Consider the following 139847-nt stretch of genomic DNA (forward strand, 5'->3'; position numbering starts at 1 on the left):
CAAAAAACACAAAAGGGAAAACTTGATATATGTGAAAACCACTTATTTAGATTTAAAGAAAAGGAAAAAAAAGATGTAGAGAGGTGATTGTAGATCAAAAAATAATCTAAAAGCACCCCTCCTTGATGAATGAAGGAGAAAAAAATTTTAAAGAGAAGGAATATTGAGTTTTTTTGTACCTCTTTTATTTCAATGTAATCATTTATTAATACTCTAATGAAAATTTCATTCTTCTTTACTTATTTAAATATGCGATAAATATAAGCTAATCATAATTAAATTTTAAATAAAAAATAAAGTACGTTATACTTATGTATGAAGAGAATATAAAGTTTTGCTATGATTATTTTCTTCTTATTTTACTCTTCATTTAAAACCTTTTATTTTTATCTAATCAAATAGATGAACACAAATTGCGTTGATGGGGAAATAATTTAGCTTAGGTTCCATTATTTTTTCTATAAGTTAACAGCGAGTGAGGAACTCTATCCCTCGGTTGTGGGTTCCATATCTTCTTCAGTAATGTGTTAGGTGCAATTATTTTGGCTTTTTTAGCAACAGTAAAAAAATGAATAAAAGAGATAAAAATAGTGAAATAAGCTTCATGTTTTATTGAATGTTTTCGTTTACAATGTACAAACCGAGGATTTATATCCAAAAGTTATGCTTATTAGCCAAACGGCGTGGCCTACGGTGCAAAACCATTGTTTGACTAATTTTGTGGATAGTGTGTGATTTTCCTTTGTTGAGGGGATCGTGGCACCCCAAGTTCGACTACGAGTGTTCTCCTTTACGACAATATTTATTGATACATTCCTGGTGCGCAACTTTGACACGTATGTGCTTCTTCTAACATACCTCTTTATGGTTAGTGGTACTACAAAAATAGGATGTGAGTTTTGTGTGTCATGTCCATCCCCACTTAACTTGACTTAGTTCGAGGCTTTAACGACCCAGGTACTCAGTTGGTGGACTTGAGAAAGAATCAACTTCCCTTGCCCGGTTGTAACAGACAACGGAGCCCAATGTGTAAACAATAAGATGATGAAGCTACATGAAGATCACGAGATAAAAAATATTTCCCTTCCGGGAACATCCATGAACGAACAACCAAATGAAGTCAGATAACAAAGCTCTCCTCAGAGGACTCAAAAGAAGACTAGAGGATTCAAATGGCAGTTGGGTTAAAGAACTCCATCACGTCATATGGGAACACATATCAACCAATTATTCGTCCACCAAGGAAACGTTATGCAGGCTCACATAAGGTTCTGAAGCAGCGATCCCTATAGAAATCATAGAAATAAGCTGGAGGACCACATACCCCTCATACAACCAAGGGAATTCACTATAGATTCAAGAAGAGTTCGATTTCCTACACGAAGTGCGGCGTTTTTCCACACTCACTGAAGACACGGTAAAACAAGCCACTGCCACAAAATATAAGAAGGGAAGACCCCGAGATTTTTGAGTTGGAGACCTTGTGTTGTGAATATCCGACGTAGGTGGGAAAAATGCCAAAGAAGGCAAGTTAGCAGTTATCCGTTCCACTATAATGATGAGTAACTTTACAAAAGATTCCAATAGGGTTACATGAATTAGTCTTCAAACCTAATTCTATCCAAAGTCCCGAATCTCTTTCTGGTGCCAATAGACTAAATCCTAATAGTGTTTGTCTAAGGTGAATCAATGGTGATTCAATCTCAACACTAGTGTTTGTTGTCAAGAGAATTCTCTACAAATCTTAGTTTTAGTGCTGGCTTCTAATCATTGTTTTAGTGCTGATTCACGATCTGAATTTATAGGGAAATAAAACCCTCAAAATTTAGAACAAATCTCCAATTTGAAAATACATTTTTGTTTTTCTCCTTTATTGCAAAATTGGCCCCCCATTTTTTACGAGACAGAACCTCCAAAACTGCACCCAAAATCGTGGCCCGATTTCTCCAAATCGGGGCCCAATTTTGGTAGATTATGAAATATTAATTTTGAGTCTTTAAAAAAAAAGAATTTAGATTATATTTTTTGTTATATCGTTGGTTTCATTGAAATAAATAATCTTTTTTTTTTAATAAAATTAAAATAGATAATCATAATTAGTTTGATTTGTTATAATTTGAAATCAAAAAATATTTATATTTTTACTTTTAATCAAAATTAAAATTTCATAAAAAAATACCATTTATAATTTTCAAACGTTAGCACAGTGAACAATACGGAGTGTCCGTATTTTCGCTAGTAATTATAAACAAATTCGTTTCATGAGTAGATACTAATATTTTTATATTTTATCGTAAAAAATATTCATTATTATGATAGAATATATTAAACTTTAATTCAATGACAAATCTTAGTAAAAAAATATATAGTATTGTGATTTTTAAATGATATAAAATAGTTATGTTTCGAAAAATATATTAAATCTCATTTAGCTAATAAGTTTAAGATCAAATATATCGGTTTTGTCAAAAAAAAAAAGATCAAATATATCGGTCGTAAAATATATATATATAATGAAAAATATATTGGTGCATCTAGTTGCAAAATGTAGTATATAAATCCTATCCTTTAAGAAAATATCTCGATCCAGAAGTCCTAGCTCAACTGGAAAAATATCGAAATTGTTAGGCCGGACCCCATGACCGGGGTTCAAACCCCGATACCTCCACGTGTGTATGAGTTTATAATGGCTTTACCATTTCGTCCATCTACCAAAAGAAAAAATATACTCTTGAAAATATTCTTTAAAGAAAGAAAAAAAAAAAGAGTTTTTTTTGGGAACAAACTAGAGATTATTGCGCATTTATTTAGGGAAAAGATATATCGACACACTTTTAAGCATACATCCCTCCTACTACTCTTAATTTAGCAAAAGAAATATTAAAATAAGATACTAAAGGCATATGGAAAACCTATTAAAAAATAATAAAAAGTAATAAAACAAGAGAAAAGGAAAAAGAATCGGATCTTGAAGAAAGAAGAAGGCTCTGGAACAGTTTTCTCTACCTCTCCATTCACCTCACCGTCCCACTCTTCTCCGCCGTCACCATCCGCCGCTCCTTCATCCTTGTTTCCGTCGTCCTCAACACCACTCTTCCCTCCCTCTCTCTCTCTCTCTCTCTCTCTCTCTCTCACACTCCTTCTCTCTTTCTCTCTCCGTCGTTTCTGTCTTTCTCACGCCGCCCTTTTTAGACGACGACGGTGGGGGTTCAAATATAACTCATGTCCTTGTCGTCGACGACGTGAGGTCACCGACAACATGATTTTTTGCTACGACGATAGGGTGGGAGGCGCAGATCTGAGATGGGAAATATGACGTCGCCGGCGTGTTGCAGAGAAGACAGAGGTTTGAGGTGAGAATGGCAGCGACGCCCGTGGGGATGGTCAGAGGGGCTGGATGAGAAAGTGGTTGGAGGCAGAAGAGTGGTGTTGAAGACGGCGGAGGAGAGTGAGACGGTGACGGTGGAAGGAGGAAGAGAAAACTGTTATTTTGTTTGATTGTTTTCATTTTTTTTACAAGGTTTATATGAGCTTTGACAAAACTGCCCTCAATTAAGTGTTAAAATATCAAAATTGCCATGCCAGTTGGGGGTGTATAAGGATGTGTTGCCTATCAGGACTCTTCATTTAACCAGTTAACGTGGTGCTACGTAGCACTTATAGGAACAGACAGAAAGAAATATTATTTTCGGAATATTAAGCCTTAACCTATTTAAACCAAAAACGTCACTAATTGTTTTCCATCTTCCTCACTTAAGATTGAAGCAAACAAGTGTTAATGGTTAAAAGAGGTTTGAAGAAGGGGCGCCAGCCACCGCACAACGGCAGTGTACTCCGAAAAAGTCACCTACCAAGCTTGCGATGAAGTACAGTCCCGGAGTATCCTTAAATAATTGGACTGAAGAAGATCTCGCTCTTAAAGAAGGACTTGCTATGTGAGTTATCCTTAAAACACAGGCAGCAGGGATCCGAAACACCGAAGGCACGAGTTAGCGCATGATACAATTCCAACACCATTCATAAAACAAACAAGTTGGATTCTTCAACCTATTCAAACTCCATTGGCAAGACAACACCTTTATTTCCTCCACCAAATCATTAACTCCTTGGATTTCATTACTAAAAATCCTTTTGTTCCTCGCATTCCAAATTACCCCAAATTGTCGCGTGCCATGATTAGTCACAAGCCCTTTCAAAACTTATTGTTATTTCCTTCAGAACTCCAGCACTCGAAATGGACAAACATGTTTTGTGGAGTAATGAAATTAAAACCAATCCACTTCATCACATTGTACCAAATAAGACACATAGCTTCACAATGGAGGAAAAGATGATTAACTGTTTCTGGTGCTACATTATTACACAAAACACAGGACTCCGGGGGCATCAGTCGGTAAAATTCTTCTCATAGCAAGATTTACCCTTGTTGGAATCCGATCAAGCAATAGTTGCCAAGAGAAAGCAATAACTTTGGATGATGCCGGACTTTCCCAAATTTTGCGAAACACGTTCCTCCCTAAAGAACTCTCATTATCATCCAACAACATCAATTCCTCCAACACCGTGTAAGTGGACCTCACCGGAAAAAAAAAATCCCTACCTCCGGACGCCACCACCAACAAAAGCCATCCAATGCCTCCACCGATTCGTTATGTAATTCCTTCTCCCACTCAAACAAAGGTCTACGCCAAGAAAAAATCAACTAAGAAACCCCTTCTACCAAAACCCACAACTCACTCACCTTTGCTTCTTGATTATTAGAAATGGAGTAAAGTCTAGGGAATTTAATACTTAATGGAATGGTATCCCTCCAAGCATCATTCCAAAAACTCGAGTTTCTCCCATTTCCGATTTTCCTAGCCACCTCCCTACTGAACCAATCAACTCCAACCATATCCTCTAGAGACAAAAGACCCTTTCACCACGAAGAGGCAAAACTCGGCCAATATTGTTCCGTTTAATAGCCGTTGTCATCGTCGATCCTTGCCACAACTGTCGTCCTTGATTACTCTTTGAAAATTTCAAAACATAAAACAAACAGAAGACTATCCTGAACGGGTCCACCAATAATAATTTGTTTTACAAAAAAAAAAACTATTAATAACTTGAGTGATAAATAATTAACCTGCATCAATGATAACTTGTAAAATTCCAATTTTTTTATGTAGGTTTGCATCATTTCATGGCCTAAAACTCTATGCAAAGATTGCAATTAAGATAGGGACTAGGAAATACGAGATGTAGCCCTGCGAGTCAAGTGGATGAATGTAAGCTACATATCTGTTTGTTTGTTGTTTTCTTAAGATATTCATGCCATTTTATTTTACAGAAAAAAAAATACCAAGAAAAAATATGTCAAAAAAGAATGCAATGCTGGACAGTTCTATGTTTATATTATTATATATTTTTGTTCAGTTGGGGGCTTAAATGTTTAAGAAATTTTTCCAGGAAAGAGGTGCTGATCTTGCAATCAAGTCGGACTTCGCTACTCAAACAAACATTCTCCCACATTCTTCACAAGAGTCATGGATATACAACGATGATGCCATCTATTTGAAAGGTTGGTTCCTTTCATAGCTTTAAATATGTTTGCATACATGATTTATAATATTTTTTTATTGGACATCTCATGTAAAGGTCGATCTAATATGAATATTTGAAAAATACCTTACCATTTTTGGTTCAAAAAATGAATTTTATAATCATAACATTTACTAAACATAGCAAGATCTTCCTTTAAACCATGTTCATCATAGTAGCTGAAATTTGAACTTTGCATTTTGCAGCAATTATATTGGAGGTACCACAGGTGCGCTAGTGGAACAGAACAATCAAGCCCTAGGTTTAATCGAGGAAAATCTTGCTGCTTTTGGTGCTCTAAATTTAATGCAGGTAAATCATGCTGTTTTTTGTAGCTGAAATAATTTAATTGATCAACTTGCAGTACATGAAAATAATCCTTTACTCCTTCGACTAACACAATTTCTTGCATGTTTATGTCCTCTTAATGATTTTGTTATGTCATATTTCTACGAAACTGTAAATTGTCAACAACATTAGCATACTTATAATGTCTCTTATAGCTGTAATGTTGTTTATTCAATTTTCTATTGGTTTTCATTTTATATTCATTATTTGCATTCTTGGCTGGCCATAATGCTGACTTCTGAGCTATATTTTTACATGTTCCTTTAGTTTTTGTTTCCAGTTGCAGAATGACAACATCAATCTTTTCCGCCTAATCAAAGACAATGTTAACAAAGTTTTGAACGAGTAAGTTGTAATAAACTGTTTTTAGTCTATTATACAAGTGATCATATGTTTATTAATGATAATAAACTAACTACTAAATTAAATTAAGTGTTGTTTTTACCACCACACCACCTTGGATCTACATGTAATGCACTTCCTTTTTTTCTTGATTTGTTTTTGCAGTACAAATATCGGAATGCCACCTCTTCCTATTAGTTTGACTGAAATGACAGACAGACTCATATATACTTCCACGAACAAATAACCATATATTCACTCCTTCAAATCTGCATTGAAGTTGACCCACATTTTTAGCCTAATTTTAGTAATTTTCTGTTTTTTTACAAGTTTGTCGCTTGCAATCTTTAGTGCTTGCTAGCCTACACTCCCGACCACGTCAGTTGGCATAAGAGCAGGTTTCCCCTGTTCTTTCGTGAACGTGATTCAACAATTGGAGATCAACCGGCGGTGACGAGTGAAGAACTTGACGGTTTAACCGCGACCATCAACGTTGTGACGACACAGGCGACATCATTAACAACTCGGTGGATAACAACGCCAACAACAACAACAAGAACAACGCCGATTACGAACAAATTCTGTATAAGATGTATATTAAATATGTTCAAGGCAAGTGATCAGTGACAGAGTACACGGCTGAATTTTTGTGTTTTTCTGAACATAATGAATTGGGCGAATCCAAGAATCATAAAGTGGCTCGTTACATTAGTGGTTTGAAAGGATCCTTGCAAGGGAAGAGGGGATTGCAAACTGTTTGGACCGTTGCTGAAGCGTCCAACAGTATTTAGGCATCAGGTGACAAAAAGAAGAGTGCGGCACCAAAGATTCAAATCTTATTAATAAGACGAGCATAGCAGTGCACAACAAGGTAAAGCCCCATTCCAAAAACAGAACAATCCATAAACCAGGCCCACCGGTGATACTTGTTACAGATGTAATGGGAAGGGATGGTGATGATGAATATGAATATGCAGAGGCTGAATTTGCTGAAGAAAAGAAGTTTGGTTTGAAATTCTCATCTAGTCACTGGCTGATGGCACCTCCGCCACCAGAACCACCAGACAAGGTTAAGGTTGACGCATCCGTGTCCTCAAGAAACATCCACTTTGCTGCTATTAAGGAGAGTTTGCTGCAGACCATACCGGTAGAGTTTCTTTCTTTCACAACAACAGTTAATTACCACTTGATGCATAGTTCTAAAGTTCCCAATTATTTGAATAATTATGGGCTACAAACTGCATGCCAACTGTTTGATGTAATGCCCAAGTTTCATTTAGTTAAGTGATGTGATGGTTCAATTATGATTGATAATCGTCCAAGATCAAAGCAATTACCATTTAGACATCTGCTTCCAGCACAAATTGACAGTGCTTCCTTAGACCTGGTTATGGCTATGAATTGTAAATTGGAGACCAATATGTTAGTTGAAAAGATGGCAACATGTTCAGTGATGAAAAAAGATGAGGATGAATTTGATTTTGAGGTAGCTGAATTAACAATAGTAGGTAGTGCAGCAAGTGTCCATGTATTCAATGAAAGTTTCTGGAACATGAATTATTTGAAAATTGAGAATCCAAGATTGTCGAAGGATAACTTTGTTTATGAAATGGTTTCAAGAGAAATGAAATCAAGTCAATATGCAAATGAAAAAGGTGAGAAAAGGAGAGGCACTGGTCCTTTGGAAGATCATCCAAGTAACTCATTTTATGGTGGTCCTAAATTCTTGTGCATGAATTGGTATATACATGGTTGCATACAAGAGCTGGTTGGTATCATTCAAAAGATTGATAATGTTGATTCTTTGAAAGGATCTAAAATAATTCTACAACAGGTCCAAGAGTTGGTATATTATTCAAACCAGCCATCTATGCATTTCACTCAATGGGATCCAGGAGGGTCGTCTCTTGTTCACTGGAGGAGTCAACAATGTTTGGGAAGCTCTTTAATGAGAACTCGAGGTGCAAACAACTTTATTGAGCTGGGTCTCCCTAATTTTTAAATTTTTTTAATTTTTTTTATATATAATGTATTGTAAATTTTTTAATTCTAGGCTCTGTTTGATAAAATTAGCGGATAGCTGATAACTTTTAGCTGATAGCTGATGACTGATAGTTGATAGCTGATGACTGATGACTGATAGTTGATAAGCTAAATGAAGTGTTTGATAAAAATAACGGTTCAACTAGCTGATAAATATAAAATGACATAAAGGATATTATTAATTCATAATAATATTTAAGTATTTGTAATTTCGTAATCGAAATTTTTCTTTAAAAAATATTTTAAATTTATTAATTTAATCTATCCTTTGTATTATATATTAAATTAAATTAAATTTTATTTTAAATTTATTTTCATTTAATTGTTTCTACTTTATAAAACGATTCAATGTAACAATAAACAAATACCGGAAAATATTATTATTATTATTATTATTATTATTATGCATGATAAATGGACGTAAAGTAATTTCATTTAGATGAAAATAACGAAAAGTATAATTTCATTAAAATGTAACACAACTAATGCTATATTTTTGGATTATTAATTAGAGAATAAAGAAAATTACTACTGAAAGTATATTGTTGGGTCAATTTTTTTTTTTTAAGGTGTAATGCATAAAGAAAATTACAAGGAAAGACAAGAGAATAAAGAAAATAACACTAATAGAGTAATGACATTTTTTTTTTTGAAGAAATAGAGAAATGACATATTGTTCCGAAAAAAACGAAGGTATATTTTTTTGTAAAAAAAAAACAGGCTAGCTGGTATATATATACAAGGGCTCTCCCCCAAAAAAAGGGATAGTAGTATTTATTACATAACATATTATAATAAATTGTAATGGATAAAAATGGAATTTAAATGAAATATTAAGGGTAAAAATGGAAGAAAAAGTGAGAAGCTATAAGCTATAAATTCAAACGCTATTTGGAATAGTTTTTGAAAAATAGCTTATAAGCTCGTGAAATAAGCTATAAGCTCGTTGTAAAAAACCGTTACCAAACAGAGCTTTTTTTGTCAGACGAGCTTATAAGCTATCCGCTATAAGCTATAAGCTAGCTTCTTGGCTTTACCAAACAGAGCCTTAATATATACCAATACCAATATCAAGACAACTTTTATTCATTCAATGATATTTCAAAGAGTTTTCTCAATTTCTGGTGGATTCCAGAACCCTATTTTCATAAGTTTGTCGTTTGCAAACTTGTCTCTATTCAATCTTGGTTTAGCACTAGCTAGCCTACGCATCCGACTGCGTAATAAGTAGTATGGCGAATGAATGGTGTGAGTTATGTACATGACCGACCCAACAGATTAAGAGGCCTAAAGCAAAAATATTTTTTTTAAAAAAAAATATTTATACAAAATCAATTTTGTTAAGACCAAAATTTGAATTCGACCGAGAGTAATTGATGCCTTTTTGGTAATCAGGTAAGTTGTGCAAATGTCTGTACTTTATCTGTCATATAATATACTTATAACCAAATTAATTTTAGAGGTTTTGTTTTTCACCTAAAATTTTGAGGCCTAAAGCACTTGCTTGGGTTGCTTGGCCCTTAGGCCGGCCCTGATTGTGTGAGATTATTGACAACCATTATGATTAGGCAAATAAAGAGTTTTCTTCTTCTACGAGGAGATTGGCTCTGAGCTAGATTGAGATTCATTCTTTTCTACACATTGATCTTCTTCATCTATTGAATACATTCTATTTTCCATCGTCTTATCTCTTTCTTTACTTAATTTATGTTTCTCCATCAATTTGCCTTCTACGGTTTATCTTTCATTTGGTTGTGTAAGAGATTTTTCTTAAGGAAAATTCTACGGTGAAGTCATAAAAATGACCTTTTTAGTGAAGTTAACACTATAACATCAAAAATGTAATGAGTAACACCACACCGTTACAATGGCATCAAAAGTTCAGTTCTCATAGTATCATCAATTCATCATATTAACAAGACTACACTTAATCTCATTTTATCCTACCTTGTTATAAGCGTAACACCCCACAAAGTGTAACACTTAAAACTATCACATAATATCATCAACTCTGTTTGCATGTTAAAGATTCCAACGATAAAATAGTACATGTAAGTCCAAGATGTTGCAAGCATTACTAGATGAATTATATTGATCATTAATCAGTAATCAACAATTTAAAAATGAAATCAAACATTAAAATCAAAATTAACTTTTTCAAAAAAGTCAGTTTTCTGACTGTACCGTAGAAGCTCCCCTTTTCTCAATTCCATTCAATAAACACATTATTTCCATAGTTCGTGATTTTATGGGTTATATGAAATCGCATTTAATAGTAGCAATAACTGCCTAAACACATGCCATTAAAAAAAAGCTTATTAGAAATTATGATTGGACCTAATATAATTAGAGCTGTCAAATGGGCCGGCCCGGCCCAACCCGATTTGGGCCCGACTATAGAAATGGGTCAGCCCGACCCGGCCCGTTTATGATTGGGCCGTGAATTCTAGAGCCCGGCCCGACATGGCCCGTTTATATTTTATTTTTAAAATTTATTCACTTTTTTTTTTATGTATTTTCTTATGTATTAGTTACTCGTCATTATTTTTTTGCTAAAATATGATTGGATGGACATAAAAATATAAATAATTTTTACATTAACATTGAATAATAATTAAACTCTAGATTATTCTTTCAATTAAATCAAATTAATAATTTATAAACTTTAAAATTTTAAAACTGTAAGTTAAATTCATCCATATTTATTAAGTTTATTTATTTAAATATTTTTTTGCTAATAAATTTTAAATTAGTTGATAATTTTTTAAAAAAATATGTTGTTTTTTAACAAAAATAAAATGAAATATGGGCTAATGGGCCGGCCCAAAGCTCGGTGGGCCAGCCTGGCCTAGCCCAACTTTTGTATGGCCAAAATGGGCTTGGGCCGAAAAAGCCCAAGTGCGTTTTTTGTTAGTTTTTTAGGCCCGGCCCAAAAATATGGGCCAATGTGCCGGCCCATGAGCCCGGCCCATTTTTTACAGCTCTAAATATAATCCCACAAAATCGGTTTTTGAGGACTACCCATCACTTATGAATACGTTCATGTCATTTGTTATCTAATGTGAGGCTCTTTAACACACGCCCTCACACCCAACACTATTGGGCTTGGTGCATGGATATAAATAGTGGGTGACTCGATAACGAAAACCTAATAACTTGTGGCCAAACACCACATTAGAAATCGCAGTTGAGCCTAATACAACTTCAGAAAACCGATTTGTGAGATGAGGACTGCCTCCATTCTAAATATTTGTTTAGCCCATCTCTTATCCAATGTTGTGAGGCAAAAGCTGCCCCCACTTATGAACAAGGATAAACACTTGTTTAGATCATCTACTTTCCAATACGAGACGCTTTAACACCACTTGAAGAATTTTTTAAGGAAACTTATAATGACATAAAATATTACGTGGAACCTATTTCGTAGTTTTTCAAAATGCTGCATTGAAGAAAATTGATTGATGCTTATTAAATACTATTATAAAATGAATGATATGGACAATGAGACCTACTTGAACACCTGAAATGAGGTGCTAGCTATGGCTGGCTCTAAGTGCATAACTCAAAGGGAATGTCTTCAATAACTGAAAGTAAATGGGAATGAAAATTCTAGAACTTAAAAAATTAGGGAGAAATCTAAAAACTAAAAATAAACAAAATCACAAAAGTACGCCAATAATTTATACATTATATTTTTATGTAAATACATAATTCAGCCATTCAAAACAAAATTCGATATAAATATAATTACTATATAAATCTGCCTAAAAAAAATTACTACAAATAAAAACTTCTTAATATTAGCAACAAATTTGTCCCTTATGGGAGCCATCACCTAAAACTTATTATTCTCCTTCATCCACCTAACGTTGTTTGGGATCAACTTTTAACACCAAATCATCACTCCAAATCGTTACATGATTTTTACATCTATTTTAGTTTTGTTTTTCATGATTTCGTCGTATTAGTACGACGTTATTTTATTCGTCGTCTTTTCAAGTGTTTGTTCGGTTCAGATTGTCTGATCAGATTCGATCCCGTGCATATCTAATTAATGACTTTGGCGTCGTCAACGATGCAGATCTAGAGGCATGAGTATTTCGGAGATTTGAATATAGTCAAATTTGCAGGCTTTTATACTTTGTCGTTTTATGTTATTAACTTAGATGTTGAGTTTGTTCACAGACTCATCTTGTTATTAGCGAATTTATGTTGTCTAAATGTACTATATCAATTAAAATAAATGAATATCGTATATTTTTATTTTTTTTTCTAAAAAATTACTGCAAATATTCTTAACATTAATTTTCCAAACTAAAACAACAAAAAAAGTTTTTCAAGATTTAGATCCTAAATATAGCAAAAAAGCCAAAATAATAAAAATAAAAAATAAAAATATGCTAACATATACCCTAAGAGTGTGTTTGGATGAGGGAATGTTTTGAGGGAATGTAATGTTTTGAGGGAATTGAAATACTTTGATGTGAATTCCATTGTTTGGATGATAATTTAAAGAATTTTCAAAATGATGGAAATTTATGAAGTATTTTGTTCAAGTTAAATTTAGAGAATTTCAAATGACACCTAAAAGGTAAGAATTTTAAAATTCTTCATTGTTATAATTTTTCAAATTTTGCATTTTGGTCCTCAAATTTCCCAAAATTTTCAATTTGACCCCAATAAATTTTCAAAAAATTTGCAAATTGACCCCTCAAAATTTTCAAAAATTATAATTTGACTCCTCAAAATTTTTGAAATTTGCAAATTGACCCCTAATTTCATTTTTCAAATTTGGCACAAAAAAATTAAAATTTAGAAAAGTTGCCCAAAAATTATGACAATATTTTTTAGTTTATTTCTCCATCCAAACAATAATATTAAGGAATGAAAGCAATTTAATTGATTCATTTGAATTACCTAAAATTCTAAATTCTTCAAAATTTCTCAATTACTCCATCCAAACACACTCTTAAAGGAATTTTTTCAATCTCAATTATTTGACTTGCATAACTTGACTTTGTTGTATGAAGGTTTCGTTTATTGATTGCAGCAAGACCAGCCTTTGATTGCTCCAGCTTGCTAGTCCAAAATTCAACCCACTTATTTAGAAACCTATGTTCCTTACACAGTTGATTTTCATGATCTTCCAACTTAACCAAAGAACTAACATCATCGTGTAGATTATTAACAAATAATTTTTCTATTGAATCAAGCCACGAACCTTGAAAAGAAAATTGACGTAGATCATTCACCATATACTTTACCTCAGAATTCCTTTTTTTGTCAAGTATTATATCTAACACCTTTTCATCCTTAATCAGACGTAATAAATCGGCTAGGCGATTATAAGCTATACTTGTTGCAAGATCTGATAAAGATTTGTTTTGAAGACGTCTATGATTCAAATCTTGCGAGATAAATTCCAACACTAGAGCTGCATCATCTTCAATTTTCGGCCATTGCAAAAGAGAATAACAATTGCAGCCGCCACACTTTGTGTAATATATAGCCCCTACCTAGGTTATATTCTTTATTGAAAAGATTGATTTGCCTTTCTACAAAAAACAAATATTAATAATTTTTTTTCTTTTCGTAATACTTTCATAGTTTCCATGAATAGATTTTTATCATTTATAGTGTTTTGGATTTGTTTTCAATATATAGTAGTTCGGATTTGTTTTCAAAATTATCAATAGAAAAAAAATAGATTTTTATCAAGAATTTTTCTAATTACACCCTGTTTAATCCTGATTGTACCCTAAAATGATAAAATTACCGTAATCAAAGACAATGTTGATAAAGTTTTGAATGAGTAAGTTGTAAACTGTTTTTAGTTCTTCATATATATATATATATATATATATATATATATATATATATATATATATATATATATATATATATATATATTAGTTTATTTATAATAAAGCATAGTGGTACAAGTTATATGTTTGTCTTTACATTTTAACTGCTAAATGTTGCAGACAACATGCCCTGTAACTCAATTAATAGAAAAGGTCAAAAGTAACAATTCTTAGTCTCAATTATGTCGGACCAAAGGTTAGAAAATTGCTTTCAATCTATCCATATAATAAGAATCAACCATCCAATTCCAAGAGCTTAAGTTATTTAGTGAAGGCACATTTTATATTACTCTCAGGTGATAGACTCGACCCGCTGCTGCAATGCATTTTCTATTTTGTCTCTAGACGAAGTGGCAAGCATCACCCAAAACTGACAGCTATAAGGTGCCGGGTTCGAAACAAGCTGAGCTAAACCTTTTAGACTAGAACTCTTGCAGCATTGTAATAACAATTTGTTTTTTAATTGTAAACTACTGTTTTTAACTAACAACCCAATTAAATTGAGTGTTGCGGTTTTCTCCACCTTGGATCTAATCATGTTATGTTGGTTTCAAACAATTATATATGTCAATTTGTTTCAATATGACTCAATGTAATGCACTTTCCTTATTTTTTCCATTTGTTTTTGCAGTACGAATATCAAGTCAATGCCACCAGTTCCTGTTAGTTTGAAGGACATCAACATACTTCTAAGAACAAATTAAGATATGTTCACTGAAGATTTGAAATTGACCCAACATTTATCATATGTTCATTCCTTCGTATCAGTATGAATATTTTATTAGTACTATTTTTGGATTGAGTTTATGGAATGCAGATAATAATTTGAACTTAGTTTTGTTTATTGTCTCGAAATTTTTGCTCTACATTTTGTTTCGTATGTTGTTACAAATTGATGTGTGATTTTGTATGGAACAAAAACCCCGGATTTAGTCATGCTTGTAATAATTGAAATAAAGCATAGAACTTCTTAGATAATTATCTAAAGAAACTTATTATCTGATCTTCAAATTGGAAGCTAGTCATTTCTTCAATCTACAATGGTCCTCATTGCTGTGGGCTTTGTTTGTTGCTAAGATTATACTTCACAACTACTTCTATGTAATAATAATTGAGCACAAGCCATGTTGGGTTGCCAATGCTTGAAAATGTAGTATATGACTTGAGTATTGGAAAAACATTACTCTTTTAATCCCTTTTCTGTTTAGGTAAATAAGAGTGGCATTTGTTTATGTTTATGTATATGTTTTTTTTTTTTTTTTTTTTTTTTGTGAAACGTTTCTGTTTTGTTTTGAGAAGAAGGATTCAATTGTTTGATTACATATTTAAGCATGTACATGTGAGTAAGCATGTACGATCAGGTATTGTATAATTTGTATCCTAAGTTCTAAGAATTGCTCTATAGTTAGATTCATAAATTCTCAAACGAGATGGTAGTTTTTGAGAAAATCTTCCGTTTTGAATGTAGGTGATTTATTTGGAATGAAGGATATTTTAATTAATTAAGAAAGATTTAGTTGGTTTGAGAAATAATGGACTTCAAAGGTCCATCCCAAAATCAATTTCTTTCATTCTTCATTTATACATGTTATGGGTGCTCAAGCTGCATCCCGAAAGAGAGTTGGATCCTCTCCATTTCTGAAAAAAAGAAACTGAAAGATCCATTACTATAGTTTTGTGTGTATAAATCAACATAAATGCTTAATAAATATCAAATATTTGTCCCCGTGAGTATAATTTAGTTTGGCAGAGACATGGATTATTATATGCAGGGGTTGGGATTCGAACCCTGAACACCTCATTTATTCACCTTGTAAAAAGTGAATTCTCACTAGGCTATTTGACAAAAAAAATTATCAAATGTTTTAGAAATATGTGCTATTATAAACACAAAACTATAGTAATGGATCTTTCACGTTACCGGTTATCAACTTCTTTAGCTCGTGTGTTTTTTGGATCCTTAGTTTGGTATTGAATGCTCTTATCTCACCCTAATACTTATACACTCCTCTCACTTGACATGTTCATATATGGGATGAGATGAGATCAAATGACACCAAATTGTCAAATTGTTGATTTCAAGTGGGAGTGATTATGCTCGTATCAACTATGGATCTGTTCAATATTTGATTTATAAAAGATGTGACATATATTTTCAATGCCTTAATATTTAGGATGGAGATATGGTGTCCCGACCTCTTCGATCAATAGCTCATTATTGCGTGTGACGCTCGCCCGACAAATAAAAACTAAAAAACACTCAAAGTACTAGAATATAACATGAAAAACGAAAAAACTAAAGAAAAACCAAGATCGTTGTTTAATAATCATTTTATAATACATAGACTTCTCAAACACCCCACAAATTCAATACACACACTCAAAATGAATATCTGAACTAAATCTAACAATACTCCAAGACAAAAATATATAAATAATTGAAAAGAAGAAATTTAGATATAAACTTGAGTGTATAATTTAACGAAGAAGAACTTGAGTGTGTGTAGCATTGACCTCCCTCTTCCTTGAACATATCAAACAAAATGAGAGTTGTTTTAGGATGTTTCAATCAATTTCAGTAAGAAATAACCTCATTTTCAAAATTAGTGAATAATAAATACGTAAAAGTGTTTTGTCGCATATGAGTTCATTTAGCTTTACTCAAACTTGTTGCAATCCAATGTAAATTCAAGAGTCTAGACAAAAATGAATAATTTTTTTGCATTATTATACTGTAATTGCTATTTTTTTTATGAACATTTCCATTACTATATATAAACATAAAACTTTGACCACAAATAATTAGAATTATAAAAACTAGCATACAAGATAGAAATTAAAATATACTCCCTCCGTCCCTGAATAAGTGACCTATTTATAAAAAATATTTGTTCCTCAATACTTAACCTTCTTAGATTTTTAAGCAAAATTTGACAAATTTACCCCTTATAAATACTTTTTGTGGTCCCCATGTTAAAGTTTGTAGTGAAATAAAGAAAGTAATCATTACTTAAAAGTGAAAAAGTTTTAAAATAATGACAAGGGCAACTCAGTAAAAATATCACTCTTTTTTTTTTCATCTTTACACTTTTCTTAATCTGTGTGAAATGGTCAAATAAATCACTTATTCAGAGACCGAGGGAGAAGTAATATTTTCCATCAAAAAGTAGATCAATTTAAGTAATGCAAGCCAAAAATATCCAAAAGGATATGCAATAAATCAATCTCCACGTCTTTTTATGATTTCCACATTATTCAACTTGATGGACACGTTACAACTAGCCAACTGTACCTATTATATGGCTAACGACTTGCAACTAATTGCACCAACCATCTTTATGATCAGAAGATTAGTCAAAACAAACTTTATTATGATCGGAAAAGGTGAATTCATTTGTCATTACAATGTTATGTTTTAGGCTTAATTACACTTTTGATCCTCACATTTTGATCAACTCACGAAAATGATTCTACATCTTTTAAATCGAATAAAATCGTCTCTAAACTATATGTTTTTTTTTGCAGTTTTAGTCCTATCTCCCTATTTCTAACTCCAGAAACGCACAGAAATGACAGTTTTAGTCCAACTACATATGCTCAACCATGAAATAAACAAGAAATAAAGCATGTGGGTACAATGAATCTACTTTATTCAACACACTAACCTAATTTCTGAGACATGTTACATACCTCAAACATGTCTTAGAAATTAAGGTTTTTTTTTTAGTTGTACGCTGAACAAAGTAGATTCCTTGTACCCACATGCTTTATTCTTTGTTTATTTCATGATTGAACATAGGTGGTTGGACTAAAACTGTCATTTCTGTGCGTTTCTGGAGTTGGAAATAGGGGGATATGACTAAAACTGCAAAAAACATATAGTTTAGGGACGATTTTGTTCGATTTAAAAGAGGTATAACCATTTTCGTGAATAGGTCAAAATGCGAGAACCAAAAATGTAATTAAACCTATGCTTTAACCATTGTAAGCCTGCTGCACCGTGACTCTTTTTGACCACGCAACGGTGGTTAGAGGATATGGTGTCGTTGAGAAGTCAAAGACGATTCAAAAGTAAGAGAGAAAATAAAATCTTTTTACACAACTAAATATATATAGGCCCAAAAAGAATTTTAAAAAGACCTTTTTTATATTTTTTTATTAGTAAGTTTCTATGTATTTAAAGTGTCCCCGATTATAGGGTCATTTGATATCAACCACATCACAACTCTCAAGACTATTTAAGAAATTGACCTCTGTACTTACACATGATTTTATATATACATCAAACTAGAACCAACTTCTATTCGTATATAACCTTAATTAACAAAAATATTAAGGACAAATTTGGAGGCTTAAATAACAAAAAAAACGGGGGTCTAATAATTAAACCCTAATTTACTACTACTAGTAAGTAGTAACATTTTCTTAAATTAAATGTGACACTGGTCCATGCTAGACCTTGCGAGAAAATAGTGACTTGACATGAACATTAATTAAAAAAATTAAAAGACATTATAGTTTTGCATTCTATCTTTTGCAATAAATGAGCTAAACAAAATGGATACACTTGTCGATTTAGCATTTCTTATGGTCTAAGATACAAATAAAATTAGATTATATCTTTTGATTACTTATGCTTCTCATATTTAGAAAAGGAAGAAGCAGAACTTAAGCATATATATGCTAGTATATAATATCGTTCCTTTAATGAATTCCCTTTCTTCTTTTATCCATTTCATAATATTATTACTTGTTGCATGTAAAACAAAGGGTATAGTCCAACTTCCACCAAATGTTTCAGTTCCAGCAGTGTTGGTGTTTGGAGATTCTATCGTGGATACAGGTAACAATAACAACAATTTGAGAACAACAGCTCGTTGCAATTTTCCACCTTATGGGAAAGATTTTAAAGGAGGAATTCCAACCGGAAGATTTAGCAATGGAAAAGTTCCCTCAGACTTCATAGGTACTACATATATATCTCTCCTTTTCTACCTACTAGACAAGTAGTATTTCAAATAGAATCACATAAATGACTGATATATAAGACAAAAGGGAAATAAATGCTTCTGAGTGAAACTGTATAAGTGCTAATTTTTTTTTTCCAACTTTTAAAGGGACCATCCTCTAGTATTCTAAACATGCATAGGGGTTCAAAATGGAATCATTATGACATCTAGGTCATAATTGAATCGGTCTTTCAGTTTCAACTGAATGACTGATCAATAAATAAACTGAAAAGTAAAAGTGTATAAAAAATTGCGCTCCTCTATTTCAAAATTAATGTCGTTTAAAATTGTTATACATATATTAAGAAATGCAATAATATTGTCCAAAGACATGACACTTTTACAAAGATAGCCTTGTTAATTATTGATGTATTTTTCATTATGATACTTTGGAAGAATGCATCAATCGACACCATATTCTTTAACCAGCGTTGCGTGGTCATATTTAATTTAGAATTGTTTAGCAAAATATGAATTAAATATGAATTTTTACATTTTTTATAGTTAAAAATTCATATTTAATTTATGTTTTGTTAAAAAATTTTGAATTTTTTTGGGAGAGTTTTACAATATTCTACACGTTTACAATTTCATTAAAAAAATAAAAAATAAACTTAAAAATAGGGACCAAAAGTTGAAGGAAAATTTTAGAGGGACTAAAACAAAAAGTTGGTATATTTATAGGGACCAAAAATATATTTAACCTTATTTTTTATGTCTATTAAAAAGAATTATAAAAATTTAATATTTTAAAAATATTTATCGAGATGTATCCAACAACATCTTATATGATATTTATCTTTGTATCTTACATGATAGGTTTCATAGAAGATAAAAGAAACTTAATAAATCTTTTTTTTTTTTTATTTTTACAAAACTCAGTAAATCTATCAATCTAAGTACATTTTTGAACAGGGTAATCGGTAAAGGATCATTCAATTATAATTTTTCATATATTTTGTGTCTATTTCACTTTTGAAAATAATTACAATTTTTAATGTATAAAAATATTTTTGAAAAACTTTGCACCACACGGTACAAGTAGGAGTAGATGGTTTTGCCCCACCCACCATCAACCCATCTGGTTGATATTCCCATGAATATGAGATGAATACGAATATAATTTTTATCCAACGTAACATATATCACATGACTGCTATTTATGATTGTGTATCCTCCTTGCCATCCCTAAATAGAACACACCAAAAGTGTTAATCACATGATATATTTTTTTTTTTTGTGAAGTTCTTTCTACATAAAATGCCTAAGTATTAGACCTAAGTTTTATTCTTAATCAAATCCGTCTATATATTGATGATATATCGGAATATTAGACCCTCAAGGCACTAGTTGATAAATCAAATAATAAAATTTTGTATTGAAAAGAACATGTTATGGTTAATTAACAAGTGTACGATTACTCTACGATAACTTTTACAATTCTTTTATGTATTATGGTCAGTTGAAGAATTAGGCATTAAAGAATTTCTACCAGCATACTTGGATCCAAATCTCCAGCCCAGTGATTTATCTACTGGTGTGTGTTTTGCATCCGGTGGTGCTGGATTTGATCCTTTGACATCTCAAACTGCGGTACATATATATATTTTAAACCCTTAATTTCTTTTCAAAAGTTACCATTAAAAACTTAACTTGTTCATTTTATTATTACTTTTTTCTAATATTCATATTAACTTTTCTTTGTTATTATTATAAATAATTATAATCAGTCAGCAATATCACTATCTGGTCAACTAGACTTGTTCAAAGAATACATAGGAAAATTAAGAGAACTTGTTGGAGAAGACAGAACAAACTTCATCTTGGCAAATAGTCTTTTCCTTGTGGTATTGGGCAGTAATGATATTTCCAACACATATTTCTTGTCTCACATTAGACAATTGCAGTATGATTTTCCTGATTACGCTGATCTTATGGTCAATTCAGCTTCTAATTTCTTAAAGGTATGCTTGAATTTGAATTTGAATTTCAACCAGTCAAGTTAATTTATAGTTATAAAATGGTCAAATAATTCAATTCCCTTACCAAGTACTATCTCTGAATACAAATGAAAGGAAATATATGAGCTAGGTGCAAGGAGGATTGGAGTATTCAATGCACCACCAATTGGGTGTTTGCCATTTCAGAGAACAGCTGCAGGAGGAATAGAAAGAAGAATTGTAGTTGAATACAATGAAGCAGTAGAATTATACAACAGTAAATTGTCAAAGGGGTTAGCTTCTTTTAACCAGAATTACCCAAACAGCAGGATTGTTTACATTGATGTCTACAACCCTCTGCTTGACATCATTGTAAACTCTAATAAATATGGTAATTACAACTTCTGTATATATATATATATATTTTTTTTTTTGTTGGATTATTTGCACAAGATCACTTGAGTGTGAGAACATAGTGGACTAGTCGCTTTTCTTATTCACACCACCTATTTTTTAATTTTCAACCCTCTGTCAAGTCTGTATGAGACACTCCCTCGTTTTTTTTAAGAACCATATTCAATTTTTTTTTAAGAAGCCAAATTACCCATCCAAATTAATATCGGAGAGAATCGAACATGAGACCTTAAAAATGAACACACTATTAAGACCTAAATCAATATTTCAACGGACACCAAACTAACCAAAGTGGGTTTCTATATTCAAAATATTTGAATCAATAAACTCAAACTCTGTGCAATTTATAAACACATTAGTGTTTCTTACTCTCAAAAATGAAACACCTATATGAAACTTCTTTAATTTTCAACACTTTTCCTCAAGTCATTTAAACTTAAATATTATTTGACCCATTTGTAAATTGGATAATAGTCATTTTGGTCCTTAAATGTGTAATGAGTAGTCGCAATAACCTCTCTATGTATAAAAAATTCAAAATAGTCCTTGATTGTGCAATCCATTAGTCAAAATAGTCCCCGGTGTTAAAATGCTTCATTAATAATGTTATTTTAGTCCTTCAAATACATACTTATTGTCATATCAGTCTTTATAAGTACTAATTTAGTGTCATTTTAGTCCTTATATGAAAATAGTTATTCTTACCATTGAGAGATTATTTTAGCGGCAGAGATTATTTTGATTAACAGAATGCACAATTAAAAACTATTTTAAAATTTTGATATATTGAGGATTATTGTAACTAATCATTACATATTTAGGACGAAAGTAACTATTATCCCATTTGTAAATTGGATAGTAGGTTCTCTTTGTTTTTTTATCTCTTTTAAGATTTTTTCTCAAAGGGACGTGATCGTAAATCTATGTATTTTTTTTAGTTGTTTAGTCTCAAGGTCTAATTCAACTGGTCCCATTTGTAAATTCTACTTCTTTTTATTTTTGGCTAGTTGGTTGAAATAACTGATACTAATGGATTATTGGACATGTCTAATTTTTTTGGTAGTGATTGCACATGCCTAATTTAAATGTAGGAACATAGTGCAGTAATGAGTGTGAAGGTCGGTGACCTAAAAGTTGGAACCAAAAGACTCAAAAATTCTACACTTTTATAAACATTTAAATTTATGTTGTTGATAATTTTAGCAAAATTGTAATTTGCAGGATATAAAGTGGATGATAAAGGGTGTTGTGGCACGGGCATAATAGAGGTTGTGTTGTTATGCAACCATTTGTCTTCAACGTGTCCGAATGATATGGAGTTTGTTTTTTGGGATAGTTTTCATCCAACTGAAAGTGTTTACAAAAGGCTCATAGCTCCTATTATCCAAAAATACGTCAACGATTTCATGTGACCAGTTTTGAGAGGCAATTTGCGATTAGATAGATAATTTGTAAACTTTGCTCTCAAGACCAAATAATCAATTATGTATGTAAGCATTAAGTTTAAATTATTAAACATTATTATTAGCTAGTAAATAATCGCTAGTTCCATCCTCTTCCACTAAATCACCCTAAAGACTTTTTAAATTGTTTTACCCTGCTTTCTCATTGTCACCTCTTAATTTTTTTTCTTTCTATTTTTAGAACAAGCGATATAAGTAAGTATACATTTAAAATTTCTTACAGAATTTATCTATATTTTAGAACAAATTTTTGTAATGAAACTAGTTTGCATTCAATAAAAATATTCAAATCCATTTGAAGTTAATTATCTGAAAGTTTTATTTCAAAATGCGTTTTTTTACATAAAAAGACATAATTTTAGTAATAATGCTTCTAATGCACCACAACAAAAGAAAACATATCGGCCAAACATTTTGATACTACTAGATGTAGGTGAGATACAAAACATGGAATTACCTCATCAACAACTCCTTACTTTTTATCACGACTTTATGGTTCATATGGAAGAGGGAGGAAGAATGTCAAGATATAGAGCGATATCGGTACGAGTGGGACGCATTCCAGCAATGGCAGCAGGCTCGTGAACATGAACGACAACTAGATGGAGGTGAGGTGAGCAATGCCAGCCAGAGTGTGGAAACAAGTCAATGTGGGTGGAGAAGTCCCGAAGAGGGAGATCAGGTGATAAGCCGTAGTTTTAACTGCTTTTGGCATTTTAATTCAATAAAGTCTTCTTGGTTTTAGTCGTATTTCTTGAGTTATTTTACTACAAAAACTGTGGTTTTCGTTTCAGGTTGAATATGAAAGAAGCAAGATGGTTTGGATGAAGTTTGGACAAGAAAAGATAAAAGAATGCATGAAGAAAAGGGTTTTTCCAGGGAGAAACACACGCTCCGTGCGTTTTAAGCACCCAGACCGTGTGTTTTAGCGTGTATTGTTCCAGGCCGTGCGTTTTTTGTGTTGCTGGAAGTTGAAAAGTGCAAGGTCTGAGCCCAAACGATGCGTTTTTGCCGTCAACTTTTGCTATTACAAAACTCTTTGATTTTTCCTTGATTTAAAGATTGTAATTTCGTGTTTAATGCCTTGTCTTGAGGTTTTAGGCTATAAAAAGATCATCCATCAGACTTGTAATGATCTTGGATCATTGGAAACTTGCTTATTATTGATATACAAAGTTACTTTTGTTCTAAGTTCTTGTTATTCTAATTTTCTGCACTTTTACATTCTTGCTATTTACTCTTTTGTTCTTTACAATTCCAGCACTTTACATTTAGTCATTTACAATTATGCAATTTATATTTTTCTATTTTAATCTTATGTCTACTATGATCATGAGTGAGTAGACCTTTTAGTCTTTGGGATTGTTGGAATAGTCTAATGACTTAATCTTATTCAAACCAAGTCTAAATATTTATATGTTTAACTTCTATTTTCTAATATAATTTCATTATTTTCAAACTCAATAACAAATATTAAACGAATGACCGAAATGTGAAGTTTAATAGTTGTTATTTCATCATCTCATATATCAAACAAAGGATCGAAAGATAAGTTTGATATTGGAATTAGACAAGACGACACAAAACTTGATGGGAACACCCCAAATGAATAGTTTTGTGAATTATTGAGGCTATAAAAGTCGCACTAAAAGGAAACATTTATGTATTCTGAAAGGAAACATAAATACCTTGTAACCAAAAAAGGAAACATAAATACCTAAGAGATTTTGTCGTTAGAAAATGAATTTAACATAAGATAAAAACATAGGCTTGGATTGTTAGTGATTTGTTATTACGACGAGCCAATAATCCCTAGACGCTTTTATAATCTGAACTTTAAACCAAGAAACTATCGAAATTCTAAACTCTAGTCTTTTCTGCTAATCATCATTGAAAAAAAGATTGGTAATTACTTTGACTCTCTGTGAACGATAATATTTTTACTACTCGATAAAAACCATACGCTTGCGGATCCGTGTCAAGAGGTAAAATGAAATATTTACGTGGCAATTTTCAAGGAACAAAGGATGTTATGGCGTAGGGATGTGTCTTAGAGGGAGGCACGAAGAGTATATAAGGGCTAGAATAACATGGTTTCAAGGTTTACCACAACCTCATGAGGCGGAAACAAGGGGATTAAAGGAAGTAATAAAGTGGGTTGTTAGCATGAGTTTATCTAACTTTTCTATCGAACTATAATGTAAGCAAGTGGTTCACACAATATCTAGGAGACCCAATACCAATTTTGTGTTTGGAGCTATTTTTCAATTTTGAAAACTTCACTTAGAATTTACCAAAATTTTAAGATAAGTTTCATTAGGACAAGCAAATAATATTGCCGACTTGTTAGCTAGGACGACAATATCTTATGTTGGTTCCCATGTTCATGACCATATATCATCTTCTATTGAGACTGTTCTCAGTAATGAAATGACTTGATTTTGTTTATGTGAAGAAAAAAAATATGTATGTATGTACATGGAATTGTTAATGTTTTTCTTCCAAAATTAAAGTACAATTTCACAAAACAATTCCTTAAAATCGATATATTTTTTATTAATACTAAAAAATATTTTATAAGTTTCGAAAAATCTCAATTGAATACATCAAATTTGGATGTACCTCTATATAAAATCTAGAAGTCTAATTAATTCAATATCACAAAATTTATTTATATTTTATAAAAGCCTCAATTATCCTTGTATAACGGAAAGTCTTTTAAATTTATCCAAAACTCAATCTAATACCCCTATAACAATCAAGTAAATGCATAAAGAGAACATATATTAAACGATTATATGGAGGCTTAAATTTGAGCTAAACGTCTTGTAAGTGCAACTTATTTGATATATTAAAAAAAATAATGTTTATTGTGTTATGGTGCGAATTCAAACCTCAAATACATCAACTTTTATTTTTGAAGATTAATATGTATCATTCATGCCCCCTTAAACTCTTTAAAACCAAACCAATTTCGGACCTTAATAATCTAAAACAAAAATAATTGGAGGCCAAAAACCCTAGCTTTCATAGTCTTCGGCTATGATAGGCTGTCATCAGGTTTTGTGACTCTAAATTAGTGGTTAATTAATTACTTCGTACAGTTTAGGTAAATTGTTCATATTTTGTTTGCTATGATTTATTGCAACTAAACCAATTATTTCACGACTTTGAACAAACTGCAGAGGACGTCCATCACACAATAAAATCAACCTATAACAACACAGTTATAATAAGATTTTATAACTGCATACGTTTATCGTTTCTGCGGTTCATTGTACTTATTGCTAAATTTAGTAGATTGTCATTTTTTTTTTTTTTAAGAAAGATTGTCATTATTGTTCTGTTTGAATAGAAAGGTGTTGGTCAAAAGCAAAATACATATTAAGAAATGGAGTAATATATCTAATATATTTATTTAAAAAAAAGAAAAGAAATTCATATATCTAATTTCTTATGTTTTTCTAAGGTTAATAAGAATAATTTTTTAGTTTTGATGTTAAGGAAATTTTTGAATAAAAGAACGTCAGTTTTGAATTTTTCATCTTGAATTTTCTAACGTTAAAAAAAAAAAAAAAAAAAAGTGTTTTAGCGGTGATTTTTGTAACATAATTCATATATTTTCTTGTACTGTTGGTCCGATTTTTTAAAATAGTGATAGGTGCAGTAGTAGATAACAGTCGATTAGCAATTAATAGTTATGGTATGAAACACACTATCTTATCCTCGTCACGATATTTATTTCTTATTTAGTATACTTTACACTTTTTTTCATATTGAATCCCATCTATTGTGCTACGAGATTGTCAACTCATCAACTACCAAAGGACTTCATATTTATTAAATCCCTTCACTTTTTTTCTTCACATTTATATCGCCAACCAGAGATTCGAAATTTACCATAATTAAACAAATTAAAAAATTATGTTAGTAACATCTATATGGATTGATAATATTCAAGTCTAGTCTGAATTTGAGATCTGACGGTTGAGTGTGAGTTTTAGCGGTGTTTACCAATTCATCAATAAAAAAAAATATTGAACAATGTGATTTAGCTGCGATTTGCAAATGTTTGTGATGTAAAGAATAAAAGTGAGCAAAATTTATGATAACTCATCTATATAGTATTTTACTCCTCTCTAGCTTCCAATTTCAGCTTCCATCCAGGGGCGGAGCCACCCCCAGCTAGCCTGGGCTAGTGCCCAGGCTCAGCTCCAACTTTCTTTGTAGTAATCCCTACCATTACTAGAATTTTTAGCTTTTCCTGCAGATTTACCTGCGGATTTTTGTGTAAATTCCGCAGGAAATATATATTTCCTGCAGATTTTGCCAAGGATTTAGGTTCCGCAGGAAAGATATATCCGTAGGAAATGTGAAATTATTCATAGGAAGGAAGTAACGTTTTGCGATAAATTTTTTGCCTAGGTTCTATAAAATTCCTGGCTCCGCCACTGCTTCCATCCATCTCCACTTTTGATGTTGTTCGTTATCCAATATTTTAGAGCGTAAGACCAAACTTATTAGGATGTTGGGTTGAATGAATGAATGTGATTTTTTTTTGTCCTTAAAAAATTTGGGACTCTGTTCTAATCTTAAACAATTTGTCTTTAAAAGAGAATATATTTGTCCATTATGGAGCTAAGTAAAACTTTTCGTCGCCTTAGCTCTATTTAGGAAGTAACCACCTCACCATCTCACCTACAATGAAAATTTAGACACATCTACATTTATAATTGTTGGGTTAAGAGGACGGTGGCCCTTGGCATGGGTGACAATGCGGCAACTTAGGACACCATTGTTTTTGGGGCTTATTTATTTATTTGTTTATTTTTGTAAATAAAGATAACTTTCATTAATCAAAACAGTCATTACAAACTAAATGGCATCAAGAACCATAAACTAATAAAGAAACAAGAGTTAAGCTTAAACAAAACAAGAAAAAGTCACAACCTCACAATCTTAACATTAGGCTGTTCATATGTGTAGTTTTTAAACCTCTAATGTATTCAATCTTCTTGATTTGGTTAAGGAGCTCCTGAGCTGGCTGATGATGTTTATAAAATATTATGGCATTCCTTTCTTTCCAAATCGTATATGTATTGAGTTACACTGAGTTGATGAGTACCACCATTTTTTGTTGCATCGATTTTGAATATGTTGCATCATGCGCTGTCAGTTACTAATATTAATGTTCATGTTGCTCCATTGCATTCCACGTTTCCAAACAACCTCAAAATAATTAAAAAGGACATAAATTTATTCATTCGCTCAGGGCTCTAAAAGTCTAAGGACCGACCTTGATATTGAGGGAAGCTTGGAGGATCATTTACATTGAGTCAAGAACAATCATACAAGTGAGTTGGACACCACATCTTAACCCAAAACCTGAAAGGCATTGGACTTATTGATCCTTTCACTTATATATTGTTTAACTCTCACTTATACATTGCTCAACCTCTACTTTTCCTAGGAATGTGAGACTTTCGACATGAGATTCGGTGGAAGCCTTCACTGAACCATCAACTCTTATACCTCTGTTGGATTATGAGGAGGGCCTGGAGGATCATCCACGTTGGACCAAGAACAACCACATAAATGAGTTGGATACCACATCTTAACCTAATACCTTAAGTTATTGAATTTATGACTCGTTTCACTTATATCTTGTTCAACCTTCACTTTTTCAAACAATGAAAGGGTTCTAACTCACCTCACACTTGCCACAACATAAGAAAACTGAATTAATAACAAAACTTTGAGTTTTTTTTTTATTTTAAAATTTATATATAATTCTCTCATGATATTTTGCGATGAGATAGGTGCTTGTGATTTTCGAGTATCAAGCCATTGATTGGTTTTGAACCTTCAATCTTTGAACTCTCAACTTTTATTCGTGGGAAGGGAAAAAGTGAGTAAAAACCCTTAGAGACTTTGGATTCAGGGGTTGATTACGCGAAGGGAAGGTGATAGCACCCTAAGCATCTACGGTACTCCGTAGGAATCTCTTGCCTAATTTATCTTGTGCTAAATTAATTTGCTTATTTGAAAATTATTGCCTAAAAGTCTAAGTGAAAGAATGGGGGGAGAAGAAGTAAGTTTTTTGGTTATTTTTATTTGATTTGGAAGGATAAAAATCCTTTGCCTACATACCCTTAAAGAAAAGGGATCAAAACCAATGTAGTTCCCCTCTGACAAAAGACTAAGACTTAAAAAATAAAAATGATAAAGAAATAAAAAAAAAGTTTATAAAAAAAACAATGTCACTCACGTGACATATAAAAACTAAATAAATAATAAACTAATAAAATAATAATAAAACAAAAATAATAAAGTAGAACAAAATAAAATAATAAAACAAAAACAAAATTTAAAATTGTCTCTTTCGGAAACCAAATGAGGTACTTTAAAGTAACCTCTCTACCGAAATTTCGTCTGAAACGACGAACTTTCTTGGCATTTAAAATACAAATAAAAAGGATAAAAAAAAAAAAATGATAAAAAATTGGAGTATGACAAGATAATTAGTGGTATATGCTATTTAATTTGTTTCCACTCTAATATTTATCACCAATTTCTGTATTTTGTAGCAGTGATATTGGATCAGAATACCTTTCTCTTTTGGTTCTCTCTCTCTCTCGTAATTAGTGCTAGTATTAATTTTAGTAGTGTTAATAGTCATTTTCAACCTAATGTGTAAAGAGTTGTTACAATGCTATTTTAATGTATTGAAATTTTAAAATAGTCATTGATATTGCATTGTGTTAGTCAAAACTCATTGTGTTAATATTGTCATATTAATCATTCAATATGCCTACTTACAATTATATAAATTCATATAAATACTTAATTTATTTTTATTTCAGTCTCTATTGAGAGACTATTTTAACGTCAAATATTATTTTGATTAACTGAGTGTACAATCTAAAACTATTTTAAAATTTTAATAGACTATTGTACCTACTCGTTACATATTTATGAACGAAAATGATTATTAACCCATTTTAGTAAGTTCTGAAGAAAAAAAACTGAGTCGTGTCTGTTGAAGGCTTGAACAAAAAGGGTGTAGCCAATTGAAAAGATAGAACCAAGGAGCATGGTTGTCAACATTGTTTCCACTTATAAATCTAACGTGGGTTCTGTCACCAAACCCATTAGGGTTACTTGAAAGTTGCTCTCACCCGTGTTTAGGTGTAATTGCCAGAACCTATTAAATGCATGCACATGCAATAATACAATCCATTCTTTTACTGTTATGTAAAAGCACTCACTGCACTGTGATCTCAAACCAGAAATAAATAGGCTTCAATTTTGTCTTTGCTAATATCATTATTATAATCATCTTCCTCCATCATATTGCAGAAAAAGGAGAAATTCCTAGTTAACAAAATTATATACCGTTATTTACAGTTTCTATCCTTTGTTCAATTTTAACAATGTTCCCATCTTATTCTTTTTCCCTATTACCTTATCTTTTTTCCAGTTCAATTTTCACTACATTTCTTCTACGTTTGACAATATTTTTAGTTGTTTTTTTCAAAACAAATGCTGTTTTGAAACTTCCACCAAATACTAATATTCCAGCAGTGTTTGTGTTTGGAGATTCAATCATGGATACTGGAAATAACAACAACATGACAACACCATCTCGGTGCAATTACCCTCCATATGGGAAAGATTTTAAAGGAGGAATTCCAACAGGAAGATTTAGCAACGGAAAGGTTCCATCGGATTTTGTAGGTATTATTCAATCTTATTACACATTTTAATATATGGATAAAAAAGGGATTATAACTAGTTACTTATAGTTGCATTTTGCTTGGAATTAGTTTGTTAAGCTTATAATAAGTTCTATAAATATGCAAAATATGAGTTAGACTCTTTTGCAACAAAATACACATAACTTATAAATTAAATTGTTGAATCCAAGATGTGTGTATGTTAATATAGTTGTTTTTTCTTTTCATTTTAAATTGTACTATCAGTTGAAGAATTAGGCATTAAAGAATATCTACCAGCATATTTGGATCCAAATCTCCAGCCTAGTGAATTGGCCACTGGCGTTAACTTTGCATCCGGTGGTGCAGGATATGATCCTTTAACAGCAAAATTAGAGGTATACATATTTTTAGAATATATTATCAATTTGGTTTTGAATATTACCTTTTTTTTTAGTTTGGTCTCCGAATATAAGTCTCTAAACTACTTTCATTTCATCAAATTTGTCATTGAACCATTACTCTCTTTTTTTTAAAACAAATTAAGCTATTAACTTGATTAATTAATAATAATAATTTTAAGATTATTTACTACATCCTCTAGTCATTATTATAAATAAAAATTTACATTTTTGGTTCATTTAATAAGTGATATATATGATCTATAATACAGACAACATACATCATTTATTCAATAAACTTAAAAAATAAAATTCTACTTATAATAGTGACCAAGGTGTTTATTTTAGTAGTTTAGAGACTAAATTAAGAAAAGAGCAACAACTCATGGACAAATTGAAGTTTAATTTCATATTTTCCTCCAAAAATGTTAAGAACAAAAAATTATGAAGTTTGATATTTGGTATTTCATGTATATTAATATAACAGGTAGCTATATCTATGTCTGGCCAGCTAGACTTATTCAAAGATTACATTGTGAGGCTTAAAGGACTATTTGGTGAAGATAGAGCAAATTTCATCTTAGCCAATAGTCTTTTTCTTGTGGTACTAGGAAGCAATGACATTTCTAACACGTACTACTTGTCTCATCTAAGACAAGCACAATATGACTTTCCTACATACTCTGACCTTTTGGTCAACTCAGCTTTAAATTTCTACCAGGTACATACATATATATATATATATATATATATATATATATATATATATATATATATATATATATGACATTAAATGCACAAATATCAAGAAAAACTTTTTACATTTGTCTTCTTAACTTATGCTTCAAGGGCACAAGTTAATATTTCCAATATAAATTTAGGGTCTTGCAAACCATTGCACCCAGGGCAATGGTTAAGGAAGCCAAAAATAACATGTTTCCATTGGTTTCAAAAACATGTTTGAAAAAGTTAAATTTATCATTATCATTTTCCAATGTTATATTTCTATATTTATCCCCTTATCCAATGCCCCAAGAGCAATGGATTAGCATTCTTCATAATTTTATTATTTCATATAGTGAAATTTTATTGAGTGTCTTAAAAACATTGTTTAATAGTTTAAAATAGTTGATGTTTATAAAAATTGTGTATTTAATAAATTGAAAATGAAAATATTTTTAAGTTTTTCAATAAATAATTTCTTTCTTTAAAAATTTAATCAATTTACTTACAACACTTGTTAGCAGCACTTTTTTATTTATGTGATGCTGGTAATAGTTATTTAAATGTTAACTTTGATAATGCAATTCATTTATTAATTTTTTCTTGTCTTTACAATATAAAGGAAATGTATCAACTAGGTGCAAGGAGGATAGGAGTATTTAATGCACCACCAATGGGGTGTGTACCTTTTCAGAGAACAATGGCAGGAGGGATAATAAGAACATGTGTGCAAGAGTACAATGATGCAGCTGTGTTTTTTAACAACAAGTTATCAATTGGGATTGATACCTTTAAGCAGAATTTTCCAAGTAGCAGGATCGTTTACATGGATGTTTACAGCCCTCTACTCGATATTATTGTAAACAACCAAAAATATGGTAATTCCAATTTTCACTTTGTTTTGAGTTTTATATTAAGTCTAACTCAATCTTATAAAAATGATTTATATGATGAAGAGTGACATTTAAAAAAAAATATTAATTAGATTCTAGAAAACATGGACACATAATACAAAACAGACACGGCACATGAACATCGAATATCATTTAAAAAAATGACTTAATTTAATGTAATCATAAGTGTTAATGTTGAACATCAAACATGTATCCGACACCGGGACACATATAATATGAAAAGTATTTGTGCTTCAAAGATTATACCTTATCCTTGCTCTATAAGAGGTTTGGATTTTTTTTTCCAATAATATCTCATCTTAATAGATTATTCACAATCAAACAATTTGAGAAATCAATCATAAAATAATTATGTTGCAAAATGAATTTTTAGAAAATTACTTAATAATTTGCTAATAATATTTCTATTTTAAGAGTGGTAGTAATTCATGTGTCTTTTATTAGATAAAACTCATGACGGTATATCTCGTTATTTTGAGAATGAATATGATAAAAATAGTAGAATCCACATAAAATTCTCTTAATTTAATAGTATTAGAAAGAAGTGTTAGAGAGGAGAAACTCTTCTATAAACACAATTACAAATGATAAATATTTAGGCACACTCACATCAAATGCAAAAATTAAAAGAGAATAAAATTAAATGATGTTGATTGATGTGATTTAATTATTTTTGTTTAAAATTTTTCCATTTGATGTGAGTGTTTCTAAATATTTATCATTTATAGTTGTGTCCATAGAAGAGTTTCTCATTAGTGTGTGTAGCTGTCAATAAAAAAAAAGAAAGAAAATGTGTAGCTATCACTTTTCCTAATTTCATATTGATTTCATTTATCTTTTAAAAATATCTTAGTGTTTTTGTGGAAAGAAAAATTTAATGCTTTTCTCAATTGATTGAAGATTTAACCTTTGAAAAAAAAATATTTTCAACTTGTAGGGTATGAAGTTGGAGACAGAGGATGTTGTGGCACTGGCACACTAGAAGTTACTTATTTATGCAACCATTTGCAACCCACTTGTCCCAACGATTTGGATTATGTGTTTTGGGACAGTTTTCACCCTACTGAATCTGTTTACAGAAAACTTGTTGCCCCTATTCTACAGAAGTACATGCATCAATTCCAGTGAACGAATAATTATTTAGGTGTAAAGATATTATTTATTATTTTGTGCAATTTTATGTTTACAAAGCTAAATAAATTTCATTGAATCATCTTAGCACATGAATGATGCTTTGATTAGTTTGTTTAAAAACATTTTTACTACAATTTTTTATTTAAAGAATTCGTTTTGTCTATACTCTAATATATGTGTGTGAATGCTCCTATAGTTCTTCCTTGACTTCATCCATATTGTTCTATAATGTATGTAATGAAATTTTAAAAAAATGGTAAACGCCACGACATAAATGAAAGAATTAGAAGCTACACTAAAACTATTTATTTTCTTTATATTTAGGTGTATAAGATTAAGCAGTTGCTCAATTTTTAAAATGCTACTTTCAATTTAGAATTTTTTAAAGGGATTGTAGTTTTATACCCAATCATTTTTTTTTAAATAATTTTTATATATATGCCCCACCAGGGATTGTAATTTTTATACCCAATCATGAAGAGACAAAAAAAATAAATGTGAAAAGACAAGAGATAAGGTATCATGCCCCACGGTATCATGCCAAAAGAATGTAGATTCTCCACACTGCCTACCTTTTTCTTTGCATAATCCATAAACCAATCTTGGTTGCTGAAACCTTCCCTAGATTACACACTTCTTTCTACCAAAGAGGGGGAAGTTCAAATTTACTTATCTCAAAAATTTGATGGATAGTAAAAATCTCCCATCAGGATCGTTCCTAAGATTTTGCGAAATAATAAAATTGTGTTCTTCTAATTACTCCAATATTTTTTCTTATATTTTTTGTTGCATATAAGATTCATTTATAATTAAAGTTCTATAAAAAAAATATATTTTCAATAGAATTAATCAAATCAAATTAAAAAGAAATATATCTATATAGTACTAACTATTAAGTAAAAATAATAATTTTGGTGCCTAAAAAAATGGTGCCCTGAACTGCCGCCCCTTCCGCCCACCCGCAGGGCCACCCCTGTCTCCAATATACTTCACCTTTAACACCGCAAGGCCTTTTCCTCATTCAACAAACGCCATTTCAACTTTCCAAGGAGTGAAAAATCGAAGATTTTCAAGTCTTTAATTCCGAAATCCCCCTCCTCTTTTGGCTTACAAATCACCTCCCACTTCAACCAAGGAATCTTCTTATTTAATTTAGCGCCACCCCCCCCCCCCCCCCCCCTCCCCTCCCCCTAAAAACGTTGTTGGATTTCGACCAACCTCTTCCACGCTTTGGTGGACTTTTTAAAAAGAGAGCAAGAAAATTGGAACTAAGACCAACACCAAAATAATGAGTGCCACTCTCCTACCAAGGCTCACAAATTCATTCCTCCAACTATCCAACCTTTTCTCCAATGTGAAGATAACCGGCTTCCAAGTCTCCATCTTTTTTGAGATTGCTCCAACCGACAACCCAAGGCAAGTACACGAAAGAGCACCTATTGTACACTTTTTTAAGGAAGAAGTTGGAACCAAAAAGGAGTCAAGAAAATTAACCCCTATCAAACTACTTCTTTTCCAAAAATTTACTTTATGGCCCAAAATCAATTAGACCCATCTAAAGGTGGCCTTCATGCACCATAAATTTTCAACACAAGGCTCGCTAATAAAATGAGTATTATTGGTATGTTGTAAATAAGAACCCTTGATCCTCAATTCTTCATCCTTGATCTTTCACGTGATGTCTTGATTTGTTGATTTACATGATTCCTCACTACAAAACACTCAAAACACCTATGGAGTTGCATGATCTAGGGTAAAACAAAATTACAATGACTCAAGTGAAAATAATAAAATATGTTCCTCAAACCATTGATATCTCCTCTAACTCTCATCTTATTTGTCTTCAAATGCAAAGAAAAGGTATTAAAAACATAGTCAAAATGTCATATGATGCTCTGTCATCAGCTCCCTTCGGTCTTGTATGAAAGCAGCAAAAAAAATGATGGACTTAAATATAAACAAAAGTCTATTACAATTATTATAATAAATGCAACTATTCCAATTTTACCCGTATTAATTTCCCATGTTTAATATTTTTCAAATTTCTTCCAATTAGATTTATTTACAACAAGAGGTCATGAAATTGTTCTCCGGTTTTGTTTAGGGGCTGACTATTGTTTAATTTTTAATAATTGATAATGTGCCTTTTTTTTCTCTATGAGACCGGATGGAGTAGTAATGTAAAAAAAAATCATTAATCTCGACAATACCATAAATTACTATAAAATTCGGAAAAAAATATTTCAATGAAATATTGTCTCCATAGTTGTTGTGCACGCATACACCTTAAATAACCGTTAATTATGCCATTTGAAATCAACCTCAACATTGTATAAGTTTTTTTTAGCAATGATAACTGGACACACTATTTTGCACACAAATACGAACCAAGGGAAAATTCATGATTTCCATTAAAGTGCAGGGACATAATTGATTTTCCAGCAGAAATTGAGGGGGTAATTTCATGATTTTCTATTCAAATTCTTTCTCAGAATTTTTCACGTTTCACTTCCACCACCGCACTTGTCACTCAGTTTCACTACGACACCACCTTCTCCGATCCACCACCACACCCTTTGCTCGTTTTACAGATCAAGTCGCAGGGAGAGAGATCTATAGATGGTGGACAATGGCCGACCAAAACGGATTTGCAGAGGAGAGAGATCTGACTTAAAGATGAGAACAGGTGGTTGCTGACAGGTTTGCAGAGAGGGATGGAGTCGAGGACGGCGACCGGAAGGGGTGTGCGAGAGAGTTGCAGAGGAAATGGTAGTTTGCAGAGGCGGTGGCGGGATGGTGGTGGCGATGTGAGGAAGAGAGAGTCTGATCTGTAGGAAACGAATTTAAAAAAAAATGGAGCATAAGTGAACAATGTATATGATGTTGTATTTGTGTCAACAATAGTGTTCATTTATCATTTCTGAAGGTTTTTTGGGATGTGGATTCTCTCCTTATCTTTTCTCTCTCCTAACTTTCTGGCTATGTTTGGATGAGAAGAGAAAGTAAGAGGAAAGACGGTGAAAGGAAAGATTGTATGAGGAAAGAAAGAGAATGGAAAGTGAAGGGATTGTTTTGGTTGTTTGGTTTAATAAAAAGTGGATCGGAAAATTGGAGGAAAGAAAGATCTATTTTTTTCTAATTGACAAAGATACCCTTATAGATGCACACACCCCTTTAGAAATAAAAAACAATAAAAGTAGGGGTGTTTTGGACTTTTTAAACAAAAATGGTTGTTTCCCCAACCTTTCTGCCCATATTGACATGGAAAGGTTTTTAGTGTGGGACCCATGTGTCTCATTTTTTCCTTAGTTAGTTTCACTTGTTCTAAACCATAAAAAATGCTTCTTTCCCTTGTCTTTCTCTCCCCTCACTATCTATCCATAGAAACAAACACACCCTCTGTCTTTCTCTCTATCTATCTCTAATAAAATATAATCAAAAGAGATATTTAGATTAAGAGAGAGAGAGAAATAAGATATGGAATGAGAGAAAAGAGAAGAAGATAATTTACTGTAGGTTTTTTTGAACGGGTAAATATATTATGAAAGCTCAACTCAAGTATAAGACGTACCATAGATCTAGTAAAAACTAGAATAAAAAGGCCACAATGATATGCCTTTACGTTACCGAAGCAAGGATATCCTAAGACCATCCACAGGAGGAGTGACTTATCCCTATAAGCATTGGTAACTCATAGGTACTCTCTCTTTTCTTGCGTGTCTCATTTATTAAATTTCATATGGCACCTATTGTGAATAGTGTCTCATATAAGTACCCTCTCTTTCCTTGGGAGTCCTAAAATACTAAAATATGATGATATAGAATTATTGATAGATGCTACTAAAAAATTATTAGTTGATCTTATTTAAGAAATTTGTATGAGGTATTGAGTTTGAGGGATTGAATGATTATTATATACTACTATTAAAAATGATAAATGAATGATATGTCTGCATGAGTCTCATTTAAGCACGAAGAAACTGAATTATCTAATATTGGTACCTTTCACATTATCAAAATTTTGGATAATTCTTGGACGCAGACAAGATTTTGTTTGCATTTGATATCTTAAAATATAAGTATTCATAAAATAAGAACATAACACAAAGTACTAAGGAATTTTTTAGTAAATGATATTAATAATACCATCAAAATCAACTCGATTAATAATTTTAAAAAAAATTGTGCAAACACAAATGCGACAATTAATTAATTAATTAATGTAACAAAAAAAATGCGACAATTAATTAATGGGATGAAGGGAGTAAATAATCATGAGTATTTTTTTGTGTGACTAAATGAAGTGTCCAAGTTTTTTTTATATTCTTTATTTTTTTTTGTTGATAAAAAAATGAAGTGCTGACACGGTCTATATTATCACGACATACAGTCAAAGGGGAAATTAAACCATAAACCCTTCATTGTAAAGACATTGAGAAACCGACTTATTACCCAAAAACCATTCCCAATATAGCTTCTTGATTGCATCTACTACCAGTACCACTTCCACCTTGGGCACCTTAGAGTTAAAAATGTAGTCATTTCTTATCTTTCATTGAACTCCACTTATAATGTTTATAAGTTGTAGAGACCAATAATGGTAGGTAGCATTTTTTGTGGTCATTCGGAGGAAAAGTTGATTCACCTTTTTTCTCTCCATTGTGAGGTGATCTCGCATGTTTGGCTCGAGATGTTAAAGTTGTTGCAATTTAATACTCCCTCCGTCCCTTAATAAGTGACACAGTTGACCTAATTACGTATACCAATGCATAATTTTGAGTTTAAATATCTTGAATAATATATTAGAAAAAATTATGAAAATTTGATATTTTGAAAATACTCATCAAGACGAATCTAACGACATCTTATATGATACTCCCTCCGGTCTTGAATGTAAGAAACAAAAAAAACAATCACACATATTAAGAAAGTGGATTGAGTCATTGTAAAAAATATCATTTTTCCTGTTATGCCCTTGTCTTGGAAACATGATTTTTGAACTCCACCAATGAAAAATCTTTGGAATGCGTTAAACATGGGAATGTGAAACAAATTGGATAAAGTAAATGAGGTTAAAATTGGAATAGTAACATTTAATATGATGACTTTTGTATACTTTTGCTTACATTTGAGACCAACAATTTTTTGTTTTGTTTCTTACATTCGAGACCGGAGGGAGTATTATTTATCTTTGTATATTATTAAGAAAATATGGTCAAAGTAAGTTAGATCAAAATTGCACATTTTCAAACAGGTCATTTATTGCGGGACGGAGGGAGTATTATTACTCCACCGAATTGGTTTATGCATCTTAATTGAACAAATAAGGTGGGTCCCAAGAAGCCTCACTGTGGTGCTTCGTTAGTTTAGCATGCTACTATTTGGGTGATTTGGAAGTCGGGGAATGATCAGATTTTTAATAGGAAAAAGCTTCTTAGTGCGACATGTTCATGTGCGAAAAATAACGAATGATATTGACCGTTGGATATATCTCAAACTGTAATTTCTTTTGACTTTTATTTATTTTAAAAATTTAATACAACTGCCAGCATGTATCGTGTGCTTTTCGTGCTTCAATTCCGTCGCACTATATAGCATTTCTCTTTTTAATAATAAGGCAATGGAGGTGGATGAATTGGTAGACAAAATTAAAGTTTTGTCTTGGTATTGGAGCATAAATAGGTTGAAGTTTGCGTGTTTGTTTTATGAGTGGTGTTGGAACCCGAGACGGTGTTTAATGTGATAGTTGGGGTGGGAGTTTATTGTGCTCGTTTTCACAGGCCACTATTATGTAGGCCTCTGATATTTTGCCTGGTGTTGTTTTGCTTTTGTTTGGGTGGATTGAGCTATAGGGAGCACTGTTTGTTTGCTAGTGCCATAATAGGCTTTTGTTAGCTTGTTTTTGCTTATTTGGTGGCTTCTGGCGTTTTGTTTTCTCATGTCCCGTCTGCTCCTCTTGAGTTGATTGGTGAGTTATTCATACACACAACTCTCTCAGGTTTTTATTACATCTTAGAAGATTGAAATCAAGGCAAAAACCAAAAGATTCTTAAGGAAAATATTTTGTTACTTATCTTCATCACTTTTTTTTTTTTTTTTCCGCTCTCTTGCTTGGATTTGAGTACCCATTACAGTCTTCTTACTTTTCTAGTTTTAGTTATGAGCATATAGTTTTAGTTATTATAATGCAATGTTCTAAGAACGGAGGTAAGTTCAGGAGACCCTTGACATCATAAAAAGTATCACATATATTTCTATTTTTAAATTATTAACAAGTGCCGTAAGGGTAAAGCATAAATATAAACTATAAACCACACCTTATACCGATTCAACAAAGTCAACATATATCATAATCATTGTCCTACTAGGAAAACTGAATTACTAGTTGGCTGCAGATATTAAATGCATGCAAATGCAATAGATTCATACAGTTATTAGCTGCAATGTTTGGTAAAGCACTCATTGCATTTTAGCTCCATTATTACATGATCTCAAGCATAAATAGGCTTTACATTTTCTTGTTTCCGGTACTAACCAAAACAATATATTGTTCTTTTAATGAAGTTCCCAATTTTCACTACAATTATCCTCTTTTTGACGATGCTTTTTGCTATTTTTAGCAAAACAAAAGCTATTTTGAAACTGCCACCAAATGCTTCGTTTCCAGCAGTGTTTGTATTTGGAGATTCAATCATGGATACTGGAAATAACAACAACAGGCCAACACCAACTCAGTGCAAATTCCCTCCATATGGAAAAGATTTTCAAGGAGGAATTCCAACAGGAAGATTTAGCAATGGAAAGGTTCCAGCAGATCTTATAGGTACGTAGTATTCCATTCTGTTACATAACCTAATATTAGTAAAAAAATGTGCAAGTGTTTAGTCTAATATATACAAGATGTGTATGTTAATATATGTATAAATGTTTGTTTCTCATTTTAAATTGTACTATCAGTTGAAGAATTAGGCATTAAAGAATATCTACCAGCATATTTGGATCCAAATCTTCAGCCTAGTGAATTGGTTACAGGCGTTAACTTTGCGTCCGGTGGTGCAGGATATGATCCTTTGACATCAAAAATAGAGGTATATATATTTTCAGAATAAACCATCGATCAAATCAATCTTTAAACTTTTTTTTTTTTTTGAGGGATCTCTAAACTATCATCATCTCTTTTATTTTTAAACCAATTGATGATAGTAATAAAATTTATATATTATTTGTAATGTTTTTATAGTTCACGAACCTAATTGAAAAGAGTAAAAAAAAAAAAAAAAAAAAAAGGAGTTTGATTTTCTTTTTTCTTGTATGATTCTTTACTAACTCTGTTTCCTTATATAATAAGCAGGCAGCTATATCAATGTCTGCCCAGATAGAATTATTCAAAGAATATATTGTGAAGCTGAAAGGAATAGTTGGTGAAGATAGAACAAACTTCATCTTAGCCAATAGTATTTATTTTGTGCTAGTAGGAAGCAATGATATTTCTAACACATACTTCTTGTTTCATGCGAGACAAGTTAATTATGATTTTCCTTCATACTCTGACCTTTTAGTAGACTCAGCTTATAATTTCTACAAGGTAGTTTTATTATTATCCTACACGGGTTTGATCCTTGTAAATATATTTGATTTCATTTAAAATTCCTCAAAAAAATTTCATCAAGCTTTGGCCCATTAAATATTTTCCGTCATGGCTTTTAATTTATATTTTTAAGTCAAATGTGTATATAACGTTTTTAAATAGATATTTATAGAGATTTATAATATTATAACAAGCTCTCTCACAAATAGTCTTTGTGAGCTTAGCTCAGTTGGTATGGACAATGCATAATATATGCAAGGTTCAGAAAAATATTTAAACTTCTGCAAGATAGATTTTTATAATATACTAAACAAACATAGATACAAAAAATAATTCAAAATTTTGAAAAAACACATGAGTAAACTTAAAAGCATGGAAGAAATGTCATGACGGAAAACATTTGGAACTATAACTTGCCGAAAACTCATAGAGGGATTAAAAGTAAAATTTGCGAAGTATAAAATCTTAACGGTTATTTATATATTACTTTAGAAAAGCTATTTATTTTTGTCATAATTACTTATTTATTTGTTTTTCCTTCTATATACAAATGAAAGGAAATGTATCAACTAGGTGCAAGGAGGATAGGAGTATTCAATGTACCACCAATTGGGTGCGTGCCGTTTCAGAGAACAGTGGCCGGAGGAATAACAAGAAAATGTGTGCAACATTACAATGATGCAGTTGTTTTCTTTAACAAAAAGTTGTCAATGAAGATTGATTCCTTTAAGCAGAATTTTCCAAGTAGCAGGATTGTTTATATGGATGTTTACAACCCTATACTTGATATCATTGTAAACTACCAAAAATATGGTAATTCTAAATTCATAAATGTTTAATGGACATCCACTTTTTCTACACTTAATTAATCACTTGTAAAAATATGGTTAATTCAACTTAGTGGATAATTAATTCAATTCACGTTGAAAATTGTGGTTAACCATCTACAAAACTAAATTATGGTTAACTACAATTTTCAACATGAAGTAAATTAACTATTTACTAAACTGAATCAACCACATTTTTAGATGTGATAAACTAATTGTCATTCTAATGTACAAAAAGTAGATGTCTTTATATCATTACTTAACCAATTTTTTACTATGTTTTAATAAGAATCACTCTCTGGCCTACAAGTAACAAAATATATGTATTTTTGGTCCAAATAAAAAGTACATGTTATCTAAGCTAAATATAAATCGAATACATGTACTTTTTTTTTTTTTGAAAACTCGGTATCCGATTCAAGAATCGACTAATTCAAGGGGATCAATCCCACCGCCCACTTGCGGGGGCCCCGTTTAAAGCCAGAGCAAGTTCTGTATGAACTTAGCCCACCGAAATTGACACCAGAGATAATCGAACCTGAGACCTCTGAAACAATATAAATTAATTTAGTTTATTTTATTATTGAATAAATGAAAATCACATGCGCCTTAATTGATAGTGAAAGTTCAGAAAACATATACTTATCCCTTAGATTTATTCCTGAACTCCCACTATCAATTAAGAAGCTCCAGTTGTCGGATTCATTCCAACTTTTACATATATGAGATTCACTTAATTAGATAATATGGTATACTATCACTTTTCATAGTACTTTATATTGGTTCCATTTATCAAAAAATATCTTTTAAAGCTTTTGTAAAAGTTAGAAAAAGTTCTTCAATGCTTTGCTCAAATGATTCAAGATTTAATATTTGGACTAAAAAATTATTTTACTTGTAGGCTTCAAAGTTGTAGATCGAGGGTGTTGCGGCACAGGCGAAATCGAAGTTATTTTTTTATGCAACCATTTGGAACCCACTTGTGTCAACGACTCGGATTATGTGTTTTGGGATGCTTTTCATCCTACTGAAGCCGTTTACAAAATACTTGTTGCCCTAAGTCTACAAAAATACATGTACAACTTTATTTAGCTATACAAAATGTTATTTGTTATTTTGTTTAAAAAAAAAATTGTTTTTACTTTTTATTTGAAGAATTCATTTTTAATTATCTATATGTAGCTTGTTGTAACTAAAAAATGAAGCTTGTTCTTCCTTAATTTCATCCACATGTACTGTTCTATGATGTATGTACTCCCTCGTTTTTCAATTTAGTACTCCCTCAAGTTCTAAAATGCAATTGTTAAAAAAGAAAGTATTTCTTTTAAGGAAAATTAAAAGGACATGACTTTTTTTCCTTATAAATGAGGGGCTAGAGGCCACCCACATACGTAAAACTTCTTTGGAAGGAGAACTTTGAATGTGAGAATTTTTATTTTCTTTATTCGAAAAATATAATGATTCATAATTGCCAGCACAGCATAACATATTCATAATTAAAGCAGGTGGGAAATCTACGTAGTGGTACATAATCTTCCAAGTCTTAATATTTATATCCATAGTTTTAAAATTCGACTCGGATATTGACTCGGCAGAGGTACTAAGTCATTGGTCAATGATTGAAACATTGAGTCATTGGTTGAACCGTATGGCTGAACCAGATCAACTCGGATAACTCGGTCTATTGATTCAATTTATATAGCTATTAACTGGATTAAATCGGATTGAACCGCTGACTCGATCAGTTTAAAAACTAAAATTATGACACATAAAATAAAAATAAATATCCAATAATAATGTGATGAATTTTATTTATTAAAAGTTAGCCCGAATGTTAATTGTTCAGTGCTTGGTTTTACTGTATTACCATGTTTAAAATATTAAATCTTTTATTTATTAAAGTTAACCCGAATGCTAATTGTTGCCTTAGATTTAATCTAACCCTAATGCTTAATTTTACTATATTACCCCTATATTTAATTAACTCTATTTAATTTAATCAAAATAAAAGCAACATATCACTTCTAAATCGCTCCTATTCTTTTGAAGAAAACAAATCGCTTTCAGATAATCTTTATTTCAACATTTTATCTCTTATTTCTTAAAGTTAATCCGAACGCAAAATTTTGCCATATATTTAACCTAGCTTCTTTGCTTAATTTTACTATATTACCCTATTTAATTAACCCTATTTAATTTAATCAAAATGTTAATTGTTATGGAAATCAAAATAAACAAATCGCTCCTAATTTTTCCCTTTAATTTTACTAAATAAATAAACAAATCCTCATATTATTATAGGATTAGTCCTCATCTCTCCTATTTTTTCTACTTATGAAAATGATTTTTTTTTTGGAAAGGACAAAACAAAACTTAAATAAGACCTGCGTTTCCTTCTGATGGTTTTTTTGGAGAATAATATTAAACTAATTCCCCTACACATTCTAACGCTTATGTTCCTAAATTTTTTTTACATCAAATATGGTCTAAAGAGAAGTTTTCCGTAATATGTAGCACTTTGTTTTGTAGTATTGTTGTTATTGCATATGAGTACTATTTTTATGTCGACAGACATTGGATTTTCTTTTCTTCAATAAACTATGCCATTAAATTTATATGTTATGTTACCGTAATAGAGTTGATGTCATGGAAATTGTTTAATATGGTACAGTAAAAATGTTTGTGGCAATTTATCTTATGAATTGAATTATACAGTTATTTTAATTTAAGTAAAAGTATTTACTTTCATATTTGTGCTATACGGGTCAATGGTCTAGTAAATGAATAAAAATGTAACAACCTCTCTTGACAAAAAAAAAAAAAAAAAGTAAAACCTCAATTAAAGCCTTATGTTTTCCCTAATAAAAGGCTTTCATTTTTATTACAAATACTTTAGTAAACTTAATTACATACTACTACTCCAACACTCATTTCTTTAAACAAACTACCGAGCCTCCTTCTTCTTCTTATTTTCTCTCTAACCCAAAGAAACACTACACCTTCTCTCTAGTTCTCCAACAAATGTAAGACACATATGCAAAAATAAAGAACAGATCTAAACTTTTCTCATCATCCTCTTCAATTTTATGTAATTGAGATAACAAAGTGGTGTATTTGGAAAAATGGGTCATCCACTCCATTTTTTTTTTTACCTCTTGGGAAGAAAGCCGAGGAATGAGATCTGATCTTTTCATCCATCCCTTCTGTTTTTTTTTTCTTTCTTTTTGTCACTTTTCAGTTGAACCGGTCCGGTTCACCAAACCGGCCTTACCGGTTTTGTCCGAGCCACACCGGTTTTCATCGGTTCAAATGCACAACTGATCCATTAAGCTGCTCGAATCGGACATACCACCGGTTCCCGGTCTGACTGGTCGGCCCGATCCGATTTTTAAAACTATGTTTATATCCACATGCTTGAGGGTGGAATATGTCCTTTCTGAACATTGAGTCAACATTTACTCAACTCCGTTATTTTTACTGCCATGGTTCGCAATCGCAATTAAACCATGAAAGAGATATGTTTGTGAGACTTTACTAAAAGTGTAACGGTAAGAACACTTTCTTTTTAACAATCATTTTAAACATGTACACCCTCCGGTCACAAATATAAGCAAAAATTCACTTTTTAGATACATTCAATTAATAATGTATGTGACATATAATAAAGACCACATACATCATTAATTGAATGTATCTAAAAAGTGAATTTTTGCTTATATTAGTGACCGGAGGGTGTAGGTCTCACCACTATTTCACGTAGTAATAATTGAATGAGTTTTGAAAAGTGAGTGTTGACATCTACGACCTACAAGGAAGAAGCAACAGGGAGAAGACGCACCAGTCCTTTACAAGGTGACAATCAATTTACAAAGAACTCGATAGGACCAAAATGCACAACAGACTATTTAGAAGCGTTAGATTATCTCATCTTGTGAATCTGAACAATAAAATTATCTGAATGTTGGATGCGTTCCCTTCAGAAGTGGAGTCCACAAACAAATTAAATTAAAAAAATAAAAGTAAAAAGGTTGTGCGTAGGGGTAGGATGATCTATTTAAAGCTCGACTCATCCTAATTCATTGTGTAAATAAGTTAGACTCAAACTTCTTAAAAAGCTCATTAATTTTAAATATGTCATGCTAAGCCTTATAGAAAAAGCCTATTAGACCAATTTATATATGTGTAATTACACATACTCCATTATATTAATAAATTTTCTGTTATTTTAAATTTTTAATACCATAATTTATTTATTTGCAATTTTTTATGCCATTTAGGATTTCCAATGAATTACAAAATTCTTGATATTACTCTCTTATTTCAATTCCAACAAGTACACATACTTTTTTATATTACTCTTTAATCTTACTATTGTTATTCTCATTTCATTTCAAATTAAAAAATAAGAGACCATATTAGCTAAAAAAGACAATATGTAAAATGTATGCACTATTTGCTTATTAACGTCTATAAAATGGATGTAAGAAACCTTGCGCCTAGTTTATTTAAGCAAAGTCTGACTCGACCTGATCTATTTTCATCGACACTTGCAGTTTTCACATCCATTGTTTCCTAAAAACACATGAAAATGACTAAAAAACTCAGCGGTAGTTAACTATTGTTGGCTTATAACTAGAAAACTGACGATAGGTAACTACCGCTATAGTATTTTTGATCATTTCCATGTGTTTCTAAGAACCAATAGATGTGAGATAAGCAATTGCTATTTTCATCACTAGCTGTGATGGATTGGGTTAGGCCCATGGGTCACACATGACATGTGTTATGTGCGCGTGTGTGTGAGGAACTTAAGACAGGTAAGTAATTAAGCAAATTTTAACTTAAATAAGTAGTGCTTTTTCTATGGGATAATTGAGACCATCCACAAGATAGCACCTTAAAATGGATGCTTAAATTAATTTCTTATGTTTACATCACTCATTTTACAGTAATACTTAATCAAAATTAATTTTCTACAATCCAGCACCTCAAAAGAAATTATCAAATAGGTTTTACAAATATTTTTATATCATTACATTTCAACAAAATTTATTTATTTTATTAAAATTTATTAAATGTGACCCATGAAAAATGAAGAGGGAGAGGGTGCTTCCATAACCACCCTTCTCCATAGCCACCCATATATTATACCCCACAATGGGGGTGCCTATTTAATATGATGCTAAATAGATGAAGCACCCACCATTGTAGATGGTCTAATGTTTTCTTTTTAAGGAAACAATGATTATAACATTTCATTAATAATAAGAAAATTAATACAATTGGATACTTCAAAATAAGTAGTTGGACTAACTGAAAGTATGGTTTCTCCTGCAAATACACGAGCAATCGCATTTGCTTGTGGTCGTTGGAACTCTACCTGAGAGTTTGTAAAAAGAGATTAATGTTATTTAAAAATGTGTCAAAACAGACTAATGTTATTTAAAATGATGTTATTGTAACCAATTACGCTCATGTGGCTATGAGTTCTTGTTAAAAAAATTGTTTGAAAGAATCGGATTCGATTTTTAACTGGAATAATTTTTGTCAAAACTTTATTTATCTTTTGGGAGAACTCCAGATGACTAGAGCTTCATTCCTTTAGGAATCAAATGATTAACATCAAAATAAAAATATGATTACTATTATCATACAATACATATATCATTTAATTTTTATCTTTTGTTTCTATTTTTGTTACTAGCTATTCCCGCTAATTTGTTCTCTGACCATGAAGGTCTTCCATGCATTGAAATGAGGCAACATCACCTCACACTAAATTTATATTTGCAAAAAAAGAGAGAAATATTTAGATATAAATGAAAATGGACAAACAAAAACCATTTCAAAATATCATGGAATGTAGTCAACAAATATAATTTGTCCCTCCTCTGAAAAAAAAAATTGTTCATAAAAAATTATTATAATTTGTAGATCTTGAGACATATTTTAATTTTTGGATATATAATAGTATAATTTCATCTTGTTTAAAGAATAATAATTGTATAATTTTGTAATCTTCAAATTTTCATTTGATGATAATGATATCGCTAAACATATTTTTTAAAGTACATGTTCGATAATATAAGATTGACATCCTTATATGAAGATTTTTTTCGTCTTTTTATTCAACTGGAATAGGTTTACGTCCCTATAGTTTTGTTTTTCTTTATTTATAAATGAATTTTCACACATATTTAAAAACATAATTGCTAAACGTTTGTTTTTTTGGTACAAAAGAGGGAAAGCCCAATGCTAAACGTTTTTTTTTAAAGTCAATGTAGTTTATTAATAGGTAATTTATTAATATTTGTCGAATGGGAGAATTAAATTTGAGTCCGTCTTATCACTCTACTTTTTAACTCTTTCAATAATATATATGTATTGTGACTTTATGATGGATGTAGATATGCATGTTTTACAATTTGGTGGTCCTCATTTGTTTAGAAGGGTGTCTGTCATTGTTTCCACTTGATTTGATTGGCTGCAACTAGGTTGTTTGGAAAGGGAGAAATTCATGGATTTTTGGTAAAAAAGAAATGTCCCAAGCGCAAGTGATTGATCGAATTAAACTTCATTCTTAGTGGTGGTTGAAGGCGCATCGTCCAACATCTTGTTTTGATTTGCATTTGGTGGTCTAACCCATATGTCTTTATTGGTTATTACACCTCTTGATGTTGTTTTTTTTTTTTTTTTTGTCAGGTAGTCTAGTGGCTAGAATTCACCTTATCACTATGTTTGGTTGAAGAGAAAAAGGAAAGAGAGAGTTAGGGACGAGAGAGATTGAAGAGAAACAGGCATTTCTTTAGTTTGGAACACAACAGAAATTGAGAAGAGAGATCAAATATTAGTGGGTCCTACCACCTTTTTGTTTCTCTCCAGGACAGCGAAGAAAGCCATGGGAAACTGCTGGTTTTTCTTAGTTTTACCATTCTACCCTTTAATTTGTGATGCAGCACTCCTTCTCTTGTACCTATGTTGTTGTACGTGTCTTTTTTGTTTTCTTTCTTGGGTTTATTTAATTAATATTAATAAACTATTAATTATTTTATTGATTAAATTAAAATTAAGTAAAATAAATTCAGTTTAATAATTGAGGTATTTCAATTAATTAATTGAATAAAAATAAAATAATTTGATGAAAGGATTTTTTCAAGGACATTCTTGTACTTTCAAAAATAATCAACACTTCTCTCTTCTCTATTTCTCTTCCCTCTCACTTATACCAAATAATATCTCAAATCTACTCTATTTCTCACCTGTTTCTCTCTTCCCTTACTCTCTCTCACCTATTTCTCTCTTCTTATTTTCTTCTCACAACCAAACACACCCTATAAGATGAATAAGTGGGTGTCTGGGATTGGAACCCCGACCCCTGCATATAATAATGCATTATCCTACCAACTGAGCTATGCTCACGGAACACCTCTTGATGTTGTTTTGGTGCTTATGTTGCATTGTTTCCTATGAATTGTGAGAACTTGTTTTCGCTTTTGTCCAAGAGATTGTATCACCAATACCAGATAAGCAGGGGTGTAGCCCTTCAAGATCACGAGGGAGCCAAGGCTACCTCAAATTACTATCTTTTTAAATGAGTTGATATGTTTTATTTATTTACCTACTCAAATTAAAAAATATTTAGCTACCCTAAACAAATTTATTTGAGATATTTATTTGTTTTAATTTGACATTTCCAGTTCTAACAACAAATATAGAGAAGACTTTTTTAAGAATAAAAATTGTTAGAACAATAGTTAGAAACAAATTAAACAGATAATGAATTTCTTGTAAATAACTTATTTGCTTACATTGAAAAATATATTATATTAGTATTATACAATCAATTATGAATAAAATTGGCCACCGTGTAAAATTTAAATGTTGATTTTAAAAATATTTTATTTTTTTCTTTACATTTGACCCCCGCGTAAAATTTCCTTAGCTTCACCACAACATATCAGTACCATAATTAATGTTACCTTGCCCAAATGCACTACAAATTAGTAAGGGTGTGTTTGTTTCAAGGTTTGTAATATGATTCCCGAAAATGTGAGATTAGAAATGCAACATTCACATGTTTGTTTTAAGTTTTAAAAATTTGTTCCTAGGAATGTTATATTCCCATGAATGTTATCTACACGTGATTTCTTCTATTGTTATCCATATACTTATTAAAGGATGAGAATCTAACATTCCCATGTAAATAAAACTCAACTTGCTATAAATTTTCACTACCACTCACATTTATTTCCATTTTTAAATAATTTCTAAAACATTTCTAGAAAATCTAATTTTTTTACCAAACACATGGGTATGAACCTTTATGTTCCAATGATTCGGAATATGTGTTTTGGGACAGTTTTCACCCCACTGAAGTCACTTACAAAAATAAGGGTTAATAGAGTTTTTCACCCCTGTAATATAGGTCATTTTCAGTTTTCGCCCCTATAAAATTTTCGGTTTGAATTGCATCCTTGTAAAACTTTTTTTTTTTCGGAAAACACCCCTCCCCCATCCAACTCAGCAAATTCGCTTACGTGGCGCTGACTTGACATTTTTTTTTCATTTTTTAATTTTTTTAATTGGCCATGTGTAAAAAATATAAAACATAAAAATATTTAAAAATAAATTTTAAAAAATAAAAAATCCAAAAAAACATAAAAATATTCAGTAATTTTTTCCAAAAATTTAAAAAATCGAAAATTAATTTTTAAAAAATTCAAAAAAATATTAAGATTTTTCCAAAATATAAAAAAACAAAAAAATAGTCATATTTGTTTCCAAAAAATTTAAAAATAAAAAAAAAAGATTTTATTTTTCAGAAATTAGAAAAAAATCAGAAAATATAATCATATTTTTTTAAAAATGAAAAATATTTTAAAAAATTTTGGAATTTAATTTTCAAAATAAGAAAAAGCAAATTGTCAAAATTACAAACGAAGTCAGATTTTTTTTTTTAAAAAAAAAATCTGAAATTTTTAAAAATCTGTATACAAATATAGAAAAAATTCAGATTTTTTATTCGAAAATTTTATTCCACAATTTTAATAAAATATTGGAAAAAAAATCATTTCATTCCACAAATATAAGATTTATGATTTCTACCTCCTCTAAGGAAAAGCTTAATTCTAGGAAAAATGAAATTTCCACGACTTTTTTAAAACCCTCTAAATTTGTATTCAGATTATTAAAAATTATGTTTTTTTCCACAATGTTTTTAAAAATCTGACCTTTTTTTTAATTTTGAAAATTTACTTTTTTTGTATTTTGAAAATTATATTCCAGAATTTTTTAAAATCTTTTTAATCAAAAAAAAATCTTAACAGTTTTTTTTTTTTTCGATTTTTCCAAAAAAAAATGACTATTTTTCTGTTTTTTTTTTTTTTTTTTATATTTGGGAAAAAATCTTAATATTTTTTCTGAATTTTTTAAAAATTATTTTTCGATTTTTTAAATTTTTGAAAAAAAAAACTGAATATTTTTATGATTTTTTAGATTTTTTAAAATTTATTTTTAAATATTTTAAAAATAAAATTTGATGTGGATATATTTTTTACACATGGGCAATTAAAAAAATACCAAATCAGCGCCACGTAAGCGAATTTGCTAAGTTGGATGGGGGAGGGGTGTTTTCCAGAAAAAAAAAAAGTTTTACAATGATGCAATTCAAACCGAAAATTTTATAGGGGCGAAAACCGAAAATTTTATAGGGGCGAAAACCGAAAATGACCTATATTACAGGGGTGAAAAACACTATTAACCCCAAAAATAAATTCTTATCAAGCACGCTCTTTTCATAGTACTGTAATATAAGTTACCCCATCCGATTTATCCTTCGGAGGTTTCTCAACTCTGACAACCTCCAAGAACAGTTGCAACTACTACTCCACCACCTCTTCTCAAAAACATGATTCAACCTCGACAACCATAACTAAAGTAATCCTTCTTCAATCGAGCAATGAGCAATATCGCAAATTTCACCATCACTGACTTACCCTCACCCTATTTGAAAGGTTACTAGATTACAATCGAAATCTCTGAGGACATATACATCAAAGGGAGTCGAAGGATTCATAAAGAACCTGCATGGGAGGTTGATTTTGAAGATAGGAGATAAATCACCCACTTCAAAATATCTAATAGAAACCCTATTCATATTTGGAAATCCATCACAAATTGACAACTTATTCCGTGTTGGCAACAATTTATTCGAATTTATTTTCTCAATTCTTGAGGAAATGTGCTCCATTTGATCGGTGAGTTCTTGGAATCTCAAATTTGGAATCCTTTGTATGTGGGAGAAGTGCTAGGAGCTAACGCTCTAACAAACGCGGATGAACACATGCTTCTAAATTAAGCCAAGTTACTCTTTTTAAAATGCTGGTTACCGGCACACCAGGTTTGTGTCATTTTATAAAGTAATGATTAATTTTCATATCTCAAAGGCCCTCATCTCTCGCATTCAACATATGAAGCATCAAAACTCCATTAAAACAAAATCAAACACCAAACCTTTCATTAGCCACACAAAATTCATCTCTCAAACAAATAGTCATAAGACTTGCGTCAACTTCCTCTCTTTTCTGCCACTAACTTCTAACACCAAACTACTACCATAACCATTGAACCACCAAAATGCACAACTCAAAAAGTAAGAAAAGGAGAACAAATTCAACATCTTTAATCGTCAACTCATATCAAGAAAGAAAAAAAGATGAAAAATCAATTGGGAGGATATAGCCCTCTGTTGTTGTCGGCCGTCTCCCTCTGTCGCCAACGTCGTAGCCTGTAGTGCGCAACTTCCGATAACTTGAAACCGCAACAGAGCTACTAAAATCCTCCATGGCTCCACCATTCACATTTCGGAGAAGCTCCAGACCTTGCGAAGTTACGATTAACCTACCCAAAATATAAGACTCTCCGTGCAGCCATGTGAATGTATGGCAAACCATATAATTTTGTAAATAGGTAACGGCGAGAATGCTTCCACTTCCGATTTGTTTTGATGAGCGTTTGTCTATAGCAGTTGTATGTGGACATGGTCTCCTCACTTTTGCCCCCACACTCTAAAAGAAAAACCTAATGGCCAGGTTTGAATTCGTTTTACCAATCTTCAGTGGCGTTGTCACGATCCCTAGTCAAGTTCAAATTTTTGAACTTTAATTATCAATTGAAATAATATTATAAAAATCATCTATATTGAATTTTTTTTTGTAATGATTGTAAAAGAAAAAATTATACCGGACTCAAATACTCCACAATTGTCATTTACCATTTTACATGTTCTGAAATTGTTGAACAATCAACCTATTATCAATATTGTCTAATATGTCTCTCAATATAAGTCACAAGACAATCATTCATTCATTCATCTTCATTTGATTACACAATCTAGTTTTCACAACCTTCATAGCATAAAAGGACCGTTTGACAGTTGTTGTGCCAACGAGTAAAATCATTGTCAAGTTCAAAAGTTGATAGACTAATGGATACATAATATGACTTTTAGTTTCGAGCAATTTTTTAAAAGATCGCTTATTTATTTTTTATGGTCAAGCATAACCGATTTAGTTGGATAAAATTTTGCAAATATAATCGAAGCAAGAGCTAAACCTATGCAATTATGTTGTATGCATAAATTTTTTTATCAATTGAAACAACACATACTGACTTACCAATTCTAATATTAACCGCTAAAAGTTTAGAAAAGTAATATATAAAAAGGAAAAAAAAATACTTTATCAAAACAAAAGGAAAAAAAAGAAGAGATAATGAAATAAAATATAAAAGAGAAATCAAAGATTTTTTCGCATTTTTTTTTGGCGGTGGTTGGATTTTGAACCTCAAACCTTGCATACATTATGCATTGTCCATACCAACTGAGTTAAGATCACGAGGACACAGTAATCGAAGATTACTCTATGAAAAAAAGTTATGAATTACACTTCTCTTTTAGAAGAATAATGAATGAATGAATTACTATGAACTAATATGTATATAGCATTTGTAGTTAACTAATGTAATCAATTAATAATAAGCAAAGTCAAAACTCAATATTTGCAGTTAACTAATGGAATCTTCTACAATCTTGGTTTGGACCCACACTCATCACGCCTTTTAGTTTATTGGATTCCCGTTTGGAAGGTACACTTAAACTCAATATTGATGGTAGCTTTTTAGAAGATTTTGGTTATTTAGGTGCTGGTGGTGTTGTGCGCAACCACGACGGAGATTCGATAACTAGTTTTTCTCACTATGAAGTTGGAGGTGGTGCATTATTAGCTGAGTTACGTACTATCCAGATAGGTCTTGATTTTTGTAGTCTAAAAGGCTATGCCAACATTATTTGTGAGAATGATTGTTTGGAAGCAGTTGACATGCTTACTGATGGTCGTGGTCATACCTTGCACACTTATCTTATGCTACTGACATCCTTATATTAAAGATGTTTTACATGGAAATGGTAATACAACATTGGTGCATGTTCTTAGGGAACAAAATACTTGTGCAGATTTTATGGCTAAAGAAAGATCACATGCAAGGTGCTCTACTCGCTGGAACTGCCCTCCGCCAGGCTTGAAATCTCTCATTTTGAGAGATAAGCTTGGAACTTAATTTTGGCTCTCCCTCTTTTATCCTCGTTACTTTGTAACACTACCAAAGAAAGTGTTTTCTTAGCCCCCCAAGTTTTGCTAAAATATTTTGGAACGCAATCTAGAATATTTTGGAACACAATCTGAAATATTTTGGTAGACAATCTAATATATTTAAGTGCATGATCGGAAATATATTTATGTTCTTAATAAAATATTTTTGTATCAATATGATATATTTTGAGACTCAATTTTAGATATTTTTGTACTAGATCTAATATGAGAATTACTTGCTCACAAAGTTTATCACTTATTAGTTGTGAACTTTCTCTATAAATAGAGAGCTACACACTGAAATTCATAATTGATGCTTCCTGTGCTTTTCTTCTCTTCTCCTCCTTCGACTTGTGTTGACAAGTCCTTATCCTTTTTCTACTCCTTCTGTCTCTTCAGAATTAAGAATGTTCTTAAGACCATAGTCCTTATTCGGTTTATTGTCCTTTCGAAAATAAGAATGGTCTTAAGAGCATAGTCCCTTCAATTATTCATGTCTCTTTAGAATAAATATTATTTTAAGATCATGGTCCCTTTTACGGTATAATAAAGATGATCTTAAAAATATATATTCTTCTTTTATTCATGGAGAAGTTAGATGTTAGAATGGTCGTAGCACCATATTTGAGTGGTCATAGTACCATAGTTGGAGAAGTTAAAATTAGAATGGTGATAACAACATATTTGAGTGGTCTCAACACCATAATAGAGTGATCACAATACCATATTGGTTTCAGTATTTAAGAGTGGTCTTAGTACCATATTAGAGGGTGTTATTTCTCGAACGATTATTTACAGTGCAATACTTAATCGAACATGTGAACTGGGTTGTTTTATCTTGGAGGCACACAATTGTTAGTCTACCTTGCACAAACTCGGATAGTGTCGGTGAAACGTCTTAAAGAAAGCGACCTGGTCGTGACTCAACCCGATAGGACTTCAAGAAGACTCAACATGGTAATATCTTCGATGGTGATTTCGATTTTATTAAAAAGGTACGTTTCTGAACCCGTAAAACAACAAGACTCATATGAAGATATTGTTGATTTAAGAAACAATTTAGGGCTAGTTTCTACTAAGACCCAACAAGCTCTGGATTTTCTGAGTTCATCCTGGACTAACAAGGCTCATATGAAGATATTGTTGATTTAAGAAACAATTTTAATTGGTGATCCTAGGAAACAAGAAAAACAAGCTGAAGAGAAACATGTTGAGTCTAGCAAAAGGTTCAAGGTAAGTGCTCCAACTTTTCGCCACTCTAGTTCTTTTGTGAAGTTGCCCTCATGCTTTTATGAAGTTCTTTATTCTATTGCTAATCTATTTGGGTTAGCATGATGATTTGACTTAGACGTTATAATATGTTCTTTTTAAGGTCTCATGTTCGATTTTCTTTGGTATCAATTTCGGTGGGCTATTTTGGATTGTTAAAAAATAGAAAGTTCTTACTGTTTTGTTATATTTATGTAGATGTTATATAAATAATTTTATTTTCAATATATTCTAATTTTATGTATTTTCTGTTGGTGTAAATTGTCCTTCAAATTTATTTAAAATTCAATAAAATTTTATATTTACATTTTTTTCCCTATGCTTGGAATCAGGGGTGTACGCGGTGCGGTTTGGTTCGGTTTTGAGGCTAAAAGTCATCTGAACCGCAAGATAAACAAAATATGCGGGTTGGTTTGGTTTGGTTGACTTTTAAACCAAACTAATACGGTTTGGGTTGGATCGGTTGGTGCGGTTTCTTACCAGACAATGCAATTTTTTGTTTACAACATTAAAATCAAGTTAAAAAGCTAAAACACAACATATTTCCAGTAATGTTTCCGACAATGTTTTTAATTTCATCCAACATTACAAATTAATTTTCGCTAAACATCATAGACCAAATTAAAAATGTGGACAAAAAGTAATTCCATTTTTTAAGAAATGCAAAAGACTAAGATTTCTTCATTCTTTAAAAGTTCATATAGCACATATATATAGTTTGAAATAAAAAATCAAAGAAGAAACTTAACAAAAGAAAATATATGTCATTTTATAAAAGTTTCCATTGAGTTTATATAAATATTGGTCTAGATGATATATATTTAATTAATGTTTTTCTTGTGTTGCGGTTTTATTTGGTTTGGTTCGGTTGATAAAATAAAAACCGTCAACCGAACCATAAAAACCGTAAATTGAACCAAATCATGTGGTTGAGTAAAAAAGTGATCTAAATACATCCAAACCAAATGTGGTTTTTGTTTTGGTTCGGTTTACGGTTTTTCTATTGGATTGGTTCGATTTTGAACAACTCTGCTTGGAATGGGCTCAAACACCATTTTTTTTTTTTTTTTTTTTTTTTTTTTTTTTTTTGTGGTGGTCGGGGTTTGAACCCCGGACCTTGCATATATTATGTATTGTCCTTACCAACTGAGCTAAGTTCACGAGGACGGCTCAAACACTAGTTGATTTCAATATGAAAAGCTTTGTATTTTTTGTTTGTGATTTGTAATAATATAGGAAAGGAAATGATATTTTTTTTTTTTGGTAGTGGAAAGGAATTGATTTGATTTAACTAATTTCTTTTTGTAAATTTTAAATAAATACTAACTAATTTGTAAAAAAAAAAAAAAAAAAACTTACTAACTAATGTTATTTTTTGTTTTCGTAAAAAGAAAAAAATTAATGTCATTTTATTTTGGTACCACAATCTTGATTTTGTAGAGAGAAAAACAATCATACTTCAATTGTTATTAACGAAAAAATATTGGAAAGAAATCTTCTACAATCATATTGGAGAGAATGTTTAGAAGAGAGGATCCGTTTTCCAAATTGTTGCTCTTCCAAATAAATACCCTAATTAACGGTACCTTACCCTAATGAGCTACAAATTGTTTAGTAAAGTTTAGTGATTTATAGTATGTGTATAAAATAGGTAGATGAATAAAGATTGTAAAAGAGTTGTATACAGCCAATACATCGTCATTAAACTCTACTATGTATAGCAGCAATTAGAGTTATATATAATTCCACTTGTTAATATACAAAGAGCCAAATCTACATTTCTATGTTATTCATGGATTTTTCTATGAATTTAATTTACACTATCCTTCTCCACTTGATATTGTTTTTAGTTGTTTGCTTTGAAACAAAGGCTATAGTCAAACTTCAACCAAATGTTTCAATTCCAGCAGTGTTTGTGTTTGGAGATTCAATTACGGATACAGGAAATAACAACTTTAAAAAAACAATAGCTCGATGCGATTTTGCACCATATGGAAAAGATTTTCCAGGAGGGATTGCAACAGGTCGATTTAGCAACGGAAAGGTTCCATCAGACCTTATAGGTATACATATTCTCATCTCAATTTTTTTGGCAACACATTAGGATTTTAAAGAGATAGTATAATCTTGTAAAAAAAAAAAAAAAAAAGACAATATAATGGTGGTTCATTGAATTTAATTTTTTTAGTTAGCTTTTTAACAAAAATTTGATTTGAAATTGGGTTACTAAATAAAAATTAATTTGTAATGATAGTGAGTCATTTGAATAGTGGCCTTGTGCTTAAGTTGAAATCCATCTTTGCAGGGCCGTTTCTAAGATTTTGGGACCTAGGGTGGTCGCCCTCTTCGCTCTGCCTCAGATATGGCCTGCATCTTTGTTCCTTAAGTTAATGTGCATCGGATATATTTTTTTTGTTTTGCTACAAGAATTCACAATGTGACTTATTTTTGCAAAAAAAATATAATAAATTGGAATAGAAGTTTATTAGCATGTTTGTTTTTACGATAAAGAAAAAAAGGGAGGTGATATTTTCAGCTGACTTATAATCAATTTAAATTACTAAGTCTCTATTTTTTTATAAAAATATTTCAGTTGAAGAATTAGGCATTAAAGAATTTCTACCCCCTTACTTGGATCCTAAGCTCCAACCTAGTGAATTGACCACTGGTGTGTGCTTTGCATCTGGTGGCGCTGGATATGATGATTTGACATCAAAATTACTGGTATTGTTTATGCACATAATTTTATACAACAACAATACTACATATATATGTGACTTGTCAACAAAAAATAAAAAAAATATATATATATATATGTGTGTGTGTGTGTGTGACTGTGTGTGTTATATATATTTTTTTCTTTCTAATGTTGTTTCTTTTGTATATAACATAACCAGACCGCTATATCTTTATCGAGCCAGCTAGACTCATTCAAAGAATATATTGGGAAGCTTAATGCACTCGTTGGAGAGAATAGAACAAAGTTCATCATAGCCAATAGTGTTTTCTTTGTTGAATTTGGCAGCAACGACATTTCCAACACATATTTCATAAGTCGTGTGAGGCAAATAAAATATCCTGAATTTTCTTCATACGCTGACTTTTTAGTTAGTTTAGCTTCTAATTTCACCAAGGTATGATTAAGTTTCATCTTCATCTCAATCACATCACATATAGGTTATTTTAATATTACAACTTATATTATACACAATGTAATGTATTTATTTTTCCCTCTCATTTCAATTGAAAGGAAATATACAAACTAGGGGCAAGACGGATTGGAATATTCAATGTGCCACCATTAGGGTGTGTGCCAATGCAGAGAACATTGGCCGGAGGATTTGAAAGAAAATGTGTAGAAAAGATAAGCAATGCAACAATGTTATATAATGACAAGTTATCAAAGGAGATTGATTCCCTTAAACAGAACTTATCAAATAGCAGAATTGTTTACTTGGATGTTTACAGTCCTATACAAGATGTCATTGCGAATGAACAAAAATATGGTAATTCCAAATTTCAATTTGTTAGTTGGATTTTACTTTTACTTTTCATTATTATTATTATTATTTTTTTTGTGACAAATTTCTACTTTTAATTATCAAATTGTCACTTTATTTGTGCAGGGTTTTTAAATGCAGATCGAGGGTGTTGTGGCACAGGAAGAGTGGAGGTAGCGTTTTTATGCAATCGTTTAGCACACACTTGTTCCAATGATTCAGAATATGTGTTTTGGGACAGTTTTCACCCCACAGAAGCCATGTACAAAAGGATTATAGTCCCTCTACTTCAAAAATATATGAACCAGTTTGTTTGATCAATATTTCAATATCAATAAATAAAGGTGAGGCCTAAGTGCCTTTGAAAACTCACGAGCAGTTTATCCAAACCAATCAAAATTTTCCATGTGTACTACTCCATTAGAATAATCATATTTATTATCTTATTTTGCAAAAATTTAACATGTATTTCATTATATATTTGCATATTTACCCCATTTTAAATTAATGATGTTTTACAATTTAAACCATCACATTATTTAAATTTCTCCTCTAATCCAATTACTCTTCAAACCTCTTTTTTTTTTCTTCGTCAAATAATTGCACCACACTCATCGCAGAATTTATGTGTTTATATTTGCGGAAGTAGATTTTTATGTACCGGTATGAGAACGTCGATGTGTAAATTTTTCAAAACTATGTTGAGGCAAAATCTCAAAAAACAAAATATTATTTTATTGTTAAATTATTATGGATTCATTAATATTTGTTTTATTTAGTTTATTTCAAGAAAACAAAAAAGAGATAAAATCTCTAGCCCATACTATTTGGGTCATTGAGATTTGTCAATTATTCGAAAGTTTGATGACTTCAATTTCATATATGGAACCTTTCCTAGATTTTTTTTTCTTTCATATATGTTGTTGTTATACAATTTAATGATGAAGAACCAAAATATTTGACTTTCGCTTAAAAATAAATCTCACATTCATGCATTGATTAAAAAAATTAAAATTCATGCATCCTTCGGTTAAAAAAAAAGTTAAAGGTAAAAATTTAAAAAATTCATAGGATTTATTTATTTTAACCAAGGAATGCATGAATTTTAATATTGTTGCGTAACATTAACCCTAAATTAAAAACAATTGCGAGTTCAAGACTTCCTTTTGTGCTTAGTAGATAACAATTTTTTATTAGACTAAATTTTGCTATTACCATAAATAAGTCACAAGGGCATACCATTTCCATTGTTGGAATCTATCTTCCACAACATATTTTCAGCCATGATCTGTTGAAACATGTGTGGAAATTGAGTTAAAAAAATAAACACAAATTCCCACGTTGGGTAGAAAGAGAGGAAGTCCCACATCGGATGGAGCACACACATTAGTAGTGCTTATATAGTGGGTTTGTACCTCTGATGGACGTACATAATTATGTGAACGAAGTAAGCACCGGAGAAAATATATATATTGATATATATTTTATTATTTGGAAATGATAAATTAAATAATTAATCTAATTATTATTAGAAAGTGTTTTCTTAGTCCTCAAGTTTTACTAAAATATTTTGAAACGCATTATAGAATATTTTGGAATACATTCTGAAATATTTTGGTATGCAATCTAATATATTTTAGTACTTTGATCTGAAATATTGTTCATAATTTTTGGAATATATTCTGAAATATTTTGGTATGCAATCATATAAAATACTCTTCATAATTTACACACGTTAGCACAGTAAAAAGAGAGGAAAGACGAGCACGTGAGTGCTCGTATTTTCGCTAGTTATATATAGTATAGATATAAAAAAATTTAAACAAAAATGTTAAAACGGACTAAGTATGGAAATAATAAAGATGTGAAACTATTAATAATTTTTTTGCTACTTGTTCTGGAAGTAAAAAGAGTTTCATTTATTCCTAAATTTATTTATAGGGGCTTCTGCTTCGCCAACTGAATATCTTGGTAGAAGATATGATTTTGTTGAATTCATATGAGCAAGAGTGCGTCTTCATTCTTTGATTGCTATGTCTGGCTATGCCTTGGTTGGAAAATGTTTGTCGTCTGATTCCCCTTTTCTTGACTCTTTTGTGGTTTCTACACATTGCCGTAAAGTTAAGGAAGTCACTATGGTGTTGTGGAAAGCCCCGTCCTCTCCTTGCTTGAAAGTGAATACTGATGGTTAAGTTCTTGGCGGTCATGCGGCCTGTGGCGGGCTCTTTCAGGACTCATTAGGTACATTTCTTGGTGCCTTTTCTTGTAATATTGGTATTGTGTCGGGGTTGCACTATGAAATTCTTGCCTTCACTATTGCTTTGGAATATGTGGCCTTTCGAGGGAGGAGGAATATATGGTTGGAGAGTGACTCCACTAGTGCTTTGATGATATTTTCGAATTCTTCTTTAGTCTCGTATTTGCTTCGGAACAGATGGCATAATGCCCACAACCTTGGGGTTTAGGTCATTTCCTCACATATTTTCCGTGAAGGTAATTATTGTGCTGAAAGATTGGCAAACATGGGTCATGCAGTTCAGGTTTCAATTTGCTTAGACACCCTTCCGACGGAGTTGCATATGAATTTCTTTCGTGACAGGATTGACTTGCCGAACTACAGATTCCCGTAGTCTTTTGTAGATTGTTCACACTTTTTCCTTTGTTTTTTTTTTTTTTTTTCTGAGGGTTTTGATCTAATCCCCCCCTCTTCTTGTATATATATATTTTCCTTTATTAATAAGTTTTTAGAGTTTGGCGGCATAGGATTGAGGTTTCATGGGGTGTCGGTGTTTCCTCTTGATGTCTGTCCTTACTCTCTGCTTAGCAAAAAAAAATATCGTTGAATTCAAGTTTATATATTTTTTTTAAATACGCTCGTAACTCAACGAAAAAATAATCACAAGTTTTGAAAATTTTATCATATCGACTTTCTCATATCGGTACATAAAAATCTGCTTCGGTAAATATAAACACTTAAATTTCGCGACGAGTGTGGTACGTTTATTTAACGATATTTTGCAAATAAAATAAAAAAATATATTTAATAGAAACACAACATTAATCCTTCAAAAAAAAAAAAAACACAACATTAATGTAGATATTTTAAAAATAGTTATTTTTTTTTTAATAAGTCAAAATGAGAGTTAATATTAAATCAAAAGTGATTCACCCCGCACAAAACGTAAAAGTAAAGCACATTTTAAAAATAGTTATTGGTTTTCAAAATTGTCATATTAACTAACTTTCTCATCATGATACATAAAAATTCGTTTCAATATATATAAGCAAATAAAATCCTTAAGGAGCGCAATGCATATTTAACATATTTTTTACATATAAAATGTAAAAATATTTAATACATACATTACATTTATGCTAAAAAAATTCATTTAATACCTTTACACAATTTATCTTATCCAAACGAAAGATAATACCTAAAATAAATCACAATTCAGTTGATCACGAATTAAATATTGTTGTAGTTCATTGAATCTAGATAAAAGTATAAATTTATATAAAAGAATGATATTTAAAATATAAATATTCAAATGAATAAATTCATTTATTATTTTTTTAAGAAAGATTTACTAATTGATAAATATACACATATAAAATGATTTTTTTTACTAAAGCTAGGTTATAAGATAATGCAAAAAAAAAAAAAAAAAACTCACTTGGAACATATTTTTGCATTCCAAACATATTTTCATAAAAGATGCACTTTGTAACGCCCTATTTTATTATTTATTTATTTTATTGAGTTTAGATGTCTTTTTATAATTTAGTCGATTTGTTTTGATGAGTGATATTTTGTTATGTTATATGTTGGTTTTTATTAGTATAATATTATGTTATTTGGTGTAGAAATATTATGTTATTTTGTGTAAAAATATGTTATTTTGTGTAGAAATATATGTTATCTAGTGTAGAAATATATTTCTTATTTGGTGTAAATATATATATCTATATATTATAGAAATATATTTGTTATAGAGATATATTTGTTATAGAAATATTTTATATTATATATATATTAGAATACAATATTGAGACTTGGAGGGCATATTTGGAATAAGAGAAAATAAGTAGGTTAAGGATTTTTATAAAAAGGGAGAGTTAGAATTAGAAAATAAGGATTACGTGAAGCCTGTTCTTGGAGAAAAGGGAGAAAACAAGAGAGGAGAAGAACCAAAGAGGAAGGGCTGCCGATCGATTATCCTAAGGTAAGGGTGTGACTAGCTTTATCTAATAATGAGTGGTATAATTCTGAAAAAGGGTTTAACCTTGTAGTTGTTGATATTTTTGATGTTTTGGGAATTAGGTTTAGAAGTTGTAATTGGTTGATTTAAGAGTAGATAATCTGATGAATTAGGGTAATAATTGGTGTCCAAGTTGCAGATTAATCATAGGTTAAGTTTCCTATCAAATTTGGAGTTTTGGTGGATGAAAAATTGGGTTTTTGGCTGAAAACTGGTCTGTTCCCGTAGAGTTGTCTCTCGCAACTCGCCACAATGATTAAACTTACTCGCCTCGCGAGCTGCACAATGACAGCATACCCTGTTTCGCATTCTTGCGTCTTTTTCACACGTTTATGTTTTGAATTGGCCTTTGGTGTTAACATGAAAGTTTTAGATAATTTTGTTAGCTTTCCAATGGCTTTGGTTTGGCTTGAAAATGATTTTTAATTTTTGAGATATGATGAAAATACTCCAAGGAGGTCTTAGTAAAATCTTATGAAAATTCAGCATAACCATTTCTAAGTTAATCCAAAACTTATGAGATAATTCCAAACCTCAAAACTAGAAGTACTATAGGTTCAATTAAGGCGTTTAAGAGTATTTAACCTATGTTGTGAGTTGATCTTGGGATAGGAATGGAAGTTGTTATTAAGTTATAGACTTATAGAGAGCCTGAATCAAATGATTAATGATTGTTGGTTAGTTTAAGATATTTATAAGGTGTTGAAAATGTATGATATAGAAATTATTATTGTATATATCATTCAAGTTGTTGTTATTGATGTTGTTATGTTGCAAGATATTTATGTTGATGTTTCTGCTCTTGTTGAACCATTATTGTTATTAAGTTGCAAGTGTTGGTCTAAGTTGTAAAGTTGTAAGTTGTTATTCCAAGATATTGGAGTCATATAAGTTGTAGAGTTGTTTAAGTTGTACGTTGTTGAGTCCACGCATACTCATTTGAAGTTGAGGGCTTGATGCCCTGTGAGCTTTTGCTCTTTACGTTGAGGGTTTGATGCCCTGTGAGTGTATTTATGCTCTTTATGTTGAGGGCTTGATGTCCTGGTTGGTACCACATGCATGATTAAGAAGATGTAATTGCATTATCGAGTTGAAGTCGTAGATGTTGCATAGTCGTTGTCGTTAAGTTGTCATTTATCAATGAGTTGTTAATGAAGAACTATGTGAAGTATTAATATTTATTAATCATTGTTGTTTATATTGTTATATGATGATGTTTATGATGTGATGTTTATGTTGTTACAAAATGATGTTTATGTTGTGATGTTTATGATGTTATAAGATGATGTTTATGATGTGAAGTATATGATGTTATAAGATGATGTTTATGTTGTGATGTTTATGTTGTTACAAAATGATGTTTATGTTGTTATATGATAATGTTTATGATGTGAAGAATATGATGTTATAAGATGATGTTTATGATGTGATGATTATGTTGTTATATGATTATGTTTATGATTTGACTATTACGTGCTGTATGACGTTGTATATAATGTGATGAATATGAAGTTAATGATGATTAGAAGTTGATTGAGTTATTAATGAAGTATTTATATGAAGAGTTAATGATATTAAATGATGAAATTTAAGTTGTTAAATGCTTTCGATGAATTATATGCTTATTATTATTTGAATGTGAAATCTCACCCCCTTTGCTTGGAAATGTTGCCCTCACAATTGGGTAACTTGCAGGTAACCAAGAATAGTTGCGGTCGTGAGTGGATTCTCTCACGTGTGTCTTAGGTGCTCTGATATGTAACGAGATGAGATTTTTGTTGTTGCTTTATGTTCCTTACGTATTATTTTATGAACATGTTGTTGGAATAATTTTATGAGATTTTACCTTGAGGCTTTTGTGCCAAGGTTGTTTTAAATGTTGAAATAATTTACGCTGCAATAAGATTTAATTTGATGATTGAGATAATTAGGAATTTTACTATATTCAGATTTGAAAGAAGTGTAGCATCCTGTTTAGTTGTTTTACTCTGATTTATGCAAAAGATTTCAAGTTGGGAAAACGGGGTGTTACACACCTTCTTTTTGGTAGTCCATTTCATAAAGACTCCACAGTTAAGCGTGCTTGACTTGAAGCAATTTTGGGATGGGTGACCTTTTGAAAAGTAAAGCTTGCAAGTGAGGACAAAACACGTTAAAAAGACTCGTGTTAGTCTGTAGGGTTGGTCGAAAATCCTGGAAGCTGTTTGGGATGTTACAAATGGTATCAGAGCATACATCTCCTAGTACGATCTGGTTCGGAGACAAACCGTACAGAAGCTGGTGGACATGTAACGTCTGAGGCTGACGAGGGTGGGGAATGGTCGCCGGTGCACACAAGACATGTCAATGAACAGCTCTCGAAAGCTTCTAGGAAAACCAAATTTACATCGCAATAAGAGGGTTCTTGAGGCCATACAAGCACGAGACTGCAGGTTAAAGGAAGACTTGTAACAATTGTTTGGTATTACCTATTTTAATAAGATGCTTGACTTAAAGCAACTTTGGAATGGATGAACTTCTGAAAACTCTATAGACAAGAGATAATATTTTGATGCTTGATCACATGTCCATTTGTAAGGATAGATTAAAAGGGAAATTATTTTATTTTATCCATTGTGTTTATTATGTTTTGGTATACAATTTCCCTTTAGAAAGGAGTAAAAAAAAGTAACAATTACATCATCATAAATCCGATCAACAATAACAAACAAAAATTGCAAACTAGGGAGTTAATCCAAAACAACTAATCAGACTATGCCAACCAAATCAGATGAAGAATAGACCGATATTTTTTATGGAAGGATTGTGTAAATATAGGATTGCAAGTCTTGATGTGTCTGGTTTGCTGTATTTCCGTGTATCGTCCCCGTTTCTTGCTTTCTCGGGCAATTTTGTACTCATTGTTGAATGAAATTTGATTTTGCAAGTGTGGAAGGTTGAGGTATCTATCAAAGTGTGGGAGTTTGGAATGACTGGTGCAGTACCTATTAGAATTTAGAGATATTAGAAAAGTATAGAAAAGTGAAATAGAAATAATAATGACGGTTAAAGAGTTGTTACATTTTCTATATCTCTAATAGTACCGCATTCTGTTTGACTTGGATTAGAGTAGTAATTTAACTTGGCTGTACTTTCAAGTTTCAACACTTTGAAACATGCTTTGTGATGTGTCTGGCACATCCATCATCTAAAAGTGGTGGAGATTGTTTAGGGAGAATTTTGGTTTTTAATTTTTTTATTAACACTGAACTTGATATATAGACTTATTGGTTTGGGAGTGGGTTTAGTCTTTGTCCTTTCTCATTAATTGTTGTAAATCAAAATGCAAAATAAACTTGAATTTCCTTTGTATATTTTGGTGTATTCCTTGCACTCTCTCTTATGTGTGTTCATGACACGTTTTGGATCGGTTATGAAACGAAATTATCTAATAAAAAAAATACCCTAAATGTGATTTGGATGACTTTTAAAATAAATGTTCAATTCAGTTTAATGTGATTTAATTTGGATCGGTATTTAGATGTCCATTTTACAATTTTGTAAAAAATCTATCAATATTCATATTATAAAGGCACTTTAAAATCATAAAGTTGATGCAAAAGAAACATTTAATACACTAAAAATGAACAATTATATGGTACAATTAAGAATGAACATAATCGATTACATTTTTTTAAGGAGAAAGCTAACTAGTGCCCCAAGGGCATTGGTTAATCAACTAAAACAATTAAGATTTTAATAAAACGTTGTATAATCATTATTTAGTCAAATGTAACATCTTATATTTTCAAGACAAAACTTCTACATCTGGATTCCTTAATCATTGCCGTTAGGGCACTGGTTAGCAAAACTATTTTTTAAAACATATGAAATTAAAAAAAAAAACTAAATTTAAGTAACAAGCATTGTTAAAAAAAATTCAAACACCCAACAATAATATATTAAAGCAATATATTATACTAAACAAAATAAACAATTATTAATATTTATATAATCAATTCGATTTGGATTTAAAAAAGGAATCTAAAATCTGATCTTATTGATTTTCACAAAAGCACATTTGAACACATTCAATAAATTTCAGTTTAGCACGATTTTTTTTTTAAAGGAAGTTTAGTGCGATTTTTGTTTTATTTAAATTGGTTTTTGATTTTATTTTAAATCGATTTGGATGTGATCAACCCTATTCCTTATGTTTTTTTTTTTTGACAAATCCTTATGGTTGCTATGTCGTTAGCTTTTACTAAAATACAGTGACTATGCGACGGTGGTGGCGGCGGCGGACAACGAGGGTGAATGAAGAAAAAGTGTGGACGGTGAATTGGGAGAGACACGTGTTTTCAATATGGTCCCAACACTTCTCCACCATATTGATAGCTGAGTCCGGACTTAATCAGGGTGACTAGACCAACGTTTTAGCATAGACACAACTCTATTTTCCTCCCTGAAACATAAGCCAAGAGTCACAATATCTTGATCAATAGAAGAAGATGCATCCATGTTACATTTGAATAATATGTGAAGTATTCGGATTTTCGCTTATATTTTAAAATGGATAAAGTATTTTGTTTGATGCTTCACCAATATTTTATACATACAGTCTGTATAATAATGCCATTCCGGTGGTATAATTTATGGAATTGAGTGCAGTCTTCTTTTCTCTAGCTTGTTGCATAAATTACTTTTTCTTTTGATGAATACGATGTATATGCCACATGGTATACTTGAATAGGTTTGAAAACTTGACAGTAATACTTTTTTTTCCAAGGTAATACAGAACGAGCATAATTAGTTTTCGTTCATCAAGCAAGCATAAATGCACAAGTAACTTAATTTTAACTTGTATAAAAAGTTAACCCACGTAATATATACTCCAAATATGTAACCAGATATGATACTCACGCATAGACGTCAATAATCCGAGAAACTAAATTAATGAATGAATACAATTACATGAATAAGTATTTAGTTGGATGCTAGCGTAAATGTCTAGCATTGAAGCACATATATTCTTCTCAAATTAGGCGGATCGCAGTGTTGGACACAAGTTTGTGTTTGACAATTGACGCAACATGATATTGATATATACGATTATATTGAATTATGTTGTGAATTCAAACTAATAATAATACCAATAGAACTTAGATGTGTAGATTAAAGGAAATAGTAATCAATGAATAAAGTAGTCTCAAGCAACAACAAACAGACCTAGATCTAAGTATGAAGCAACATCAGACACATAATCAAAGCAACAGAGATAAGCAAGAAGGGAAGGAGACAACACACCAACATTGTTTACCCAGTTCGATGCAAAATGACCTACTTTGGAGGAAAGAGAATAACTCTCTGATCCACTATGATAAGAATGATACAAATATGTTACAAGAAATTAACATAATCGCTCACAAAGAACAAATTCTAATTTCTATCAATTATTTAAGTCACCCGCACTCACAATGAATCCAAAGAGAAAACACTAAAGGAAGTTTTTTTATTCTTCCTCTAATGAGATCTCACTACCCAAGGTGTTTACAAATGGTTCCCAACACAAGAAAAAACTCTCATCAAAGATGCCCAACCCTAAAGTTCTCTCCTTTGATTTTCCAAGTTTCTATATCTTATAACTCTCCAAAAAAAAGTGAAGAATGAAGCCTTAAATAGTGCATAGGTCCCGAGAAAATCGTGTCACGATTCAATACCATCATGCCTCGATTTGTGAGTTTGTACATAGTACAAACTGACTGAAATTCTAGCACGTTAGCTTTAAGATGTTCCAACACCAGACACACAAATATGAATGTTGAGTTTAATGTTTAAACATCGTGCTAACCAAAGCAAAATACGTAAAAGTAAAACACAAGAAAATAAAAGGCTCATGAGAATTGTTAACCTAGTTCGGTGACAAACACACCTACTCCGGAGGCGACCAAGCCAGGAAGGAAACCCACTATTGTAGTCCTTATTGTAAGTTCTCAACAAACTCCTTGTTTACAACTCTAGACCAAGGACCTACCCGTCTTAACTTCAACCTAGGAATTCCTAGATCTGAGATCCCATCTCACTTCCCTCAATCAATCACAACCCCCGTGATTATCAAATTACAACTCAATATGGTGAAGTTACCTTCAAAGACAAACTACCTCCATGCTTCAAAGCTTAGGAGTAGCAACAAGTTACAACTCAATAAAATAGTCTTATGCTTGCATCAAGGTGATACAAGAAAGTCTCACAATTAACAAACACTAAAACTCAATCCTTATCATGTATCAAAGCGATACAAGAAAAGACTCACAAATAACAAAGACTCAAAACCCTAAAAACTCTATTCTTGATACGACGGCTTGAATAATGAATTAGGTCTTGCAGTCTTGTATACATACTGAAGCAATACATACTAAATAGTCTTGTTGGGCTTCAGAACTGTAGATCCTCAAGCTGATCCATGTGACAAGAATCAATAACAAATAAAGTAACTCCTAAATTGTCGGAACATCTTTAGGAACAAACCAAACACATCCAAATTTTCCTAAAATACTTGCAATACTTTAGGGACAAATCTCACATACTATAGACAAAAAACACGCGTCTTGCCAACAAGAAGATAGGCGTGGATTCCTTGATAAGATAAAGCGCGGGTAAAACAAGGCACATAAACAAGGCTCACTGAACTGTGTCAGGATGTTGGAACATCGTATCCAACATCATACATGAGTATTTGTTTTAGCAACAATGAGGCCAATACTCAAATACCTAACACTGACCGTTATCCAAAATCGCGTCATGATTTCTCCTCTTCGTTCCACGAAAATTGTCGAGTCAAAACCTCAATTCGCATCACGATTTCTCCAAATCACGACACGATTTTTCCCAAACTTCAATCATCTTCTTTAACTTATTTTCTCAAATTACTATTGATGTTAACATCCATGTCTGTTTTCGTGTTTCATAGGGCCAAGAGAAGTATGAGTTACGGAGGTAACAATATGAGCTAGCAAACTCTTAATATGGATCATCCTCATGTTAAATTTTTTCTTAATGTAACTTGATTTAACACAACTGGCCCCAGTCTCTCACCTTCTATAGTCTCTGTCTTCAAGCCCTTTCATGAAGTATAGTTATCTTAGATAGATCTATAATCAAAATATGGTTCTGTTCCTTCAGACAGAAACCAAATTGAAAACAGTTAGACCACATGTTTCTTCCTCATTTCTCTTAGTTGTGTGGCTCAAATCGATTTAATAATAATCGTACGAATCTCTTAGTTAATGTTTGTCGTTATTGTGTGCAGCATGGTACGTTATTATTAATGGACATCAATCCCTCTAGCTAGACTTAATATTATAATATCAGCAAGAAGGTGAAAATATCATTCATTAGCAATCTAGAATCATATTAGATTTTACGTTATGCTAACAAATTTCCTTTTTTTTTTGACAAGCTAACAAATCTCCTTAAATGTAAGTTTCTTTTTGGATTTCTTATCAAGTGCTTTAAAAACACTTCTTAACATTTGTCTTAAATTTTTATAGTGTGTCCAAGTTCATCACTACTAAACGATACAAAATGTTTGCACCATCCAAACATTAAGTTGTAATAAATAACAAAGACTGTGCATTCAATTTCTTTAAAGTCTAAAACTTGTTTTTTCTTTATACAAGTTTTTTATTTTTATATTTTTATACATATACCTTTAAGATATTTATTAATATGACCCTATAAGTTCTTATATTAACGGGTTTAACTTATCATTATAAAATGGATTTTACTATTTCAAAAAATTAGACTATAAATGTGCCAGATTGATCCAACAAATAAAATGTGAAACTTAACACTTCATCATCACTACACCAAATTGATGAGTGAGACAGATGTAAGAAAAACAGTACAAATCAGAAATCACATTCATGGCCATATGTGAAATGCCACCTAACATAGTTGTATTGATTTACTATTCCAACACTCTCGGGTACGTATGCCTTTAATTTCCTTTCATGACCTACCATCTTACCTACCTTTAGACATGATTTATTTCACTTTTGCTCTTTGCAAATTTGTATATATATGGATATAAAATTTTCCATGATTTATTATTTTACAAAAACTTACGTTTTTCTAATCAAAATGGGACGATTGCATTCATAACTAACCGAATTGGTAGTGTCGATGATTTTTTAATCAAACTAATATAAGTCATAGATTTTTTTTACTATGAATATAATATAAGTCACAGATAAAGATACTGAGACTATAAAAGGTAAGTTTTTATTATTTTTTACTAAAAGGTAAGTTGTATATGGATAGAATTGGAAGGAGGAACCAAAACAACTAACGCAAATAGGTGACTCAGAAACCTTTATTTTTTCTTCTAGCGATCAAAATTTTATTACTTATGTGTATTTTTATAAACGTATGCTACACCTATTATATTAATTTGTGAAGTGCTGAAGTTGCAATTTTCTATAAATTATTTTTAATAGATGTGTGATATACACGTATATTGCACCTATTTATACAGGTCAACTTATTTGCATTTTAAATTAAAAAAAAAAAACCTCAAATTCCAACATTAACTTGTAAAAATATTATTATTTTTAAAAAAAAAGTGTAAGTTGTATATATGTTTGATATGCTGAGTAGTAAGGTAACCATATAAGTTTTTTTAGTTGAGAAAGAAGGAGTGTTCCCCAAATAGATTCGAACTTTATTATTTGTGATTATAAGACTATAAAATCAAACTCTTAGCATACAACTAACATTGCATGAAGGAGTACTCAAATACTTTAACTGTTCCATAAATTTGTTTGTTCAATGAATTTTAATATGAACCCGTTTAAACATTTGATTATCCAAAAAAAAATTTCATATAAAAACTAATTATTATTTTTATCATTATTATTAACTAATACATAGATAATAACCCAAAATAATTTCTTGGCTACGTGACCAACCTTCTACTCTTACCCTCCCAACCAACAACTTTAATTAACTATATAGGATGTGTTCAAAAAAAGAAGTGTTTAACTATTCTATTTTTGTAATAGTCCGCATTTCATATGGACCTCTAAAAAGGTTTAAACGTGGCACATATTACTTTTTAGCAAATTTTAATATTATTTATAAAAATTTATTAATTTTAATATTCTTTCCCTTTTTTTATTATTATTAAAATTTATTTCGTTACCAAAAATAGTAAGGACCCATCTTTGGATCTTTTTAAAAGTCCTCAATAGACAAACTTTGCTTGTGCATCAGGTTTTGCGAAGTCTCAATGTTTTTTATGAATTTAATTTGGCTTGTAAGTTCTTGGGTGATTTGAAAGGATAGGAATGCTAGAATTTTCCATGTTAAAGAAGTTACATAAAGCTACTTTCCTTTTGTTGGTTTAAGTTTAATTTTCGACTTATCACTATAAATTTTATGATTGATCACATGATCCATTTTTACGTTTGGGTGTTGGCTAATTGTTATTTTTACTGTTTGACACTTTGTTGTAATTACTGGTTATTCTCTTTGGCACACTTTGTATTGAAGGGATAGACCGTTGGTTATTAATATATCCTGTTTTGATTTGTTAAAGAAATAATTTAGTAACTTAAGTATCCAACGGCTTATACTGATATTAAATAAAAACAACTGCACGAGAGCCGTTTATAACACAATATGTGCTTATGACAACCCACATTGACTTGACAAGACCTCATGCAGATGCATTTACTTTATGATCCTAATTGTTGTATATATAATAATCATACCTAAAGCATTATCATACTTATAATTTCGGTCAAAGGAAGAAAGAAGTGTTTGTTGGAGGAGCTATATAGCTAGTATGATGCAGCTCACAACTTCTCCAATGGCTTCTTCATTTCTGATCCGTTTCATTGTATTATTTGCTTTGTGCTACAAAACGAAGGGTTTGATAAAGCTTCCACCAAATGTTACAGTTCCAGCAGTGATAGCATTTGGAGATTCAATAGTTGATTCAGGAAACAATAACGACCTCAAAACTTTGGTCAAATGCAATTTCCCTCCTTATGGCAAAGATTTTCAAGGTGGTGTCCCAACTGGTCGTTTTTGCAATGGAAAAATCCCCTCAGATATACTTGGTACTCTCTCTCTCTCTCTCTCTCTCTCTCTCTCTGTATATATATATATATATATATATATATATATACTCACTGTCATTTTCATCTTTGTCTTTTTTCTAGGTTAAAACTTTTTTAGTGAAAGACTCAGTTTCTCTTGATGTCATTATAACATTTTCCTTTCTATTTTATCTCATTCCTAAACTTCAAAGCAAAATAACTGTTCAGCTATATGCTCAAATTTAGAAACTTTCTTTTCTGTCTAGTTATGAGATCTTTTAATTTTGTACCGTTTTTCTTTCGGCCTATCATATTTCGTTTCGAGTGTGAATTGATAGTTGTGGCATTTTTTTATAGGTGGAAAAAAATTGTTGATAGTAGGGGTCCGAATGTAGAAATTTTGAGAAGGAAGACAAAATGACCGGAGAGGATAAGATAGGACAAAAAAACTAGTTTATTTTATCCTATCTCTTTGGTGCAGATATTTCATAAGGATATGATTAATATATCATATCTTGTCTCCCTATCTTAATCATCAAACAAATCCTTAATGTAAAATAAATTATAAATTCTACTGTTTTTTGTTTTTTTAAATTGAGCTGCAAAATCATTTATTTAGTATATATTAGTTAAATAATTTTTTCTTTTCATTTTTTATTTATTGTTTTTAAAAATAAAAACACCTGTTTTTTTTTTTTTTAAGGAACAAAGACCGTTTTTATGAAATTATATTTTCATACATTCTAAAAAAATTATGTCAACCCTACGATTCCTAGATGAAAGGAACATTAGTAGTTTGGAGTTTGATCGGCATGTAAATAATAACCAGGACCGACCCTTGCCAAGTGCAACAAGGCTCTTGAAACATGGCCTTACCTTTAGGAGGCCTCTAAATTTGAAAAAGAATTCCGTAGGTAAAGGTCTATAAAAGGTATCAATTTTAGTGTCAATTATGCCGTCTCCTTAAGTAAATGTTTATTTATCTATAGGTAAAGGTCATGTTTAAATCATTAGTCATATATTTGACTACAACTTAATTGTCTGTCGCCATAAATAGTGTTGGATTTTTTTCAATTATTTTTAAATGAAAATTGTCAAATTTGTAACCAGGCCTCCGAATTGTCGAGAACGACCCTAATAATAACTATCATATAGTATACTCTATTGTCACAGAGAATCACATATCTTCCTTCTGTAAAACAATATCACGAGCCCTCCTTAGATTATAATATTATATTTTTAAATATTTTTTAATTTAAATTTTTATTTAAAATTTCTCTAATTAATACCATAAAAAAAAAATTATTTCCAGCCACTATGATGTTTTATAATTAAAATCTTAACCATTAAACATTTACACTAAAATATATTCTTTCGTCCTATATCCTTAACATAACATTAGTTTCAGTCATTTATCTTTTTTTTAAAATCGTTTTAGTCATTTATCTTTCATTTTAGTCCTTCATCTTTTTACCTAATATTTTTTTAAATCATTTATCTTTCGCAAAACTATACAAATTTATTCCTATTTTTTGTGAAATACAAGTTTATTCTTTTATTAAAGACTAAAACAAGTATTAGGTAAACGATAAAGGACTAAAATGAATCAAAAAAGGGTAAATGACCAAGTCGAATCAAAAAATGATTAAGGACCAAGATGAATATTAGTTAAAAGATAAATGACAAAAATATTTTTCAAAAAAGAATGACGAAAATATATGTTAGCCTATTTATTTTTAATTTCTTTTTGTAGGTACCTTAGATACTTTGTCAGAAACAAATATATAATATTTACTGGCGTTTGAAGTGCAACCTTAAAAACAAATATCCTACCTCAAGTGTTTGAAATATATATATACCTTATATTGTCTTGTAGCTAGATGGAAACAATATAGTTGAGATAGGAAACCCAAATGAACATGGTCAATCATGTTCTTCTAAAGAGATTAGTCATTGACAAAACCATGATACTCTGTACACCTTAGATTTAGTAGGTTCTTAACATACTAGTAGCTATTTAGTCAATGTGAACAGACTAAACCCTGGATATAGCTCTTAAGTATGTGTATTACGAGTGATTCGCCAAATTTAGTTCATGAAATTGTAATAGTTGATAATTCAATCTTAAATTTGAAAAACAAATGACAAAATAACTCATAAAATTGGAATTTTTGTCATATTAATATCTTCTAGATGTAGGGTATAGAAGAGGGGTGATAGTGTGAAAAAGAGAGGGGAGAAGAAGAAGGAATGCTGTGGAACTCTAACTTATGACACGAGGTCCACGATTTGGATGTTTGTTGTCACATCAAAACATACACTTTAGAAGTTTTATGAATCCAAACAAACAAAATGCAAGTTAAAATAGAATTTCCTATATTTGCAGCTATCAATAAAATCAGCATGGTATTGTATTAGATGAGATATTCTGACTTGTAAGGTCGAGATCTCGACCACTTATAAACACATATGTATGTTATTTAAGGTGTATGTACCTGCATAAATCATATTCTCATTGCAATCAATTTACTTGCAGCTGAACAATTCGGTATCAAGGGGTATGTACCTGCATATTTGGATCCAAATCTCAAATCCAGTGATCTTCTTACAGGCGTAGGCTTTGCCTCCGGAGCTTCAGGATATGATCCTTTGACACCACAAATAGCGGTAAATAAAAACTTATATTTGAGATATATTTAAAATTTGATGTTAAAATTGACTTTAGTGTGGGTGGAAATTGATAATTGCTATTGACCATTGTTTTGTGAATTGCTTGTACAATGTAATCAGTCAGTAATACCATTATCTGCTCAACTAGACATGTTCAAAGAATACATTGGGAAGTTGAAAGGCATTGTTGGTGAGGAAAGAACAAACTTCATACTGGCCAATAGTCTTTTTGTTGTTGTGGGAGGTAGTGACGACATTGCCAACACCTATTATGTTGTTCATGCCAGATTGCAATATGACATTCCTGCTTACACTGACCTTATGTCCAACTCAGCCACTAATTTTATAAAGGTAACTAACTAACTACTACTATATATAGTGTCATAATTAAGGGGATAAGATGGGCTTTTTATTTTATAGAAATGGGTTTAACCCATTTGAAAATTACTAAAATGGTACGAGAAATTTAAAACAAGGGTGTTTTCTAGGTCTTCTAGATTGCTCACCACTTGAAAAAGCCGATCATGAGATAACTTCCGATTGAAACATATCTTTCGATATGTTTGTATCATCAGAAGATACGTTCCGATATATTGAAGGGCTTTTAACCAAACATAAAGGCTTATAGAGCAATTGTAAGTTGTAACTAATACACTTTTTAATTTCTTTTACAAAATACCACATGTACTTCATGATTTTATAATTTCTTTTACAAACTAGGAAAGCATTATAAGTTTTCTTTTTACATCTAAGTCACAATTTGCAATGTTTTAAATATTGAACTCATGTACAACTTACACATATTTTAGTAAATATTTTTTCACTTGTAGCATATTTTGAAAAAATAGCCGTATCAAAAATATGAATCAACAAAGAGTATAGTAATTATAGCTTAGTTTGTTTTAGCATTACCGGTGTGTTTCAATTTTTAATTTAATTATATGATTTTTTTTTTTTCCATCTTGAATAAATTGATAGGAAATATATAAACTTGGAGCTCGTAGAATTGCTGTACTGGGTGCACCACCAATTGGATGTGTGCCATCACAGAGAACTCTCGCAGGAGGGATAGTAAGAGAGTGTGCAGAAAAGTATAATGATGCAGCAAAGTTATTCAACTCAAAACTCTCAAAGCAGCTTGATTCTCTAAGTCAGAACTCACCCAATAGCCGGATAGTTTACATTGATGTTTACACTCCTCTACTTGATATCATTGTCAACTACCAAAAATATGGTAATTCCTATTTTATCTTAACTTAATTAGTCATAGAATTGTTAGAATAAATTTAGAGTTCTTTTATTACAAATTATAAAAAAAAATTGACTTTTCACATTCGATAATTTAGAGGTATAATTTTAAATTTATTTAAAAAATATATATATTTTGTAATTTGTTCAATATTATCGTCTTAAATTCTTAAAAATAAATTGTATTTTTTTATTTTTTGAATTGCAGGCTTCAAAGTTGTGGACAGAGGTTGTTGTGGCACAGGGAAACTAGAGGTTGCAGTGTTATGCAACCCTTTAGATGCTACTTGTTCTGATGCTTCAGAATATGTCTTTTGGGATAGTTATCATCCTACAGAACGAGCATATAGAAAGCTCGTAGATTCAGTCCTTGAAAGATATTTGAACAGATTGATATGAGCTTCATTGATTTAATTTGACTTCCAAGATAGTTTATCATATTTCTATGGTGCAGCCAAATTTGTATTTTGATGAGTTTATTGAATTGCTTACTTGATTGCTTAAGTATTTCTTTGGTGTGGGTGATTGTTTAAGTTCTGTTACTTGGAGACTTCATATATTCACAAATAGGACGGACATCCCTTGATTTTTCTCTATGAAATGTATCTTTCTATTTGGCAATTGATTAGTAAAATTTATATTAACAATATTTAAGTTTAAAATTTAATTTGTATGTGCTTACAAATTACAATGCACAATGGTTTTATGTTGAGGACCAATCATATATATATCACATCATTTAGAAGAGCAAACAAACAAATTAGTCATTAAAATCGTAAATATGTGAACTGACGAACACATTTTATTTTATTTTTTTTTACGGAAAGAAATTTTCATTCAACGATAATTTTTCAAGCATGATTCGGCACCTAGATTTCAAGCAACTGAGACTAGCTCAAGCAGCAACATTTTTGCTTCTTCTAATAAACTTAAAGATACATTTGGAAGACTAGAAAGAAAACTCTTAAAATCTTGCACAATGTTTTCCAATTGAGCATCACAAACATTCCTTCTAAGCACTTGACCTAGACTTCCAAATCTGTTTCAATGGTAATTTCTACCAAGTGATTTGAAGCTAGGATCCAGCTTGATAGCTTCAACAAATGTTGGAGAAGCTTTGATCTTCTCTATGTGAGTAACAGCAAACTTAACCATTCCAAGCTGATTTCTCATGATAAAACCCTAACCTGTGCTGTCATTTAAGAAACATCCCGCATCAATGTTGACTTTATATTTGAATTGCTCTGGAGGTTCTCAACTGCTGGCAGGGCTCTCTCTCACATTCTTAATTGGATTTGCACAGTTTGCTGAGTTAAATTCTGCTACAAACTCAAACAGCAGCAACAATAGTGGTAATTGGACAAAATTTCTTTTTTAAAAATCATTATTATGGATGGGTGATTAACCTTTTTAACTTGTATACCAATGCGGGCTAGACTTAGGCCAACAGATCAAAACTGTTATCATTTGCAGACGGACCAAATCGGTTAGTTTAAAGTCCGAGTTTATGTGGAGCGGGTTACATGTGGTAGAGGCCAACCCCCATACCCAACCTTATGTTATAACAGAATTTCAAAAAAAAAAAAAAAGATGATATTCCAAATTCAGTTTTATTTTCGGAAATTATTAATAATTGTTTTATGGAAACTTTTTTTATTATCGAAAAAGTTTTCATAGTTTTCTGTAAATAAAATGTAAACCAAAAATGTTTTTTTTTTTGTAGATAGACGAAATGGCAAAGCCATTATAAACTCGCACACACAAAAATGTTAATTATATATTAATGGAATATTTAACAAACTAGGAATATTTTAGCATACCAAAAATGATATGAAGGGGATGACTCAATGACTCATTTTCGAGTCGGAAATGTTGAAAGTAGGAGTGAAAAATGAAAAGTTAAAAAAAAAAGGTAAACATGACATTTCAACCAATGTGTAGGTTTTTTTTTTTTTTTATGAAGAGGAAATTAAAAGACAGGAAAAACAAACTAGCCAATCCGCTGCCAAAATACCCTAGAGGTATCCTCAAGCAGGATGATATCCAATTGAGGAGGAGAAGTCCACATCTTCAAGGATTCGGTATTAGCTGCACCAAATTTAGCCAACCAGTCAGCACATTTCTTCCCTTCTCTCAAAGTATGACTAAATGAGACCACAAATGGAAGAGAATAAAACTTCATAATGAGAGAAAGACATATTCTAAAACATAATATCTTATCATTCTGAGCCATTTTCAGCTAACAAATAAGTAGCTCTACCACAAGATCCAGAAAAACCATGATTACAATTTCCCATATTGTTTCTCAGAAGACGTTCAAAACCTGCATTACTAGGATTGACAAAAGAAGTTTCGTCCACATTGATTTTAATAAAGTCTTTCGGTGGAGGATTCCAATGAACTTAACGGGTCACATGACATTTATTTGTTGGACAAAGGATATTATGTTATTAACTGATGCCGAGGTAGCTTTTCTAACATTTTGAAAAATCTCTTCATAATTTCTATTCCACCAAATTTCATAGCAGGCTACTATGAACGTAGTACATGTAGCAATGTGTAGGGGTTAAGTAAAGATGTAGAGATACAAGTAAATTTTTTAATTGTATGTTCGGTTCTTCTTTACAAAAATTGATTCTAGATGAATTGATTCCGACTAAAAGTGAGTTGATGGTAAAAAAAATTACAAATATTAATTAGAGTTGATTTTATTTCCAAAAAATTCCAATCATGATTTTATAAAGTTAGAATTGCTTATAGCATTAATTTTTGGGTAAATAACTCTTTTCGTCCCTGTACTATTAGCGAATCCCGGTTTTAGTCCCTGTAAAATAAAAGATTTAGATTTTGTCCCTGAAATTTCATATTCTTCCACTTTTGGTTCCTCTTTTCATCACGTCAGCAGAATCTGCATAAATTACGTCCCTGTAATTTCAGATTCCTCCTACTTTTGGTCCATGTAATTTTAGATTCCTCCACTTTAATTAGTCCCTCATTTTTCATGCCATGTATGCAGATTCGGCTGACATGGTGGAATGAGGGACCAAAAGTGGAAGAATATGAAATTACAGGGACAAAATCTAAATCTTTTTTTTTTACAGGGACTAAAACTAGAATTCGTTAATATTATAGGGACGAAAAGAGGTATTTACCCTTAATTTTTTTATTTATTTTTTGACAAATTGCTTGTAGCACTTGAAAAGCCTTTTAAGGGCCTCTTAACATGAAACGAAACACCCTCTAGGACTAATTTATCATTCATGTGAAAATATTAAGCACTAATTTGATTTATTTTTTTTTGCTATGGAATAAATATATTAACCCAAATATTACCTAAAAGAAAATATAACTCAAATATACAAGAACCAGGGTTCAAATATAACAGGTTAAAAGAAAAGACTAGGTTCAAATCACAAGCCGAGAAATTTTACGGTTCTATTTCCTCTGCTTCTTCCAGCATCATCTTTGAGAGGAAAATTGAGAAAATCAAAGAGAAAATACATCATGAAAGTTTGAACCTGTGGAGCTGCTTACAATTGACTGAAACTGGTAAATCTTATGTGTCCATTTATTTTTTCTCTTCTCTTCCGTGTTAATTTCTCTGATTCCAGATATTTTGTTGCTGCGTTTTGTATAGCGTCCGTGTCATGTGCATTTGATCTCCATATAATTAATTGCATCTCTGGTTTAGGTGCTATTTTTTTAATAACAAATGTAGAATATTAGTATGTTAATAGTTAGGTTAGTATTGTTTTCTCTCGTGACGATTAAATTGATTATCAGTTTCTGCAATGTACACGTTTCTGTTGTTTTTATATAGTTATGAGTTACTGCTATTAGTTTTATGTGTGTAATATGAATATCCCTTCCACATCATATTGGAGCTCTGATCAGTGACGATGTTATTTTCCGCACTTTCTTCGTCATAGTCTTCTGAGCAGTATTTTTATTACTAATATTTGCAAGGGACAAGTATTCTGCAGTGGTTCAGTGAAAAAAAATAAATACAAGTATACTAGTTGGAATTCCTTTTTTTTTTTATATAGTGATGTCAAGACACTTTAGTGATCCTTTTACATCAAAATCAAAAGAAACTTATACTTATTTTAATACACTAATGTTTGCAACTTGCAATGATTCTGCAGTGGCTCGTTGAAATGAAAACGGATGAGATGGAAAAAAACAACACATTGATAAATCTACCTGTTGATGTGTTGGAATTGATTATGAAGCGTTTTCCCCTTAAAGATTGCCTTAGATTACGAGCAATATGCCGTTCTTGTAGGAAAACACAATTTCTAATGTCATTGAAAACAAGCATTGCTGCCATGCATTTACCTGAATTGCCACTAGTTTCATTACAGTCCAAAAATTCAGTGTTCTTTTATAGCCTGAGTACAAAAATTGTACTTCCCCTTAGAACACCACTGGAAGAACACTGATAAATGTGTTGGCTCAGTTGAAGGATGGTTGATTGTAAGTGACTATTCTGAAAAAGGTTTTGCAAAAATTTTCTTCTTGAATCCAGTGATTGATGTTAGAATCATGATACCATCAAAATTGTACTTGCCCTCCAACTCTTCCGTCCCAGGTAATAGAATATCACGTTTGAAGAAATTGGTGGCCTCTTCCAAACCAAATTGTGATGGTTCTGATTGTTATTTAGTCGGTCTTTTGAGTGATTTTTGCCACATTGTAATTTATAAACTCTTTGACCAGTCATGGACTATAGTTGAACCAGATAGGGATTCAAAGACTTATTTTATGGATGTGGAAATTATTGGTACAAAATTGTATGCAAGTAACCCATCCTCATATTCTATTTTAGTTTATGATCTCAAAGACTCCACAAATGGACCTCCAAAAGCTAAAGTGTTGGTTAAGCTTCCAAAAAGGCCATCAGAATTAAGCATAATTGGCAACCATTGTTTATGTTTTCTAGCCAAAGATGAAGCGTTGAGAGAGTTATACTTCATTTATACGTTCTGCAATGCGGAGTTTGAAACTCAAGATCTTGTCTCTGACAGTTTGATAATTACCTCGGCATTTGTTAAGCCACCTCGGGTTACTGGCTTTGAATTGTTCAAACTGGTCACAAACAAGGATCATATTGAGTGGAAGAATGTGAAGCTGGAAGATAGGGTAGTTTTTGTTAGTAACTATAAGAGCATGATAATGTCAAGAGATGAACTCGATTGGAATAAAAAGTTAATTAAGGGAAATAGCACCTACTTTGTGATTACGTATACCCACACTAAGATTTTAGCATCATTGATGTTCTTTGTAATATGTTATTAGTAAAAAATTCTGCACACTTGGCAGATTAGTGTAGATAATTTTTACATTTTGGATTATTTTAGCATCAACCAAAACTTAGTCTTCTTCTTCTTCTTCTTCTGGTTTTCTATTCTACATACACCAGCAATATGTAACTGTCCCAAGATTCTTTTTTCTTTACACACTTTATACAATCCTCAAATACTCGAATACATTCACAAACATAATTCTCGCACATCTGCATATTTTCGCATACATTCACATACATATATAGGGGATTACAGACCTTTCATTTGATTCGTTTTCGGTAGTAGATGGATGCTTAAAGTGAAAGACAGATATATTTTGTTTGAGAATTTGTGTGTGTGTGTCTTTATAACATAAGGAACCTAAACAAAAACAAAAGCTACACTAGACTGAAAAACCACCCCACTAATTGCTAAAACATAAACTCAATTACAGGAAGGAGCAAAATCCATGTAACAACAGAAGATAATGTAACAGAATAAAAAAACCAGTCATTCTGCATAACAGAAAAATTCAGAAACAGAAATTGCATTGCTAAAGAACCCTGCTACAGACATTATCCGAACAGAAGCCCAAAGACAATACCAGACCACCAACCCCTCCAGGTAAAACAACACGCCTCAAGACACCATACACCTACAAGAGGCCAAACTAATTCTTTTCATAACCCAGAAGAAGAAAACAAAAACATGATTGGCTCGGACTTAGTATTATAGTCATATTAATTCATTTTAATTATGTCATAAAGTGATACCCGACATCATCAGACCTATAAATTGTTTTCTTCGGTTTAAAGTTTCAACAACTTAAAATTGTATATATACATACAAATTTGGATCCTCTAAAGTGAGTTAATTATAAAGTGAGAAAATCAAGGGTTGTTATTGTAACTCATTCATGATTTGTTATTATGTACTTACAATACTTACCTTTAAATTGTTCATTGACGGTTTAATACTCACTTTACACTCTAAAGTGAGTTGCTCACTTTAGAGGAGCCAGATCCAATGTATACTAGACATACATGCTAGAAGACTTCAGTTCTAAAATGGTTGCTTCCAATTGAAATTATGAAACATGAGGATCAACAATTCATATATTTTTCTCATTTGGTAAGTTAGAGAAGAATTTGATTGTTATAATGAACTAAATGAAACCAAAACCAAAGTTTCAAGCAAATTTAAAGACAAAGTTCACTCTTTTGGTTTTTAAATATGCAAAAACCAAACTTCATCAGGAAATTGGAAATAGCTTAAACTGTCCATTGATTCCACATAAATATTTGGGGAAGACATTAACATTAAGAGAAATCTCCAGATTCAAACAAATACCCTAAAGCAGGACATGAAATTAGCAAAGCAGAGGATAACATCAAGAAAAATTTTCAGAATATAACAGACATAGTTTTACATACTTCAAACATTGAAGATGAGTGACAGGAAACCAGACATAGTTATAAAACCAACCTAATTCATTTTCTATATAAACAAAAATAAAAACCACCCTACTTCATGTTTATAAGATGAACCGAAACTTTTTCAGCTCCCTGAATAAGTACCATACAGGACATGAAATTAGCAATGCAGAGGTTAACACTTAACATCATGAGCAGAATTTTCAGAATGTTAAATACAGAGTTTTTCATGCTTCAAACTGAAATTAACAAGGCAAGAAATTTTACTAGAGATAAATCCGCATAAAGCTTTTGAGAAAATTCATTTTACCCTCCATAGTTTGCATTTCAACTCTGATACTTTCTAAGTTCCCTTTTAATTCCATTCTATCCTCCATAGACTTGATAGACTCGAGAAAATTCAGCATCAAGTTTTTGAAATATCTAATAAACACCAAAGAATTATCCATCACAGCCACCTTAATTATCATCCATTTTTCATCCAGATTATCCAGATTTTCTCCCTTCTTCTCCAATTGTTTCGCTTTTTCCATAAATGTATTTAGCTCAGCCAACACATTCATCTTCCATTCTTCCTCTTCTTCTTCAGCATCAACGTCACCATCTTCTTCTTCTTCCTCCTCTTCTGCATCAACATCACCGTCTTCTTCTTCTTCTTCCTCCTCTTCAGAATCAACATCACCATCTTCTTCATCCTCCTCTTCAGCAGCAGCACCATTAAAACCAAGATCAAGATCTTCCTCGTTGCCGTCATCTTCTTTTTCTTGCTCTTCTTTAATACGAGATTTGAGAGCATTGAATTGTTCATCGGTCTTACGACATATAAAAGTGAGGTCGTTGTCCGAAGTACGAAAGTGATTCGTCATGAAAAGAGGATCAAGAACTAACGATTTCCAAAGCTTGCAAACGCACCTCAACTCAAGATGATTACTTAAATCAACTCTTGAGAGAATTTCGATCATCACTTCATTCGGGAGTGACATTGCCGTTGCTTTCGCCATAGGAAAATATGATGAGGTGGCTGGAAAATGACAATTACGGTGGCGGAAAGGGTTGCGAGTAAGAGAGGTGTGGCCACTGGTTAAAAAGGGGAAAGGAAAGGGTCTGTTTGTTTTGATAGAATGAGAGAAGATAAATAGAAGTAAATAATATGGAAGAGAACTGATAGGACTTGAAAGTTATGTTCACAATTGTAAGAGACAACTTTGTTACTACAACAACATTTTTTAACATTTCAGGACAATGCACAATTTTCAAAATTAAGTTTCTACATTGCGCTTTTTAAGTTATGTCTTAAGGGAGCAAGTTAGCATTTCTCTTATATTTTAAGTATCTTTATAACCTCTGCATTTATTGATTTATTCCTTTTTAAGCTTATTAACTTGTGTCACAAGTTAGCGTGACGCAAAAAATAATGTTGCATTAACACAGTAAAAAACTTATTTTAGATTTTATTTTTCAAACATACACCTATTTTGTAATAGAGGGGTACGATTTCTAACTTTTTTTAGAGGGTACATAGGATCATTCCATTTTACTTATCCATTTATTATTATTATTATTATTTTGAGGTGTATATTAAATATTGAGTCAAATATGTTTTTCGTCTCTATAAAATTGAATCTTTTAAGTTTATTCCTTACCTCATTGTATGCTTTGTTAGAGTCCACTTGTTACGAATTAAAATATAAGTGATTTTGACCTTCAATAATTTAGAGATTATTTTATAGAGATTTACAAAAAAAATTAGAATCATTCTTAGAAAAAAATAGAAACTATTTTTGTAAGTTTAGTGATTATCATCCATTGTTCATCTGGATAATCCTTCTCAATTGTTTCCCTTTTTCTTCAAGAGCAAAAGCGTTCATCATCAATTGTTCCTCTACTAATTGCCTCTTATTCTTCAGCATCAACATTAGAAATTTGTTGATATGGCTTTGAAGTTAAAGAGCGAAATGGACCAGAATCAAGTATCACAATTTGTATATTCAATATTTTTGTGGCTTATGAAATGACTATAAAATAGTTTTGAACTTTGATTGTGCACCTTTTGGACTTTGAAAGGACTATTTCATGGTTTATGATAAGTTACACTTTTTTTTAGGGAATTGAATGATAAGTTACACTTGTCTAGCTAGCATATTCATAAAATATGTAATATTCTTTTTTCAATAAAATATGTATTCTATTCAATGTGTTGAATTACAAGTCTCAGAGCTCAAAGTCCAAAACTATTTTTTCTTCCTAGGACGTTCCACACCTTTGGAGAAAGGGAAGTCAAAGTGTTCGGCATCAAAGGGAGGTGAATTATATGATAGTGTAACTAAGAGTGGATTACTATATTCTTCAATGTCTTCATCATGTGCCTGTCAACTGAAAAACAACTTCAATCACCAAATGGCGTGCCTTACAGTCTTTTAAATCAATTGAGGCAGATGTAAACACATGAAGATAAAATATTCACGCAATCAAGAATTTGAAAATTTGTGATTAATTTGCATCATTGATGTAATAAGCAATATTCCTTTTGCTGAAATGGTTTTGTAGTTGAAGAACGAAATAGAGTAGAATCAAGTATTACAGTTTGTATACTCATCGAAATTTGAGAAAGAAATCAGTGTGGTATTCTATATAATGAAAAATATCTTCAACACCAAAATGGTGTGACTTAAAGCCTGAGACTATCCATTGATTCCACAGAAAAATTTGAGGCAGGGGTTAAACATCAAGAGAAATTTTCAGATTCAAACAAACAAATAACCCAATGTAGGAAATGAAATTATCAAGGGAAGTTTTCAGAATGTTAACCAACAAAGTTTTCATACATTAAATTCAAAACTTTCATTAAAAACAAGATAAAAACCAGCCTAATTCATATTTATTAAATGGAGAAATAAAAACCAGCCAACTAGATGTTTATAAATGAGCCGATTGTAGTGCAGATCTTCAGCATTCATTCGTGAGACTATTGAAGGAACCACACACTTACATGATCAATGATGCTGATCTATATCTATCTACCTGCAAATGAAAGACAACGGAAGGAAAACAATACATAATCAGTATCAATATTAAAGTTACCATTTTCATATTATATAGTACATTCAATTCTAATCCTAGATAACTACCTAAAAACCATTCAAATAATATCTATACAAGGCATATGCAAAATCAATTTTCAATTAAATATTCAATTTCCTAACCTAACGTCTTGAAGGAGCTGCACTACACATTCATATTGTTTTAGTCATATTTTCAGTACACTATTTTCTAGATAGATCCATCTTTAATTACACACAAATGTTGATTGTTATAATGAACTAAATGAAACTAAAACCAAATTTAAAGACAAAGTTCACTCTTTTGGTTTTTAAATATGCAAAAACCAAACTTCCATCAGGCAATTGGAAATAGCTTAAACTGTCCATTGATTCCACATAAATATTTGGGGAAGACATTAACATTAAGAGAAATCTCCAGATTCAAACAAATACCCAAAAGCAGGAAATGAAATTAGCAAGGCAGTGGATAGCATCAAGAGAAATTTTTAGAATATAACAGACATAGTTTTACATACTTCAAACATTGAAAATGAGTGACAGGAAACCAGACATAGTTATAAAACCAACCTAATTCATTTTCTATATAAACAAAAATAAAAACCACCCTACTTCATGTTTATAAGATGAACCGAAACTTTTTCAGCTCCCTGAATAATTACCATACAGGACATGGAATTAGGAATGCAGAGGTTAACACCATGAGCAAAATTTTCAGAATATTAAAGACAGAGTTTTTCATTCTTCAAACTTTGAAAATGAAATTAACAAGGCAAGAAATTTTACTCGAGATAGATCTGCGTAAAGATTTCGAGACACTTCATTTTGTACTCCATAGTTTGCATTTCAACTCTGATACTTTCTGAGTTCCCTTTTAATTCCACTCTATCCTCCATAGACTTGATAGACTCAAGAAAATTCAGCGTAAAGTTTTTGATATATCTAACAAACAGCAAAGAATTATCCAACACAACCACCTTAATTATCATCCATTTTTCGTCAAGACTATCCAGATTTTCTCCCTTCTTCTCGAATTGTTTCTCTTTTTCCATAAATTTAATTAGCTCAGCCAACACATTCTTCTTCGAATACTCCTCTTCTTCTTCCTCCTCTTCAGCATCAACATCACCATCTTCTTCCTCCTCCTCTTCCTCCTCTACAGCAGCAGCACCATTAAAATCAAGATCAAGATCTTCCTCGTTGCCGTCATCTTCTTTTTCTTGTTCTTCCTTAATACGTGATTTGAGAGCATTGAATTGTTCATTGGCCTTACGACATAGAGAAGTGAGGTCGGTGATCGAAGTGAGAAAGTAATTCTTCATGAAAATTGGATCAAGAAATAACGATTTCCACAGCTTGCAAACGCACCTCAACTCAAGATGATTACTTGAATCGACTCTTGAAAGAATTTCGATCATCACTTCATCCGGGAGTGACATTGCCGTTGCTTCTGTCATAGGAAAATGTGATGAGGTGGCCGGAAAATGGCAGTTACGGTGGCATTGGATGCGGTTTCGGCGGATATGGTTTCAAGTGAGAGAGAAGTGGCCGCTGCTGGTAAAAAAAGAGAAAGCGTCTTGTTGTTTTGATAGAATTAGAGAAGATAAATAGAAATGTGGAAGAGACAAAGTGTTAATTGTAATGACTCATGAATGCATGTGAGAACTGAGAGGACTTTAAATTGTGTCCTCAATTAGGGTGTCACGTCAGCGTAGATTGAGTCAAAATTGGTCTTGGGGGTCAAAACTGCCACAGATGCAAAATTTAGGGGACGGTTTTGTAGTTTTTATTCTTAGAGGGTCAAAATTGAAACTTTGGAAAAATTAGGGGCTAAAACTGCTATTAAACCTTTTAAGAGTTTTATATTTCGCATCATGAGCACAAGTAATCTAAAAAAAGAAGTAAAACATAAACTTTCTATTGAAAATATAACTTTTTAACCTTTACGATTATTGAATGCACAATTTTTAAAATTAAGTTTCTACATTTGATTTTTTAACTTGTGTCTTAAAGCAGCAAGTTAACATTTATCTTTTTAACATGTGCATTTTCTTTCAAAAAAAAAAATGTGCATTTAATGATTTATTCAATTTTAAACTTCTTAACTTATGTCTTATGGACACAAGTTTTTTTTTTTTTATTGACACATTATGGTCAGAAGTTAACATAACCTAAAATACAATGTTGCATTAACACAGTAAAAAAAATTTTTTTTTTTTTTTTTTTGTCAAATATACACCTATCTATCTCTATCTATCTATATCTATCTATCTTTGTAATTGACTCTTGAGTTGTTTGTAAGCTTCCATTGTGCTGATGTGGCATGCTTTCGAAAGGTTTCCCATTTCTAATTAAACATCCAAAACGATTATATTATAGTTAAATTTAACAACTTCTAAACTTAAAAGATTGAAACTCATAATTTATTTAAGTTACAAAAAACTCTAAAAGACTCATAACTTAAAAAAGATTAAACCTTCATGAATGCAGGTCCATTCATCAATTACTCTCCAAAACAATAAAATAACATAAAAAGTCTATCATCCTCCATTAACTGTTTAAGTTACCAAAACTCCTCACATTTCTTACTTAAATCATTATCTTGAATCCTCTCTTATTCATAAGCCACAATGTTTTTTATTTACGTGTCCACCGTAGACATAACTTTAACAAAGACGATACATATATAAATGAACTTTTTCCTTACAAAATTAAATAATTGAATACAAGCATAATTGTTTTATTATAGCCATATTTTAATAATTTAATATTACCGGTTCATGTATATCCAACAAACTATTAAAACACTCCCCCAATTTCTTACACCATTGGATATATCCCTTAACATTCATCTAAATATAACCTACAAAATAGAAAAATTTAAAGAGTGATTTTTCAGATCCACCCCACTATTTATAACCACAACTTATCTCACACTAATTTTTTACTCCTTCCTATAATTCCACTCAATCTCTTAATATTTTCACCATATCTTATATCAATCTAGCAAAATATACTTTTCTGCACTTTTGTTAATGAATTGGTGGGTTATTTTCATTTGGGACTATTGTTAGATCCATGATCATTGTGTGTATAAATTTCGGTGGTATAAATTTTGGTTTTGGGTGGTCGCCACTTTCTTCAACAAAATCTTCCCTCAACTAATTAGTAGCTATGTTGCTAATTCTTTCCATTCCATTTCATCTTTCGGTTTTTATATTTGTCATATGATTTTTGGTTATTTGTAGAATCAATCAACTAAAATTATATCTTTTTTCACTCATAATCTCATTTCATTTATATTGATTGTCTATGATAGGTATATCCTGGAACAATTCTTTTATATTATAAAAAAAATATCACGATTATATGATAAAATTTATATCATCTTAATGTTCAACACTTTTAATTCATTATCTTTGGTGGCCAACCTCATAATTGTGGATTATGTCTTTTAGAATGAATTTATTTGCAATAGACATCAATCAATGTTATGAAATTAGATATAAATGTGTGAGAATGTTCTTCTTCAATAAGGTGTGCATTTTTATTCACCTATTTAATTTTACATGCATGTTAATGTAGTACATGTATAAAGTTGTTTTTTTCATTGTTTTCATCAATCTACTAATGTTTTTTACCCACAAGAGTTTCTTTGAAATGGTGTGATAATGTCTCTTTTTCTATCCATTGGTGTCTCCCTAGGTTTTTATTTTGATGTAGATTTGATGGTCAATTTCAACTATTATTAATTACTATTGCCGTATTATTTAAAATAAACAAAAAACTTTTATGTTTATTTTCGTCATCACTCTTTCTACTCACTCTTTCTTTTTTTTTGGTGATCACCCATTCATATTTTAATTAGGTCATAAAATTATTTCATCAATCATATTATACATTTATGGTAGTTTGCTTAGGAAAAACATAAGTTAATATATACAATAAGAATTAAAATTTAATTTAAATAAAGGTTGAACAATTAATTAAGAAAAAAGAGGAAATATAAATATGAATCACCTGTTACAACACCATGGCACCTAATGAAGATGCCAACGTCAAAAAAATAAAATAAAACTCAAAACACATTACATGACATCCATATAAAGGAGTGGATGTCTCCACCAATCATGAAAACCAAAAGCTATTAGCACATAGTTCGAAGATAGCCAAACGAAGGAATTTAACTTTACTTTTTCGACCATACGGAGAGGATCGATAACCGTATCTGTGAAAACTCAGTTGTATCTCTCCTTGCAAATTGCCCAAACACAAGCAAGCCAAATGACCTTTAGATAAAAGTGAGTAGATTTCGGCAACCCCGCCAATTGAGTAAACTGAGAGTAATGATCTTTAATATAACCTGGAGATACAAAAGAAACGCCAAGCCAATGACATACTAAAAACCACACACTTCCAAAAGATTCACATCCTATGAAAAGATGAACCGTCGTTTCTATTAACCCACGTGCTTCAACACATAAATTTTCGTTTGGTTGAAGAACATGTCGTCGCACCAGGTTTGATCTCGTAGGTATTCTGTAACACCCTGTTTTCCCAATATACAAATTTCTTAAATCATTTATCAGAGTAAGCATCATAAACAACGGGATATCACATATAACATAAACCAAAACAGTTAAATAATAATTTAACCAAATATCTTAAATATTGCAGCGGAAATTATATCATAATCATAAAACGTTTTGGCACGCAGGCCCCATCAAAGTAATCTCAAAAGATTTAGTTCAATATCACAAATAGCATATTATTCACGTAATAGAACGAAGCATGCATAACATATAGCCCCATCCCGTTACGTATCAGAGTGACCTAGACGACACAGTGAAGGCAAGGCCACTCACGACGGAAACTGCACACTATGCACGATCACCTGCAAGTTACCCATACGAAGGGCAACATTTTCAAGCAGAAGGGGTGAGATTTCATAACAAAATAATGTTAATCAAAGTAATTCGAATCATAATTAATATTACATTAATCTTAAACAACTTTGGATATCAGATAAACATTTATCACGTAATCACATATTCAATCGTCATCAACAACATAACATATTAGACATGACAATGCGACAATGCTCCTAGACTCCTTATATGCATGTGGTACCAATCGTCATCATAAGTATTAATATACTTTAATCGTGCGGAGGACAAAACTCCTAATAAATCGTGCGGAGGACAAAGCTCCTAATAAATCGTGGTGAGGACTAAGCTCAATGAATGCTAATGCATGGACTCTTATCAACAAATCACCGTAATCAACATATCAATATGCATCCAATAATTTGGACCTAAACGTCATCATTTCATCATATATAGACATTATGCACTTAGTTAAACAACAGCAGCACAGTCAAGTCACAACAACGGATGATATCAATATATCAATTGCAATTCAATAACATCATAATATTTCATTATATCTTACATAATGTTTAATACATTAATTCATGCTCAATTAATATCAACATATCTTAAACAGCTTTACAGACTGCATTAAACGTCATCATTAGGTCTCATTACCTTAAGGGGGTTCACTCTTGATCCAAACGTGCGACACAGATCGCACAAGCACTCAACACACTCTAACCTGGAAGTGCTCGCGAGGCAAGAATTCTTACTCGCCATGGCGAGTACGAGACAAGTTCCAAACTAATGTTGTTCTGGGTTTAATCTTGTCCTACATTCATCCCTAATCATTACTAGGTATATTCAGGGTCCAATTAAAAAGTCGAAATTACAAAATCTAACATGCTCTCTGCCTTAGCTCGCTATGGCGAGTAAGGTTGCTCGCTATGGCGAGCAATACCAAAAGAACTCGCGAGGCGAAGGGAAAGGCTCGCGTGGCGAGCGATGAAGATCATCACTCGCGAGGCGAGGTTCATAGCTCGCCGTGGCGAGCGATGAATGTCGCTATGGCCAGACTTGATATTTTCACAAAAATCCGACGATTCTCAGGGTTCTAAGCCTAGTATTGATTCCAAAGTTTGTCCTAAACATCATCTAAGGTCCAGGAACACTTTCTACACCAATTTAATCAATTCCTACCGTTTAATCATCAATTCTAGGGATTTGACCTAGTTTTCGTCTTCTCCAATTCAATCCTAATTCTTGCTAACTAATTATCAGAATTACATTCAATTAACAATTCTGAGTTATTAGTCTCACCCTTACCTTAAGTGTAGAATTTACAACCTCCAAACTAGTTTTCGAAATTAGAACACGAGCGTAATTCAGTCTCTCCCTGTCCACCGTGCAATCATCCGATCGAATAAATCTTCCACTATCTGAAACACAAGTTTTGAAAAAACATTCGTTTCAAGCATGTAAAGGAGTGCCATATACTCTAATCCAGGCGCCCCTTTCATTGATAACATCCTCAGATGACCATTTTTTCATATCCGAGAATAACATACCGAAAAAGTGAATTGCCTCATTAAATACATTCCAAACATCTTCACCCCCAGTGCAATACAAGAAAACCCTATCACTTCCCATAGGAGTTGTAACAGAGTGTTTCGCCAATAGCGAACTCCTAGCAAGTTTTTCCCCTACTGTTACGATTTCTGCACATTTTCACCCAAAAAACCAAAATTTCATCTACCCAAATCCCAAATTTGATAGGAAACTTAACCTATGATTATTCAACAATCTGAACACCAATTATTACCTTAATTCATCGGATTACCTACTCTTTCAACAATCAATTTTAATTTCAAACCCTAATTTCTATAACATCAAAACTAACAAAACGACAACATGTTAAACCCCTTTTTAGAATTATACAACCCATTATTAGAGAAAGCTAGTCCCACTCTTACCTTAGATTAGATGATCGGTCTCTACGAGATTGCTCCTCTTCTCTTTCTCTGACTTCTCACTTTCTCCCTTTTTCTCTCAAAAGCAGTTTGCTCCCTTCATAATTTTTTCTTCCTCCACAACTCTCTCTTCAACCTCCTTCTTATCCACCCTCACATTCTTAATACCAATAGCATAAGTTAACACCACCGGTGTGGTCATCTCCACCTTTCCTTCACCACGCCTATAATCCCTAACCTCCTCATCATGTTTCGCAAACCTATCGAATCTAGCTTCCCGAGCCCAAACTCGAAAATCATCTATCCATATATTATTCAAAGCCTGTTCTAATTTATCTCTGTTCTTCACATACTCAAATCTAACAAAACCATAGACTTGACCACACAAATTGAGTTTTCTGGCAATATAAATATCAGACAGAATACCACATACCTCAAAATATTGACGAACGCGAAACACAGGCATAGCTTCTGGAATATTCGTAAAGTAGAACGTAGCCTTGCTGTCAAAGATTCAGTCCTTACTGCCATTGTTGCGATGATGGTCGTCCAAAGCATTTCCATGTTGCACCAGTTCATTGCGTTTTTCTGTAAGGCGCACATCTGAATGTGCAATTCGCTGATCATGCCAAACCCTAGAAAATTGTGGTGAATTGCCATCATTCTTCCCATAATATTGTCGCTGATCATTCCAATCCCTATACTGCCGTCGAGAATACCTTTCATCCTTACCAAAAGATCATCGTGCATTACCGTAACTCTGATCCTTTCGTCTTCCTTAACCTAACTACAAACCATTCTCCCCTATCCCCCCAATTTCTGCCTCCCAGGCTGAACCCCTGTCCCCCAAGTGTACCTCACTTCCGGTGATAAGCTCCAACGCGGTTGCCACCGAACAAACCTAGGCCGACCACCACGAAGTCTCTCATCGCTCTCACTGTTTTTTTATCCTAAAATTATTTTGTCAAAATACTTCAATTGACTTCATTTAAATGAAAAAAAAAATGTATATATGCTTCCTATAAATCAGGAAAGTAGGGTCTCAGTTGCAATAATAATAGATGATAATAGACACAATGGATGCAAAGAAAAGATGAAACGACACACCAGTTCAGACACAATTTTCAATTTTGCTAAAAAGATACTCTCCCAAATTGTATGTCGGTTTAGGGAATATTTGTCCCAAATTATATGTCGCTTTACAATACCAATGCAACATTAATATTATTTTTCTTATTATAACCTTAATTATTTATTACTCTCTCTTCTTTCAATTCTTTCATTTATCTTTCCCTTATTATTTATTAAAGACAATTTTGTAAAACAACTTATAATATTTCTTTTCCACACAATATTAATTGCATTTCTTAATATGTGTGAAATGCCCAAAACGTCATACAATTTGGGACGGATGGAGTATTTCCTATGCTTTGTAGAAGCAATATTTTTATTGTAATGAAAAATTTGTTTTTTGTTTAGCACTAAACATGCTAAAAATAATGTACATCACTTATATATGCTGTAAATTAAATAATGGAACTATGAATAATTAAATTGAATTTTAATTAAAAATATTTATTGAAAAAGGGATTAAGATGAATGTAGTATTACTAATTTATTTTAGCTAAAAATCATATTATAGAGTGTTTGAATGGAATCTGTGAAAACAAAAGTCATTTGAATTTTTTAAACAAGGTTGTTTCATTTTTTAAATAAAATAATTTCATTGACTCAGTAGAATAAAAAATTTATAATACGGACATAATATAAAAAAATTGTCTTCATAATACGATACTATTATCTACAAGTGTGTTATTTATATGGATTTATTTATTTTTTTAAAACGGAGATAATTTATTAAAATAAGGTGAAACCAAGTACAAGTCATACACAAAGTTAATCGCAAAAGATTACAAGACACCAAAAAGAGTAATACTTACTCCTAGGTTCATTGAATATAAAAATGATATATTATTATTTATTGAATCAATTTAAAAAGTTAATTTTTTCTAATAATAGGGACCGAATGCGGTACAACTTAGTTAAAGACTAAAACATAAAGAACCTTAACCATTGCTTAGTCCCCCCCTAAACAAAAGCTAATAAACTAAGTTTCAAGCAAATTTTAAGACAGAGTTTGTTCTTTTGTTTCAAGCAATTGAAAATAGCTTACAATCAATCACAAAATAACTATGATTAATTGAAAAACATCTTCAACACCAAATGGTAAACATCAAAGAGAAATTTTCAGATTCAATCAAACAAATAACCCAATGTAGGAAATGAAACTAGCTAGGACAAGGTTAACATCAAGAGAAATTTTGAAAATTTTAAGCAACAAAGGTGTTCATACTTTAAATTGCAAACTTTGATGATGAAGGATAGGCAACAAGAAATAGCGATGTTATAAAAAAATAAATAAAAAAATAAAAACAAGATAAAAACCAGCGTAATTTATTAAAAACAAGATACTTTAAATGCCCCAAAAGAGTTTGAATTTCAGCATTCAGTCGTTCAACCATTGAAGAAAACACACTTCCGTGAGTTCTTTCACCACCAGACTCAATGATGCTAATTTATATCTATCTTCCTGCAAATGAAAGAAAACGGAAGCAAATTAATATATAATCAATATGAATATTAATAACAAAGTTACCTTTTTCATATTATATAGTACAATCAATCCTGGTCCTAGATAGCTACATAAAAACCATTCAAGTAATATCTATACAAGACATATGCAAAATTTTCAAATCTCCATAAAAATAATGCAAAATCAATTTTCAATTAAATATTCAATTTCCTAACCTAAGGCTGAAGGAGCTGCACTACACATTCATATTGTTTTAGTCATATTTTCAGTACACTATTTTTCTATATAGATCCATCTCTAATTACACCCAAATGTTGCTTTCCTCCCACCTAGTTAACTTTTCTCCAATCAAAGGAAATCGGAGTTTGCTTGTCCTGATTGTAAGAATCGTTATCTTTGAACACAAACAATATAACATGAAGATAACCGACATTAATCCTTCATTGGTTTTAAATAAATAAGCAAAAAGAAGCAACCATACAAGATAATCTAGCAAAACGCGCGAAAGCATTGATATTAATCATAAATGAGAATATATATGAAGATGTTACTGACTTGAGATAGATCCGCGCTTGAGATAAATCCGAATAAAGTTTTCGAGACACTTCACTCTAACCTCCATTGATTCCATATCAGCTCTCATTGCCTCCACGTTCTCATTTGAAATCTCAATATCATCAAGCAACTTAACAACCGGCCTAATGTTTCTGATAAATCCCAATGCCGTATAAATCTTAATGATCATAGCAGCATTGTTTATCGCCCATTGATCCACTTCTTCTTCATCAAGATTATCCCGCTCAGCCAACCATTTCACCATAAATTGTTTCTCTTTTTTTCCTCCTTTTTTTTCTTCTTTATCATCTTCTTCTTCATTGTCATCATCATCATCTTCTTCTTCTTGCAGTTTGCAAGCTGCAAGGAAACGTTTACTGTTCTTATGATTTAAATCACTGAAGTTGATTAATGATCTGAAAACGTGATTCCTCACAAATACATGATCAACAACTAGTGATTTCCACATCTTAGAAATGCACATCAATTCAACTGGATTATCTGAATCAATTCTTGATATGATATGGATCAATAGTTCATGCGGGAGTTCTTGAAATGATACCGCCGTTGTTGCTTCCTCCATCGTGCAATTGGAAGCTGGCCGCTGAAGAAAAGTGTAATGCATGCAATGACGCTCGCCCGCAAATTTAGGGTTTTTTCAAAAAAAAAAAATGTTGGTGGGCTGCTCATTTGTTAGCAAGGCTGGCTCATAACGAAAACAATTAAAGATTTCTTTTTAGCACCCCCCGCCCCTCCCCCCCATCTCTTTAGGCCATATGAAATTCCAAATTTGCCCTTATTAACACTTCTGATATGCAACTATAGGAGCATCTGGGAGATAACTCTCGTCCCGTCCCTTAAGCTCACTTGGTAAGAGATAATGTATTATATATGCAGGGGTCAGGGTTCGAACCCCGGATACCCCACTATTTTACTTTAAGGTGAATTTCTCCAACCGCTAGGCTACTTGACCCCAAAAAAAAAAAAATCGTCCCTTCTAGCACTTAAAAATTCATTGAAATAATAATAATCACCCTATTTTGCACTTAAAAATCTGTTGAATTGCCTCATTTGACATATGATAATAATCGTCCCATTTGACACTTAAAATTCCATTGAAATAATAATAATCGCCTCATTTGGCACTTAATGATCATCGAATGCAATGATATGTATGCTATGCACTCTCGCTGTAAATTACAAACTTTTTCGACTCTTGAACCACATATTTATGAATTTCACATCATCACTAAAACTTTATAATCAGTAAACTTTAACACCACCACGTACACATCAAAAATCACTTTAACTCAACAACATTTCTCATTGCACAAATAAGAAAACATCAAGATTTACACATTCATCAAATCACATACTTTAACAAGATTGCAACCCACCAATTCTTATAATTATTAACTACAAGAAAATTAATCAAACATAATAAATCATGGTTAAGACTAGAGCCCCTTACCTTATGAGCTTTACTTCCTTAACACTACTTTAAGCTTTAAGTCTCAAATTCATGTTTGTATTGCAGCCACTATTTCTCTCATTCTAGGCATAATTTTGACGATTGGACCGTTGAAAACAAAGAACCACGTGGTGGGAACATGCTATCCAAAAATTAGTTCGATTGAACGGTGAACGAAGAAGCACTCACAATTATGTAGGGAAAACAAAAATAAGCTTAATGAAACGATATTTCTAAAATTAGAGACGAGGTTAAAAATAAAAGAAAAGAAAAGAATGAGATACTCTTATTACCTTAAGAGTCACACGTATATGAGAAGCAGAGATGATAAAGATTATTCTTGTGGCCTTAGAAATAATACCCTTTGGATGGTAGCAATTGGTGGAGGCGTGTGAATCTGATGGTATGAAGAATATGCAGACTTAATGATAGAGGCGTGAGTTTTTCTCAGGGAGAGAGATGATATAGGATAACGCAATTTCAACGAAGAGGGGGTAGAATTAAAGGATATTCATTCTTTGAGTTTTCTAGGGACATTCCATGAGGATTAGAGAAGGAACACGTGAAGTAGGACAAGTACCAACATAATTTTGTATGAGTAAGAGGCATTAGTAATGAACTTATATAACTACACACCTGACAACTACATCCCCATAAGTGAGTGGAAAACTGCTCCTTGTATTTAGCAAGTAACCCATGATAATAGGCATAATACTTTTGACCCAGCAAGTAAAATGGCCATACAGAGAAGGAGTACGTATAGTGGAAGATGTACACGTGGTAAAACCGGTAGTGAATATTAAAATATATTAATTAATTCTAAAATAAGTTAAAACACGAAAAAAAAAAATATGTCATTATAATGTATATAAAATATGGGAGCGTTGCATATACTTAATCACAAGAATATTGAAAAGAGAAATGATATTTGTACCACCATTTTAGTATAATTTTCTCTTTCATATTCATATAATGTTTTTATTCTCTCTCGAGAATAGAAAACAACAAAGTTGTCTCAGAGGTTATATCAAAATGGTTGTCAAAATATCACTACTCTATTGAAAAACATCTTCAACACTGAATGGTTTGCCTTAAAACCTCTTAGACTGTCCATTGATTCCCAAAAAATAAAATCGAAGCAGAGTTTAACATCAACAAAAAATTTCACATTCGAACAAACAAATAACCCAATGCAAGAAATGAAATTATCAAGGCATGCATACGTTAAGATCAAGAGAAGTGTTTTTTTTTTTGGTAGATAAAAGAGATGGCAAAGCCACCATAAACTCACTCACACAAAGTGGAGGTACCGGGGTTCGAACCTCGATCATAACGTTCGGCCTAACAATTTCGACATTTTTGTCCGTTGAACTAGGACTTATGAGACAAGATCAAGAAAAATTAATTTCACAATGTTAACTAACAAAGTTTTCAAACATTAAATTCCAAACTTTCATTAAAAACAAGATAAAAACCAGCCTAATTCATTTTTATTAAATGTTGAACTAAACATAGAAATAAAAACAAGCCAACTCACATTCACTTGTTTTAGCTTGTTAAAGAAGTGGCGAGTATAAAGAAACAAAGAAGAAGTTGAAACAACAAGACACATGTTCAAGGAAATATGAGTGTCCCTTTAGGTTGAGTGGTTATTTTAGTGTAGTAAATCTATAGAGTTTGAATCTTGTTTAATGAGTGCATAATCATAACATGGAGCCAAAGCTGGAAGGTCATATGTTAGTTGGTCGTTTAATAACACATTTTATACTGTATTGGTGATGGATTCGACTTATAAAATCAATCAATACAAAATATCATTGTTTAAGATCGTTGGTTTGACTTCAATTAAGATCAGCAATTGAAGTAGCACAATGGTCACAACTAGCATGGACATCCGTGCCAAGCACGGGCTAGAATTCCGTCAAATTTAAGGGAGGTGATATTGTGATGTAGTAAAAGTCGGTTAAAGTTCAACATTACAAATAAAATTATCACAATGTTGGAACTTCTGTGAGAGTCTAAATTGAGTTGTATGATCACATTAGGCTAGGAGCAATCACACGAGTGAGATTAACATCACACATTCATCCAAAGTCTCAAGGCATTACGACATGATCATATTATTTATATGTTGCTCGCATCTACTCTTGCATACAATGTAAAATTTTAACTTTCACTTAATACATTAACATCTCTCCATTAAGTGTCAGACTCTCCGTGTTCGTGATCCACCACCTAGAACACTCCCACTCCCTTACAACGTTGAACTAGGATACCACAATTGGACTTTCTGGGGTTGAACATCAAAAGAGTGAAAAAAATCATACTCAAGCTTTAAAATTTTTGATGAAATTGTAGTCTCAATTAGAATATATATATATATATATATGTGAAGATTTGTACTTCATATATATATTCTAATTGATATGTGATGCATCTATTCTTTTCTCTTGATAGACTTCTGAGTCCAAATATATGAATCCGGGCAGAGACAAAGAACATATAAACACCAATTTTGAATAAGAAAACAACAATATAAGAAATCACAATATTCTTCACACACACAAAATCACAATAAAAAGTAACATAAGAATAAGAAATGTTAATTAAACCGTAAAACAAAAAAAAATAGAAAATAAACAAATAAAAGAAAAGATAATGTGGTTGAATGTGGTTTTTTATGGGAGGAATAGGTAGATGAAAATAATGAAAAATAATTTGTCTATATATAGGAAAAAAAATCATGTCATGATCAATTTTGATTGGCTAATAAAAAATAAATGAGTCATGATCTATTTTGATTGGTTGATAAAAAAACATTAAATGAGAAAAGAAATTTGAAGATGTCATGTGTACTTTTCAAAAAAAAATTAAGACAAATATTTATAATAAAGATAAAGATAGAGATAGGCGCTCATCATCATGAGATGGAATTCGTGGTATATCAATCTTAGAACATGATTTTTGTTGCATTTTAGCTTGATAGCTTCAATATCTTGTTTTAAGACTTTGTTCGTCAAAATTTGTTGAAGAAATAGAAGTAGTCAGTCAATCATGCATCGGTAATGATGTAATGATGAATTTTTTCACAACCTGTGATAGTCTATATATAAGGAAATACTTTAAAAACATCTGAACATAATAAATAAATACTTCAAATATCATTGCTCTATTTTGTCAGAAAAAAAATATCATTGCTCTATTTTTTATTTTTTTTTGATAAAGCAAAAGCAAAATGACATAAGAAAGAATAGTGCCTAAATAAATTGATGCTCCACTCTAATCTTTTGCCAATTGCTTATATATATATTAAAAAAAAAGGAAAAAATACATAAAAAATTGGAGGGACGTAAAACCTGACCCAGTTAAACCATGTGAATCAACCCTAACGGGTGGTAATGCATCAATAATAACAACACACAATATTCAACCCTAATCAATTCTAACAAACGAACCAATCGAGCCTATAATTTGGCAAATGAAACGATCGTCAACACGAATTCGGATCACGTACCATCAACTCCCTGCAAAGCAACAAGCATTAACGACTCTTTCGAGTCCACACAGTCCCATTTCAATCTACGAAACCACGGACATTTGATAGGGGAGTGGCTTCGACCGCCAGCACGGAAATTAGCGAAACCACACACACCAACCATTACTGCGATCATCAGTATAATAACAACCATTTATGGCTCAACAACGGTACCGCAACCACCTTCAAAGAAAGTGAACCAGAGACAAACCGTCGTATGCGATATGGTTTATGAACCGACAGCCAACACATATCAGATTCACGTACCAATCACCCCTGCAACCAAACAGTAAGCATCACAGCCCTCTTGAGCTTCCCAATCCACGCCTAACATTTACACAACGTTGAAGGCGAAGGACACAGAACAGAGACTCCCACAACGTTGCTCTATTCTTTATGAGCTGGAAGAAAAATCAATAGATGGAAAGATTGATGAATGCATATTGTTTTACAAGTATTCTACATCTACATTATTTTTGTTCTAATAGCATGTTAACGTATCCGTGCAATTTCAATTTTTTTAATTTTTTTTTATTTTTTATATTTTCTTATTCACATTGTACCTAAACTCCTACTGCACATTCGGACACAACTTATGGCAATTTCCATTTTAATTTTATTCACCGCATAACTTTTATTTAATTTTAGTTTCTATTTTAATTTTTTTACGAATAATGAATTTTTTAGCACCTTTTAAAACCTAAAAAAAGTGACCATGAAAAAATAGAGTCTAAATTGGAAAAGAATTATGTATAGATTAAACTTGAAAAGTGCTGATTTTTATAAAGACTAAGATACATTCAAAAAAGATATCACACCTCTTCGGATTCAAACAATATTATTTTCAATCTGGATTAGTAAATTTGGAGGGGTATAATTAAAAAAAAAAAAAAAAAATTAAAAAAAATCAGTGGGTAGATCTCCTAAAAAAAATGGGGTTAACCCGTTTTTTAGATAAAAATGGCCCAAATTGGTTTTTTAGTTTTTACAAAATGAATTTGGCAAAAACAAAAGAGTCTCAAGTTTGAACCCTGCGGCGTCACAGTCTCAAATTCTGAACGAGAATGACCGATCAGGTATTATTGACTTGTCAATCATTCTATAGTTTAGGAATTATCTTTTGATGTTGTTTTATTTTTCAGAAAGGTAATTTCTTTCTTTTTTACATTTTAGGATTTACATATTATTGACCATCACAGCATGTGTTGATTATTATATTAGACTATGATTCACCGACACCAGACACCAGACACGACATGGACATTACTGATAATATGATATAAAGCCTGAACATTCCTAATACATGAGTTTATCTTGTAGAACATAATATGCAAATGATCTCAAGATATGTAATTTAAGTTTCAAAGATACCAAGGAGGACTTATACTAACTGGTATTGAAATTGCAGTAAGTAACATGGAGGCTGGTTCAAGTAAGGTTCACAAGAGTACTCAAATGGCAAGTGTAATTGAAGAAGACACGATCAACAGCAAGCTACCTGAATCACTTATAAATCGCGTTCTGTCTTTCCTCCCTACAAAAGATGTTGTTCGGACTTGTGTGTTGTCCAAGAGATGGATGAATCGATGGACATCATCCATCACCAAGCTCGACTTAGATGATATTGATTTATCATACAATTATAATCCATTGTGTTCTTATTGCGAAGAAATTTGCACTGATTATTGCTATGACTATGATAAGGTTAGTTTTCTCCCTCTTGTTATCTTATTTGATAGTCCACCCCAAAACATTGATGATAAATTAAGTAACTCTGATGATTTTGGATGCAGTATAAATTGACTGTATGTCCAAGGTGTCATGTTTGCGGAAATCATAAAGCCAATTTGCGCGATGCAGAAGTATATGAAAGGCGTGTGGAGATAGATTTTGAGAGCGGGATGAAAATAGAATCAGGTAAAAAGGAGCAGCAGTTTGTAAATTTTGTTGGCAGAGCACTTCTCCTTACTTCAATCTCAAGCATGGAGTTGGAAAGATTTTCTTTACTGATCAATAACAAGCGTGATATATCCCTTCAAAATACTTGGATCTCTAGCATCTTGAATCGGAGAGTAAAAATTCTTCGGATCCATTCATCTTTTTATCAGCTCCCCTTTTCTGCTCTTACATCTCATTATCTTTTCAACTGCACCTCCTTAGAAGAATTAGAATTGGTACTCCATGTGTCCTCCACCATAAAATTTCCCAGCATTTCTGTTCATTTTGGACACCTAAAACTCCTCAAGTTGTATGGGATCTTTTTTAAGATTGATACCTCTAGCGACTGTTTGACCCTTAATTTACCACTTCTTAGAAAGTTTGATATCAAAAACTGCAATTGGTCGGGTGGAAAAGATCTTATTGTAGAAGCTCCTCTACTTGAAATTGTTTCCATAGAACAAGACATTGAATTTTATAATGCGGCATCCCATGACCTACATAGCCAATCCATCAAATTCAATGCTTTGCATCTCAAGCAATTCACTTACTCTGGGTATGGTACAGCACAACTAATTCATTTGTTCGATCATGGTTTCCTGTCTTTTGATTCAGCTGAAATCATTTGTAAGCCAAGTTTTCCTGAAACAGAACGCATTCCTTTTCTCGTTCACCTTTTAAAGCAATTTCATCGCGTGAAATCTATCAAAATTGAGGGGTTGGACTTGAATATTGAGGTAAGCATGCGCGCGCGTGTGTTTGTGTGTGTGTTGTTTAACCTTTTTTGACACTGAATATGTTGATGCCAAATCTTGATACTTATTTTATACTTTCCTGCATAAGTAATTAGATAATTAGTTAAACACCTGCACACGTAAATATATTAATTTCAATTTTGTAAGTGTTCCTAAATCAGTAACATGTATATTCATAAGTTGGTTCTCAATTGAGCTCAAAATTGTATTATTTTTGTTGCAATAACAATTAGTTTCGTTCTTTATGTCATCCAGGTACTGAAAAAAGCTAATGTACCTGTATTTTCCTTGTTGAGCAATTTGGAGCTTGGCTTAGTTACTGTTGAAGTTCTTATAACCTTACTTCAAAACTCGCCGATTCTCAAGACGCTAGTTCTCAAGGTAAGTACTTAGTATTTAATAAATGCAACTTTGACTGCATTGCATTCATACAAGTTTACTTGCTTTTCCTCCCTAATTTATTAGTAGTTTTATTTGGACTTTGTTTGATTATTAATCGTCAGGGAATACATAGTTTTGCCGAAGAGTTTCTCAATTCTGCTGTTTTGCCACATTGTGTGGTCTCTTCTCTCCAAGTTGTGAAATTTGAAAAAGTAAATGGAGCCAAGCATGAAATGTTCTTAGCCAAATTTTTTATGGAAAATGGTATGATGCTGGAAGAGTTGGGTTTCACCATTGCTAGTCAAAGGCCAGACATATCTAAGGTTGTAGAAGAATTTAAGGAAATGGTGTATCCCTTTAAGACAAGGTCTCTCTTTATCTATTGTTTTTCATATTAATTAGTAGAACCTAGCTCTGTAGTTTATTATCGAAGGGCCAATAGGATTTCAATATAGTACTTATGAATGGGATAAAGTGGATAAGAGGCCAAACTATTTATTTTGTTAACCGAAGAGAACAAGAAAACAATTGCATATTTTATATCATGAAATGAGAACTTGATAATGTTTTTCTGTATGCATCATTTTGTGATATTGTGATTGGCCAATGTCACACAAGTATTTTAGAGATTTTAGAATTGATTTTATTATGTTTGGATAATTTAAAGGTGAATTGGGGTGCATTTGTTTCAACTTTAAAAAAAATAGATTTTGTGTCAAAAGAATCTAGAGATTTTACTTTAAAGATTTTTAAAAAAATCTGAAATTATTTGTGTTTGCCTACTATCCATAAAAATCCTTTTTTTTTAAAAAAAAAAAAATGAGTTCTAACATGCACATGTGTTATCTCCTTATTGTTAAAAAAAAAAAAAGATTTTGAGAAAAGCTAATTCTAATAGCTTTTCATTTTAGGGTAAAAATAGATTTTTTTGATAAAATGATTTTTCTACAAATCCTAAACAAACACTTAAAAATGAAAAAAGTGATTTTTTTTAAGGGATTATCTGAAACAAACAGGCCCTTGATTTTATGTTTAGAATTGATTTTACATGAAGTTGTGATTCCTTCCGGCATTGATTTTAGCCTTACATTTCTTGTTAAATCCACTTTTACAAAATATTTTCAAACATAAATCATTTTACATTTTAACTTATTGTCATCCACCGAAGAACCAAACATACAAACTCAATCTCGAACATATATCTTTCTTATGGTAGATTGAGAAGGCTAACAATCCCCAGAAAACCAGTATTTCTTCTTCAACTTTTAGACTTGTTAGTAGAATTTGGCCACTTAGAATTATCTAATGAGATCTCTTTTGATCTCTTCTTGAACCTTGAATACATATGATCGTGATTTATCCTATTTACTTGAATACATATGATCTCTTTTGTCCATGATTAATTACTGGACTAGTCATGCTAATACTGATTTCACTACTCAACTTGATCTTAAACTTGCTGGAAATAATTAGTTAAGTTGTGTTGTGCAGCAGCTCAAACTATATTATTAGCACAACATGGTCCATTATTAATTCAATCTTAACTAAAATGATCAGTCTTACCATATCCTTATTAATTAAGTAGGTATCTAAACATGAAAACTTGTGCTTCTTGTTACAACATCCCTTGCTTTCCACTTGTATGCTTCACGCTTAGGCCATTGTCAATTTCATTCTTTAATTTCATTATGGTCCATGATTAATTAATAAACTGAGTCATGCTGTTATACACATTATCGACCATTATTAATTCACATTATCAACCATTCTACACTGTAAAAATCTACTGCTAATGCTTCCTCCCTTCAATCACCTTTTATTGTTTAGATGAGAAATGTTTTCCCACCTTTGTTTGTTTGTATTTCCAAAGGTGCGGAAAACAGTTCTCATCCAAAAAAATAAAAGATCAAAATCCAAAGGTGTTTGTGTTTCTCACAGCTTTTGATTTTGTTGAACTGATGATTGTGTGTTGCCAAACTCTACCTACCCAGATAGAAAGTTTGTATTGTGTTTCTTATCTTTAAAATGTTGAGTAAGACATACAATATATACAACAAAATATGATAAGCTATAAGGAAACATAATTGCTAATTATGTATAAGATGTGCTGACTTGATATGCAGATAATTGTTATTTATAACTTGATGTGTTGACTTGATATGATCCAATAATTAAGGGATTGTGTCTCTAACACCCCCCTTCAAACTGGTGGTGAGTGAATCACACCAAGTTTGTCTCTTAGTTGACTGAAACGTGTGTGACTTAATGGCTTGGTGAGACAATCTGCAATTTGATCCGTTGTAGGAACATAAGCCACAACAACCTTATTTTGTAGTACTTGGTCTCTGATGTAATGAACATCAATTTCAATATGCTTAGAACGAGCATGCAATACTGGATTAGAAGCTAGTGCCTTGGCACTCAAGTTATCACACCATAGTATGGGCTTCCTTGGCAATGGGAGTTTCAGTTCAAAAAGTAGTGAATGAATCCATGCTATCTCAGCAGCTAGGTCAACTAGTGCTCTGTACTCTGACTCTGTGCTTGATCTTGATACTACTTTTTGTTTTCTTGAGGACCAAGAGATGAGTGTTTCACCAAGGAACACACATTGACCAGCCATGGATTTTCTGTCATCAATACTAGTGGCCCAGTCTGCATCAGAAAAACCTGTTATATCCAAGTCAGTGGATGGCTTGATGTGCAGGCAATAATTGATGGTGCCTTGGAGATATCTCAAGATTCTTTTTATACCTTGCCAATGGTCAGTGGTAGGTGAACTCATGTATTGACTGAGTTTATTAACAGAAAAGGCTATGTCAGGTCTTGTGTGAGTTAAATATTGCAGCCCTCCTATGGCTTGTCTGAACACAGTTGGATCTTTCAATTTCTCCCCCTCAACTGTGAAATGTCTTCCTGTTATCATCGGTGTTGGACATGGTGAGGCATTTTCCATCTTGAATTTCTTCAGCAAGTCACCGATGTATTTGGATTGTTTAAGGTACATTCCACTTGCATCTCTTTGTACTTCTATGCCCAGAAAGTAGTGTAAACGACCCAAATCTTTGAGAGAGAAGACATCATTAAGTTGTTTGATGAAAGCTTGAAGGAAATTGTTGCTGCTGCCTGTGACTATTATGTCATCCACATATATAAGGAGAAATGTGATATGATCTTTACCTTTTAAAAGAAAAAGAGAAGGATCACTTTTTGTGTTTTGAAAGCCCCAATTTAACAATGCAGTTTTGAGACTATCAAACCAAGCTCTCGGTGCCTGCTTCAGCCCATAAATTGCTTTAGATAGTTTGCATATGTGATTAGGCTTGGTAGGATCAACAAATCCTTCTGGCTGATGCATGAATACGGTTTCTTTGAGGTATCCATTTAGGAACGCATTGTTGATGTCTAGTTGCCTAACTTCCCAATTGAGGTGTACTGCAATTGAGAGGATGACTCTGACTGTGCTAACTTTGACTACAGGACTAAATGTTTCTTCATAGTCGATTCCAGCTGTTTGTTGAAACCCCTTTGCAACTAGTCTGGCTTTCCTCCTTTCTATGGAACCATCTGACTTGTATTTGGTCTTGAAGACCCATTTTGAGTCAACTATGTTTTCTTGATCTTGGTAAGGGACTAGTATCCACGTCTTGTTGGACATGAGAGCTTGAAACTCCTTTTGCATTGCTTCTTTCCATAAGGTTCTTGTGAGAGCTTCCTTGACATTTGCAGGTTCCACTGTGTCTTTGTAAGTCTCAGTGATTCCAATGTAAGGTAGCTTCGGCTTGTGAATGCCTGACTTACTCCTTGTGTGTATTGCATTACTTGTATTTGTGTCCAAGCTTGATTCACCCACATTTTGCTGCTGAACTATGTCTAGTGTCTCTTCATGAGTGGTGTCACCTTCTGATGAACCATTGTCAGTTTGTTCTGTGTCACTAGTAACACCTTGAGAGTCTTCTTCGTTTGTCTCATCTTGATTTTCTTCTTCAATGATTGGTATGCTAGCATCATTGATAGAATTACCTGCACTGCACAAAGGAAAAGAAGTAGATGGATTGTTAATTGTTGTTTTCAAAGGACTTCTTGTATTGAGAAACCCCTCATGGAATGGAAAAAGGTCTTCATTAAAGATGACATGTCTTGATATGAAAGTCCTTCCATGAGAGTTGAGACATTTGTAACCTTTGTGGGAGTTGCTATATCCCAAGAACACACACCTGGTTGTGTGGAATTGTAGCTTGTGTTGGTTATACGGTTTGAGGCAAGGGTAACACGCACAACCAAATGGTTTTAGCAACTTATAGTTAGGTTCTTTATGAAATATGAGTGAATAGGGACTCTCATTTTGAGTAACTTGGGATGGCAGTCTGTTAATGAGGTATACTGCAGTAGAGAAGGCTTCCCACCAATAATGTAAGGGCATTTGAGCTTGTGCAAGTAAGGTTAAGCCAAATTCAGCTATATGTCTGTGTTTCCTCTCGGCTCTTCCATTTTGTTGAAAGGTATATGGGCATGACATTCTAAATTGTATACCAACATCTATTGCAAGTTTCTGCACAGGTTTGTATTCACCACCACCATCACATTGAATTACTTTGATTCTTTTATTGAACTGGTTTTCAGTTAGGTTTTTAAATGGCTTAAATATGTAAAAGGTCCCTGTAAGTTCGCGCATTTTTTGTTTTCGTCCCTGTAAGATTTTTTTTCTAAAACAAACCTTGTATCTTCATAACATTTTGAAAAAGGTCCTTGCCGTCAGCTTCTGTTAACAAAAACGCCATTGTGGCTAACGGAGGACAGGTGGCGGGCAATGAGTTGGCATATTTTGATGATCTGGCATGCGAGATGATTAGTTTGGTAAATACAGGGACTAAAATCAAAAACGAAAATTACCACAGGGATGAAATTAAAAAACGAAAAATCAAAATTTGAAATTAAAACCTAACTTTCATTCTTCTTCTTCCTCTCAAATACCAATCTTCTTCTTCCTCTCTATCACTCTCATACCTTGCGCCCTAGAACCAAAAACTTTCTCTTTCAACAATGTCTTCTAATTCCATAACTCAACCATCAAGACAATGTTGACAAGTTCAAGAAGGGAGATGAAGCAAGACCTGCACATTAGATGGCTGCTATGTTCTACTTATTTTGCAACCACACATAGGTAACCCATTTGATGATGGTTGAGTTATGGAATTAGAAGACATTGTTGAAAGAGAAAGTTTTTGGTTCTAGGGCGCAAGGTATGAGAGTGATAGATAGGAAGAAGAATATTGGTATTTGAGAGGAAGAAGAAGAATGAAAGTTAGGTTTTAATTTCAAATTTTGATGTTTTCATTTTTTAATTTCATCCCTGTGGTAATTTTCGTTTTTGATTTTAGTCCCTGTATTTACCAAACTAATCATCTCAAATGCCAGATCATCAAAATATGCCAACTCATTGCCTGCCACTTGTCCTCCGTTAGCCACAATGGCGTTTTTGTTAACAGAAGCTGACGGTAAGGACCTTTTTCAAAATGTTATAAAGATACAAGGTCTGTTTTAGAAAAAAAAATCTTACAGGGACGAAAACCAAAAATGCGCGAACTTACAGGGACCTTTTACATATTTAAGCCTTTTTAAATTGAGTAAAAGCTTGCACAGTTTCAGACTTTTGTTTCAAGGGATAAATCCAGGTAAACCTACTGAAATCATCAATAAAGTGCACATAGTATTTAAAACCAGAGGAAGACATTATTGGTGCAGGACCCCATACATCAGTGTGGACCAACTCAAGTGGTTCCTGGGCATGAGAAGAAGAAGACTTAAAAGGTAAAAGGTGCATTTTGCCATATTGGCATGCCTCGCAAAAACTAAAATTATCACTAGGTGGTACTTTGACATTACAACTTTTCAAGACTTTGTCTAAGACCTTATTATTAGGATGACCAAGTCTCCTATGCCAGCTTTCCTTGACAGATACAAAAGCATATGGGTTTCCTTTGGTGTCTGAGAGCTGGTATAATCCATTTTTAAGTAGCCCTTTTAGTATTACCTTCCCTGTCAATTTTTCCTTCACAAAGCAACAATTTTTATCAAACTCAACAAATATGTTGTTGTCAGCAGCCAATTTTGAAACACTTAATAGATTTTTGGTAATGTTAGGTACATATAAGACATCATCTAAATTGAGTGACTTAAGTTTTGAAGAACCTGTGGCCACAATCTCTAATTTATCACCATTACCAACAACCTGAGAATTCTTACCATGGTGCTCAGTCAAGTCTTGGAACTTGTCAGTTTGATGTGTTACATGATTGCTTGCACCGCTATCAAAGTACCAGTCATAGTCTTCGACTGAGTTCTGAGAGGCTATGAAGGCATTGTGAGATCCTTGCTTGTCACTGTCTGCTGAATAATTGGATCTTGAGTAGTTTTTGTCAAACCTGTGAAAGCAATTTATTGCAGTGTGATTAGTCTTGCCATAGACTTGGCATGGTGCTTTGGATGACCTGCCTCTTCCTCTGCCTCCTCTCCAACCTCTGAAGTTGGAACCTCTCCAATTGTTGTTGGAATTGAACCTGTTGTCTCGGTGATCAAATTTGTTTGCAACATTTGCTGTTGCATTCAAATTCAGATTGGTGAGGGTATTCAGTTGCTCAATTCTACTTTCAAAAGTTAGTAATTGAGCTTGTAAATCCACCCAGCTGAGTGTGGTATGATCGGACAATTTTACAACTATAGGATTATATTCAGAATCCAAACCATTAAGAGTTTGAATGATCAAATTAGAATTTGAAATCGGATTGCCGGCAAGTTTGAGTTTGTCAGCAAGGTTCTTCATTTTGATTAGATAGTCTTCCATTTTCATTTCCCCTTTTCTGATGCTGTGAAATTGAAACTTGAGATAAATGATTTGAGACCTTGTGTGTGCTCCAGCCAGACTTTGAGCCTCATCCCAAAGCTGTTTGGAGGTCTCACAATGCAGCAGCTGAGTTGCCATTTCAGTAGCCATCGAGTTGAGCATCCACCCAAGGAGGCGTTGATCATTGGCTTGCCATTCTTCAAAGGCAGGGTTGTTGCTCTTGCTTGAGTCCGAAGAGGTAATGAATTCTTCAGGACACTTTTTCGTTCCCAACATATATCCATCGAGCTTGCATCCTCTGACCACTGGTAGAACTAGAGATTTCCATAGGGGATAATTGTTTCTGTCCAGCTTGACAGATACAGATGATGGTAGGTCATTTTTGTTGTTGTTGGCAGCGGAAGCCATGTTTTTCTGATGGATCAAGAGCTTTTCAGCTTAAGAGCTCTGATACCAAGATAGAAAGTTTGTATTGTGTTTCTTATCTTTAAAATGTTGAGTAAGACATACAATATATACAATAGAATATGATAAGTTATAATGAAACATAATTGCTAATTATGTATAAGATGTGCTGACTTGATATGCAGATAATTGTTATTTATAATTTGATGTGTTGACTTGATATGATCCAATAATTAAGGGATTGTGTCTCTAACATACCCTTCCTCAGCTTTTTATAAAGTTCAACTATAAAAGATTATACGGTAGATATATAATCATGGTTGAGTTGGGTGACCAAAAGGGTTACATAAAAATGGAATGTGGGGTTGATAGAAGAAGGGTTAAGTAGCTGTGCATCCGTTTTTGTGTAAGACTCTCATTTGTTTTCTTTGTTTTATGAGTCAAAACAAAATGTATCCACCTTTTAAAATATTCTGAGATTTAACCAATTAATTGAGCTCATTTGTTAATGAGCTTCAACTAGGATGAATCATACGGGAGGACTTGAGTTCGATTTTTGAATAAACAAAAATTCATCCTTCATCTAATGAGTTTAGTTCAGTTGATATAAACATTACATATAATATGCAGTGGTCAAGGTTCGAACCCCAACATCTCAATTATTCACTTTAAAAAGGTGTATTTCTAACCACTACCTTACTTGAAAAAGAAAAAAAAAAGATTCAAAATGCTTCTTACACTTTTTGTTTTAATCAAAGTAGTGGATTTCAAAATTTTCATTTGGTCAGTCTGAAATTCATTCCAAAACATATTGATTAAATTTTACTAATTCAAATTCAACCTTTCACCAATTTGAACCACACCTACGTTAGACAAAGGACATATTTATTTTTCAAAAAGAAGAAAAATGAATCAAATCATATCTCAAAAGTTATGCAGATGAAGCACGTATAAAAGCAGACCAAAGTGATGCCCATGATGTGTTTCATTTTCAATCCTCGAATTCACTACATTTTTTATATCCATAATAACAGGGTTCCATTTTGTATAACATTCGAGATATTATTATTTTTTAAGAAAAGAGGATGCACATAGATAGCCACCCAATCCTCGAATTCACTACATTTTCACCAAAGCATTTTTAACTAACTTCACCGATGATTTGAGATATTTTCATTACATTTTTTTTTTATAAAATAAATGATTTTTTTACTAATAAACAAAAAAAACTATTTTTTTAAAGGCAAAATTAATTCAAGTTAAAAAAAAATTGGATGTAAAATTAATTCTTATTCAAAACAATCAAATCGTGTCAAAGTTAATTATATATCTAGAATCAATTTTGACTAATCAACAAGTAGAATCTCTTTCTTTAGAAAAAAAAAAAAAAAAAAAAAGTAGAATCAAAATTTACATATATAATTCATATTATTTGGATCGCGATGGTTTGGGTCATTCGGAAAGAGCGGAATTGTCGTATTTTTTAGAACAAACAAGAGAACATTCTTTTTTTTTTTTTTAAGCCAAAGAGAAAATATAATAAATAAAAACAAACAGGTACACAGAAGTTGGCGGGGCATTGGACCTGACCTAGGAAAACCCAAACGGGAATACATCGTGAAAAAACTGTCCAAGTGGTACCACTCTAGACTATCCTAACAAAAAAACACAAATGACTGACGCAACCCAGCGAACCTGCGTCCGGACGCGAAACCAGGTTAAAAAAAACGTGAAAAGAGGACATCTACATAGAACGGTTAGAGTTTAAACTAGGCGAATGGATTGACTGTCAACACGGAAACCAATCCAAGTGCCAACATCCCCCCGAATCAACAGCAGGCATAAAATGCTCTTTCAAGCGAACAACGCGTAAAAACTCAGATCGAGGGATGAGTTCAATACGTCAGAAACCAGACCCTTTCGGGTTAATCAACCCAGATCCTTTCGGGTTAAACGAACCAAGCCCTTTCGAGTTTTATGAATTTCAACCACTGCAAAAAAGTCCAGATCAGAACCCTCCCCAACCACTGGTGTACAATCACAAAGAAAACACAAAACAAACACATGATGCAACACGGCCACTGGCGCCCACCACAGCCACCTGCAAGAACAAACACAACCACCCCGATCCAAACGACGACGAACGATCCGGGAGCACGATGAGGGAGGATTAATCGTGGAGGAAAGTCACCACAATTACAGCCGCCGGAATCAGAACAACCAGTACCAACACCAGAACAAACGACCCTGAGCACAACACCTAAACAAACGAAACAAGAACAGAGAAAAAAAACAGCAGAAGTGCAAAACAGAGAACACAGATCCAGCTAAAGCTGCGACACAACCTTCTATAACGTTTCTACCAAAACCAAATAGAACCCACCAACCACCGCTACTCAGAAGCTAGATCCGCAGCTGACGACGGTGGATCCAAGGGACGACACTGGACAAAAACAAACAAAAGGCGACGAGAGCAACAACCCGAGTTGGAACGAAGATGGTGATGCCATTTTCAATAAAAAAGTGTCCCAAAATAAATGAGCCATTTCACTTTTCAATACATCATTAATTACTTTTTTCCCTTTATAACTCTAATTAATACTACTTTCATCACTCTCAATTCAATATATTCCATTTTGCATTTATGATAGGGGAGAATAGACCAATACTTAACAAGAGCACTTAAAATTATTTTTCTCTCTCATTCATTTATACATTTGTCTTAAAATGTGTGATTTGAGCAAATGACTCCGTTAATCCGGGACGGAGGGAGTATCATTTATGGAGGCTTAATCCTATTTTCTCTGTTTCAGCTTTCATGTAATGTTTCTTGTGTCTGTTTTTTTTTTTTGCGATTTGCCAAGTATTTTGACTGTGTATTGTTTCTGACACTTTGATGCGTTGTTTCTAGCACATGTTGTGCGGAAAACATCGTATCCTTGTTGATATATTATTCTTTGACTTTTTCAAAAAAAAAAATACTGTCATAGATAAATGGTCATAATACATTGTACTAAATATTTTTTTAATCGCTATAAAATTCTGATCTTTTAAGTTTAATCCTTTTTAATTTTAATTGGTGTTTTATTTAATTAAATATGACAAAACTTTTTCATAAATTTTAATTGGTACTTATTAAAAACTAATTACATTATAAATGATGAAAATAGAGAGGAAGGATAAGAGATTGATAAACTCCCCAAGTCTCGCCATCGTTGCACTCTTTTTACTCTACAATGTTTGTGTTTTATCATTGATTCTCTACTTTTTTTTTTCTTCAGTTTTTGATTGCTTCTAAAGGAAAGAGGTTCTAATAAGTTGGAGCTCGATCAGGAGATAAATAAGTTTAGTTAAAATTATTTCAAACCAGAAATCGAACTCAAATTTTTTCGAACGATTCTTATATAGACACAAGTTAAAAAAAAAAAATATTGATCTTCATTTCAATTCCGATTCACATAGGTCCAAACAACACTATTCACAACCTCCTTTTCTAAGGGTGGTGTGCTTGCAAGGCTGAGAGACCACTGATTCACACATTGAATCAGAACGTCTCTTGCCCCAATCAATCTGTAAGGCTTGATGGTTAAATACCACACCGTCTGTAATCGTCGACCAATGGCTACCTAGTTGTCATTACTGGAAATTTGTATCTTTAGTATATAAAAGGACTTTCTCGGTCTTCTAAGGTACGAATTATTTTAGCCTTAACCCTCAGCGTTGCTCAATATAATTACTTGAGTGTCGATGAGTGCATGCATGTACATCCCTCCAGCAAGCTCATCGCAACGAACGTCTTTCTCCTAATCAAATCATATCAATTATTAATCTTGGTTTGATTTTTTTGTTTAACTTGGTTGAATGAAAAAAAAAATAGTACAAGGGTCATAAGATTAACAAACAAAGTGGTGAGTGAGAGAATGATTCCATACATTATATTCTAAACTACGATAAGATGATGACAAACAAAAAATAGTGGTTTTTCATTCATTAGATGTTAAAATAGAAACATAAAATATTTTTTGTAATGGCAGAGGATTATTTTAACACTTGGAAACATGTGCTTCTTGTTATATGCTTTCAATTGTGGTCAAATTGTTTCCCTTACTTTGCACTTGTATGTTTCACACGTTGGCCATTTTTGTTTCCTATGGGGAAAAAACTGGAAACAGCTACATGATTTCTAGTCAAAAGAGAGATCAATGGTTGAATTTAGTGTGTAAACTTATAGAACATGAATATGGTATGGCATGTAAATCAGAACCAAAACAGTGTACTAAGTACTAACAGAACAATACCAACACTAACATGCATTAAAATGTAAATTATCTTACAATAAAAATTCTTGCAGCAATCTACTGCTAATGCTCCCTCCATTCAATCACCTTTTATTGTTTAGATGAGAAATGTTTTCCCACCTTTGTTTGTTTTTATAGCCAAAGGTGCGGAAAACAGTTCTCATCCAAAAAAAATAAAAGATCAAAATCCAAAGGTGTTTGTATTTTCCTCAGCTTTTGATTTTGTTGAACTGATGATTGTGTGTTGCCAACCCTTCCTCAGCTTTTTATAAAGTTCAACTATAAAAGATTGTACAGTAGATAGATGATCGTGGTTGGGTTGGGTGACCAAAGAGTTACATAAAAATGGAATGTGGGTTTGATAGAAGGGTTAAGTAGCTGTGCATCCGTTTTTGGGTAAGACTCTCATTTGTTTTATGAGTCAAAAACAAAATGTATTCACCTTTTTAAATATTCCAAGATTTAACCAAGTGATTGAGCTCACGTGTTAATGAGCTTCAACTATAATGACCGTACGAGAGAACTTGAGTTCGATTCCTGAACAAACAAAAAAACATTCCAAGCTTTTCATCCATTTCTCTTAAATTACTCTTGGTTAATATTCTAAACTAAAGACTTGCTATGAGTGTGTTTGGATGGAGTAGACAAACTCATCATCATAAAAGCAAAAATGATCGTAGATTTTACAAAAGCTATAAAATGTATCTTCTACTCCCTCCGTCTCAAATTATATGTCGCTTTAGGGAAAAAAATTGTCCTAAATTATATGTCACTTTACAATACCAATGCAACATTAATGTTATTTTTCCTATTATAACCTTAATTATTTATTACTCTCTATTCTTTCAATTCTTTCATTTATCTTTCTCATATTATTTATTAAGGACAATTTTGTAAAACAACTCATAATATCTCTTTTCCACACAATATTAATTGTATTTCTTAATATGTGTGAAATGCTCAAAACGTCATACAATTTGGGACGGAGGGAGTATAAAACAACAAACCAATCATATAAAAGCAAAAAATGCCAATAAATTTTATAAAATCACATCGGATCATTGTGCTTTTAGCAAAATCATCATTATATCAAATATGCACTAAACATTTCAATATTTAATATCTTTGTTCAAACAATTCAAAATTCGTCTCTGTGAACTTAGTGGTTTTTCATTCATTAGATGTTAAAATAGAAACATAAAATATTTTTTGTAATGGCAAAGGATTATTTACACTTGGAAAAGGAGTTTATGGGTGGAAGAGCCCAACGCAGGGACCTGCCAACCGAGCACCAAAACCAAGAAAATAAACTGAAACCCCAAAAGATAAAGTGCACCCCACCCACACACCCAAAATAACACCTAACAACTCCACCAAAAAAAGGCTCACTCATGTTGAATCCATATTTGACGCCTACATCTCCCTATTAGTTTCAACAGAGAAAAGGCTCCACCCCTCCACTCATATAGAGAACGTTTATACCCAGAGTATCTAGCGAAGAACCACTTCTAGGAGAGGAATTGAATCCTATCCACTAGAAGCCCGACTTCCACCGGTTTTCGCCGCAAAAATAAAATCATTGTGGGCATTCCAGAGGGTCCATAGAGTTGAATGTCAGATCAAATTAAGACAACGCCTAATCCTAGCACTCCCATCTAAAGACAGAAACAACTGAAAAATACCAAGCACGCTCTCCGGAAAAACCTACTCCCAACCCAGCCACCAACAAACACTATACCATATCCTAGAAGCAATTGAACAAAGAACAAAAATATTATCTATCGATTCTTTCCCTCCCTCACAGAGACCACATAACAAAGTAGTCGGGTCCTAGACAGGGATAACCCCGGAGGAAAAGAGATTTTTTTTTGGTTGAAAGACGATTGAGAAGTAACTTCGAAGCAAAAACCTGAAGCATGGACGGGGTCCAACTCTTCCAAGACAAAGATAATGCAATCACCACCTCCACGAGCCTCTCACCTTCCAACAAAAATGGCTTAGCCAACACTACATATGATGACCTAACCACCTACTAGTAATCTGGGTTGATGTTGTTAGGATGATAATAGAGTGTTATACTCATTAATCCTTTTCCAAATCTCTTCCTTCTTATTGGGCTCCTTCGTAAATCTCCTTTAACGATAATTTATGATTTAATATTACTTCCTCTGATCTCGTATGTAAGCAACAACAAAATAAAATTGATGCTCTCAAATATAAACACAAGACTATTACAATTGTTATATTTAATTTTATTATTCTAAGTTTATCCTTAAATTAAATGTAGATTCATTATTCAGACTCTAAGGGTGTGTTTGTTTCAAGTTTATCAAATTTATTCCTAGGAATAACATTCCTTGGAATATAAAGATGGGAATTTTATTCCAAAGAATTTAGGAAAAATATGTTTGGTTAGCTTTATAATATTCCTAGGAACCATAAAAATAGGGATTATAATAGGTAAACTATTTATGAATTTATTCTCATCTCCATGGGAACTTTATTCCCACCCTTTTCCTTGAAATTTTTTTTCTATTCCCAGGAACATTTTATACCCGGGAATAAAATTTAGTAAACTTGCAACAAACATAGGCATATACATTCCAATCATTTTATTCCCGGAAATCAACAATTATAACTTGAAACAAACACACCCTAAAGTCTCTAACAATAAAAGTCTCTAAAGTATAACATTTTTTCACTAAGTCTCTAAAGTATAATTAAAATTATCCAAAGTATATAAAATTTTCAACTTTCTTATGCTTTATTTAAATGGTATGGACTATATTTAAATAAATAAAAAATTGCAATTTTTTATTTTGGTACACATAAGTGGTTTGTACGCGTTAGCATGCACACGGTTGTAATTGTAATCGATCTTGGCTTATCATCAAAATAAGGAGCCCCTATCTTAAAACACAGCAACTAGCATGTTTTCTTCTTCTCCCTCTTTCTTCTCGACACAATTCCGAGTCAACTTCTCCCTCTTTATTTCTATCACTTTGGAAAATGTCCCTTTGATTGTACATTTGATTTACCCTTCGGAAGTTAGAGTGGTATTGTTATTGACCATATCGAGTGATATAAGTACCGTATAGAATGTGTAAGTCTAGAATAAATCCTACAATGCACTAAGACTCTAATACAAGTGTAACTTGGTTGTTTTATTCTGAGGATGTCATGGTTGATAACCTGCTTGTATAATTTTGGACAGTACCACGAAACATCTTAAAGATAGTGATCTAATCCGCTACTCATCCTAGTAAATTCTTCGGTGGTTGAAAAACCTTTTTGAACTATTTTTAAATATTATATTGTTCCAACAATAAATCTATTGTTTTTGGTTTTCAATTGTTTATAATACTAGTTATTAGGAGTAAATGGCTTAGGGTCGACCATCAACCCTTGCTATTAATAATCATGTTTGCTATGCTCTCATTAGTTTTCTTCAAAATTGGTGTGGGTTCATCCAATTGGGTTTGTTTCTTGCATTTGGTAGGAAAATTTCCATTTATCTAATCTTTCAATTCGAAGAAGTGAAAGGACGACATGAGAAATTCTAGGGTCCTAGAGGTTGAAGGTTTCGACTTGATTAGAGGCACAAAGAAAGTAAAGTTGATATTGTGGGAGGAGATCGTTCCTACAAAGATAAACTCTTGGAGATGGTGGGTGCACAAGATTTTGAAGTTGAGACCTCTTATATTGACTCTATTTTGAAGAAAAATGTCGAAGGTATGGAATCAATTGTTTAAGAGGATGCAATATGGTCTAATATCAAACTAACGGGGGATGAGTTCAAATTACGGTGTTATCCTTGGAAGCACGCTTTAATGGTGTATCAACTCGTAAAGAAAATGGTGGAAAGTCAGTTCATGGAAGCGAAGTCACATAACTCATAGGCTAAGGAGGGGGCATCATAGTAATGGACCTTCCAAAAGATCATTATATGGTGCATTTCAATATTGAGAAATAATATAATCATGCTCTTTTTTATGAATCGTGGTTAATTGTTGATCATTGTCTTATCGTTCAACGTTGGAGGCCTTTGTATGGAGCAACGATAATTCCAACTAGACAATTATTGTATGGACAAGGATTCCTAATCTTCCAATGAAGCTTTATAATAGGAATTTTCTTTGGCGTTTTAGGGAGGCATTATGTAGTATGTTGAAATAGGTCTTGTTCTTACTCTTAAATGTGTAGGATTGCGTGTTGTGTGTTTTAGTTGTGGGAAATATAGCCACAATGCTGACATTTTTTCAAACATTGAGATTTTTAACGTGATTAAAGAGACAGGTAGTGTCCCAGTTTCTATTCCTGTGGGGTTTGCTCGCCTAAGGAGATGGATTTTACCACAAGATATGAAAATTTGTCTATGGTTTGGGTTCCACAAGTGCAACGGCCAGTAAACCTAAAATCTACGGCGAAGATCGCTTTGGTTCATGAGAAAATTTTGCAAAACGAATCAAAAATATATTCCATCAAATTTTGGTCCTTGAATGCTCTTCAAAAGTCATAGTAGGCGGAAGCAATTGAGTAGTGCAACTCAACCAAAATTTTAGGAGCAATAATATCATGAAGATACAAAAGGAAAAGAGCACAAGGTAAGTCCAAGAAAATTAATTAATATTTATATTTCCATTATCGATGAAGATTCTGTTAGTGGTGGTTCACGTGTTAGAAAACAAAAATTCCATTAGAGGAGGTTCTCATCAAATCTTCGTGGGTTAAAAGGAAATGATGATTTTCAACCCTTTGAAGTGTCTTAACTCTCAAACTAGGGTCTCCAATAAATTAGGAGGGAAAATCCTCATCTTAAGCCTGATTTAAGACATGTAAAATCCATTAATTATCATAATCATTAAGGAATCAATTCATCCCCAGCTTAAGCCACATATTTTTATTTTTTTTTTGACAAAACAAGCCACATATATAACTTAGAATTAAGCCAAGAAGTAAATGATATATTTATGTGATAATCTATTTTATTTTATTTTTACTTTCTTTTTTGTTCTATTGGATTAGGTTTATGTTCCCTAGAATTTTTTTCCCATAAATGAATTTGTGCACTTAATAAAAAAAAATATTACTTACTAGTTTAATTTAATATATTTTTTTACCATTTCATATGTATCAAACATAATTGATCGTTGTTATTATGTAATATCTATTTTTTACTAATCATTTTATTTTAAAAAACTAATAAATCTAATTTTATAGTTTGCATAAAACCTATTATTTTACGCCATTCCTATATTTAATAATAATAATAAATCAATTTGTAATTTGATATTAAAAAATTGATCTAAATTAAACCGCATTATATTGAATTAGATCGAGTTAGACTTTTTAAATTAATCATCCAAAATTGATCCAAATATCATAAATTTATCTTTAGATTGAACGAGTTTTACTTCAAACCTATACAAACTGCACCGCTAAATATTAGAAATTTATGCAAAATTTGAACATGGTTCTTTTTTTTGGTACAAATTTGGACATAATTTATATCAATTAATACCTTCATTTGTATGATACAAAAATTACCTTCTTGGAAAATTGAAGTCAAAGTTTTTTCGAATAGGCAAGATTATCAATTCAGTATTCACGTTAATTAAAAATTGATTTTTAGTCCACTGCACTACACATTTTTTGTTGGTACAAACCACTGCACTATTTTATTTTGACAAATACATACATTGAATGAATTTGTAATATTAGGTCCCGTACAATGCATAACTGATAGTTAAAATTAAATTAAACCATAGAAAATTGAAATGTTTAATTTGTACAAAATTGCCTTACTTACTTTTTGACAAAATATTTTTTATTGATATGTAAAACTAAATTGAAATATAAAAATATAGCTTGCAGATTTGAAATCATTAATTGGGTTAATTAAAAAGTTGAATAGATATTTAAAAAAATATATAAAATATGCTTTTGAAGAAAATAATTAATTAAATTAAATTATATACCTATTGAGATTATTCTCGAAGACTAATATGAATATTATAATGTTTTTATATTTTTTATTTTGGTAACTAGTATTTTTTCCTTAAAAATTAAGGCGGATAAGAATTTAATCAGTATTACGTGTAATTATGACTAGATACATAGCTTAGTATCTATAAATACCTGAATGTTGTTGACACTATATTGTAAGAAAATCAGAAAGCTAATAGTAAGATGGAAAAGTTAATGTGGGTTAGATTGACAATTTTTATTGTTTTATTTGGCAGTAAAGTATCAAATATTGCAATTGCACAAACTACGAATGCAGCAGCATTTCCTGCAGTGTTTGCATTTGGGGACTCAATCTTTGACACAGGAAATAATAACAACCTTATGACTATGTCCAAGTGTAATTTTCCTCCCTATGGAAGGGATTACTACGGAGGAAAGGCTACAGGAAGATTCGGTAACGGCAGAGTTCTATCAGATTTGATAAGTAAGTCTTAACATTAATTAATAATTGATTTTGTAAATAAATTGATATTGTTATGACTGATTTATTTGAATTTAATTTGTATATATATAGCGTCGGCATTGGGAGTAAAAGACACATTGCCAGCATTCCTGAACCCATCTTTAACATCTCAAGACCTTGTTACCGGGGTATGCTTTGCATCAGGTGGATCAGGGTTTGACGATATGACAGCAAACGCACAGGTAATTAATTAAGTACAAATTAAATATATAAATATATGAATCAATTATAATTATGAATATGAATATTGTACATGTTACTGCAGGGAGCAGTTTTGACAATGGGACAACAACTGAACTATTTCCAACAATACATAACAAAGTTGAGAGGAATTGTTGGAAATGAAAGAGCAGCTGATATCATATCTAAAGCATTGTTTATAATATCATCAGGAAACAATGATGTTGCATTCGCTTATTCCTTTACTCCAAGGCACTTCTTGCCTTTCAATGTATATTCCAATATGTTAGTTTCTGCCGGCCAAAATTTCCTCAAGGTTTGTTTCTTTGTATCTCTCATCCAAAATTAATTCTTTCATATTAATTAACTTTGATTGTTAATCCTAATTATAGAGTCTATATCAATTGGGAGCACGACATGTGTGGGTTCTAAGTACACTTCCATTAGGGTGCTTACCTGCAGCTAGATCTACAATGGGAGGACCATTAAGGGTTTGTGTAGATTTTGAGAATGGGTTAGCAGCACAATACAATAACATGTTACAGCAGGGGCTTGCAACTGTTAAAGGCTCCCTTCCTGATTATGATATTAGATTTGTTGATGTCTATACTCCTATGCTTCGTCTCATACAAAATCCTTTTCAATCAGGTTTCATTTCATTTCATTATATACTACAATGTTGGTATTGTTAGAATTATATATATATATTTGCGCTGATATATACATTAATTTTTAGGGTTTGTAAACGTGTGGACCGGGTGCTGTGGAACTGGAACATTTGAAATGGGACCTTCATGCAACACGTTCACGTTACAATGTCCAAGTACTGCATCCTACTTTTTCTGGGATGTTGCTCATCCTACAGAGAGAGCTTATCAAGCCACTCTTGCTCAAGTACTTCAAACTCACAACTATGATCTAAATAGTTACAACATTTCCCAAACTCTTCATCCTTTCAATGTATCAACTCTTAGTTTTAATTATTAAATAATTTGTCAAATGGATTATTACTTGTTTATCCAAACAAATTCAATGAATTTGCGTCATAACAAAGAAGATCAAATTCAATGAAATGGACAATTGCTTTTTAATGTTATCTTATTCGATGAAATGTGTTACTACTTATCTTTTCTTTCCTTCCTTGTTATTTACCGGCCGGTCGCGAATTCTTGGCCCATAAAATAATAACTCGCTATTTATATTAAATCCACTTTTAATAAAATTGGCTTATAAGATATAATGAATTTGATTTTATTTTTTTTTAATAAGCAACACGATCTATTGAGTGCAAAAAGAAAACAAAAAGTATATATAATCCTTTGATATACTTAAAAAATGGATACCGTTACCGTATCATAAGACAATTGATGCAAATTTAATTTAGTTAAAAATAACTGAATATACAAAAATTATATGGATATTAAAATAATTGATGTCGGGTACTGTAACTTAAAAATATTTTTAAGGTATGAGAAGTATTCGGGACAAAGTCAATTAAAGACTAAAATCCATATATACCTAAATATCTAGATGGTATGATATAACTTAAAAGAGAAGAACCAATCCTTTATATCAATGTTATATAACAACTTTAAATGGGATTGTATGTATGCTTTCAACATGCTTATCCTAAATTCACTTTCTAGAACGCAACAAAGATAAGATCCCAATTCACTCAATTAACAAACAAGCAAGGCTATAGATGACGGCGACAGAAGCTATAGAGAAAAACGCGATCGTGGAGGGGTAGCAGTAGCACTTAGGTGATATAGAGTTGGTGACATTGGTCAATCACAATGTCACAATGTTTGTGAAAGAGAGAGAAACACAAACATTGTGGCATTGTGATTGGTCAATGTCACCCAACTCTATGTCACCCAAGTATTTTCCGTCGTGGAGAGAGATAGAAAGAAAAAACAAAGTTCCTCAGCTCAGGGACAAAATCAAAATTGTCAAATTGAAGACTTACTTCATATCCAAACCCACCGTGTTGTTTCTCGACACTCTTCTCTCTCTTCTTTTTCTTCTTCTCTTTCTCTATCCTACTGTTACTTATTTAAAAAAATAAAATGTTTAGAAACGGGATGATACAGTTAAGTTAGATGAATTAAAAAAGGGTTAATGTTAACCGGTGCTCTCGGGGCACGAAGACAAAAGAGGAAATTTTAAGCCAAAAAAAAAAGCATTTAATGTATTAATTATACAACTTTTAATGCAAATATTATTATATTTGACTTCTTAACCGGTGCTCCGTCGGTAGCATGACCCTTAAAAAAGGGAAACGCATCACTAATTCTTATTAAGTGTGTTACAAAAGTTTTAATGAATGTACAAATATTATTTCTCTTAATTCAAAAGATTTTTTTCGTAGTCCACCAATAAAAGACTTAATTAAGCTGACACTCTAGAATCCACCCATAAACAATACCAGTTCTACAAAAACACTTTAAACACAATTTAATTGTGTTTAGTTTTTTTAGTGGAGTTATGGTGTATAGTTTTTTGTTTTTGAATATTGTGTTTAGTTTTTTTTAGGAAGATTAATTGTGTTTAGTTTTTTTTAAGGATATATACCCTCCGGTCACTATTATAAGCAAAAATCTACATTTTAGATTCATTCATTTAATGATGCACATGATCTTTATTATAGACCACATACATCATTAAATAAATGAACCTAAAATGTAATCTTTTACTTATATTAATGATCGGAGGGTGTATTATGTTTAGTTGTATTTTAAAAATAATTATTTGTATGTATTTGGTATAAAGAAATGTTTAACAATATTGCATAAAAAATAAATATTTGAATTGCAATAATCCAACAAAAACACTACAGTTAACAAAAACATTGGAGTCAGACACATTGCTTTTAAGCAGCACCTCAAAGTGGCTCAATCGTAACTCCCGACCAACTATTTTCAGCAAAGTGAGCAATTTTAACGTTCTTAAAAACAATTTTTCGCCGATAAGCACCAATACCCAAGATTTACAATCTAGAAAATGTCAAACTACAACCTAGGATTTAGTCAACAGAAAACGAAAATTGAAAATTCAACAATCCTTTCTTAAAAAGAAAACAATTACTGCACAAAATAAAATGTAGAGTAGAACGTACACATAAAAAAACCATCAATCATATGCCATACAACACTCCATTCAACGAGAACAAAATTTCCAATACAACATCAAAAATTCAATTCATCCACCAAAAAAGTGTAGCACATTCCACCACAAACCATCTAAAAATAAGAGAAAAAATCCACAATAAATATAAACCTATACAAACCAATGATCACATTAGATCCGACTCAGTCAAAACTCAAGCTTATGTCTAAATTCCCATTGAACTTTTTTTTAATCTCTAACCGTTCGTAATAATTGAGAATTCTTATTTGTTTGCACTACTTAATTTAAAATTGTTGTCAAAATCGAGTGACCGTTACAGCCTCTACTCCCTTCCCCACCAAAGAAAAGAATAAAAAAGATGGACCATATCACTAAAATAAATTCTCAGCAGATGAAGCCAATAGCTCATGTAAGCTAGATAGTGCCAGTAGAGTTTTAATTGATGTTACCGGCAACATCACTACCATTTGAGAGTTGAGATTGTCGGGAAGACTCGCCTTCATCTTTAGTTGTTTTGTCCAGAGTAATAGTTTGAAAATCAGCAGTGAAGCTATTGTCCCTTGATTCAATGGGTGAAACCGAACCAGCGTCAGCCTGGACTTGAGCAGAGGTCAACCGGTCTATCCAATTACGCCTCCTCAACTTGTCACCCTGCAACAAAGTTAACATAGAGAAATAAGCAGATATATGATAGAGACAGTGAATTGTAGCGATATACGTACAGAAAATGTGCTAAGTGCATAACATGAAAGTGACACAAAATGTATTGAAAACTTACCTGGACATCCACAACATTTGAATTTCTCATCGAATCAAGTATCAATTGAATGTTGCTTGTCAAATTTTTAACCTTCAAAAAGATATTCCATAAAACAAAAACAAAGCTCAGTGTGCTGCTACTGCTAAGTATTTTAAAAAATGAACATGTCAGGCATAAAAACTTACTTCCACATTACAAAATCAAATCAGTATGAAATAGTCACTAATAACTTCATAACCTATACTCCTACGGTATCCTCTAACACCTCTTGTCAAATTTTTAACATTCAAAAAGATATTCCATAAAACAAAAGCAAAACTCAATGTGCTGCTACTGCTATGTATTTTGAAAAATGAACACATGTCAAACATAAAAACTTGATTTCCACATTACAAAATCAAATCAGGATGAAATGCTCACTAAGAACTTCATAACCTATACTCCTATAGTATATCCTCTAACACCTCTTGTAACACAATTAGAAGCAGTGCTTTAGAGATTCATATTGATTTCAGAGCATGATAACTCAGGTGTGAGGAAAGTTTTGTTAAAGAACGGCTTTTCAAAAGGACAAAATTCAATTTATTTTTCTATTCAAATTGCTGCACATCCATGCATACATAAGAACACTAACACATTTCATTTCAATCAAAAAGAAAATGTTGTCTTCACCCTCCAATTGTCATGCATTAATCCAGGATTGTCATCTATCCATCGAAAGTGTTGGACAATTTACATGTCTGTAATGACATTCAGTAACAAGTCTTTCTACTATGATCTCTCGCTCTGTTGTCAAAGCGGAAACGCGGTGCAGCACGGCCACCCCAAAAATTGACGCGCCGCGGTATGCGGGCGCTATTACATGACGCGGACACTAATGTATTTAATACTAAAATACTATAATGTTGAAAAAGAAATACTAAAACAACTTAAATATTACTCAATTCATGAAGTATTTCTATAATTTAAAAAATAACAGTCACAAGCCTTAAGCAAAACATAAAACATACTTGAATTAATTCATATAATTCATACTACATAAGTAAGTTTTTTTTTTGAAGGAACTACATAAGTAAGTTACAATTTGTATTTAGATTATATATATATATATATATATATATATATTTAAATACTCATTAACTAATACAAATTATATACAATTAGTTTATATTACTATTCAATTATTGGTCTATTATTACTAAATAATGTTAATTTTTATCTAATTATGTTACTATTTTGTTTTATGTAAAAAGAATCTACCATTGATTTTTTCTAGGATAAAAGGTATAAGAAAAAATGTTCACAGTATTTATGTCCTTATTTTCCTTTTCTTGGTTAACCAGTTTTTAGATTGAAAAAAATAAAAGGTAAAAAATAGGTTAGGAAATGAAAGTCACGTGTTTTAGTTTAAGGCCATTTTCTGTTTTAAGTCTATTGAGATTGGGCCAGCCCATATACTTTTATTCACCAATATCTTAACCCGATTCATTTATGAAAGGTTTTCAAGGTTAGGTCAGATGTAATATAGTGCCGCCGCAAGCTTAAACAACCAGATCTGCAGAATCAGTCTTCTTTCCCAGATTTCTCCTCCTTCTTTCATCATTTTTCTTTCATTTCTTCTCATTCTTCTTTCATTTCGACCTCAGATCCAGCTGTTCCGAGCTCAGATCCAGCTGTTCCGACTTTTGATATTACAATTTTGACCCTGAAAAGTGGTTTTAAGTGAAATTGGCCGCCTTGACCCGCTTTTGGTCCGCCCCGCTCCACCGGATAGCGGCCGCGAAACCCGCTTTCTCCAAACGTGCTGCGCGGTGGCGTTGTAATGTGGCAGTCCATTTTTGGCCGCTCCGCGCCGCGATAGCGCCAGCAGCGGCCGCGTTTGACAACATAGATCACTCGTTAAAAGGAGTGAAAAAATATAATCAAGTACATGGGAGAAGTAACAATAAACAGTATTAATTGGGGCGTAAGTGATAAAGAATTCATTCACAATATTCAAAGTTACGAAAGAGGAGGAGAAACAAAACATTAGCCAGGTGATTTCATTGAAGTTCCATTTTCATCACAAAGCTTATCATAAATTTATAAAAAAATCCTTCATGAAAATAGATGTTAAGGTTCTCCTTAATAAATGTTCTTATCTAATCTAATAACAGTTCCTTGAAGAAACCAGGCAAAATGTTTTATAAATAGTGTCAATTTGAAAAAATTTCAACTAAAATCAAATAGCGGCTGAAGTGGCCGCTATCCGCTCCGCTATGCCCGCTATAGCAGCTGAAGTAGCCACTATCTCATTCTGCACCGCCACGACGATTAGCGTAGCGGTTCGTCGCCGCTACGGTACGCTAAGTGTGGCCGCTATTGACTACTATGGTTTCTTCCCTCATCAATCCCCCCAACCACGCGGAGCACTTAACCGTATGTTAGGTTAGTGAACCGCCGATATTCAATACCAGGAAAACCCACTGATTTCCGTTAGTTAATAATATAGTCAGTAAACAATTTAAAATAGAATCCTATAACAATTTTGATGAACATATAGAAAGGAAGAAGTGGTCAAGCTATAAAATATCACATCTAAATTTCACTCGCTGAAGTCTATTGGTAACCATTAAGAAATTTTTTAATTATTTGATGGACGTTATCTTATTTATCTCCTGATTGTACCATTACACCCTAAAAAGTAGCTTTCCTATGTTTTTCTTTATGATACTGTAAACTAATATCTAAATCCTGAACTCTTTAAAGTTATTGTTGTGTGTGTCCTTTCTTTTTCTTGAAAAACAAATCAGAATGCTGGCAAAATTGATGGTGTGTGTGGTTATATTGCAAGAAAAATGCTAGGTCATTTAAAAGAAGGAAAACAAAACATAACTCCATGTGTATAAGGTACAGCAACAACAATCAAGCCTTATCCCACTAAGTGGGATCAGATACATTGATCAAACGTCATAATGTTCCATCAAATACTATATTTCTATCCAACTCATTAATCTCTAGATCTTTATTAATTGTTTCTCTTATAGTTTTTCTAGGTCTTCCTCTATCTCTAGTGATTTGTCCTTACTACCAAATCCACAGGTCTTCTCTCTACATGCCCAGTCCACCTAAGCCTAGTTTCCACCATCTTTTCTACTAAAGGTGTTACCCCAACACTCTAATGTATAAGGTAAAATCCATCTAATCAATAAAACTACATATAGATAGTAAGCTTCAGATTAGCTTTGTAAGTATGAATTCATCATTGCTAAAAATCAATATGAATAAAGATTTGTCAATAAATGACCAGTGCAAGTCTCTTTCAAAAAAAAAAAAAAAACTTTGACCAGTGCAAGTCAAAGATAAACTAAAAACAACCATTAAGTATAACATATTCAAAGGCTCTGCAGAAAATATTAGTGATTAATCAAAGTAAATTTAACTTACTCGAGGGAAGTTTGCTATCAAGGTAATTGGAACCCAACCCTCTTCATCCATATTGGACTTTAAAAACTCATCATTCGCTAAATTAATATCACTGTCAAAAATAAATCAGCAATGAATGGAGAATCCAATTGTCAAGCATTATTGATAAACAAAAAGAACAGAAACATATTAAAACTACCTAAAGTAATAATCAATCTGGTTGACTATCACATTGGACAAAGAAGATTCTGCAGCAGGAAAGAATGTTGCAGGAGAAGGCATGTGGGGAAAGACTGGCATACCCCTAAAGGGATCCAACGGTACTGTTGGAAAGTAATAAAAGTCTACAATGACAGAATGAGGATTAGTAATATTAAATTTCGTAAAAACACAATTGATGAATAAGAGACACATACTAACCAGGATAAGCAACAGGGGCTGGGAAGGGTCCAATGGTTTGAGGACCCAAAAATGCAGCAGTACTAGGTGGTGGGGGCCTCAATATTCCTCTGGGAGGCATCCTTGGTTGGGGTGCGTGAGCATCTCTAGTGTTCGCGTAATTTCCACGATCGTGTTCACGCCTGCTACTATAACTATTCTGATGATAGGAACCATCTCCTCGTGGATGGGACCCAAAATGACCCCTGCGAGAGGAACCCCCTACAAATGGTCTTGCATCCCAGTTATTGTTCCGGTGATGATCTCTTGGAGAAGAGTCAGGGATGCTTGGCAACATATTCGGGTAGCTAACTGCTGGAGGGAGCTGATATACAGGATAGGGAGGCAGTGGTGGAGGAGTAGGAGGGTTGGATAAGCTGCTCTGAGCAGGACAAGGCCCAATGTTACTGCCACTTATGCGCCTCATAGGTCTTGGTCTATTGGGCAAATTATTGTTTGCCATAGAACTAGATTTTGTGTTACTAGTACTACCTTGTCTCTGAGGGGAGTGTGAAATTATAGGCCCCTACAAAACAATAGAAAGGTCATGCAAGCATATAAGACTCACCATTTACCGCACTAAAGTTTATATAAAATCCTTCTTGGCAAAGACATACCCTGTTTGACAATAGCATAGCATAATGCTGGATATAAACCCATAAACAGAAATAGTGTTTTGTCATCATCAACTAGGGTTCAAGTAATATTGTTAAATAGCGGCACTATAGCCCTATAGCATAGCAGAATTTGAACAAACCACTATTTTTCCACAATAAGCTATTTAGTACAAAATACCGTCATAGAGCAGCTAGAGTGCATAGCGGAATATTAACAAACTGCTATTTTCTGTGATCCGCGATTAACAACACTGGGTTCAGCATAAGTGTTATGCATAACAAATCATACATAGACAGAATTATAAAATATTATCATATCTCTCAGATCCACGTTTATAATGTTCAATCATATCAATACACCTCTATATGCTGCCATATATAGGATTCTCAGTATACCGAATTCAACACAAACAACATTTACATCAACAAGAATTATATTCCTGGACTTAGCAACACAACAGAGAGGATTCCTCTTACAATCACTTTATAACTCAAATGAAAAAATAAAAAACAATAAAGTAAACAAAGATAATACAATAACAACAAGCTTTAACCTACAAAGTGGAGTCAGTTATATTAATCAAATTACTCTAACGAAACTACAATCAATTGAACTTTTTTTTTTAATTACTAGTTTCGAAGCGTATGTGTGTCATGTCGGTGTGTCTATCATTTCAATTCATAAACCATATTTTGATCCAATTCATTAATCTCTAGAAAGTAAACAGAGAACATACCTGAAAAAAAAAATCATTTTAAGAAAATTAGGGAAAGTAATAGAACAAAACCTGAGAAGTGGAAGGTGATCCATCAACAGCAGCAGGAGGAGCAATCTTCGAAGAAGAGGATTCGGGTGGCAATTTACCAGGAATTTTGGCGGATTCAGACAAAGCAGGCCATGATTCAGCACCCATGACAGGACCAATTTCAACAGCGACGCCGTTCAAAGGTTGTTTGTTCCATGCAGGTTTCTTAGAACCACCTGCATTGCCACCATCACCACCATCAGAAGCTATCGTATTCGAATTCTTCTCCATCGGAGCCGGAAGCGGAGAAGATACCACTACCGCCTTTGGAGAAGAAGATACCACTGCAGCCTTTGGAGAATCATCAGACGGTGGAGGTTGGTCGACCGTAGTGAGAGAGGAGGAGGAGGAAGACGATGATGACGGAAGTGATTGATGAATTCCGGTGGGTGATTGTGATTGTGATTCTGTATCCCAGCCGGAGCCGCCGCGTACGACTTGAGCCCACGGTGAAGGAAGGTTTTTCCGAATGAAATTAGGGTTGTTAGTTTCAGCAGAAGGCGGCGCCGGTGACGGAACACTCGTCGGAGAGTGATTATTTTGAGTGGTAACCATTGATTGATAATTAGGGTTTTGAACCAAAAACACCAAAAAAAAATGATGAAATTGATTAGTATAGGATCAAAAACACGAATGAATAAATAAAAAAATTGAGACAAAAAAGAATGATAAATTATGAGAATTTGGGTTATTCTCTCTAACTAGAACTAGAATTAATGTGAATATTCTAGTTAGAGATGAAACCCTTTCTCTAAACAAAAATTTTCCGACCTCTCTCTCTCCTCTCTCACACTCTCCCTCTCTCTCTCTCGCCGCTGTTGTTTCTTCTCGTCTTTTACCACTCTACCACATAAACCTACTTTGTTACTCTTTTCTCATTTATCTATTTATTTATTTCATTTTTTAATTGATTAGAAAATGCAAATAAATGTTTTCATTTCTTTTATTATTTTTTCTGGAAAAATGTTTTTTCGTTTATTATTAATTTAGGATTTATTTGAGTAAAACTAATTTAGGAATTTATTTCAGTATCAGTCTAGTTTTTTTTTGAGTAATGATACATAAATACCATTTATTCTCATACACCTTTGTACACTCCATGCATTAGGAAGAGAAAAAGAGGAGAGAAAAGAGAAAGTGTGCTTGTGCAGGGTCCACGTGACTACGTGTCAGATTTTTGTGTGGGTGTCAAATGGTGTATTGCCACCTAAAGGTGACTATGTATCATTACTCTTTTTTTTTTCCTTTAGAAAGAAGTATCGGTCAAAGTTTGAAAAGTTTTGGTCAAAAGAAATGAGATTAGGCTAACAAAATAATTTCATTTAAGTAAATTGTTTTTGAGCTAAAAAAAAATCCACATGTGAAGCTTTCTGTTTGGTCAAAAGAATTTAGTTTTTTTCTTTTTATGTGGGAAGAACTTTGAGGTTGTGTTATAGAAAAAACTTGTTTAGTTGCATTAGATTAATTTTGATACATATGAAAAATTTGGTTAAATAACTTTTCGGTCCTTTCAAAATTTTCAATTTTTGCTTTTTAATACTTTAAAAAAATTTCAATAAGTTTTAGTTCTCAAAATATTTTCATATTTAGTAAAAAAAAAAAATCAATTTTGAATTATTTTTTACAATCAGTTTTAGTGCATTAGAGAAATTTTTTTTAGAAAAATTTTAATTGCTTATAAAAAGGGATGAATAGAATATGAATTTCTAAGTTATTAGCATTTAAAAATTCATATTTATTTTGTATTCTCTTAAAAAAAAAATATGCGAGAGACTGATTTATTATAACCATTTTATAAAAATTTATTCAAAAATATGAATCGTATATATAAGTTGACTTAATATGAATCGATGAAAAATCTTGTCAAAAAAAAAAATGAATCGATGAAAAATCACACAAGTAAATACTTGATGCGTGGAGTAAGTAATAATCAAGCAACCAAACAAAGTATATGAAAGTTATAAACATAAGCAAAAGTAGAAAACAGCGATAGAAAGAAAGAGAGAACACACGAAATTTGTTTCCCTTGTTCGGTCCAAAACTGACCTAGTCTAGGGGAAAGAGCATCCCTCCGTTCCACTATAATAATGAGTAACTTTACAAAAGAGATATCAATGGGTTACAAGAATAAGTCTCCCGCCTAATTCTACTCAAAGTCTCAATCTCTTCCCGTGATCAAGAGACTCAATCATAATAGTGTTTCCTAAGGTGAATCAACCCTAACCTTGGTGTTTGTTGCCAAGAGCAATCTCTATACAAACCCTAGTTTTCTTGTTGACTTCTAAACCCTTGTTTCAACCCCCTCTATCTCAAGGTTTACATCTGATACAAGGTCTATTTTATAGTAAAAGTACCCCTCATAAAATTGGAACAAATCTGACCCATAAAAATACGTTTTATTTTTATGTTGTTACGACAATTTGGGCGTCGATTTTGACCATCCGGGCCTCGAAAAATGTCAAATAAAAAGTCTTCAAAAACATTCCAAATTCGGGCCCCGGACAACATCATTCGGGCCCCGATTTTGACTTTCCAGCAAATTTCAATTTCTCAGATTTTGAGTCACTTTCACAATAATCTCCACCTTGACTCTAAATTAGTGATGATGCCAATTTAACATCAACCACCATGCTGCTCTTTCCCTTGCTTCCCACTACACCAAGTAGCTCCACAAGTTTACACCAAACCTCTTCAACCATCGGAATGCCTTCCGCCCATTTGAAGATTCTTGCATCCACCGCCTCTCCAAGCTGACGTTTAGTGTTTAACGTCACTCTACCAGACATCACTCCCAAGGTGAGAAACATCACCTTCTTCATCCTCCAAACAACACACCACAAAAGCACCCGCGTCCTCATAACCCTCAGAAACAATTTGTGCGGAGTTACCAATTAATCTCCGGACAATCCTTGATGAAGTGATCCATCTTGTTACAATTAAAGCATTTAAACTTTGACTTGTTACCACTCTTTCTCTGGTTACCTCTACCTCCACCATTTCCTTTTGAAACACTTAGGCCTTCACTGTTTTCACCAACTATCAAGTTCTTGGACTTGGTTAACTCCTTGGTTCTCAAAGCCGCTTGAACTTCTTCCAAGATAATAGTGCCTTATTTGCCATAGAGCATGATATCTTTGAACGATTCAAAAGATCTCGGTAGAGCACACAACAAGAGTATATCTTCATCCTCAAGATGCACCTCATTATTTTCCAAGTCATCAAAGATTTTGTTGAACTCCGTAAGTTGCTACATGATGGCCTTTGACTCCACCATCTTGAATGAGTAGAGTTGTTGCTTTAGGAATTGTCGATGTCCCAAAGACTTTGTCATATACAAAGACTCTAACTTTGACCACATCGACGCCACGGTTGGTTTCTTCGCTACTTCTTTCAAAACTTTATCCCTGAGGCATAAGACAATGACACTCATGGCCTTGTCTACCATCTCGGTCTTCTCCGTTCGTGACATGGTAACCGGTAATGCACCTTCACCCTTCAAAGCTTTCTCATATTTTTGCTGTATTAACATTGCTTCCATCTTTACCTTCCATAACCCAAAATCGTTATCTCTAGTAAATTTCTCAATATTTCACTTCGAACCCATGATACTTGATTATCCTTTGATCATTGCCCCACGGTGGGCGTCAATTGTTGTGAATTCGATGAAAAATCACACCAATAAAAACTTGACGTGTGGAACAAGTAATAATCAAGCAACCAAACAAAGTGTATGGAAGTTATAAACACAAACAAAAGTAGAAAACAATTAGAGAAAGAAAGAGAGAACACACAAAATTTGTTTACCCAGTTCGGTCTAAAACTGACATAGTCTTGGGGAGAGAACAACCCTCTATTCCACTATAATGATGAGTAACTTAACAAAAGAGATACCAATGAGTTACAAGAATAAGTCACCCGCCTAATTCTACCTAAAGTCCTAATCTCTTCCCGTGACCATCAAACTCAATCCTAATAGTGTTTCCCAAGGTGAATAAACCCCAACCCTAGTGTTTGTTGCCAAGAGCAAACTCTATACAAACCTTAATTTTCTTGTTGACTTCTAAACCCTTGTTTCAGCCCTCTCTATCTCAAGGTTTGCATCTAATACAAGATCTATATTTATAATAAAATTATCCCTCATAAAATTGGAACAAATCTGACCCATAAAATTACGTTTTATTTTTATGTTGTTACGACAATTCGGGCAGTGACGTGGAGTTCCATTTATGATCCTCTCATTCTTTCTACTAAGACCAATTTGGACCAAGTGAAAATAATTTCCTCCTGCTATCAAGTCTTTTGTAAGAGTTAGGAACAAAGGTTAGCTTGGAGAAAACCCCAAATATATTTTTCTATTAGTTTCACATGAATATCCGTACCGAAATAGTGAAGCTAGCCATTTTTAGAGAATATATATGAGGGTCTGCCTACATATGATAGTCTGGGTAAGCAAGCACTTTCAACAACATCATGAATAAGATAAGATTTCTCTTCGAACAATTGGAAATCTAGAACCTACGCTATGCGATCTAATTTCCTTTCTCGAGCAATATGTGATGAAGATGGATGGCTGCTCTTTAGGCCTCATGGATTGTTCAAACTTGGAGGGTCTCACAACAATATGGGAGCCAAAAGAGCAACTACGGGTGGTGATGTTTGTAATCCAAAAGAATATCTTTGCTGCGACAGTATTATGTTGGCTATTTGTAAGCCCAGCATTCTGATTTGACAATTTCAAAATTTGTAGTGAACAGAAAAATTGTCATAAGCTAAAACATTTAGTCCTTGTTTGTTTAAGATTATAAAAATGACATTTAGTTGTTTTAGTTATGAGTTGTGTTATTTGAACATCCATATATGTGACAACTTTCGTGACAACCAAAATTTACAAAGGAAATAAGGTAGTGACACAAAAACCAAAGCAATAGAGAGAAAGTAAAAAGATCATGTGAGTATGAGAGAGAAAGTTGTCACAAAAGTTGTAAAAAATGGTTGTTCAAATATCATTTCTCTTTAGTTATTTTGTGTGTAAGGTATTTCTAGAAATAATTTTGTTAAAAAAAATTACTTTTGGCTGAAAATGGAATATTCTATTTTGAAGAAAAACAATTTTAATAGAAGAGATAAATATTTTTTTTTAATTTTAAACAAAAACAAATAGTTTGTTTTTCTTAATTTTTTTTTAAAAAAATCTTTAAGTTATTTATATCAAAATCACTTTTATATAAATTTATAACAAATAGACCATTACTTTTATTGGGAAAATTCTGTAGTAAATCACTTTAATACGTGTGTGTGGCAATTGGCAAAGCATGTAATATATCTTTTGAAAGTAAAAGTTCATGTATTTTTCGTCCTCACAGCCGAGTTGGTGTTTTGATGGATCTCGTTTGACAAAAATAATAGAAAATAAAATACTTGTGTTCAAAATTTAACTCATATTTTTTTTTTGTTGAATTGACACTAATCATATCAATGTCTCGTCCATAAGGACATGAGCTTCTTTTGGAGAACTTAATTTTTTTTTTTTTTTATAGCTGCTAAAATTTCAATTTTTTAAATATTTTCACCATAGATTATTGTAAGGTGAAAATAATGGTGACATGTTCAAAAAGTTGAAGCTCAAACTTGACATCTTAAGCCTACTAATTTAATCGTACCAATTTTTTGAAGTTATTGAAAGTACACTGTATATTAGTTTGAGACTTACACTTAATTTGTAAGTTTGTCATTCATTGTGTACAAAAAGAGTACGCAAATATAAATATAAATATAAATATAAATTAGATACAAAAAGCACCCACCCAAAATTTGTCATATTGACTTGCATGTTCTGAAAAATATGGGTCATGTCATGTGGCATATGCTCCAAAATGAATTGTTAACTGCGTTCACATAAGTAGCTACTCAAAATATGGACTGATCAATAAAGACTTGTGACTTATTATATGAGAGAAATCAATTTCTTCTTTCACGTTCCTCGTGAAATACCTTTCAACCTTAAATATTCGTTCTTTATAGACTGTACGATGTTGCGATGTTCTTTCCTATTAGCTTTTTTATGATGAAAACTTTCCTAGTAGTTTAACACCATTTTTTATTTATTTTTTAGTGAGTACTACTATATTTTGAAAACAAATGTTGCCACCAAAGTTGACACAAACATCTTATAAAAATATGGTTTTTGTTTAAATAATAGTTTTTCTCTTTTCTCATATTGCCTTTTTTCTTCCATCTTAAAATGCACACATACATATGATTAGTGTATTTTATATGATATCAACATATGATATATGATGATGTTGTCTTTCTTGTGTTCGAATAACACATTTGTTTTAAAATTGTGTGGGTAGTCTCCTCTCCATTCAACTATTAAGTGATCAAATTTTTAATGTAATCTGTGGGATCCCACATACAACAACCAACATTGCAACACCTTTCTAAAAATATTGTAAAGTTTTGTATATGTTGATGTTGATAGAACCACGTTATGATGTTACTAGGAGAGATTCCTAGTTTCTTCCATGAAATTCATTATTTGCTCATAAATTAGACGCATACTCTTATCAAAAACTAAAAAAGAAATGCATTTTATCGAAAAGAAAAAAATAAATAAAGGAATGCATACTCTTATTAAAAATAAATACAT

At 32.1% G+C, this 139847-nt stretch overlaps 9 protein-coding genes, 1 non-coding gene and 1 pseudogene across 13 annotated transcripts; 7 read left to right on the forward strand and 4 right to left on the reverse strand.

Moving 5' to 3' along the window:
* The first annotated feature begins 18733 nt into the window (after positions 1–18733).
* LOC11415316 (uncharacterized) lies at positions 18734–33979 on the forward strand (annotated as a pseudogene).
* Positions 33980–39196: 5217 nt separating this feature from the next.
* LOC11414596 (GDSL esterase/lipase EXL3) lies at positions 39197–43575 on the forward strand. Of its 3 annotated transcripts, none has more exons than XM_039833400.1 (6): positions 39197–39858; positions 40511–40713; positions 40848–40978; positions 41242–41475; positions 42036–42291; positions 43207–43575. In XM_039833400.1, exons 2-6 carry the CDS (start codon positions 40584–40586, stop codon positions 43395–43397), a joined length of 942 nt encoding a protein of 313 aa, XP_039689334.1. In that variant the 5' UTR covers positions 39197–39858; positions 40511–40583; the 3' UTR covers positions 43398–43575. The 3 variants fall into 3 exon arrangements, with proteins under 3 accessions (XP_039689334.1, XP_039689337.1, XP_003589529.1); XM_039833403.1 differs by lacking the exon at positions 39197–39858 and adding an exon at positions 39982–40417; XM_003589481.4 differs by lacking the exon at positions 39197–39858 and having other exon boundaries at positions 40424–40713.
* A 14438-nt stretch (positions 43576–58013) lies between these two features.
* Positions 58014–60038, forward strand: LOC11415317 (GDSL esterase/lipase EXL1). Its single transcript, XM_024774241.1, has 5 exons — positions 58014–58284; positions 58815–58945; positions 59119–59355; positions 59472–59727; positions 59848–60038. Exons 1-5 carry the CDS (start codon positions 58014–58016, stop codon positions 60036–60038), a joined length of 1086 nt encoding a protein of 361 aa, XP_024630009.1.
* A 13614-nt stretch (positions 60039–73652) lies between these two features.
* LOC11422770 (GDSL esterase/lipase EXL3) lies at positions 73653–78601 on the forward strand. The gene is made up of 5 exons (XM_003589486.3): positions 73653–74083; positions 76599–76729; positions 76853–77083; positions 77711–77966; positions 78189–78601. The coding sequence occupies exons 1-5, from the start codon at positions 73807–73809 to the stop codon at positions 78377–78379; spliced, it is 1086 nt and encodes a 361-aa protein (XP_003589534.1). The 5' UTR covers positions 73653–73806; the 3' UTR covers positions 78380–78601.
* Positions 78602–81375: 2774 nt separating this feature from the next.
* LOC120580153 (uncharacterized) lies at positions 81376–83675 on the forward strand. The gene is made up of 2 exons (XM_039833410.1): positions 81376–81529; positions 82126–83675. The coding sequence occupies exon 2, from the start codon at positions 82526–82528 to the stop codon at positions 83276–83278; it is 753 nt and encodes a 250-aa protein (XP_039689344.1). The 5' UTR covers positions 81376–81529; positions 82126–82525; the 3' UTR covers positions 83279–83675.
* A 60-nt stretch (positions 83676–83735) lies between these two features.
* Positions 83736–85857, reverse strand: LOC120580152 (myelin transcription factor 1-like protein). Its single transcript, XM_039833407.1, has 2 exons — positions 85009–85857; positions 83736–83920 (listed from the first exon to the last, which is right to left on the reverse strand). Exons 1-2 carry the CDS (start codon positions 85697–85699, stop codon positions 83841–83843), a joined length of 771 nt encoding a protein of 256 aa, XP_039689341.1. The 5' UTR covers positions 85700–85857; the 3' UTR covers positions 83736–83840.
* Positions 85858–87472: 1615 nt separating this feature from the next.
* LOC11428098 (myelin transcription factor 1) lies at positions 87473–89389 on the reverse strand. The gene is made up of 2 exons (XM_003589491.3): positions 88544–89389; positions 87473–87719 (listed from the first exon to the last, which is right to left on the reverse strand). The coding sequence occupies exons 1-2, from the start codon at positions 89212–89214 to the stop codon at positions 87716–87718; spliced, it is 675 nt and encodes a 224-aa protein (XP_003589539.1). The 5' UTR covers positions 89215–89389; the 3' UTR covers positions 87473–87715.
* Positions 89390–104168: 14779 nt separating this feature from the next.
* LOC11422774 (FBD-associated F-box protein At5g27750) lies at positions 104169–107299 on the forward strand. The gene is made up of 5 exons (XM_003589495.3): positions 104169–104456; positions 104546–105427; positions 105701–105826; positions 105949–106193; positions 107242–107299. The coding sequence occupies exons 1-5, from the start codon at positions 104169–104171 to the stop codon at positions 107297–107299; spliced, it is 1599 nt and encodes a 532-aa protein (XP_003589543.2).
* Positions 107300–112474: 5175 nt separating this feature from the next.
* On the reverse strand, positions 112475–112608 carry LOC112418796 (small nucleolar RNA Z247). Its single transcript, XR_003008876.1, has one exon. It is a non-coding gene; the product is annotated as a small nucleolar RNA Z247 (small nucleolar RNA).
* A 10934-nt stretch (positions 112609–123542) lies between these two features.
* On the forward strand, positions 123543–125154 carry LOC11422775 (GDSL esterase/lipase At1g23500). Its single transcript, XM_003589497.2, has 5 exons — positions 123543–123824; positions 123915–124045; positions 124129–124359; positions 124436–124691; positions 124780–125154. The coding sequence occupies exons 1-5, from the start codon at positions 123563–123565 to the stop codon at positions 125028–125030; spliced, it is 1131 nt and encodes a 376-aa protein (XP_003589545.1). The 5' UTR covers positions 123543–123562; the 3' UTR covers positions 125031–125154.
* Positions 125155–127158: 2004 nt separating this feature from the next.
* LOC11409237 (la-related protein 1B) lies at positions 127159–133978 on the reverse strand. 2 transcript variants are annotated; one of them, XM_003589498.4, is made up of 6 exons: positions 133181–133978; positions 131758–132301; positions 131537–131681; positions 131359–131449; positions 127951–128022; positions 127159–127823 (listed from the first exon to the last, which is right to left on the reverse strand). In XM_003589498.4, the coding sequence occupies exons 1-6, from the start codon at positions 133751–133753 to the stop codon at positions 127608–127610; spliced, it is 1641 nt and encodes a 546-aa protein (XP_003589546.2). In that variant the 5' UTR covers positions 133754–133978; the 3' UTR covers positions 127159–127607. The 2 variants fall into 2 exon arrangements, with proteins under 2 accessions (XP_003589546.2, XP_024631211.1); XM_024775443.2 differs by lacking the exons at positions 127159–127823; positions 127951–128022 and adding an exon at positions 128090–128216.
* Between the last annotated feature and the right edge of the window lie 5869 nt (positions 133979–139847).

Source organism: Medicago truncatula, chromosome 1, assembly GCF_003473485.1.
Source record: "Medicago truncatula cultivar Jemalong A17 chromosome 1, MtrunA17r5.0-ANR, whole genome shotgun sequence".
Lineage (NCBI taxonomy): Eukaryota > Viridiplantae > Streptophyta > Magnoliopsida > Fabales > Fabaceae > Medicago > Medicago truncatula.

Excerpts from the sequence above, each read along its gene's own strand:
- LOC11422775 (XM_003589497.2), top strand. The coding sequence starts at position 123,563 with ATGGAAAAGTTAATGTGGGTTAGATTGACAATTTTTATTGTTTTATTT. Across the intron at positions 123,825-123,914 it reads AGTTCTATCAGATTTGATAA|CGTCGGCATTGGGAGTAAAA; the intron begins GTAAGTCTTAAC and ends GTATATATATAG. Across the intron at positions 124,046-124,128 it reads ATATGACAGCAAACGCACAG|GGAGCAGTTTTGACAATGGG; the intron begins GTAATTAATTAA and ends ATGTTACTGCAG.
- LOC11428098 (XM_003589491.3), bottom strand. The coding sequence starts at position 89,214 with ATGACAGAAGCAACGGCAATGTCACTCCCGGATGAAGTGATGATCGAA.
- LOC120580152 (XM_039833407.1), bottom strand. The coding sequence starts at position 85,699 with ATGGCGAAAGCAACGGCAATGTCACTCCCGAATGAAGTGATGATCGAA. Across the intron at positions 83,921-85,008 it reads TGAAATGCAAACTATGGAGG|GTGTATGGTGTCTTGAGGCG; the intron begins GTAAAATGAATT and ends GGCCTCTTGTAG.
- LOC11422770 (XM_003589486.3), top strand. The coding sequence starts at position 73,807 with ATGATGCAGCTCACAACTTCTCCAATGGCTTCTTCATTTCTGATCCGT. Across the intron at positions 74,084-76,598 it reads AATCCCCTCAGATATACTTG|CTGAACAATTCGGTATCAAG; the intron begins GTACTCTCTCTC and ends ATTTACTTGCAG. Across the intron at positions 76,730-76,852 it reads CTTTGACACCACAAATAGCG|TCAGTAATACCATTATCTGC; the intron begins GTAAATAAAAAC and ends CAATGTAATCAG.
- LOC120580153 (XM_039833410.1), top strand. The coding sequence starts at position 82,526 with ATGATACCATCAAAATTGTACTTGCCCTCCAACTCTTCCGTCCCAGGT.
- LOC11409237 (XM_003589498.4), bottom strand. The coding sequence starts at position 133,753 with ATGGTTACCACTCAAAATAATCACTCTCCGACGAGTGTTCCGTCACCG. Across the intron at positions 131,682-131,757 it reads AGCCCCTGTTGCTTATCCTG|ACTTTTATTACTTTCCAACA; the intron begins GTTAGTATGTGT and ends CTGTCATTGTAG. Across the intron at positions 127,824-127,950 it reads CAAATGTTGTGGATGTCCAG|GGTGACAAGTTGAGGAGGCG; the intron begins GTAAGTTTTCAA and ends ACTTTGTTGCAG.
- LOC11422774 (XM_003589495.3), top strand. The coding sequence starts at position 104,169 with ATGGAGGCTGGTTCAAGTAAGGTTCACAAGAGTACTCAAATGGCAAGT. Across the intron at positions 104,457-104,545 it reads ATTGCTATGACTATGATAAG|TATAAATTGACTGTATGTCC; the intron begins GTTAGTTTTCTC and ends TTTTGGATGCAG. Across the intron at positions 105,827-105,948 it reads TCAAGACGCTAGTTCTCAAG|GGAATACATAGTTTTGCCGA; the intron begins GTAAGTACTTAG and ends ATTAATCGTCAG.
- LOC11414596 (XM_003589481.4), top strand. The coding sequence starts at position 40,449 with ATGAAGTTCCCAATTTTCACTACAATTATCCTCTTTTTGACGATGCTT. Across the intron at positions 40,714-40,847 it reads GGTTCCAGCAGATCTTATAG|TTGAAGAATTAGGCATTAAA; the intron begins GTACGTAGTATT and ends TTGTACTATCAG. Across the intron at positions 41,476-42,035 it reads CAGCTTATAATTTCTACAAG|GAAATGTATCAACTAGGTGC; the intron begins GTAGTTTTATTA and ends TACAAATGAAAG.
- LOC11415317 (XM_024774241.1), top strand. The coding sequence starts at position 58,014 with ATGGATTTTTCTATGAATTTAATTTACACTATCCTTCTCCACTTGATA. Across the intron at positions 58,946-59,118 it reads ATTTGACATCAAAATTACTG|ACCGCTATATCTTTATCGAG; the intron begins GTATTGTTTATG and ends TAACATAACCAG. Across the intron at positions 59,356-59,471 it reads TAGCTTCTAATTTCACCAAG|GAAATATACAAACTAGGGGC; the intron begins GTATGATTAAGT and ends TTCAATTGAAAG.